General features: G+C 39.3%; 5 protein-coding genes across 8 annotated transcripts in view; 2 read left to right on the top strand and 3 right to left on the bottom strand.

The window, feature by feature from the left end:
• Positions 1 to 19,052, top strand: part of KATNAL2 (katanin catalytic subunit A1 like 2) — a 96,574-nt gene extending 77,522 nt beyond the window's left edge. Inside the window, exons 14-16 of the mRNA XM_017529690.2 lie at positions 16,000 to 16,162; positions 17,018 to 17,120; positions 17,635 to 19,052. Coding sequence (XP_017385179.1) covers positions 16,000 to 16,162; positions 17,018 to 17,120; positions 17,635 to 17,774 — 406 coding nt within the window. The 3' untranslated portion in view covers positions 17,775 to 19,052. The remainder of the gene's footprint in view (positions 1 to 15,999; positions 16,163 to 17,017; positions 17,121 to 17,634) is intronic.
• A 5,426-nt stretch (positions 19,053 to 24,478) lies between these two features.
• Positions 24,479 to 72,227, bottom strand: HDHD2 (haloacid dehalogenase like hydrolase domain containing 2). 4 transcript variants are annotated; one of them, XM_017529687.2, is made up of 7 exons: positions 72,075 to 72,227; positions 54,738 to 54,885; positions 51,776 to 51,984; positions 49,004 to 49,088; positions 32,176 to 32,392; positions 30,051 to 30,114; positions 24,479 to 25,862 (listed from the first exon to the last, which is right to left on the bottom strand). In XM_017529687.2, the coding sequence occupies exons 3-7, from the start codon at positions 51,813 to 51,815 to the stop codon at positions 25,759 to 25,761; spliced, it is 510 nt and encodes a 169-aa protein (XP_017385176.1). In that variant the 5' UTR covers positions 51,816 to 51,984; positions 54,738 to 54,885; positions 72,075 to 72,227; the 3' UTR covers positions 24,479 to 25,758. The 4 variants fall into 4 exon arrangements, with proteins under 4 accessions (XP_017385176.1, XP_017385174.1, XP_017385175.1 ...); XM_017529685.2 differs by having other exon boundaries at positions 54,775 to 54,885; XM_017529686.2 differs by lacking the exon at positions 72,075 to 72,227 and adding an exon at positions 71,758 to 71,892 and having other exon boundaries at positions 54,775 to 54,885.
• LOC108305128 (small ubiquitin-related modifier 2-like) lies at positions 54,892 to 56,402 on the top strand. The gene has a single exon (XM_037738976.1). The coding sequence runs from the start codon at positions 55,329 to 55,331 to the stop codon at positions 55,821 to 55,823; it is 495 nt and encodes a 164-aa protein (XP_037594904.1). The 5' UTR covers positions 54,892 to 55,328; the 3' UTR covers positions 55,824 to 56,402.
• A 4,000-nt stretch (positions 72,228 to 76,227) lies between the features above and the next one.
• On the bottom strand, positions 76,228 to 92,643 carry IER3IP1 (immediate early response 3 interacting protein 1). The gene is made up of 3 exons (XM_037738977.1): positions 92,436 to 92,643; positions 79,582 to 79,683; positions 76,228 to 77,447 (listed from the first exon to the last, which is right to left on the bottom strand). The coding sequence occupies exons 1-3, from the start codon at positions 92,524 to 92,526 to the stop codon at positions 77,392 to 77,394; spliced, it is 249 nt and encodes an 82-aa protein (XP_037594905.1). The 5' UTR covers positions 92,527 to 92,643; the 3' UTR covers positions 76,228 to 77,391.
• Positions 92,644 to 132,704: 40,061 nt separating this feature from the next.
• Positions 132,705 to 144,179, bottom strand: part of SKOR2 (SKI family transcriptional corepressor 2) — a 43,552-nt gene continuing 32,077 nt past the window's right edge. Inside the window, exons 7-8 of the mRNA XM_017529683.2 lie at positions 138,392 to 138,457; positions 132,705 to 133,422 (exon numbers count right to left, since the gene is read on the bottom strand). Of these exons, the coding sequence (XP_017385172.1) occupies positions 138,395 to 138,457 (63 nt within the window). The 3' untranslated portion in view covers positions 132,705 to 133,422; positions 138,392 to 138,394. The remainder of the gene's footprint in view (positions 133,423 to 138,391; positions 138,458 to 144,179) is intronic.

The raw sequence follows: 144,179 nt of genomic DNA, 5'->3' as shown, positions 1-144,179 counted from the left end.
TTACTCCCTTTATAGCTGCGCAGGGCTCCATTTTGTGTATATGATAATTTATCCCACCAGCCACCTAATGACAGGCATTTGGGTTAATCCTGCTCTTTTGCTATTAAAAAGAATACTGCAGTGAGCAGCAGTGTAGAGATCACACTTGGTATATTTGCTAGTGTATCTTCGGGGTAGGTTCCTCGAAGTAGATTTTGCTGGGTCAAAGGGCTAATGTGCATGAAAATATGGTAGAGCCTGCCAAATCTCCCCGCAGAGGCTGTACCACTTTGTATTCCCACTAGTGTCCTGCTTTCATTACTTAACATGACAGTAAGAACATTTCCAATGTCGTTAAATAACCCTTGAAAATTGGATTTTATAATGGCTGCCCACAATTCCCACACATGAATATACCATCATTCCTTCCGTGTTGAACATATGTGATGATCCCAAACTTTCTGTTATAAATAGCACTGAAATGAACTTCCTTGCATAAAAATCTTTGACTGAAGTTCTGGTTGTTTCCTTAGGACAGATTTCCAGAAGTCAGATTACTGTAGCAGAGGGTTTAGATGTTTCTTAAGTCCCTTGTGACATATTGCTAAAGTCTTTCTATAAGAAAAGAGTATATTTTTTAGCAAGAATATTGGGACAGATATTTTTCTTGGCTTCAGGGTCTTAGATGAGGGAATAGACTTATCTGATTCAAGCAGTCTGTCCTTCTAGGGGAAATAACTAAATCATACCAAATGATGTAAAGACCCAGTCTTAAAATCCCCAAAGAAATTCCTTACAGTTAGTGGCAGTTCTCATCTATTGCATCTTCCGGGGCACTAGGCTATTCTTTACTGCTGGTTAACTTACCGCCATTTTCTCTAGACACATCTATTCTGTCTCAAAGGGGCAATCATTTTCTCCCTTCCCAGCAGTGACAGGTGTGCAGACTTTGTTTATCCAGCGCTTCTCCTCCAAAGAGCACCTTCCCCAGTCTATAACATCACAGAGAATACCAGAAGAAAGAACAGCTCATGTGTGTCAATTGATATATAAACAAGCAAGGAGAGGAATAACAAATGCTGCATCTTTAATATTACTGCTTAAAATAATGGCCACGTAAGAAATTTAGTGAACACAGTTAGGACTAATTTGACGTCCCTTGATTGTTGAGTATTCACAAGCTCAAGCCTACAAGTCAGGAAACAAAATACTGAACAGGGTCATTAACGCAAATGTCATTTTAAAATGTCTGTTTAACCCCCTGGGAGTTTGTACAAATAAGGTATGAAGACTGAATGTATGAAACACGATGAAACTCATGTTTTCCTTGCAGTTTGTAAAAGGGAACAAATCTCAGTAACTCTTAAAAATCAGATACCTGGTATACCAAACTCTGGATCTAAAAATCCCTTAATATTTAGAAAAAAACTTAAGATCCAAGAGATGATTGTACTCAGAATAAAAAGGTTCTTATTCACTTGTGGGGAAAATCAGCAGAGAAAAGAGCTGTCGGTCAGTGGTGGCTCACCTGTGCCTTTGCCTGGTGACTTGAACTTACTTTTTCAGCCAAATTTGAAACCTGCAAGGGGCAACTGCTAACAGGAATGTCTTTGTGTTATCTGTTAACCTACTTCTTCCCATATGAACCCTCTCCTGCTGGTGTAACATTTCTATAGCAATGCATGCATGTGATTGGAGGGATCAGCAGATGTGACCCTTGTTCTTTCCATAGTAACCATGTGCATTTCTGGGCTCCAGGGAGGAGCTGTGCTCTCTGAGGTCAGGCCTTGTAGCCTTGATTGTGCCCTGACTAGATCAATATTTTTCCAAAAGCAGTCTGCCACAGGTCAGCAAGGATTGTGCAAAAATGAGAGGGAGGGAGGGAGGGAGGGAGGGAGGAAGGGATTGTGGTTCCACTTCTGGGCTTTTGCACTCACCTGAGTCTAGAATCTGGAAAGCAGTGGTACTCCCATCCCCTTCCCCTTCGGATATCTGCAGGGCTCTGTTGGTTACCTTCAGGTGTCTGCTCTGATGTCATCTGCTCAGCATTCCACTTAGAATTAAAGCCCCAGCTCCCTATGCTGCATTCTTGCCTTGTGTTTTTTATGTGCTGTCACCAGAAGTGATACTAATTTGGAATTAACAGCGCTTAATATTTACAGCCCCTTGATTTCCTGGGACTCTTCCTTGGCTCGTGGAGAGTCCCCAGCAATGTCCTCATGGTCCTTTGTTTTTGTAAAATTTGTGAAATGGTTTTATTGCTGGAACTGCTTTTGCAAAAATTATAACAGTGGAAAGATTATGGCAGTGAAAGAGATCTGACCTAACCAACCTCCATCTTGCCTTTAATCATTCCTGGGCTCAAGCCAAGCTAACTTTGGGAGACATTTAGTTCATAGCATAAATGATAATAACCCTTTTTGAAAACTATATGGCCTTCCTAAAGGCAATGGAAGACCACCATGTTAGGAGGATGAGAGGAGCCTAACGTTGGTTAAGTTGTTACCAGCCATTATTCTGAAGGTCACAAAATCTGCAACTTCCCCAGTTACTCCTGCAGATAACATCACTACTGTAGAACCTAAAATTGGCCTTTGGAGATATCTTTTAAGGTTTTTGCATTTCTGACAACCCGTGGCTCCACCTGGACCCACCAACCAGTCCTGTGGCTGTCCCCAGAAGAGGACCACTTTCCACACATTCACTTGCCCACCAAACTATCCTTGAAAAAGCCTAGCCTCCGATTTTTTGGGGAGATTGATTTGAGTAATGACTCCATTTACCATGTGGCGTGGCCAGCCTTGTGTTTATTCAATTCTTTTTTTTAATTGCAAAAAAAATAAATAAAAGATCCTATTGCAGGCTGGGCACAGTGGCTTATGCTTATAATCCCAGTGTTTTCTGAGACTGAGGCAGGAGGATTGCTTGAGGCCAGCCTGGACAACATAGCAAGACCTCATCTTAAAAAAAAAAAAAATTATTAAAACATTAGCTAGGCGTGGTGGTGCGTGCCTGTAGTCCCACCCACTCAGGAGGCTGAGGCAGGAGGATAGCTTGAGCCCAGGAGTTCAAGGCCACAGTGAGCTATGATCACACCACTGCACTCCAGCCCAGGCAACAGAGTTGCAACATCCTGTCTCTTAAAAAAAAAAAAAAAAAAGATATTATTGTGCTTTGTGACTCTCTGTGAAAAGTAAGATAGAGAAGTACTTTCACACTTAATCTGACCCCATTCCTTTCCTCAAGGAGCATCTCACAGCATCACCTAAGACCAGTGTTCCATCTGAAAACCTTTTGGAAGACATTAGTTTATATTATCTCACCCTGATCTGATGAATGCATCTTTCATTGCAATTGCATTCAGTCCTCCCTGTAGGCTTTTCATCTTTAATAGTATTTTTGTGCCTACTAGTGGTCAAATCATTTTGCTTGGAATTACTTACATACAAAACTTCACTATCCCACGCAATATCAAGTCCATGACCTTCCATGTATGTTTTCCGGGTGAAACCGAAATGACCAGGAAAGATATACACTGTGCAGGATTTGGTAGGTCCAGTGGGGCGGGCACATGATGACTAGCAGGAGGTTACTAAGCAGTAACTTTGTTCTTGCGTCGTCCACACCTTACTCAGTTTGTTTGATCTCATCGGACAAAAATAACTTTCAGCCTGGATATTCTGGCATTACCTTTTCTTCTTAACAGGGTGAAGGCTGACATGCGAATCATATATTTCAAATCAAATTTAAAACATTACAAAATTACTATAACCATTTTATAGAAAAATTGAGAACTAGAAAAAAATACTTCTGATTTCACCACTGTGATGCAAGTATTACCATCTTTGTATGAACCCCTCTGGTGAAAACGGTTTAGTTATTTATCATCTTTTGCTTCCATATCCTTCTCTGGTAATTTTGTTGTTGTTGTTCTTCCCAAGAGAAAAACAGTTTTCACTCTTTTGGTTATTTAGAAAAGTAAAATTTGTTTATTATAAAAATCATATTTTATATGCTTTATTATTGTTTGCAAGTGAATAGTCTTCACAATAGCAAAGACATGGAATCAACCTAAATGCCCATCAGTGATAGAGCGTATAAAGAAAATGTGGTAAATATACACCATGAATACTATGCAGCCATAAAAAGAATGAGATCATGTCTTTTGTTGGAACATGGATGGAGCTGAAGGCCATCATCCATAGCAAACTAACACAGGAACAGAAAACCAAATACTGCATGTTTTCACTAATAAGTGAGATGGGAACACATGAACACAAAGAAGGGAACACAGCCACTGAGGCCTATTTGAGGGTGGAGGGTGGAGGGTGGGAGGAGAGAGAGGGTGAGAAAAGATAACTGTTGGGTACTGTGCTTTGTACCTAAGTGATGAAATAATCTGTACAACCAATCTCCGTGACATACGTTTACTTATATAACAAACATGTACATGTACCCCTGAACCTAAAATAAAAGTTAAAAAAAGTGAATAGTCCCCTGTAACTATACCCTGGGAAACAATGTTTCTCCAGACTCTTTTACGTGTGTGTGTGTTTAGGGCACACACACAGCAACAAAAATGTGTTGTCCTGTAGATAGAAATCATATTTGTTCTATGGCCTGTTTTTTTCCCTTTATTTAATCTATTGTGGACAACTTTGAAAATCTGCCTAATCCCATATAAAACCCCTTTATATGTGTGTAGCATAGTTGATTTGACTTTTCTTTTTCTTGAACATTTTTAATCTGGTACCAGCCTGTGTGTTTAGCTGGAGTAGGGCAGGTATTATCAAAACACTTTTCTGTTCTGGTAGACTGCCTTTGCTCAGTCCTTTGGCTACCGAGGCTTGTCATGGAGTGTTTGAATCTGTGCATGTTAGCAGTTCTGAATTGCAGGCTTCGCCTGAATTCTACTGGGATGGGTGGGAAGTAAAGAGAAAACCCAGGGAACTCACTGCCACGCCATTCCTCAAGTTCCGAGGTCCCTGGCCAGCCAGTCCTCATCTTCCCACCATTCAGTGTCTCTCCATGTTTATTTCTTGTATTATATCCGGGATTTTTAGTTGTAAGAGGGTGAACTAGAGAAGAATGGGCTACTCCCTCTTGGCCAAAGGGAAAGTCTTATTCATATATTTGTCCATAAACATAATTTATATTACACTCTCTATCAGTGGAGCCTATTTATGTTGTCAGTTTTTTTCTGCCAGCTCTCATTTATGATGGTTTATTACATGTTCTGTAATTTTATGTTATTTATTTACTTACTTATTCATTCATTTTTGAGAGGGTATCTCACTCTATTACCCAGGCTGGAGGGCAGTGATGCAATCTCAGCTCACTGCAACCTTCGCCTCCCAGGCTCAAGTGATCCTCTCACCTCAGTGACCACAGATAGGTGCCACCACGCCTGGCTAGTGTTTTGTAATTTTAGATTGTGAGCTTAATTTAATGAAGTGGTCTCTATCTGTGGGATTATTGCATGTGTCCCTCCAGAGAATATTTTTTTTACTGTGTCAGTCTTTAGACCACTTTAAGCTGATTTCCCTGTTCAGTATTTTTCAGACCATGCCAACAAGAGTAGATCTGTGGTCCTAACTTACCAGTGAACACTTTCTCTCACCCCAAAGTACAAGACAGACAGATTTCCCTGGTGCCTTCCATTGTTAATGGGGAGATTTCCTAATTGACCCTTTGATAGTAGGCATGTGCCCTTCAGCAATACTGAGTTTTTACTTTATGTGGTGGGCCTTGATGCCACCTCCCATCTTGAATGGGCCCAAGACCTTCTATGCCATTTCACGTGTAGCCTTTAAAACTCAAACCTTTTTGTAACCAAGAGACAAACACTCCTAATCAGCCATAGCTTCAACTGTCCAGCTTTCATTTTCAGCTTCCTTTTTATTTTTGGCCCTTGAGAATTTTGGTTGTCTCCTTGAGGGCTCAATTGTGCATTCAAAAGGTATTTCCTATAATTAATTGAGCTTTTTAAGGGACTTTATAACAAGAGAAACTAGTTTATCTTTTTGCTGGAAACAGAGCCAGCCTTCCCATTTTTTTCCTCTCAATTTTGGTAATATATTTTCTGGCAAGAGTAATTGAGGAATATATCTTCTTTGTTGATATTGTAGCAATTAGAAGTAATTTTCCTTCTTCATTATAAAGAAATGATGCTCTCAACCCAAACATCAGTAGGACATAAACTGAACTGATAGCTGCAGACTCTCCTGCAGGATCCTCTGGCCTCATGCTTCTGAACTCACTGCTTAGAATGAGAAGTGTGGTCTCTGGAGACCACATCTGTCAGCTGATTTTCAAAAGTACTGCCCAGCCACGTGGGTTCAAGGAATCATCCCCTAAACTCATTGTTTCCATTATTTTCACTAAATATTAAAATATAACATCTTATTTCCATTGCCCAAGTTGATGCAGCTTTTCTCTACTGATTAGAACTAATGATGATTATAAAATGCTAAAATTTTCAACACAGCAGATTCACCTTCATAAATAATTCCTGGAGGTTAGGGAAGCAGGCCATTTAATATGAGGTCGGTAGCTCTCCTCAAGGTCAGTCATATGTCCAAGTAGTATTTCTTTAAAAAATATATATTTATTTCCTTCACCCACTTTTGAATGGGCTTGTTTTTTTCTTGTAGACCTGTTTTAGTTCTTTGTAAATTCTGAATATCAGCCCTTTGTCAGATGGGTAGACTGCAAAAATGTTCTCCCATTCTGTTGGTTGCCGATTCACTCTAATGACTGTTTCTTTTGCCGTGCAGAAGCTGTGGAGTTTGATTAGGTCCCATTTGTCTATTTTGGCTTTTGTTGCCAATGCTTTTGGTGTTTTGGTCATGAAGTCCTTGCCTACGCCTATGTCCTGAATGGTTTTGCCTAGATTTTCTTCTAGGGTTTTTATGAACAGACACTTTACGAAAGAAGACATACATGAGGCCAACAAACATATGAAAAAATGGTCATCATTACTGGTCATTAGAGAAATGCAAATCAAAACTACATTGAGATACCATCTCATGCCACTTAGAATGGCGATCATTAAAAAATCTGGAGACAACAGATGCTGGAGAGGATGTGGAGAAATAGGAACACTTTTACACTGTTGATGGGAATGTAAATTAGTTCAACCATTGTGGAAGACAGTGTGGCAATTCCTTAAGGACCTAGAAATAGAAATTCCATTTGACCCAGCAATCCCATTACTGGGTATATATCCAAAGGATTATAAATCGTTCTACTGTAAGGACACATGCACACGAATGTTCATTGCAGCACAGTTTACAATAGCAAAGACCTGGAACCAACCTAAATGCCCATTGATGATAGACTGGACAGGAAAAATGTGGTACATATACACCATGGAATATTATGCAGCCATCAAAAACGATGAGTTCGTGTCCTTTGTAGGGACATGGATGAACCTGGAAACTATCACTTTCAGCAAACTGACACAAGAGCAGAAAATCAAACACTGCATGTTCTCACTCATAGGTGGGTGTTGAACAATGAGAACACATGGACACAGGGAGCGGAGCACTACACATTGGGGTCTGTTGTGGGGAAATGGGGGAGGGAAGGGGAGGTGGGGAGGCAGGGAGAGATAGCATGGGAGAAATGCCAGATATAGGTGAAGGGGAGGAAGTCACTGCCATGTGTGTACTTATGCAACAATCTTGCATGTTCTTCACATGTACCCCAAAACCTAAAATGCAAAATTATATATATAGAGAGAGACTAGGTTATAAGACTGGCTAATTTTTGTATTTTTGGTAGAGCTGGGGTTTCACCATGTTGCCAAGGTTGGTCTCAAACTCCTGGACTCAACTGCTCCACCTGCCTCGGCCTCTCAAAGTGCTGGGATTACAGGCTTGAGCCACCATGTCCAGTCAAAGTGGTATTTCTTTCTTTCTTTTTTCTGAGACAGAGTCGCACTCTGTCCCCCAGGCTGGAGTGCAGTGGCACAATCTTGACTGACTGCAACCTTCACCTCTCAGGTTCAAGCAATTTTCCTGCCTCAGCCTCCTGAGTCGCTGGGATTACAGTTATCCACCACCATGCCTGGCTCATTTTTGTATTATTAGTAGAGATGGGGTTTCACCGTGTTAAGTCAGCCTGATCTCAAACTCCTGACCTTAGGTGATAATGCCCCCCTCAGCCTCCCAAAGTGCTGGGATTACAGGCATGAGCCACCATGCCTGGCCCTAAATAGTATTTCTTGAACACCTGTTGAGTATTTATTCTGTGTGATGGAGGGAGGAGGAATCCATGTCATATGGTCCATAATCTTTGGCTTCTGGAAACTGGCAATCTGATTGAACAATCAATGGGAAGAAACACAAATAACTATGAGGTGGACATACAGCCAGAACCGTGTGACTGGTACAGACAATAATAAGTAGAACAAAATTATACAAGGGAAAGAGGCAATTTCTGATGACATATAGTTTTAGAAGCCTTTATGAGGTAGAAAGACTCCACTTTTGATAGATGTGAAAGTTCCACATAAGGAAAATGGCCTGAGTAGAAACTGAGAACTAGGATGGCAAAAGTGGATTCTAAGAATGGCAAGCAGATCAGTTTGGCCCAAGTGGGAACTGCAGATGGGTGACAGTTGATGCTGGGTTCACTGTGGAAGACAAAGTACCCTTGAATGCTTAGTCACTGGCTCCATATAATCAACCACAGAATGTTAACAAATATTAATATTAATCTGCTTTTCCAGAGTTTTCCTGACCGCTCAGTTCATGGTGTTACACAGACATGCTGCAAAGACTTCACTTTTAAAACTGAAGGTTGCTTTCTCTTATCATGCTGATAATTTAATACATTTTAACTAGTGAAGGAATAAACTAGAATTATGTTGCTTCCACATTCTGTAAAATTTGGAATGATCTCTGTCCCAGGAACCCTGGTTTAACAGTGGAGACAAGACAAGGGACTTAGGAAGGTACCTGAGGGTTGACACAGGTGCTCAGTTGATCGGGTGCAAGGCCTTGGAGCCTGATGTAAACTGTGGAAGTGGCCAATGGGTGCTGCGCCTTTTATCCAGCAGTGGACACGGGTCCAGTGGATGGGACTCTGAGGTCTGTAAGCCTTCGCTGCACTTCACACTTGCTGTACACCAGCAGCTCATGCTTGCTGGTAGTTTTGACCTTCAAGGTGATAGAAGTACCAGCAAAACAAAAGGAGGAGATATTAAAACAGAATAACTAGGTTCAAAACTCTAAGTGCAAGGGCTAAGGGGAGTGCTTTCTGGTTCCCACAGGTTACATTTTTTTATATAAATATATTGGCATAAAGAGTGATTCCTGGGTACATTCCATTTGTCCTTCGTTTCCTCCCTCATATGATTATATGATTATTGATGTCATGAAAAGTGCATTCATCAGGCCTGGCTGTCAGAGAGTTGCACTTATTTTGCGCCCACAAGCAGTTTTGAGGTGAATCTCTTGCTTTAGGGCATTAGCTGATCAATACAGACATCTGTAATGAGGGATTGTTTTCCACAGCCTCTGCATGACTCCATTTTCCTAGGGCATTCTGGAGGGTTCTGGACTTCCTTTAGACAGGAAGTCACTCTGAATGGGATGGGGACAGCAGGAAGAAGGAACCCCTATGAAAGAATCTTTCTGCTTTAGCAGCCTGTCTTTCAGAAGCGAGCAGCTGATCCAAAGGAAAGGGCTTGGAAGAAAATACAGCAACTGCTCATCACTCCTTGCTCTGCTATTTCTGGGGGCTTATTTTCTCTTCCCTTGGGGTTTTCAGTCTGATATCACCTCTTATTTTGTCTTTGAAATTTATAGGATCAATGATCCCACAGGCCAAGGCCCAATCTTCTATATTACTGCCTTTAATTACATATAAGGAAGAGGGTGTCTTATTTGTTTCTGTATATTCGAGGCACAGCAGTAACAAAACACATGGCAGGCGGTAAATACTGCTGAATGGCACTGAATTCCTAAGGTATACATGTAATGACTGGGAGTCACTGCACCCAATCTCCGGGATGGGTGCAGTGGCTCATGCCTGTAATCTCAGCACTTTGGGAGTCTGAGGCGGGTGAATCACTTAAGGTCAGGAGTTTCAGACCAGCCTGGCCAACATGGTAAAACCCCCTTTCTACTAAAAATACAAAAAAAAAAAAAAAAATAGGCCAGCACGGTGGCACACACTTGTAATCCTGGCTACTCAAGAGGCTGAGGTGGGAGAATCACTTGAACCTAGGAGCTGGAGGTTGCAGTGATCTGAAATCGCACACAGGCTGGACGACAGAGTGAGACTCCATCTCAAAAAAAAAAAAAGAACCTTCTTTTCTCTCCTTTTCATCTTCACCTTTTCCTCCCACTAATTCAGTTACAACTCTCTGCTGTCTAGATGGACTCTTGATACATTGAGACATGTCAGGCATTCTATGAATTTCATCTCCTTGGAGAGAAGGCTGGTAACAGCCTTCTTACCAGCTCCAGGCTGACCTGCTTGTCCTGCACCCAGTCCATAGCAGAAACCCTGGGATTCCCCATCGTCCTCCTGGAGGGCCCTTCACTCTCTGCGTCAGAGCTTCTGTTTCTTGAATCCCTTATAGTCCTTTGGTTTGGTTTACTCTCCTCCTTTGGAGAGAATCCCCCGATGTTTTCCTGATAAGGGTACATGGTAGGTATACCTTTTTAGACCTTGCATGTTGAAAATATCTTTATCCTCCAACTTAATTGATGTCTTCATCAAGAGATAGATTTCTATGATAGAAATTATTTTTCATCTGAATTCTGAAGGCAGTGTTCTATTTTCTTGTAATGTCTCACATTGCTGTTGAGAAGTCTTATTGATCTATTGTACGTAACCCGTTTTTTTTCTCTGGAAGCTTTTATGATCCTTTCTTTGTTCTCCAGGTTCTGAAATTTTACCACGATATGACTTGGGAGTCCACTAGCAGTTAATTGAGGCACAGGCTCAGGGACTCACTGAGTTAAATCTTCGTGTCTGCTTCACAGGGTTGTTGTGAGAATTAAATGAATTAATGTCTGTAAAATGCTTGAGACACTGCCTGCCACTTAGTAACTACTAGTTAAGCATTTTCTTTTATTAATATTTCACATACAGAAAATTATGTCTTAGAGTTCTGGAAAGTTTTCTTAAATTATTTCTTTGATATCCTCCCTTCTGTTTTCTGTGTCCTTTTTTTTTTTTTTTTTTAATCTCCTATTGTCTGTTGGCTCTTCTGTAATAATGTTCTCATTTAAAAATTTAAAAAACCATTTCTGTTTTCTCCAAGATTCTTTACATTTTCTCCCATTTATTTGTTTTGGGCTCTGTCTTTAAGTTAGAGGAGTTTCATAGATGTAGATCTTGGCTGCCTAATGTTTGGGAAAGGGATTAACAAAACCCACAGGAAGCTCTGTGCATGTGAGAAAGGCTTGCCAACTGTGGGCTCCATGTATTGAGATTTGACTGGGTTTGTGTTGGGAAACTCCCAATATCAGTGTCCTTAGGTCTTTCTGTTTGGCTGGTCAGATTGCCAACTGACGATTCTTGCAATCTGCTGCCTGGAGGGCAAGAGTTTGGCTGCTAATAGTCTAGAGATAGTCGTTATATCATTGCTTCAATACAGTCCACTATTTTCAACTGAGCCTGGTGTTTCCCAGCCTGGAGACCCTCCATTTTACCCTCTGCCAGGGTATGAGAGAGGCAACTACCCTGCTATTGGAGGTGGAGGAAAAAATCTGTTGTCTAACTTTTTTTATACAAACTGGCAATCAAACCCCGTATTTTCAACTGACCCTCACCCTCACCTCTAAAAGTAGAAGATACTGCCAAGTCTCTTGGGGAATCTGTGACTCAGATTGTTTCCTGGCTTTCTTTACTGCTGATGTGGAAAGCACCTTCTCAGTTCCACTTAGTTTCTTTTCCACATCATTATGCTTTCAAACCTTTGGTTCAATCAGTTCTTCTCCAATTCTCTTTGCTTTTGTGGTTTATGCCATTAAAAAACTGTTTCAGTGGTGTTTAGTAGGAGGAAGCAGAGGTGATTGTGTTTATCCCCAAATTTAAGTGCAGTCTTAGTTAATTTAAAGCTCATCAACAATGAAGTGTAATATGGTTTGCTCGTCCCCACCCAAAATCTCATCTTCAATTATAATCCTCATAATCCCCATGTGTCAAGGACTGGGCCAGGTGGAGGTAATTGAATCATGATGGTGGTTTCCCCCATGCTGTTCTCATGATAGTGAGTTCTGCGATCTCACTGCGCCATGATGGTTTTGTAAGCGCCTAGCATTTCCCCTGCTTTCACTCACTCTGTCCTGTCACCCAATAAAGAAAGTGCCTTTTTCTCTCCTTTGCCTTCCACCATGATTGTAAGTTTCTTGAGGCCTCCCCAGATAGGTGGAACTGTGAGTCAATTAAACCTCTTTCCTTCATAAATTACCCAGTTTTGGGTATTTCTTCATAGCAGTATGAGAATGGACTAATACACTATTTTTATTTCCACCTTAGTAACACAGACACCCTTCTGTTGGAACATCCTTGGGTATGAAGGACAATGTATTTTTGTGGCTTATATGCAGGGGTGATATGCAAAATATTGAACAACTGGTGTGGTGTGGGTGCTGACCAATCGAGAGAAAGAGCATCACTCTTGCTGCCTTCTGGCTGCATATTATTGCCAAGTATGAACCAGGAAGAAAGCATTTGAAGCAGAGATAAGCACATCCTGAATTGGAGTGCTAGGCAAAGTGCTGCGTGAAGCATGGTTTTTTCTTTTCCTTGACCCTGTGCCTTGAATATAAATGTGCCTTGAGAGGGGGAATGACTGTGCAAGGCAAGAGGTGGCTGCTGAGTCTCTGATGTGAGATGAATGTCAACAGGGTGAGACTGATAAAGAACAAAGCAAGTGCAAAAAGAAATAGGTCATTGTTACTGTCGGTAAGGCACCCCTGAACTATGGATTCTCAGCTCAGGGTTAGATGAACAATAGGAAAGGAAAAGGCACACTCTTTAAAGAAATCTGGATGCTGTAATTTAGGATTCAGATATGTTCCCTGAAAGTATGTTTTCAATTTAAAAAGAAATATTGTAACATAGATTCAGAAAGAGAATAAGTGGGAGGACAGTTTAGACGTTCTCAGTGTTTTTTTGGATCAGAAATACATGGTGTTTTAAAAAAAAAGAAAATTTTGAAATTAAATTTTATTAAAAAAATTTTATTTCTGTGACTCAGGCTGGTGTGCAGTGGTGTGATCTCGGCTCACTGCAGCCTCAGCCTCCTGGGCTCAGGTGATTCTCCCACCTCAGCCTCCCAAGTAGCTGAGCCTATAGGCGTGCATCACCACACCCAGCTAATTTTATTTATATTGTGTAGAGATGGGGTCTCACTATGTTGCCCAGTTTAGTCAATGAATCGCCTCCCTCAGCTTCTCCAAGGGCTGGGATTACAGGCGTGAAGTACTGCACCCAGCTCATTGTTACTCTTTATCAGTGGTTAGGCTAAGGCCAACATACAGGAATTTCCTAATTTCTATCCTAGAACATCAGGTAATTCACAGACTCACACTCAAGATGATGATCTATTGATAAGATGAATGGTAATTTAGAGTAGCCAAATAGCCTCAGCTGATGAGGGAAAGCTCTGCTTTACATAATAGTGCTATGTAACTTCATAATAAATCCAAATAATATATTTGGAATGAAAAATCCAGGCTGGGTGTGGTGGCTTACACCTGTAATTCTAGCACTTTGGGAGGTTGAGGTAGGTGACTGCTTGAGTGCAGGAGTTCAAGAGTTATCAGCCTGGATAACGTGGTGAAACTGCTTCTGAAAAAATATAAAAATTTTTAATTTTTTTTGGAACTACAGGGCTCACACCTGTAGTTCCAGCTACTTTGGGGGCTGAGGCAGAAGGATCGCTTGAGCCCAGGAGGTGGAGGTTGCAGTGAGCTGAGATGGCACAACTGCACTCCAGCCAAAGGAAGACCCTGTCTAAAAAAAAAAAAAAAAAAAAATCCAAGTATGTGTGTATGTCTGTGTTTGTGTGTTTAATCAGCATTTGCAACCTCCAGTGAAATAATTGATTCAGACAAAGATCATTAATAGATGCTAAAACCGTTAGTTGAAAGGGTGTAGGGAATTGGGCATTCCCATGGTGCCAAAGTATTGTACATAAAATACTACTTGCTGAGAGAAGATGTTTTTCTTTACAATGAAGAGTTCCATGGCCACTATAAAATCAAACACCATACCAAGAGTGAGACACACAGACATGTGGATCCTGATGAATATGAAAACAGAACATCATCTATGCAGTATGCTTGCCAAAAAATATTTACCCTGAATCTCATCAAGCTTTTAGAACTAACCTCCCTCTTAGACAGGGAATAGAGGAACCAGTTATGTGATATCACAAGGAAAGCATCAGACAAATTCAGAATGTGGGACATTCTCCAGCTGACCCTGTGTTTTCAAAAAGGGTCTAGGGCAAGTAGGCTGGCCTAGATTAAAAGAAATTTAAGAGACATAACCATAAATAATGCATATTTACTGGATTTTGTCAGAAAATGAAAGATATTTTGGGGATGGTTGGAGAATTTTATTTTTTTAACTTGTATTTAAGCTCAGGGGTATATGTACAGGTTTGTTGTATAGGTGAATTTGTGTCATGGGGGTTTGTTGTACAGATTATTTCATCACCCAGGTATTAAGTATAGTACCCGATAGTTATTTTTCCTGATCCTCTCCCTCCTCCCACCCTCCACCTTGATTGGAGAATCTGAATATAGACTGAGCACTAGACACATTACAGAATCAGTTTTGCCAGGTGTCATAATGATATTGTGGCTATGTAAGCAAATGTCCTTCTTTGGAAATGCATGCTAAAATATTTAGGGATGAGGTTTCAGGAAATAAATTACTTTGAAATAATTTAGCAAGAATAGGTAGATAAAGAGATATGATGCAGATATGGCAGAATGTGAACTGCTGTTCAATCAAAATGGTAGTATATGGATGTTCAATTGTTTTATTCTACTTCTATGTTTGTTTGAAATTTTTATATTAAGAAGTGTATTAGTCCATTTCCACACTGCTAATGAAGACATACCCAAGAAAGAAAAAAATTAATTGGACTTACAGTTCCACATGGATGGGGAGGCCTCAGAATCATGGTAGGAGGTGAACGGCACTTCTTACATGGTGGTGGCAAGAGAAAATGAGGAAGATGCAAAAGCAGAAACCGCTGATAAAACCATCAGATCTTGTGAGACTTATTTACTACCATGAGAAGAGTATGGGGGAAACCTCCCCCGTGATTCAAATTATCTCCCACTGGATCCCTCCCACAACACGTGGGAATCATGGAGTACAATTCAAGATGAGATTTGGGTAGGGACACAGAGTCAAACCATATCAAGAAGTTTAAGGAAATGGCCAGGAGATTAAAAATTACAGAAATTTGGCCTGACAGTTTGAGAAGGAGCAAAAGTGAGTGTATGAAAGAGCCGTATTTGCATTGGGCACCCCGGCAGGGCCATTGGTGCTAAGTTCGCCAATGTAATGAAATGAGGTGGTCATTCACTCCAGGACAGAGTTTTGGAAGAATTAACGTACTTAGAGTGCCCAAGTTATTGTCAGCCATAATATACTTACTGGCAAGATCAGATTGAATAATTCATGTTACAACTGCAATGAGAATACTCATGATTGCTCGTTGTTAGTTGGGTTTTGTACCCCAAATTAAGTAACCTAAAATTACTTTCTTTTCATTAGGGGTTTTCGAGGATATGTTCTTTTTCTTTCCTTCCTTCCTTCCATTCATTTTTCCGTCCCTCCCTCACTTCTCTTTTTCTCTTTCACCAATTTCTTTCTCCAAATAATATTGTCCCATCCACTCAGGCACAGATGTAGAGTGACAGTTAGAATGCAGAACTGCTTCTTGCAATGCTAAATTGTTCTTAAAGTACAGTTATTACTCAGGAAGTGTGTTTGCAGCCCTGTCCAGCTCCATTCCTGGTGTCATTTCAGGGAGCTGGACTGTGCCATGTTACGCCGCCTGGAGAAGAGGATTCTGGTCGATCTCCCCAGCCAGGAAGCCAGGCAGGCCATGATCCACCACTGGCTGCCCCCTGTGAGCAAGAGCAGGGCCTTAGAGCTGCGCACAGAGCTGGAGTACAGTTTGCTGAGCCAGGTCAGCTGCCCTGGAGAGGGAAACGTGTAGGTCAAAGGCCCACCATATGGCCATCTTGTAGATCAGGTCTTACCATGAGCCACTAGGGGCTTGAGACACTTAGAAAAGATCCAAGCTGCCCCGTAATGCAATGGGCCTCTTCATGGAATAAGCTCCTTGTCATTTAAAAATATTCAGAGAGGGAGAAACGACGTGAGGCAGTGGAAACAGCATAGGGTTTAGACTCAGAGAACCTATGGTCAGATCCTGGCCCTGCTGCTTGTTAGCTGTATGACCTCAGAGAAGTCACTTACTTTCTGAGCCTCAGTTTCTTCATCTGTAAAATGGGTAGGAGATGAGCAATAAAGAATGACTGCGATGATTACATAACAGAAAAGCTCCAGGTACATGACTATTATCCCCATTATCACTGGTGTCTATTCCCAGGGTGTTGTAGAAACGTTGCCTGCTTTTGGTGAACATTTGAACACCATGTTCTCTGAAGTTCCTAAAAGGCAGGTATGAACTTATTCACAAGAACAAACATACCTACCAAATTTGATCATCCTTGGATTTGAGCACAGGGGCCCTGATAGGCTAACTTGGGCAGTCCGTTCCTTCAACTGGCATCTTATAGCATATTTCGATGGTGTTGGAAAGCCATGCTTGCCCAGCTGCTTAGGTTATCCCAACATGCTAGCAGGGCCTCTTCCTCAAGCAATGTTTATCTGGGAGTCTTTTTAGGGTGTTCATGTGTTCATGGGTGACAGATACAAAATCTACACAGGGCTTCTGATACTGGGTCCTGCCTGTAAGAATGTAATGGCCAGGAGCATTCTGCCCACTGACCAATGGCTGGCTTTGTGGCTGTTTCAGGAGACCGAGGGCTACTCAGGTTCAGACATTAAGCTCGTCTGCAGGGAGGCAGCCATGCGGCCTGTGAGGAAGATCTTCGATGCACTTGAAAATCACCAGTCAGGTATGGTTTGGATCACGGTGAAGGTGTTCTGGGAAATTTGTGTAAAAATCTCACTCTCACCAGCAGATGGAGCCTGGTGCCTGTTTCTGGTGTGTCTTTACACTTGCAGCACATTTTTTGGTCAAATCACACCTCATGCACTCAACTCATTCCTTCCTTTGGTGTTCTAATTCAGATCGACTTTGCACACAGATGATAAACTCCTTAGGGCTCAGGCTTTTATTTCTCTGGCACACTGATGTTGGGCAGGGTCCATTTGAGGTACTATATAAATATTAAATAATACTTTGATAACAATACATTTAAGTCACATTTTTTGTCTGGGCCTTAGGGGCTGACTCAGTTGTACATTAAAGAATTTTTCCCCAGCCCTCTTTAGTCTTGCCTTTTGCTGCATTAACCATTAAGAATGCTGCATTATGCATTGTCTTGAAAGAAGGTCTATTAGCGTTTCAAGAGCATTGATCACCAAGAGGTCGATTGTTGTGCTGTTACTGTTGTGTTCTTATCCTAGAAAGCAGCAACTTACCAGGGATTCAGTTGGATACAGTAACCACCGCTGACTTTCTGGATGTGCTAACTCACACCAAGCCCTCCGCAAAGAATCTGGCTCAGAGATACTCAGCCTGGCAAAGAGAGTTCGAGTCTGTTTGAAACCACGTTTACCCTAACCTAACCACAAAGGCTTCCTAGTTTATTAGTGTCCGTGGGAGAACAAAATGATTGGAATGGAAAAGAAAATTATTTTTGAAGACTGGATTAATTTGGGCCACTGTATTCTTTTGAATAGCTGAGATATATTTATTAATTTACCATTACTGATGTCAGCAAAATATTGAGGGTTTCAATTACATACACATACACAGACACACACACAGACACACACACACACAGAGACACACACACACACACACACACACACACACAGAGTATTAGGTTATACAATGGAGATTTTTTTTGACAATTAGACTCCATAAAAGTTTAATGAACAATTTTCTGTAATGTTACTCATTTGTAAACTTTTGGAGAAAAAGATGTACTTAGAAAAGTTGTGTTGACCACACACAGGACGATCCTGAGTTGGGGCAGCCAAGAAGAAGCGACAGGCACTGCCCAGCTGACAGTCCCAGGGTGGAGAAGGACAGGAGCAGAGAAGGCAATGTAGTCTGTTTCTCATTCTGGACAATATTCTGAATCTCATCAGCTCTCCCTAATTCTGACCCCATTCAGCTTTGTCAGCAGCAAACCCCTCCCAAAGTAGGCCCCACTCAGAAATGTCACTAAGCATTTTGATCCTAGAACTAATAGCCTGGGTGACTAGCACACCATCACCACCAGCTGGCAATTTGACTGTTTTGGGTTCTGGCCCCCAATAACATCTTTTCACTCTTCCCATCTCACATTCGGTGTGCTCTGCCCTTCTCTTTCCATTGCCACAGCTTCTCATCAGATCCAAAGCTTAGGATGGGGCACCTGAGCTTCTAGAACACTTGTTCCAAGTCCTCCCTGCTTTTAGGCTCTTCCCCACTCAAGGGGTTATAAACAGCTAGAAGCATCTCTCTCAGAAACGCACAATCCGAGGCATCTACTTTCAGTCCTTGATAAATTTTGAAGGCTTCCAGTAAGTAATGCCACTTCTTTTCCCCACTAGAACTTAACCTATGGGAAATTACCTTCTTTTTTCTTTCTTGCCTTGTTTTCATCATCCCTGCAGACAGACTCTTCAAGAGAGAAAAACCTTCCAGAAAAAGTGACACTTTGGATAACTAAGTAACCCAAATAATTTTACGCCAAGCAAAACCACTGCATTTTTTGGGGGTATTGATTATTTTGAGATTATCCTCAAATGCCTCTTTAAACATCATTTCATGGAAAATGTCAAATTGAAAATATACCTCATTTAACAAATTGGAAATAAAAGATTTCATCTCAGTACATCCTTAAACTTCTTTAGGAGCATGAGGCACTACACTACACAGCACCAGTGACATAAAGCATACAGAGTCCCCAGCCCCCAGGTCATGGATCCATAGTACCCATCTGTGGATTGTTAGGAACTGGGTTGCACAGCAGGAGGTGAGTGTTACTGCCTGAGCTCCACCTCCTGTCAGATCATCGATGGCACTAGATTTTCATAGGACCGTGAACTCTATTATTAACTGTGCATGTGAGGGATCTAGGTTATGCACTCCTTATGAGAATCTAACTAATGCCTACTGATCTGAGGTGGAACAGTTTCATCCCAAAATAATCCAGCCCCTGCCCCCCACTCAGGTCCTGTCCGTGGAAAGATTGTCTCCCACGAAACAGTCCCTGGTGCCAAGAAGGTTGGAGATCACTGATCTGGAAGGCTCTCCATTGAATGGCCTCAGACTAATGTACTGCCCAAGTTCCGATGTCTTTGTGGTTTTGGGGGTTTGTTCTTGTCAGGCCATCAGCTGACATTTCTTGTAGCTGCTAGTCCATTCGCTTATGGCCACTACCGTTATTTCTAATTTCATAAAATTTCAACTGCTGTTGCTAATTTGCTGTGGTTGGAAAGTTGGTGCTGTGCCCAAGAGTGCCTGGGTAAAGGGACAGGGGAAACGCTTCTGTGGATAGCATGCTTTGTGATGATACATTTGGGTCCTTTCTGCTTACTGCCCATTCCTGAATGCATTCAGGATTAGTACAGTTCTGCCATCTCTCACAGCAAATACACTTAACCCTTCTTCCACTTCCAAAACCCATATGCAGCCTGTGTGGCTGCCACATCTCCACATCCTCCATTCCCGTTAAATACCGCCTAGTCCACGGTTTTAACACTTCTACCTCTATATTCAATCACATATTCAATTCTCCTCTCCTTTTTTCCTAAGAAAATTTGTCTTCAAATACTTAGGCATATGAATGTTTTGGTCATGCGTTTACTTTAGTGGCTTTTTTTTTTTTTTGAGATGGAGTCTTGCTCTGTCACCCAGGCTGGAGTGCAGTGGGGTGATCTCGGCTCACTGCAACCTCCACTTACTGGGTTCAAGCGATTCTCCTGCCTCAGCTTCCTGAGTAGCTGGGACTACAGGCATGTGCCACCACACCCAGCTAATTTTTTGCATTTTTAGTAGAGATGGGGTTTCACCATTTTAGTCAGGATGGTCTCAATCTCCTGACCTCTTGATCCGCCCGCCTTGGCCTCCCAAAGTGCTAGGATTACAGGTGTGACTTCTTTATGTTTTAGACATTTATTCTTGCTTTGGACGAAATGAAGTGTAGCTCTTTCATCTCTCTGCACTTTCCTTACCATATATACATGTCTTTCTCCATTATCTCAAAAGTTAAGATTTTAAGTTAACTCAATAATCAGTATTTTTATTAGAACTGTACATTTTTAACTGCAGAGCTGGCTAGTGAATTGGAATTGCATTTGCTTTCTTGTTGTTTTGTCTTTCCTAGAATTAACAACTACCTTGTTTTTCTGTTTGCTTAACTTTGTATCTATATTTATATATTTTTTGACAACATATTTTTAGACCTGTCACGTATCCATCAATATTCTTTTCCAAATGGCCAAACATACCAGATAAACGTTTCACTCCCTCCCTACCCGCTCTGGTCCTGGTGTTCTAAGGGAAAGGGGAACAGAGGACCATGGCAGAATAAGCATATTTGTACCTAACTCATTTCCAGCCCTGCATCTCACCCTGGCACACCACCATGCCCACTGTCCCCAAAGCCATGGTTCCATTTTTCCATGATTCCATTTTTCCAGAGAATAATGGAAAACTTCCATTCTCCTGCCTTGGCTAGAAGTTGGCATCTGATTGCTCAGGGTGGGGAAGTTTCCTGAGGCTCCAACTTACAACCACTTCCTCATTTTCAATCCTGTCTTGTACCTCACTTCCTCTCTACCTGCTGTCTGCAAGCCTTGAGTCTTTAAGGTTGTTCTACATGATGAATTTTGGCTGTATGTTCTTTGCACTGATTTTGGTTCTCAATATTCCAACCAATTTCCACCTTTCAGATTATCGTACCTTTTTATCCATTGATACCTTCTCTTGTGGGCTGACCCTGTGGGTTTACATTTTATTCCTTTTACTTTTATTTTGGTGTGGCTTTGAGAAAAAGAGACCAACACATATGACTATCCTACTATGTTTAGTCTCTATGATTATTTTTTAAAGAAGATTAGAAGTATATGTCTAAGTTTACATAGGAGATTGGCCCGATAGCTGTTGGAGGAAAGTTTAATATATTTTCTTCCAAAGCAGAGGTCACAGTCCAAAGGCCTAGAGAAACATGGAATGTAGTAGCAAATGGAGAAGATGGATGTAAGGCAAAGCAGAGGTGGAGACTGTGGTGAGCCAGAGAGGGCGAGGGACTCTCTGAAAGACAGAGTAATGACTCTGCTCCAGTTGGACATGGAAATTTGGACCTAACATAGCCAGTTCTTCCCTTCTTCCTAGAAAACCAAGTAGTTGATTTGCATTAGAATCTCCTGATGTTCAGATGTTGGCGGTCAAGGTTAACTATATGCCTGTAGAATTCTCATGGCCTGCTCCCACTCACCTTTAAAAGCCTTCCTTGGCGGACCATACTTACCTAAAGTAACCGCATTCCTTTTGGGCTTATTCAACTCATTCATCAATCTCTCATCGTATTAGGTAGCTGTGTATATATGCATGTACTTCTGTTTGCCCCTCCAAATGTAAGCTCCACACCTGGAGTACTTTTTTTCACTGCCATTGAATGACACATTCTTTAAATTGGCATAGGCCAAAGGCTATCTGAACACTGTCTGTGACTACTACTCCCATGCATTTTGCTTACTGCCCGTGATCTTACAGGACTTACATAACCATTTTGAACATGTCAGAGCCCTTCGTATTCTTATATATTTTTATATGTGTTAATTTCCCAACTAAAAGACACGCATCTTAGGAGCCACAGCTGTATTATCTCCATCTCCCTTATGCTTTACTCACAGGGAACATTAAATATCTGCTTTTCTTGGGAACATCAGCTAGTGAAACAAACAGGAGTTGAGCTGTGTATGACATAAAGCACTGGAAAAAGCATTCAAACTGTTTGAAAAAAATGATTTCTTGTGCTTTGGCACCCTCATTACTGCTCCTTAAAGGCAGCAACATGACTTGGGATAGGAAGCCTTGATGGCTGGTGTAATACAGAAGTCACCAAAAGTCTTGTGCATTTAGGCTAAAAAAAGCTTTTATGACTTATGTCAAATAAACATGCTAATGCAAACACAGCCCTCTGCAAACAACAGCTAATATGACAAAAGGATTCTACTGCTCAAGGCAGTGTTTTAATGAACTAGATCAGTGTCGTTTTTTAAATTCTCTATTATAGGTGCCCAAGGACTTCAGTTTTATCCTACATGAACACACATTGATCCAAGAACCAATTGAACACAATCAGCGTGGGTGTTTTTAACTTCCCTGTCTAACACACTACTGTAAGTTCTAAAATGTGGGACTATGTGTGAAGTGACAGACATTGTCATTCCATGGGAATTTCTGACATCACAGCTATAGGTAAAGTTTGATGGAACTGTCACTTGGAGTGAGGTGGGTTAGCCCCCTTTCCCTTCCCTAGCCATTATGATTAGCTCTCACAGATGCAGAATGCATGGTAGTTAGGGCTACTGCAACCTGTGGCTGACTTTGGAGGTGTGGGTGGAGGGGATGGAACAACCATCTGTCCTCCCCTGGACTGGAGCTCTTGCCCTGATCCACACTCCTGGTTCACAGCTGATGTGGGACACTCAACTCCTGACAATGGATGTTTTCTAATAACCTGTCCAGTCCCAAGGTGTTACATGGTCCCTTTTCTGGCCCAGGGCAGGATTATAATAAAACTGATGCAAACTCCATCCTTGAGGTTAATACCAGAGAGACCTTGAAATGGGACAGACAGAAAATGAAGGCTTTTAGAAACTTCAGTAACCAAATTTCCTCCACAAGGCCAAGGCAGTCTAACCAGCTGAGACTAACATGGATTGGAATGTTTATAAATAAGATGTTTAGTTATTCTCCTGAATTTTACTGTGGGCCGGTCAGTTAGCAAGCCCTGTATAATACTTGTTAAATATGTCAAACTAAGATTTTTCAGGGCCCACAGGGATAAAGTGGAATGGTGGAGAGGAGAGAAGCCATTTCTCCTGGCTGGGTCCATCATACTCAGGAGACCTTTACCCTCTTCACTTCCTGGCCCATCAGTGATGTTTGCTTCTTGGCTTTAGTGCTAACCTGTCTCTGGAGCATCTGATCCGTTACTTCCAAGTGTTTATTTAATGGGACCTCCCCTATAGGTAACTTTAAGACAAGTTTAAAATGAACATTTTCTCCTGTCCACTCAAAGCTATGCTTTCTAGCATTACATTCCTATGATATTTAGTTTTTATTGGTTCAGTATCCATCTGAGTGCTTACCTGTGTTGCAGCAGATATAGAAAAGAATGATGAAACTCAAATAAAGTGGGTAGCAAAATTAAAAGAAAAATGAGATACAGTCCTGTCTAGAGGGGAGAAGAGCATGTGAAGACCTTGGTACACTTTTAAAGTGCCACATGGACATGAAGGAGGGGATGCCTCACCCCATCCTGCAGTCATGGACGACATCAGAGGAGATGAACGTCAAGTTGGATCTTCAGTGTTCTTGAGTAATGTGTATTCTTCTCCTTAGCTCTTCAACTAGAAAGGATCCTTGAGGCAAAATCTTTTTCTTAATATGCTTATCTCCCACCATAATCCGGACGCTCAGTGCATAGCAACTGGCAAACACTTGATAATGCTTAGGCCAAGGCATCACTGACCCAGGCATCCAATCAACAGGCCAAAGTTGAAGGCAGCCCACCCACCAGGCACTGCAGAGCTCCCTACCCACAGGCTGAGCTCTCTCACTGTGTGGCTTTGCTATGAAGAAGTCTAAATGTAGTACAGAATTTTTTTTTTTTTTAAATCCTCAGGAAGAGTTTCTCCACTGAGATAAATGTAAAGATAAATTCTACCAACCTTTTTCAGATTGTTAAATGTGGACAGTCCTGCTTCATCATCATCATCATCATCACAAATGCAGAGCACTTACCATTTACCCAATTATATTCTAAGTTCTTAACATGTAGTTCATCCATGTAATACTCACACCAACCCTATGTGGTCCATTTTATAGATAAGGAAAAGAAGGCATGAGAGGTGAGGTGACTTGCCCAAGGCCAGAGAGCTAGTTATGTGTGGACCAGGATCCAGAGTCTATGTTCTTAGCCACTCCACTCACCTTCTGATTTGGGGTGGTAGTCATACCACATCTGTCTTTTGTACTCTGGGATATATGAGTACGAAGGTGAGGCATTTGCAAAAACAAAAACACAGTGCTCACCAAACTACCATTTATTTAGCTTTGTTCCATCCCATCCAACACTGCTGATCTCTAAACAAGCATCAAAACCCGAAGCTCATTAACATCAGTGTGAGCGTCAGTAAGGTGAACACTACAATGATATACAACTACATCCTAATAATTCAATGCCCAAGAGCCCCATAAAACAACTGCAAAGGCCCAGGATTATCATGATATGCAAATGCACTAGGAAAATCATTACCTACTTAGTCCCCTTCATTTTAGTGGGTTTAACATGAGAAGAATAATCCATGCTACAAGACGAGATTTCATTTTACAGCTGTAGTAACCAAGTACATAAAAGCTTGAATCTGTCCCAATAGCTTCCAAAAAATTTTTCCCATAGTGTCAGAGGCAAAAATAATGAAATCTTGCAAATGTACAGTTAATAGGACCCTAGTGGCCCCTAACTTCAAAAATGCATGGTCTGTAAGACATTAAAGGCTTGATTCTAGTTTCTGCACTGTTCCTGTTAATAACAATGTCTAATTAAAACATCTGTAAAATACTGATAGTTTTAATTTTACATAAAATTTCCAAAACAACGGTTACACAGTATAATAGGTATCTGCAATGAATAGGTTATTAATGGAAATATTATTTTAAATTAAAATATGGTTCTAAATTTAAATTAGTCATCTCTGGCTAATCAAGAGAAGAAGTCACCCGTGCTGGGAAAACAGTAGAAAATTTAGTTTTCGATATCTGTTAAAGCAAATTCACTGTATCACTTGGGCTAAAGGACAATTCACTTTGCTGCTTCTGTCTTCTCCATTTGGCACTTCTAATGGATTTCACAGTTGAACTCAATATTAGAACTATGGCCTAATGCACCTTTTAATACATTACTTTATAACTTAAAAACCACTGTTCAACTTTATTCACAGTCTGAATTCCTCCCTCCCTGTTTTCCAGTGAGGAGACAGCAGAGAACACTCTACCCTGTGGTAGCTTCTCCCTCTCAGCCCCGCCTAACCTGATGAATATTTTAAAAGGAATGCCATAAAATCTCAGCTTTCCCTTTCTTTGGGTCTCATCTTCAGTTACAAAATAAAAGGGATTAGCAAGGCTTCCTGGCGGGTTGCAATTCAATACCTTTCTTCCTAATTAATGCACAGTAAAGGAGGGTTAAAAAGTGATCAGCACTAACTGGTATGTGTCTACTGATGCTGGCACTGACTTGGTAAGGGAGTCATTCCAGACAATAAGAAGCTGCGTTTCATGTTGCTTCAGATGCACACAGTGCTTCACAGTAGGTACTGCAGAATGTGGTCCACAGCATGAGGGAAACTCTCACAAGTTAAGTAAGGAGGTGGATTAATTTTTTCTTCATCTGCTGCTCGATATTTCCCTGAAATGAAAGTAAAGCCAGTAAACACAGGCTACCACCAAAATGCTAAATTAATCATACCCCATGAGCACCTGGGTCATCACAGAACCACCCTTACAATTATGAGAGAATCAGGAACCACACATCTCCCAAATCACCTTTTACTGTGGCTTCAGCATGTAAAATAAGGCAATTCAAAGAAATGTCACACTCAGCCTTTCCCCAGGCCTTCTGGTCATTCACAATGGACTACCACAGGTACTGGGTCATCTAACAGCTAAGGTTCCCTTCACATATCCACAGCTGATGAAATCATTTTCATTCCCCTACCCTCAGCCCAAAAGATAGATTGGTGATTAAATCAATGCTATAAAATGGAAGCCCAGACCCCAGAATGCAGAGGACTCATCCTTCCCAGTGGCAACTGGGAATAGGATGTGCTGCTGCCACGCACAGATCCAGGGAGCCTGGCAGATGAGAGCGCCCTGGGGTGGGGTGTGAAAGAGTGACGGATGCTCACAGGCCTGGGGCCAGGCAGGCCACCTGGCAGGCATCAAGCAGCAGGCTCATTGCCTGACTCTCCTCAACCCTGGAATTCAAGATGGCCTGCTGTTCCTAGCACCTGGCACAAAATTTAACACCCCAACACAGCAGAGGAACCATTCCACAGTGGACACAAAGACCTTTCACAAACATAAGTCAGAAGGTGTATGGTTCCTATTTAAAGACCCTTTAATGGGTCCCAGTGCCCTTCAGAAAGAATACAAAATCTCTACTGCTGTTTACCATGCCCTTTGTCATGCAGCCCCAGCAAACCTCTCACCTAAGCATGTGCTACTGGTTCACCAGGCTGCAGTCCCAGGCTGGCCCTGGCCCTTCTGAAGGCCTTCATACCTGCCATTCCCTTGGCATTCGCATTTCATTCTTCTCACCTGACTAACTCCTTCATGCTTCAGGTCAGATCCCACATTCCCATACAAATTAAACCCCCTCCCTGTTATTCACCTTGTTCTTTGCCTCCACAACATTTACAACAATTTGTAATTATGCATTTATTTGTTTAACATCTGTCTCTCATTTAAGAAGACTAACTTCTTTGAGAGCAGGGACTATACCTATTACACATCCCACTGTATTCCAAGTACCCAATATAGTGACTAGCACATAGTAACCATCCTGTAAGTATCTTTTTAAAAAATGAATGGAAGGAAGAAGAGACGGGAGGGAGGGAGGAAATGCAGAACACAGCTCCTGCCCTGTAGCCAGCAGGGCTGCCTCTGCCCTTCACCTTTCTCCTTGCTCTCTCTTCCCTTTGTGGTCTCTGTTGTTGATTCTTCTGCTTTTCCCAGTTTTCTCTTCCTAAACTCAGCTCTTTCAATAATAGACCCACTGTTTTCTACAACTACTTCTTTAAGAGGCTTTGCTGGACAAACACAAAGCCTGAAAACCCCTTTTCCATATCTTTGCATCATGGTGGAGATGCTTCCTGTCTTATCTTACTGATTATAGCTTCTTACAGGAAGGGAGCCAGCATCAAATGTACCAAGGTAATTAATATACACCTCACTCTCGTTAGCACCCTCAAGGCACCTGTCCATAGTATGGTCCCCACAGCAAACTCTACTGCCAGCTTTCTTCTCAAGCTTTAACATCATTAAGTATAAATTCCTTTGCAAGGTTTCTATTTGGTCTCACAGGTAAGTTAATGACTAAATATTAGTATATGACTTACTTTCTAGATCCAGTGGTCTAAGAGACAAATAAATAAGCTTCCTTGCTGTGGAGTTAAAGGCTTCTGCTTAGTCTGGCTCTGCAAGTAGGGTTTCTACAAAGTACAAATTGACAAAAGTGGCTGAGGTATATGTTCTAGTTCCTGCACCTAGCACTGTGCTTGGCACACAGCAGGGGCTTAATAACGTTCGCTAAGTGAATGTAGCAGCCTGCACTGCTCATGGCTGACTCACTCACTCCAGCTGCCTGTGCTTTCATGGATGAATAAATGATGAATGGAGGGAGAAAACAGGATGCTATGTTAATGATATATGAAGGCAAAGAAAGAAAGATCTATTTTTTTTTAGATGACTTTCATATGTTAAACAGAAATAAATTCTGGTTAGCACTAGTCAAAAATCTTTATTAACAAATAACTGAGCAAATGTATATTGAGGATCTACCTTGTGCTACCCCTTGAGAAACAAAATTGCTCAAGATGATTCACAAAAAGCACTTGTTATTGAATATGAATTAAAATATTTAAGGTAATTTTCAACAATGGGAAGCCTAGCAGTTGTCTACTGCACTGAGTTAAAATTTATCAATGAAGCTGGCTGTTCCACGTTTTTAGAACAGTAGGGTTATTCATGATTTTTCTGACCAAAGATCAAAGGTACAGATATGCCTGTTTCCATGAGCCATAATTAGTTGATTTACTAATTACACATTTTAGACTTGATTGTGTTATGCTGATTGCTTCTCAAAGACTAAAATGATGCCTGTGAAAGGCTGGTCACAACCAAATGCCAGTCAGAAAAGATGACAGAGCCAGTGGAGACCAGCCAGGGGAGCTGGGCCCATCAAGACACTGGCAGAAATACCATTTTGAAGCTTAGTGTAAATCCTTAATTACATGAGCTAAAAAAAAAAAAAGAAAGAAAAAGAAAACGTTCATGGGAATAATACACAAGTAAAAATAATTATCTAAGGATTTCTTCAATAACCAGAAAATAAAATTGGAAAAGGCAGGAATCTGAAACAAAGAGACATGGAGGTTGATGAGTGTGGCTACTTTTCTAGACTTTAATTCATTCTTCCTCTTTTCTACTTACATCACAGGGCTATTATGTTCCTGGGAAGGTGGTCATTTTGACTGAGACATTTGAACAAACCCACTGTGTTAATTCTAGAGTGACTGGTTATCTGTTCACTTCAGGCCCCAGGAACAAACAGACAGTGTTTTCACTCTTTGTACAGGCCTTTGCCACATACTTCTTATTCAATTGTAGCTCCACCTACATTTCTTATTTCTATTTGAAATTCAAAACAGATTTCATGCAACCACATTTTCTTGAACACACATCACAGTCACTTTTTCTAAAAAATTTCCCAGATGTAACTCTTCTTTGACTTTATGTTTAAATATTCCCTTCTGTAAACAGCCTATTAAATAGTTTTACTACTATGATATGAAACCAGGCAAATGAGCTCACAGAGACATCTATGGAACCTCTTATCTGCTATTTGATTTATAAGAGTCTGATAATAATTCTTGGACAAGATTTCTAGCTGTCATATGCTGTTAATTCCAAATGCAGCAGGTGCCATTTGAGGGGCAGCATGCAGGGGAAGAAGGGCTTTTCATTATAACGGTAACAGCTCATTAAGTTCCCAATGCAATAATATTCAGCCCTACTCACAGATCTTATGCCCGTTCTTTCCTTACCTCAAAAGGACTTTATGATCACACTCTACACAGGATCATAAACTATGAGGGCGAGAAGGGACCAGTCCAATCCCATCATTTTTAGAGGGCCTGAAAAGGGGAAGAGCCTTGACCCAAGTCTCACACAGCTAGTTAGTGCAGAGCTGAGACCAGCACCCAAGGCACTTAACCAGTCTATGGTAGTCATAATACGGTATTAGCAAATTCTCCCCAATAAGGTCTTTCCTTTTTCTTAAATTTATTTGAGATACCATATAGATTAGACCTAATTGTGGTGAAGGAAATAATTCCTAACCTTTTGCTCACTACAAACAATAAGTAAAGAGAAAAAAGAGTTCTTCGAATATTTTTGTAAAAGTTCAAACATTAACACAAAGGTTCAGATTACTTAGTTGGCCAGTTCCTAAAGAGATCAGTATCATAGTCATATAGCCAGAAAGAAAATAAAAGGTATTTTTACAGAGCACCACAATCCATGGTCCTTTGCTCCATTCCTCTGTGGTGAATTGTACATCCAGGAAATCATATAAATGCTGTCAACCATGAATGGTTATCTCTAGGAAGGTGTTAAAACACCTCTGAGCCCTGATCTTCCTCACTTTGTACAGCACAGGCCCCTCCCCAATTGTTTCCTATAATCTTAAGCCATTTTATTTTTGCTTTGTGGCAGAAAGAGAACAAAAGTGCCCAGGACTGCCATTTCTGCAAAGATTGTTCTTTAAGCAACTGTGTATTCTACTATCCTGTTTTAGAAAATGCTTTATACATACCAGTCTTTACTAAGATGCCCAGCATGCCAGCATCCTGAGCCCCACCAACATCATCCCTGCAATCCTAGAAAAGCATAAAGGAAGTATTTAGTCTGCTGTCTTCAGTAGGCTAGCCAACAAACCTTACCAATTGATTTATTACGCTAGGATGTCCAACTGTAATGCCATGTTTTTTTATAAAAATAGAAAAGAGAAGATGTAAAAGGTGAATCCATGTGTAGTGCTCTAAGGAAGCATTCCAAGCTTGGAAAGGGAAGTATCTCAGAAGTGGAAGGTATGCAATAGAGTAGTAATCCTGGTAACCAGAGACAGCAGAGTTATGATTCTCCATCTTTGCCACATCTACATCTATTTATCTCTCTGTTAAACAGATCATGGAAAAATGCATTTTATCCATTTGGCAGTAAATAATCCAACTGCAGACAGTGAATGAGCTACACTCAGAAGACAGCTTTTCTGTGGACCATGTAGTATATTATCCTCACTTTCCATCCCATTGTCCTAACAGCTACCTGTTAAAGTTAAATCCAGACACTTAAACAGACTCTGACTGTCTGATGTCCATTTCACACTTGGGAATAACAGATAAAGAAGCTCCTCTTTCTAGTTATTATTCAAGACAAGGATAAATATACTTGGTTAACTGTGATGATGAATGCAAGGTAACTAAAATTCCAAGGACTGAAAGAAATATCAAAAAAATTAATCTTGCCACCTCATGTCTATAAGCAGGATTGATTCGGACTATGCCTGAAGAAAATTTTTCCTTAAAAACCATTAATATTGTTCAGCAACAACCCTTGAAAATGAGTTTCAGAATGTCAAAATCCTCATTCAAGGTCCAACTTCAAACCTTTCCTGTTACAGCTAAACTTGCCCTGTTGAAGAACAGAGATGGGGCAGAAGAGTAAGGGAGATGGGAAAAAGTGAATGTGGAAAAAGAAGTGCGGGAACTACCACTGTCCTGGATAACCAACAATCCTCCATGCAGCTGAACACAGCTGTTGTTGCATCCCTTCCCACCTCTCATCCTGTCCCAGGGCGAGCATCTCCTGGGATAAAGAATTCTGAAGTCTCCAGCTCAAATAACCACTTCTTTAGACACATTTAAGGCAGCTAAAGGCTTGCCAAGAGGAACACGTGACTAAAAATGACTAAAAAGATAGTTTCTCAAAATACTAGTGAGGCAGTGATTATCCTATTCAATTTTAAGTGAATGATTATAAAAACAGAAGATAAAATCAGGAAGACTGTGATACATTTCCACCATCACAAGTTAGACAGCTAGGGAGGGAGTCCCGAACTCCAGTTCTACTTCCAACCGTGCTAATTAGCTATGGGAATTCAGGGTTGGAGATTCACCTCTTTGGGCTTCGGTTTCCCAGTCTATAAAATGAGAGTTTTGGACCAGACATCTGTGATGATCCTTCCCAGCTTCACATGTTGTTATTTAAAAATTGAAATATAATCCTGGCCACCAACTTACCACGTGGCAGTGTGCTTTCCATTCCAGCTCTTTTCCCATCATGACATACATGGGAAGTACGTTTGCCTAGTACACTGGGGTAAACTGACAAGGTGCTCACGGCCACAGGTGACCAGCCAGGGCCTCTAATCATTCCAGGCTCAGCCCTGCCACTCAAAGGGCTAAGGTGATCAATATCTTTAGCTATTTGTGGCACACAGAGAAGTTCTTCCATAAAGCACGTAAGAGAAAAAACAGTAGTGGTAGAATTCTTTGGTATAGGTTCTCATTTGTGTAGAGGTTTTCCTCAAAAAGACATTTAAAGCATTCAGTTGACTTGCAATATAAATGGTTTTTTGAATTATATATATAAAAATATATTTATACATATTTTTGGAGTTAACTATATACATATATATATGTATGTATGTATGTATAACACACAAATCTCCCATTACACTATGAAGAAATGTCAGAAATAATAAAAATTTCAGTTCTTCAGAAGAGTATCCCTGACAGGAAATCTCGTTTTATAGGTAGCTATTTACACTGTCTACATTGTCAGTAATACAATGTCCCCTTCCCTAAAGCAGTGTTTCCAAGCTGGCTCTCCCAGCATGGTAGGTGAGCCGGGAGCACCTCCTGGGTTCTTCTACTTACATCTCCTATCATGACCGCCTCCTCAGGTTCACAGCTAGTGCCCCGCAGTGCTTCCAAAAAGAATGTCTTCTCTGGTTTTCCCACGACTGTGGCTTTGGTATCTGTGGCATACTCTAAAGCAGTCACAAATGGTCCAGGCCCCAGGGCTAAGCCATCTTTCCTCTTGTAATACCTGGCTTTGTGGATTGCTATCAGAGGTGCTCCATCCAGGAGTAACCTAGAGAGAACAACAACAAAAGGAAACTAGCTGAAAGCAAGGCTTTTATGTCTGGAATGAATATCAGACTTACCAAGTGGCTTTATTCACACCCACAGAAACAAATAGTTTCTTATTAACTTTTAATGACTTGCTGTCTTCTAATGAATTCACAAAGAACTGCTGGGAATTACACTTAGATACACTAAAGAAAGGTGATAGATTATTAAATTTGGGATTGCTTCAACCTTTTACCTTTAGTGGTTTCAGACACTTTACCCAAATCACCAGGGAAAGGGAATTAAGAGAACTAACGCAAATAAGACACTCAAGGGAAGAAGCTTAACTTAATGAGACAAGTTGTTTCAACCTTCCCCAATGGTAGGCAGCAGGCTCCTGAGCCTTTTACAATACTACACAAGTGTTGCTGCAGTGACATATTAAGTTAACTCCTAAAATATCTGGACTCCTGTTTCCTCTACTCCAAAATGTAAGTTTCTTTTTAATTCAGAAATTTTTAATGAAGTGTTTCACAAAGAGTGTCTGCTTGCACTTTTCCTTCCTTTACCTTTTGACTGCTTTCAACATTATTTTGCAAATCAGGCCATCTTCCCTGAAGAACAATATTTACGGGACCCTTCTCCGTCAGGTCCCTTCCTTTGTCCTGATATAGGACAAACAATACTCTCACATCAAACAAAAGGACATAAAGAGTTTTCCCACTGTTTTGATAAGCAAATTCTACATATAGCTAAGAGTCCTCATTAACGACTCAGGCAAAACAACAAGTCAAAAAGTTTAATATTCATTTTCCAGCACCCAACCTAAAACAACTGCCATCCATCACAATCATACAGCCTTTAGTCATATGACAGAACTATGCACGTATTATCATCTAATGGCATGTGGGACATGATATATTTCTTAAACTGCTTTTAACCAATGTAATAATTGATCTCACTAGCTTAATTTACTTTAAGGCATATACTTGGTTAAAATATTTAGTATGTCCATCAAGGAAGAATTCATCATATCTTGCCCTTCACAATTATGAGTAATTAAGTGCTCAACTATGACACTGCTAAATTATTTTTGTCAGTGGGCATGGAAATGCCTTCCTGTGGGAGATGCAGAATTCAGACATTTATGATTAAATATTTTATTAAGTAAAAACCAATACTATTACAGGGCCTTACTGTTAGTTACTACAAATTGCTCACAGCACTGGACAGATCCTTCAAATTTATTCACTAATATTAATACAAATTTATTTCTTAAAGCTTCTCTTGAAATGCAACTATTAGGAAACCTGGCAAAGCCATTCTGTTGGCCTTAAAGACCTACAGCTGACAGCAATGAGTTACTAACAGGTGACTTATCTATCTCCTCTCCTGTCACCCCACCCCCAAGCCCACTTATTTGCTACTCTACCACGGAACTAGAATTCTTTATGTAACAGACCTCAAAATTGCTTTCCACTTACACAGCTAAACTGAAAACTCATTTGATTTAGCTTTGTTAATATTTTATTATATATTAACTGGGGATAAGACTTATCAGCTTGACTGATGTGTGTACTTAATTCCCAGGCAGTACTTTAGTGCCTTCCCTGGAAGAGCTGAAACTGTGGGTTCCTCTACACTTCTCTAAATGGGAGCTGGTTCTTCATGAGGCTAGAGAAGATGTACGTCTCTCAGGGAAGCAATTCTTCCTTCTAACCTGTTCTTCTCTGCAAAGCATAAGCTTTACTGAATCTTTAAACAGCCAAGGCATATTGAGGATGGACTGAAAAGTAAATGTTTTCTAGGACACAGATTAAAAGATATTTTATAGTTAAAACATTTTTTTAAATATAAAATAGAGCCACCCCAATACTTGGAGTATTTTTGTACTTACTAGACAGGCAACAAAATGTTGGCTGTGACTATCTTGTCCCCCCAAAAATTCATGTGTTGGGAAATTAATTCCCAAGGCAACAGTGTTGAGAGGGAGGACCTTTAAGAAGTGACTAGGTCATGAGAGCTCTACCATTACTGAGGAAGTGGGTTAGTTATTGCAAAGTGGGTTCCTGATCAAAAGGATGAGTTTGGCCCCTTCCCTCTCTTGTGTGCGTGCTCTCTTGACCTTCTGCCTTCTACCGTAGAAGGAGGATGCTGCAGAAAGGCTTTCCCCTGGTGCAGAACCTTCAACCTTGGACTTCCCAGCCTCCAGAACCATAAGAAATAACTCTGTTCTTTAAAAATTACCTGGTCTGAGATATTGTTATAGCAGCACAAAATCGAAAAATATAGTTGTTTTTAATACAGACATAATATGTCAGCAGGAAATCTGAAAATTTTCTAACTATAAGCAGGTTAAAGGCCAGGCATGGTGGCTCATGCCTGTAATCCTGGCACTTTGGTATACCAAGGTAGGAGGCTTATTTGAGGCCAGGATTCCAGACCAGTCTGAGAGGCTCCATCTCTAAAAATAATAGCTATGTAATTATTATAATTTTAAGAAATAATTATGTGATTTACTTTATTGTGATACTCATTTTATTGTAGTGGTCTGCAACCAAATCCAAAATATCTCATAGACATGCCTGTATTTGGAAGAATGCTAGACTGGTTTCTGGGTTTTAGGTTTTTGCTTCTAGAGCAAGTCACAAAATTATTTCTAATAATAATTACATATATATATATATATATATATATATATATATATATATATATAATTGTTTTTTAAAGGCACAAAGAAGGCCTGATTCAAAAATTTCTGGCTATAAATTCCATGTAGGTGAATAAATAAACTGTAAAAAAATCCTAGCCAGGTAGCAGGGCTATCATATAAAAATCTCAGGCAGGGCAACAAGAGAAAGCTGAAGGGATGATTTAAATTTAGAGCCACATGATTTCTCAAAGACCTAGAACCAGAAATACCATTTGACCCAGTAATCCCATTACTGGGTATATACCCAAAGGAATATAGATCATTCTATTATACAGGTACATGCATGCATATGTTCACTGTAGCACTAGTCACAATAGCAAAGACATGAAATCAACCAAAATGCCCATCAATGATAGACTGGATAAAGAAAATGTGGTACATATACACCATGGAATACTATGCAGCCATAAAAAGGAATGAGGTCATGCCTTTTTGTAGGGACATGGATGGAGCTAGAAGCCATTATCCTCAGCAAACTAACACGGGAACAGAAAACCAAACACTAAATGTTCTTACTTATAAGTGGAAGCTGAACAATGAGAACACATGGACACAGGGAGGGGAACAACACACACTCGGGCCTGTCGGGAGTGTTGGGGAGGGAGAGCATCAGGAAAAATAGCTAATCCCTGCTGGGCTTAATACCTAGGTGATGGGTTGATAGGAGCAGCAAATCACCATGGCACACGTTTCCCTATTTAACAAACCTGCACATCCTGAACATGTACCCCAGAATTAAAAAAAAAAAAAAAAAAAAAAAAAAACCCAAAAAATAAAAAAAAAAAAAAAAAAAAGAATAAACAGAGTCACAGAGTATTACTAAAAGAGGCCCAAAGGAACATCAAGTCCAACATGCCCTACTTTACAGATGAGATCATCTGAGATGCTGGCACCAATCAAGGAGAGCTAGAACCAGTGCTGGAACCCGGAACCTGAAAACACATCTGGCATTCTTCTAAATACAGGCATGTCTATGAGATATTTTGGATTCAGCTACAGACCACCACAATAAAGCAAGTATTGCAATAAAGTGAGTCACGGATTTTTTGGTTTTCCATAGTCTGTGAGTATGCAACAGCATTGTGTCTAAAAAAATATACATGTTAATTTAAAAATACTTTATTGCTAAAAATGCTAACAATCATCTGAGACTTTAGGGAGTCATAAGCTTTTTGCAGGTAGAAGGCCTTGCCTCGATGTTGATAGCTGCCGACGGATCAGGGTGGTAGTCATTGAAGGCTGAGTCACTGTGGCAATGTCTCAAAATAAATCAACAATGAAGCTTGCTGCATCAATTTAATTTTCATGAAAGAATTCTCTGTAGTAGGTGATATTGTTTGACAGTTATTTTACCCACAACAGAACCTCTTTCAAAATTGTGAGCCAATCCTCTCAAGCCCTATTGCTGCCTTCATCAGCTAAGTTTTGTAATATTCTACATCTTTTGTTATTTTAACAATGTTCAAAGCATCTTCACTAGGAGTAGATTCTATCTCAAGAAACCACTTTCTTTGCTCATCCAAAAGAAGCAACTCCTCATCCATTCAAGCTTTATCATGAGATCGCAGCAGTTCAGTCACATCTTCAGGCTCTACTTCTAATTCTAGTTATTTTGTTATTTCCACCATATCTGCAGTTAATTCCTTCACTGAAGTCTTGAACCCCTCAAAGTTATCCATGAGGGTTAAAATCAACTTCTTTCAAGCTCCTGTTGATGTTGACATTTTGACCTCCTTTCATGAATCATGAATGTTCTTAATGGCATCTAGAATGATAAATCCTTTCTGGAAGGTTTTCAATTTTCTTTGCCCAGATCCATCAGAGGACATCATTATCTATGACAGCTATGGTCTTAGAAAATATATATTTTTAAATAATAAGGCTTGAAAGTCAAATGACTCCCTGATCCGTGGGTGGCAGAAGGGGTGTTGTGTGAACAGGCATGAAAACAACATTGATCTCCTGGCACATCTCCAACAGAGCTCTTGGGTGACCAGGTGCTTTGTCAATAAGCAGTATTATTTTGAAAGGAATCTATTTTTCTGATCAGTAGGTCTCAACAGTGGGCTTAGAACATTCAATAAACCATGATGTAAACAGATGTGCTGTCACTCAGGCTTTGTTACTCCACTTACAGAACACAGGCTTTAATTTAAAGTCACCAGTTGCATTAGCCCCTAACAAGAGAGTCTGCTTGTCCTTTGAAGCCACTGACTTCTCCTCTCTAGCTATGAAAGTCCTAGGTGGCATCTTTTTCTAATGTAAAGACTGTTTCATCTACATTGAAAATCTGTTGTTAAATGTAGACAGCTTTATTAATGATCATAGGTAGATCTTCTAGATAACATGCTGTAGATTTTTTTTTGAGATGGAGTCTTGCACTGTTGCCTGGGCGAGAGTGCAATGGCACGATCTTGGCCCACTGCAACCTCTGCCTCCCAGGTTCAAGCGACTCTCCTGCCTCAGCCTCCTGAGTAGCTGGAATTACAGGCATGCACCACCACTCCTGGCTAATTTTGTGTATATTTAGTAGAGACAGGGTTTCACTATGTTGGCCAGGTTGGTCTCCAACTCCTGACCTTGTGATCTACCTGCCTCAGCCTCCCAAAGTGCTGGAATTACAGACGTGAGCCACCGTACACATGCTGTAGCTTCTACATCAGCATTGGCTGCTTCATCTTGCACTTTAATGCAAGTTTATGGAGACAGCTTCTTTTTTTAAACCTCATGAACCATCCTCTACTAACTTCAAACTTTTCTTCTGTATCTTCCTCACCTCTCTTAGACTTCCCAGAACTGAAGAGACTTAAGAGAATGTTGTGGCTGGTTTGAGCTTCTATCCAGACCACTAAAACTTCTCCACATTAGTAATAAGGCTGTTTTGCTTTCTTATCTTAGGTGCTCACTGGAGTAGCACTTTTAATTTCCTTCAAGAACTTTCCTTTGCATTCACAACTTGGCTATCTGGCACAAGTGGCCTAGCTTTCAGCCTATCTCAGCTTTCAACATGCCATACTAACCTTACTCATTTCTAGCTTCTGACTTTAAAAGACATATGACTCTTCCTTTCACTTAAACACTTAAAGGTCACTGTAGGGTTATCAATTGGCGTAATATCAGAATCATTGTTTCTCAGAGAATAGGGAGGCCAGAGGAGAGGAAGAGAGATGGAACAGCTGACTGGCGGAACAGTCAGAACACACAAAACATTAAATTTGCCATCCTACATGGGTGTGGTTTGTAGCTCCCAAAACAATTACAATAGTAATACCAAAGATCACTGATCACTATAATACACAATAATAATGAAAAGTTTGAAATATTGTCAAGAGTTACCAAAATGTGACAGAGACACAAAGTGAGGACATGCTGTTGGAAATATGATGACGACGACTTGCTCAATGTACGGTTACTGCAAACTCAGATTGTTAAAAAAAAAAAAAATGCAGTATCTGTGAAGTGCAATAATGCAAAGTAAAAAGAGATATGCCTGAACACTACGCTGTCGTTCTAAACAACTTAAGTATTTTCCCTGAAGATGAAGCGTGTGAAAATGAAATTATACTGCTGTTTAAGTAATGAATGAATTAGACTGCAGTTTAAACACCTACCATATGTCCAACATCAAACTGTTAAGTCCCTCTTACCCTCTCACCCCACTCCCCGAAAGCGTTCCTCACCCAATCTTTCCCATCTCAGTAATTTCTCGCAGTTACTCAAGCCAGAACCCTAGCTGTCATCCTTGATTTCCTACTTTCTCCCACCACCTCCACATCCCTATTCACTAGGAAATCCAGTAATTTCCACTTGGGAAACAAAAATTAAAATATCTCAAAACTGTCTTACTCCTTCACCTGAACTGTAATAGCCTTACAATCGGTCTTCCTGCATTTTACTCTTGACCTATTATTCCAATCCACTGTATAAACAATAGTGGGAGTTTTGAAAAGTGCAGATAGATGTGATCATGTCCCTTCCCTGCTCAAAATTCTTTAATAGCTTCTCACTGCAACCAGTAAAGTCCTTAGCACAGTCCTTGCCCTATCTTAGGACCTCAGGCCTTGCCTTAGGCCTTGCCCTATCTGCCCCCCACCCTACAACTCCACTCTCATCTCAAGTTACTTTTCCCAATCACTGACTGAGCTCCAGCCACAATACTCTGTTCTCACTTCCTCAAAAAATGTCAAACTCTTTCCTGCTTCAGCCCCCACATGGTGCCCCCTCTACCTGAAACGGTTCTCCATACTTTTCACATAGATTTCTTCTGCTCATTTGTCAGGTTTCAGCTTACATGTCAGCAAATCAAAGAAGTCATTTTCAATGTCTCTTCAAATAAAATGGATTCCCTCCTCACATCTGATTTCTATCTCAATCCATTTTGTTCTTCGTATCACTCACCACGACAGGTAATTTTTATCCTGCTGTGTTTGGTCTGTCTTCCTCACTAGAACACAGTCGTCTGCCTATCAGTTCTAGTCATCACTGTACTTCCTACACAAAAAAAAACAAGCGGTACTTTTTGGTAAATGTTTATTCAATAAATTAAATCATGGATGAGCCTCTGTATCTGTTGGTGTCCTGAACTACTTTCTTTTATTTTTTGAGACAGAATCTCACTCTGTCACCAGGGTGGAATGCAGTGGTGTGATCTCGGCTTACTGCAACCTCTGGCTCCCTGGTTCAAGCTATTTTCCTGCCACAGCCTTCCAAGTAGCTGGGATTACAGGCACCCACCACCGTGGCCCAGCTAATTTTTTAATTTGTAGTAGAGACGGGTTTTCACCATGTTGGCCAGGATGGTCTCGATCTCCTGACCTTGTGATCTGCCTGCCTCGGCCTCCCAAAGTGCTGGGTGAGCCACTGTGCCTGGCTATGACGACTATATTTATACATAAACGTAGGAAGTGTAATAACTATACTAAAAATAAATAATGGCAAGTAACTTCACATTTGTGGGCTTCAGTTTCAAACGAAGTGCTAAATTAGATCAGGGTTTTTCAGCACTATTATTTTAGGCCAGAAAATGCCTGTTGTGGGGCTGACCTATATATTATATGATATTTCGCAGCATCCTTGGTCTCTACCCACCATACGCCAGTAGTACCCCTCTCCCTCAGTTATGACAACCAACAATGTCTCCAAATGTTACCAAATATTCCTTAGGGGGCAAAATTGTCCCCTGATTGAGAATCGCTGAACTAAAGTAATGCCAAAGTGTTAACATTCAACACATTAAAAATACCAATCAACTCAACAAACATAAACTATCAAAAGTTCAAATTAAAACTAGTGAATCATGAAAAATACCAAAGGAAAATCCCATTAACATTTAATTAATTGAAACCCCCCAAAACCTCCAATTTCACACTGACACAGTAATTCTCATTAATTACTGAAAAAAATAATGAATTTGTAAAGACTCAATGGTCCACATAAAATAGAAATCTAAGAATACTATACATCCAAAGTGAAAGATAAAATGAAAAATTAAAATAGAAGATCTTAAGACAACTTCAACACTGCTATTTCTAATTATAATCAGAATTTAAAAAAAAAAAAAAACCCACAGTTTTGAAGTCTTTGGGATTAAAAACAAACAAATACAGCTTATGACCTAGAAAGAAATACTGAAAGTGGTGAAATACTGAAAGTTCTACCCCTGAATTTAGAAGTAAGATAAGGCTATCTACTATTACCACATCTGTTTGGTAGTGTACTAGAAGTCCCAGACAGTATAAGAAAGCAAGAAAAATGAAAAGGATTTTAACATTGGAAGGAGACAAAATTGTCATTATTGTCTAAATTTTCTACGTAGAAAATGCCATCCAAAAGATTCTACTAATACAAAACTTTATTATAATTAGCAAGTAAATGGAAGACTGCTGGATACAATATTAACATACAAAAACCCAATTTTCCTTCTATGTATTAGCAATAAACAAATAAAAATGAAATTTAACAAAATACAAGGCCAGGCGCAGTGGCTCACGCCTGTAATCCCAACACTCTGAGGGGTGAAGGCAGGTGGATCACAAGGTCAAGAGTTTGAGACCAGCCTGGCCAACATGGCGAAACTAAAAATACCATCTCTACTAAAAATACCTAAATTAGCTGGGCATGGTGGCACACGCCTGTAATAGAGGCTGAGGCAGGAGAATCTCTTAAACCTGGAAGGTGCAGGTTGCAGTGAGCTGACATCACACCACTGCACTCTAGCCTAGGCAACAAGAGCAAAATTCCATCTCAGAAAAACAAAAACAAGAATACAATTTACAATAGCATCAAACAACATGAAAGACAAGAATTAAGTTAACAAAATGTCTAAGACGCATATTCTAAAAACTATAAAACATTGATGAGAGCAAATGTAAAAAAAAACAAAAACAAACTCAAATAAATAGAGATACATTTTATTTTCGTAGACTGGAAGATATTTTATTGTACAGATATAAATACTACCCAAATCCATAGATTTAATGAAATATCAATTTCTAGCAGGCCTTGTGGAAATTAACAAGTTGATTTCAAAATCTGTATGGAAATACAAGGGATGTAGAATAGCCACGAAAATCTTAAAGAATAAAGATGGGGGATATACATTACCAGATATTAAGGCTTATCATGAAGCTACAATAATCAAGACAGTGTGGAATGGCATAAGTACAGATAAAGAATCTAGTCACTTGATTTATGTCAAAAGCATAATTGCAATTCAATGGCGAAAAGAACGGATCTTCGCAATACATGTTGCTGGAGCAAATGAATATCTACAGATAAAAATGAACCTCTATTTCACACGATTCACAAAAATTAATTCAAAATAGATTCTACACCTAATTGTTAAAAGTAAAACAATAAAGCTTACAGAAGAAAACACAGGAAAATATCTTCATGACCTTGGGGTAGGCAAAAATTTCTTAGAACAGAGGAAAATACTGACAAATTGAACTACATCAAAATTAAGAACTTGATGTTCTCATACTATTAAGACAGTGAAAAGGCAAAACAAAGACAGGGATACCTGTGGTACACATATGGAACCAAAGTCTCATAGACATAACACATGAAGAACTCTGACAAATCTGTAAGTGAAAGACAACCCAATCAGAAAATATAAAACAAAAGATATCCAAATGGCTAATAAACATACGAAAAGGTTTCAACATTACTCATCAGAGAAATACAAATTGAAACTGAGGCTGGATGCAATGGCTTACACCTGCAATCTCAGCACTTTGAGAGACTGGGGTAGGATGATCATTTAAGGTCAGGAGTTTGAGACCATCTAGCAACACAGCAAAGCCCCATTTCTACAAAAACAAATTAAAAATTAGCCAGGTATGGTGGCACACACCTGTAGTCCTGGCTACTTGGGAGGCTAAGACAGGAGGACCTCTTGAGTCCAGGAGTTTGAGGCTACAGTGAGCTATGATAGTACCACTGCACTCTAGCCTGGGTGACAGAGTGAGACCCTGTCTTTGAAAAACAATAACAACAACAACAACAACAACAAAATGAAAACAAAAACAAATAGAAACTCAACAAAGATACCACCATATACACCAAACAGAACAGCTACTATTAAACAGAGAATGTGAAGCACTGGAACTCTCATTTGTAGCTAGCAAGAATGTACAACTTGGTACAATCATTTTGGAAGACTGTTTGGCAATACTAAAACTAAACAATTACCTATTCTACTAGCTAGCAATTTGACTTCTAGATATGTACCCAAGAGAACTGAATGCACATGTCCCCCAGAGGACACATACAAGAATGTTCACAGCAGTTTTATTCATAACAGCCCAAACTGGAAGCAACCCATGTCCATTAACAGCAGAATGAATAAATAAACTGTGGAATATTCATATAATAGACTACTACTATACAAACAACAACAACAACAAAGAAGCAAAATAAAAACCAAAGTACTGGTGCATGCAAAGACGTGGATTAATCTCAAAAGCAGACCAAAAAACCACTATGATTCTATGATTTCAGTCACATGAAGATTAAGAACTGGCAATAATGATAGAAGTCAGAGCAGTGGTTATCCTGGGGAAGGAGGGTACTGACTGGGAAAGGGAGCCACCGGGGATGCTGAAAATGTTCTGTATCTTGGTCACCAAATGGGGGTTACATAGGTATATCTATGTGTAAAATTGTATTGAGTTACATTCTTAAAATTTGTATAACGTATAGTGCATGTTATACCTCAATTTAGAAAAATCAGTAACAATACATTTTTGTGGTTTATTCACATGAACTTTTTATTTAGAGTAGCAGGAACTGCCTGGTAAATATATCCTCAAACTACAAAATAAGAACAATGATTCTGATATTCAACTCAATTCTGTATTCTATGATTTTCAGATCTGCATATAAACTTCTTCTCCCACACACAATAATGAAATGCTTTAAATATCTCAAGTTCTGAAATCTTAAAACAATTTATCACCTCCAAAGTATTTCATAATATTTTGCAGTATGGACTATTAAGAATACTGCATAGCCGTCAACCCTTTCAAAAGTGGGAAAAGCCCACAGATATATTTCTAATTTAAATCCTGCTGCTACACTTTTCTGGGATTCCTCATGCTCAGGGCTCCAAGTACTTAGAAAAGATTCAGGAGTTACTGTACAAATACAGTACTGAGGCCATTTTTGTTTGTTTTCTTTCTTTTCTTCCTTTTACTAAGGATTGAATACACTGGAGTAATTAAACTTACAATTTTTCCTTAAGAAGGACAGAAAGCAAGCAATCCAACAGTCAACAAAGACCACTTATGGTGATAAGAAGCTCACCCTGAAAATTTTTTTTAAAAATCTGTACATCTCTAAGACTTTTGGAGTACTCTCAAACTCTACAGCAATTACGGGAAGAATGTCATCAACAAAACTTCAAATAACATTATTCTTAAATAGCCTTTGCCTATACATTTAAACGTGAAAGTTGTGATGCCATTTCTCTTCAGGTATAACGACATTTTAATAAGCTCCTCTAGGAGCTGGAGAGCAGTTAGTTGCTCAATTCAGGAAAAAAAGGCCTCAAACTTTTTCTAGGCTAAGCAATTCCACGTAATTTTTTCCCAAAATTCCTTTGCCTGGCAACTATAACTCTGAAAAAAAAAAAATCATAAGGAAGGCATAAATACATGTTCTCAGAAGTTTTTTAAAACAAATTTCAAAAACCTGGAAGACCAACAATAATAGGAACTTGTGGCAAAGCAATTTTCAGTGTGCTTCTTAAAATGGAATATTTCGTAGGAATCAAATAGGTTTTAAAATAATATTTAGGAATATGACAAAGCATGCACAATACATTAGGTTTTTAAAAAGCATGTTACTACATGGTATACATACATTTTAAATTTTGTGTAAACATGTATGGGCACAGAAACAAAGAAACTAGCTATGTGCTAAAATGTTAACTGTGGTTCTCTTTAGGTGGCAGGGTTATAGGTAATTTTTAATTTATCTTTCTTGAGCATTTAAACTTTTCCATAATGAGGATATATTAACTTTATGATTTTTTTAGCCTTGTTAATACTAAGTTCAGGTTAGATAATAAGTGACCTGTTTGTCTTTTTCCCAATAGTAATCATCGAGTTCAATTATAATTGGTCTATTACCTAAATGCTCAAACTTTGGGTTTTTTGGGTTTTGGGGTTTTTCAAGGTGGAGTCTCACTCTGTCACCTAGGCTGGAGTGCAGTGGCGCTACCTTCACTCACTGCAACCTCTGCCTCCTGGGTTCAAGCGATTCTCCTGCCTCAGCTTCCCCAGTCAGCAGCTGAGACCACAAGCACATGCCACCACACCTGGCTAATTTTTGTATTTTTAGTAGAGACAGGGTTTCACCACGTTGGCCAGGTTGGTCTCAAACTTCTAACCTCGGGTAATCCACCCACCCTAGCCTCCCAAAGTGCTAAGATTACAAGCATGAGCCACCACACCTGGCCAAACTTTGGGTTTTTAACTCTGGTATGAAGATGAAAAAAAAAACTTTAAGGCAGGGAAATGCAAATTAAAACCACAATGAGATATTAAAACCACTTTACTCCTGCAAGCATAGCCATTACTGAAAAGTCAAAAAACAACACATGTTGGTGTGGACATGGTGAAAGAGGAACGCTTATACACTGCTGGTGGAAATGTAAAATACAACCTCTATGGAAAACAGCATGGTGATTCCTTAAAGAAATAAAAGTAGATCTACCATTTGATCCAGCAATCCCACTACTAGTATCTATCCAAAGGAAAATAAGTCGCTGTATGAAAAAGACACATGCACACGTGTGTTTACTGCAACGCAATTTACAATTGCAGAGATGTGAAACCAACCTAAGTGCCCTTTAGCCAATGAGTCAGTAAAGTCGGTAAAAATATACGTGTGGCATGTATACACCATGGAGTACTACTCAGCCATAAAAAGGAAAAAAAATAATGTCTTTTGCAGCAACTTGGATGGATCTGGAGGACATTATTCTAAGTGAAGTAACTCAGGAATGGAAAAACAAACACTCTATGTTCTCACTTATAAGTGGGAGCTAAGCTATGAGTAAGAAAAGGCAAACAGGGTGGTATAATGAACTCTGGAGACTCAGAAGAGGAGGGGTGGGAGGAGGTATGGAATAAAAAACTACATATTGGGGATATGTATACTACTAGGGTAATAGCTGCACTAAAATCTCAGAATTCACCACTATATAATTCAGCCATGTAAGCAAAAACCACTTGTACTCCGAAAGCTATTGAAATTTTTTAAAAATTAAAAAAAATTTTAAATTTTAGTATAAGGTAGTATGAGTAATACTGTTGTGAAAAATCAATGAATTAGAGCTATGGATATTCACACTAATGAATCACACAATATTACTAGGGAAGAAAGCAAATCAATGAAAACATACAGTATAAAACATACAAAAATAATACTATATACTATTTAGGAATATCTACTTACATGTTATAAATATAAAGAAATACATAAAAATGAAATTAATAATCCTAATTACCTATGGGTCCTGGTTGATAATATTGGGAAGGGATATGTAAGGGTGTCAAACATGTCAATAATTTCTGTTTCTCAAAATGGTTGATAGGCATACAGGTATTCATTACATTGTTCTTTATATCTTTCAGTACTGGGTAAAAGGAAAAAAAAGCTACCAACAGCTCTTTGGATTTGAATGTTTTATAAAATTCATACCCAAATCATATCATATCTATCAGCTATAACTGAGTCATATCCTTCCTCAAAATCAGTTCTTTAAAATCTATTGTCACCAGGTGTGTTGCTCACGCCTGTAATCCCAGCACTTTGGGAGGCTGAGGTGGGCAGATCACTTGAAGTTAGGAGTTCAAGACCAGCCTGGCCAACATGGTAAAACCCCACCTCTACTAAAAATACAAAAATTAGTTGGGTGTGGCAACATGTACCTGCAGTCCCAGCTACTTGGAAGGCTGAGACATGAGAATCACTTGAACCCAGATGGCAAAGGTTGCAGTGAGCCAAGATAGCACCACTGCACTCCAGCCTGGGTGACAGAGCGAGATTCAACCTCAAAAAAAAAAAAAAAGGAAAAAGAAAAAAAGTATATTCTCAATTCCATTTAGGCATTTAAGAGATATTTGTAGAAAGGCTGTACTATGCATTTTTGTGGAGGGCTATCCATTAAAAACACAGTAAATAAGATGCAGCGTAATGTGAAAGTTGATGTATCTGCTTTGATGTAACGTGCCCCTGAAGCTGGCATGCAATGGGCTTTAAAATCCAATGTTTATTGTCATTATCAGCCTAAACAGTAATTTAACTAATCAGTGGTTCATTTGAGATGTCTACATTTGCCACACACAATCCAAACAGCTGCAGTCATTGGTTGGAAGGCAGTCCCTGTGGAAACATCAATATGCAAAGAAGGGCAAGACCTAAATTCCTTCTGTTAACTCTCCACCCAGCTGTTAAGTGCATTTCTGAAATTAGAGTTGACCTATAAGTACACTGTAATGTTTTAAAATGTAGTGTTTAAAAAATCAATATGGTTAGGAAAGTGTACTAATTAGACAGCATCCAAGCAATTACAAAGTCAGTATTATGTCAGCATACATTTTTATTACCCTGAATCTAGTATTCATCTAAGACAGAGACCTCTCAATTTCCTATTAAATATGTCCTTCCCAAATTACCAGCTAAAATCAATATCTTTTCCTTGAATCCTGTGGTTAAATAAATGAGTGAAAGATAGAAGGCATAAATTCAGAAGAAATAATGGCATATTCTCTGTTTCAAATGAAAACTGATGTTGGTACAGTTGTAGAACTTACTTAAGGAGCAGATGGCATAATCTCTTCCCACTCGACCAAAAGTCAAAGTAGGATAATTGAAAAAGTAGGGGAAGCAAAAGTAATTTTAATATCATATACACTGAAGTACATCTTCAAGTGAGCTGACATAACAGTGAATGTCCAGAAAATAATTATGGTAAACAGACACTGAACAACTATAAAAAGTGAGTTTGCTCCTTTTAAACAAGGGCTTGACTATCATAGTGACTAGAGCCACAAATAAATGTTTATAGTTTCCTATAAATATTCTAATTCTGTGGTATATCCATGAAGAAATGAATTCTATATAAGTTAGAATGGTTGTTATAGATCCTTGCACTGGTAAGAAAATTCTAGGTTTTTTAAATAGGATTCCTGCAGTTAAATACAAAAACTTTACGAGGCTATTAAAAATTTTTTTCTAAGCTAGTTCAATATATCTCTATGTAACATTTTGAACTATATACTTGACATACATTCAAAGGTAAATTATACTGTTTAATGGTTTAACAAGAAATAAAAGGCAAAACATGAAAAATTACAAAATCCAAAGGAAAAAGTTGCAATCTCATTCTACAGCAGATCTGCAGATAAATTCTGATCCAATTTATCTTGGGAAGTATAAGAACAAGCATTATGCAGCCTTCCTTTTAGAAGTAGCAGCAAAAAGTTCATTTAAGGGAAACACACACATTAACTGAAGATTTGTAACATCTTATGTTCTCGTTCGTCTACCCACAGCCATTGATGTCTCTCGGCTTGGATATTCCACAGGCCAAACCTAAACTCATCACCTCTTAAATCTCAAACCAAGGGTTCTTAATCTTACTTGCTCAGGTTAGAAATCTGGATGTACCCTTGTGGCACTCTTCTACTTCACTGACTAAACTCCAAAGCAAGACACGTTAATGGTATCTGAATCTGTTTTTCTTCAGCCCCACTGCCACTATTCCAGCTCACTGCATCATTACCAACCATCAAATAAATTTCTTTTAAAGTGTGGTCAAATGTGTCAACTCTTTTCCATAGCCTGGATTCTCACTGGAGGTAGAATCACATTTATTGTTTTTGGTGAATTATCCTGGATAATGTTTTCCTTCGGAGATTAGCATAGTAAATGGAGAATCACAGGAGTAATAATAAAAGAAAAAACTGCTGATCGGGCATGCTGGCAAATGCCTGTAATCCCAGCACTTTGAGTGGCTGAGGTGGGCAGATGGCTTGCGCCCAGGAGTTCGAGACCATCTTGGGCAACATGGTGAAATCCCATCTCTACTAAAAATACAAAAACTGAGATGGGAGGACCACCCAAGCCTGAGCCTGGGGAGATGAAGGCTGTGTTGAGCCGTGATGATGTCACTGCACTCCAGCCTGGGTGACAGAGTGAGACCCCATCTTAAAAACAAAAAAACATACTACACACAAAAAAAAGTCAAGATAGTAATAAATATTATTTTAGGTTGATCTTGAAGATGTCTGTCCTAACGTACAGTTTAGGTGGCCAGAAAGTAAAACACATAAACCCATTCATGATCATGACAAAGGAAAGGAAGAAGGGGACTATATGATCAGATGAAAAATAAATAGCTAGATTTACCGGAATGCTTGATTCAGAATTTGATAATGAAAATGTTCTGGTGCCAATCCTATGACCACAGCATTAGGATCACTTGTTTTTATTCCTGGGAATGGAAAAAAATATAATTGTTGAAAACGCAATTAAAAGCAATGTCACATTTAAAACAAAATAGTTCTAGTCAATCAAGTGCAAACTTTTGCTATAGCCGTAATCTAAAATTTAACAAATTATCCTCCCCAGTGTATTTTGGAAGTACAAGAGTACATAGAGGGAGAGGGAAATGGGGGTTGGGGGGGAAAAAGAAAGAAGGAAAATCTAGTATTTTTTCATATTCTTTGTACACAGTCTACAGGTACTCAGTAACCAGAAGATCTGAATTGAAAATTGTAACCTGATGTCCTCAAATAACAATTTCTTACTTTAATATGCTTTACTGATTACAATCAGCAAGAACTGCCATGAGTTCCCTATGAACTATCAGATCGATAGCAATAGATAAGGGACTGAGAATCTAAGAGGCAAGGGAAATTAGACTTTCTAATTGACACAACTGAGGTTAACATGTTCATAATTAATATGAAATGCACTGCAGAGTCTACAGTTTTCTACATAATGCCTAATCTACTTTTAGTTTCACAATTTTTTTTTAAATTAAATGCCTAGGCATTTTATAACAGAACTTCAGACATGATAATCAAACAAGTACATTCTCCATAATTATTAAAAGTCTGATTAAAGGTTCCATGGATTATCCATAAACCAATTCCTATTTGCCTCTCTTATTGGATGCACATATCCAGGCTTTCCAACTTCCTCCTTACCATGAGTATTCCTTAGCCATGAGTATCCTCCAGAGTTTCTTTGCTAACACAATATGCTATTCCAGACTCATACAATGTCTGTCCAGATCTGAAATCAGTAATTTTTCCAAAGAACTAATGGGAAATGACAGTAGATACCACAGTCTGAGCACTGCATTATCACTGCTTTAGGCCATTCCAGCGGAGGATTACAATATATATATAATTTAAGAGAATAAAGGTGTTGATAACTATATTTTCTATTTAAAAGTAGTAATACACGACTTTTATTTAACTTACTTGATTTTTACATTTGCATCTCTTTTCACTGACTCTTAAAATCTAATAGTTACTACTTCACTTTGTCCCATATATGCCTTTAATTAAAAAAAAAAAATACCAGTATTACTAATAAGACTCCTGAATGAAGTTTAAGATCTCTTTGTAGTTCTTTTGTCCTTAGAATTTATCTAACCCACTAAGAATGAACAGGTCAAAATAATGTACTTTAAAGTCATTTAAAGTAATTCTTTTCTCTGAGTGGTGATGTCATCAGCCTGATACAGAGTTAAGTTCATTTCTATTTAGAGGCTGGTTTTTCACTTGTTGCCTTTTCATTATATAAAATATTCATATGGTTCCAAAGTCAAAATATGTAATGGGGACTTTTTAAAAAGCCTCCTCTCTTGATTTATCCCTCCTCCCTCACTTCCCCTTTAGGTAACCATTTTTATTAGTTTTTCATTTATCCTTCTTTGGCTTCCTTTTACAAATACAAGACAAAATACGTATATCCATTTTCTTCTCATTTTCCTACACAGAAAAATGTATAAAGATTTCTACGCCTTACTTTTTTCATTTAATACATCCTATGCAGAGCACTCCTTATCAAGTGAAGAACTAGTCATCATTATTTAATTTTCAGCTACAAGTCATTCCATTTTGTGAATATATCACAGTTTATTCAATCAGTCCCTTCTGATAAACATTTGGGTTGTTTCCAATCTTTTGTTATTACAAATAAGGTAGTAATGAATAACCTTGTTCATATGTCACTGTGTATTTTTGTAACTATATTTTAAAGATAGATTCCTACAAGTGCTGCTTCATATGTAATTTTGCTAGCTACTGCCAAATTCCTCTCTATAGGCTTCATGTCATTTTATATTCCCATCAGCACTCAGATGCTTTTAATAAATTTATTTTCTGTTTAATTCAGCCAAAGTTTGTTTCTATTTCTTGCAAATAATAATTCTGACTGGGGTACATTGTTGTATTAATTTTGAGGTCTGCCCAACTCTATAGCCAGGCTGAACTTATACCCCATTTTCTATATTGTGTCATTTCACTCGAGTATCCTCCCTGAAAAGAGGCAATGTGGCAAAGCTTCACAAAACTACGATATTCTTCCAGAATCTGTTGACTTTTCCAAAGAGAAACACTTTTCTCTTGATTGAAAATATTTCATGTTCACTTGTAAAAACTTCACACTATCGAGAATGACATTTACTTCAAACAAAGAGACCTGGCATATCTCATTTAATCAAGTTAATATAGTGGCTCCTGCACTGAGGATTAGATTACAATACTCAAAGTAATTTTGACCTGTGTTTTTTCAAACTATAGGTTGTGATCTATTATTAGATTGTGAAACTAATTTGGAGGGCTCTAAGCAGCATCATAATCAAATAAACAATCAAACCAAAAAGAAAACAAAATACATGTTATACAGCAAGAGTAAGTATTGCTTAACTTACATAAAGACACACATATAGATATGTATTAGGTTCCTAAGTAATGTGTTTCTCTTACTATGGGTTACAGTCAAAAAAGGTTTGGGAAATGCCAATTTAGATTCAAACTATCAGTATTACCAAATATTCAATAATAACAGGGAAATCAGAATAAACATCTCTAAACATCCAGTTTTAAAAATTATTTGTAAGTACATATAAAGATCTAATTTTTAAACTTTCCAAATCTTCCTGACCTTTGAAATCAGGTAGTGCCCGATCATCAACTAGCAGCATGGGTCTGACTTGTTTCTGCTCTAATAAACTTCTGGCTGCAGTCAGAGATGTGAATATTTCATCTTCAGATATATCAAAGTCCAATTTTCTCAACCTTTCCAACAGGTCTTGCTTGCTCTCTTTGGTCGTATTGGTCACAAATCTAACGATTACAGAAGTACCACGTAACCTAGAGAAGCAAAATTCACAAGTCAAAAGGCAGCTTTTACATTCTGGCCCCATAAAACCTCCTAATTTGTCAAAACTGTGTCAAATGTTTTTATGGCCAAAAGGTTTTGTTGTTGTTTTTTTAAAAACAAAAAACAAAAAACAAAAAATTATCCAGAATTGCTTACAAATTATCTACACCCTTTGGGCAGCTTCACTTCCAAAGGCTGTAAAGTTGAACTGTTAAAGCTGTTTACCTTTTCTGAGGATCTTTTATACTTTAACTGCATTCTATTGCAGAGTTTAGTAAAGGAGAGAACAAAAAAGCTCATACAAATACGAGAGGTGAAAGGCATTGGTAGAGATTATCTACTGGTGCCGCCCTCTCTTCTTAAGGATGAAAAACTAGAGGCCTAGGGGAGTTAAGCGATTTGCCCCGCTTTATACAGCCGAGTGGCAGTAAAGCTGAGACAAGAACTCCATATTTAGGTATCTTGGTACAGTGTTTGATCTCCTACACTAAGAGAGCAGAAGACACCTCAGAAAATCTTTAGAGACTGGCTAAGCTCTAATGGGTTACTAAGTTTATAAAGAGAAACTACCTGGATAGCTCAAAGCAACATTCTATTTTTATAGACCAAAATCTGTTTTCCCTTCAAACTACTTACGTACATGATTGATTTGATTCCAAGATGTGCTCTTGAAACCTAAACTGGCAATCAGGTATCAGAGAAAGAATTCATGATAGTCTAACCTTCTTTAAAAATGTAAATTATTTTCTTGGTCCTATAGTGTTTCAATAAAAAATTTAAAAATAATTTAAATTTATCTACAATTTAGATTTTTATATTAATACCCTGTTGCTTTTATACTTGCCCCCCAAAAGGCCACAAGGCATGAAAGTGATAATCACAATTTAAATCAAGCAAGTAAATAAAACAGAAAAGAGATTTTTAAATATTTACCCAGGCCGGGCACGGTGGCTCACGCCTGTAATCCCAGCACTTTGGGAGGCCAAGGTGGGTGGATCACAAGGTCAGGAATTTAAGACCAGCCTGGCCAAGACGGTGAAACACCGTCTCTACTAAAAATACAAAAATTAGCTGGGCATGGTGGCACATGCCTATAATCCCAGCTACTCGAGAGGCTGAGGCAGGAGAATTGCTTGAATCGGGACCCAGGAGGCGGAGGTTGCAGTGAGCTGAGATCACGCCACTGCACTACAGCCTGGGTCACAGAGTGAGACTCCGTCTTTAAAAAAAAAAAAAAAAAATTCACCCAAAAGAACTTTAAGTAAATTTATATGATTAAATAATTCACTGTAATTATGATTACCTCTATAATATCAATGTAGTCTCTTCTCTACAAAACATATTAAATTTGGTGGTTCATCTCTTAAGAAATTGACTACTTCTATTTACTATTATCCTAAAAATGAAGAAGTCTAAGTACTGAAATAATCACTATTTAAAAAAATTTTTTTTAACTTTTCATTTTACTAGTCCCTAAATTTCTCTTAGTCTATTTGTTTTTACAGAAACTGAAGCTGGCGGTGCTAGTACGGTGATTTCTCTGGGATGAGAACCTATCAGTGCTAGCAACATGACAATTTGTAGGCTCCTGCCCCTCCAGAATGACACGTTTATAATTTACACAGCTACTTAGAGAAGTCATTGTTCACCAGATATAAAAAGATTTTTCTTTCAATCTACAGTAGAAAGCTCATCTTTAAAGCAGTAAAAGCTCTGTCCAACAGGAGCACAATGATTAACAGGCATCCGGCTAAATCAGACAGAAACCACGTCAAGGAGTCAAGATCAAGTCCAACTGTGCAACAGATTTTTTTTTCACTTTAAACAACATGTTGTCCACTACTTCTCCACCTATAAAATGAACATTATGACTCCTAACTGGTAACTCCCAACTGATTCCTGTCAGATATATAAGTATGTATTTCTTGATTCTGCAAATGAAAGGTAAGCTCCTTGAAAGAAAGTGAGGTTTGTGTTAATCTTTTGGCTTAATAACTGGCACTGTGATATGAGTCACTAGATTTTCTGATTAACACCATACTATGAACATTTTAAGGTTGGCAAATATGTACCACATACTAAGTATTGCTGATTTGAAAACTTCTCTAAATTATTTTAGGATAAAGATGCTTAATACAGGTTATTAGTTCTGTTGTGATGAGTTGGTATTTTTTTTTCAGGACACCCAGAAGCAAACATTCATATCCTATTTACTTTAACACACTTTTACTGGGTATCTCATTTGTATCCAGACTTCTGTTTAGTACTGTAGTTGGTACATAAGAAATAAGACAGTCCTTAGCCTTTAAAAGTGTTTAGTTGAGGGAAATAATTCTAAAATTTCAAGTTCTTTAGCTAAACTTTATTTGAGCAGTTGCACACTCAATGTTAGATCTTAGGGAAAACAGGAGAGAGCAGCACTATGCCTGTCTGTGTTTTATTTTGTGATTCCAGGATTCATTTGTGATTTTTTTCCAATGGTATTTACTCCACATTGTAGAATCTTGAGTTGTCATTCCCACATTTACATTACTGACTTAGAAAACGACACACACATAGAACAAAAAGACTGGATCAAAAGGCCAAACTTAATAAAGGCTTAGAAAACAATGTTTGGAGGAAATTACAATGCATACATCTTCTAGCTAAACCCAAGGCAGTTCCTATATATGGTAAGTTGGTAAAATGCCATCTTAAGGCCATCCATTTAGCTAATGATCTGCCATGGTAAAATGGCACTTACAAACATATTTGTCAGCTGAACCTGGAGGATAGCTTGCCTTTTAAGAGCTTCCTGTGCGCCTGGCACAGCTGCATCTTCAATGTGAAGTGTGCCACTGAGATCTACCAAAACAGCTTTTAATGCACGGCGTGCTGCCATCCTTCATTCCCTAGGAGAGAGCAAATGAAATTAAAAATACAGTTTAGGAAACAATGGACAATTAAAAACTGGTAAGTCTTCAAAAATATCACTCGTATCCAGAAAGATCCTGCTTAGTGTTAAGCTACTTGCTTCCATTTTGGAAAAAATTGGTTTTAAAAATTACAAATCCAAAATTTGATCCACAAAACTTTTACAATACTTAAAAAAAAAAAACCACTGAAATTAAAGCTATAGGAAGGAAAACACAGAGATATGCCTACTTACTTTCAGGTTTTTTAAAAGAACTCTGGTGAAAAATTCATTCATTTATTTTTCAACATGAGAATAATGTACTTTAAACAATGGGTAAATGAAAAGACTAAGTCATTAGCAAAGTCTTCTTCATCTTTGGTTACGTAAAATGAAAATATTCTAATCGCCCTTCTTTGCTGCTGTATTCTGTAACAGAATATGTGGCTCTCTCTCATCCACCACTGCCACCTCCTCCTTCTGCTGCTCCTGGTACAGACATGGTACCTTTTTTATGAAGTGGAAGCTGAGGAGACTCAGGCAGTCACCATGGACAACAAAAAGCCGAAGGAAGAAGTCAAAACTGAGAACAACAATCGTATTAATTTGAAGGTGGCAGGGCAGGATGGTTCTGTGGTGCAGTTTAAGATTAGGAGGCATACACCACTTGGTAAACTAATGAAAGACCACTGTGAACGACAGGGATTGTCAGGGAGGCAGATGAGATTCCAATTCGATGGGCAATCAATCAATGAAACAGACACACCTGCACATTTGGAAATGGAGGATGAAGATACAATGGATGTATTCCAGCATCAGACAGAAAGTGTCTACCAAAAAGGGAACCTATTTCTTTACTCCAGAATTCTGTTCTTATGGACCAAGATTACATTCTTAATCAGAAAACGGCAATTTGATTCCACCACATTCTGCTGACTATAGTTTTCTCTATTCTTTCACTTCCTCCTTCCCCATTCCTTTACTATACATAAAGTAATGGGATAGTTTCACAAGCATATTGCATTTTTTTAAACTAAACAGCCAATAGGTACATTCTGATTGACATCAGGTAGAGGTGAGATGGGGAAAAATACTGATTCTGTGAAAATACCCTTTCTCCATTAGGGGCATGTTCACTCAGCTATCTTTACATTTCAGGAAGTTATTTTGCTCTGTTTTAACAACAAAAACAACAAAACATAAAAATCCCTGTGTATCTTGTTCAATTGGAGAATTTTAATGTTTTCAATTTATCAATGCAAAACCAAGGACAATTTTATAACTTTTGTGTAGCTGTTACATGTAGGGCAATCTGTCTTTAAGCAGATATAAAAATTACTCTTAAAAAAAAAAAAAAAGAATCCTAGATAGTGTTCCTTTCAAGTCAAGCATCTTGATGTTTAAATAACCTTCTTGTTAAAAAAAAAAATAGGGCTGGGTGCAGTGGCTTGGCACTTTTGGGAGGCTGAGGGGGGTGGATCACTTGAGGTCAGGAGTTCAAGACCAGCCAACATGGTGAAACCGCATCTCTACTAAAAATACAAAAATTAGCTGGGCGTGGTGGCAGGCACCTGCAATCCCAGCTACTCAGAAGGCTGAGGGATGAGAATCTCTTGAACATGAGAGGCAAGGGTTACAGTGAGCTGAGATATCGTGCCATTGCACTCCAGCCTTGGGGACAGCATGAGACTATCTCAAAAAAAAAAAAAAAAAAAAAAAGAAGAAGAAATCGGATATGTGGCTAAGGAGTTATCAGTACTTTCAGATTAAATTTCAAGTTACACAGTAATTTTACAGTAAGGAGATAGTTTTCTTACCTTACAATGTACAACTTTACCTTTCTATATTTTCTTTTTTAAAAATTGCATTATGAGCTGGGTGCGGTGGCTCATGCCTGTAATCCCAGCACTTTGGGAGGCCAAGGTGGGCTGATTGCCTAAGCTCAGGAGTTCGAGAGTAGCCTGGGTAACAGGATGAAACCCCATCTCTACTAAAAATACAAAAACTTAGCCAAGCGTGGTGGTGCACCTACAGTCCCAGCTACTCAGGAGGCTGAGGCATGAGAACAGCTTGAACCCAGGAGGCAGAGGTTGCAGTGAGCCGAGCTCATGCCACTGCACTTCAGCCTGGACGACAGAGTGAGACTCTGTCTCAAAAAAAAAGGAAAAAATAAATAAAAGAATTACATTATGAGCTATCTCATATACAGAGTGTAAGATATATATGATTTAAAAGTAATAAGGAGGTAGGTAAGAACAGTATGGAAACTAAAAAGAAGATGGTACTTTAATTTTTAGTTTTTTTAAAAAAATTAAACCATTTATTCAGTCATTTCTTCTTTCCATTTGCTTGTTTTTATAATAAAGTATGTTAGACATACAAAAAGATAATCAAAGATGCTTCAGGAACCCCCTTCACCTATTCTTCAGCTTCAGAAATAAAACACAAGATTATCTGGAGTTCTCTGTATACACTCTGCCATCCAATTCCCCCTTCTACCCCTGTCCAAGGTAGCCACTCTTAACTATGATATATTTAAAGCTTTGTATTAATATTAATGGTACTCTGTGTACACTTAGCAACTTGCTTTATCAGTCCACATTGTATGTTTGAGATGTTAACAAGTGTAGCTATAGTTCCTTTATTTTCACCCCTGTATGATACTCCATTGTATAAATACATCATGATTTAATTATCTGTCTTCCCAATCATGGACATTCAGGTAATGTTGCATATTTTAATATAATAGAGTGTTTCTATGCACATCCTTGCACCTGTCTCCCAGTAAACACGAGTGTGAGCATTTGCCTCAGGTCTGGCTGGGTCTGAGGGTGTGTGCTCACCTTCTCCCTTACAGGATTTGCTAGGTTGCCCTGTTCATTCCTATCTGCATAGGGCAAATGTTGACTGAGCACCTCCTACATCTCAAGCCCTGGTGTAGAGGCAGAGCTGCAGAAGCCATCTCCTTTAAAGGGTGAAGCACAGGCAAAGGGTCCATGCTCAGCTAGAAAGAAGCTGGGGAGATGTTATGTGAGAAATTATAAAGAATTTGTAGAAAATGTGTGGGAAGAGCTTTCAGGTACCTTGTTGAATCTTATCTTGGGACAGACAGCAGGTGGCTGGAAGATTCTGCCTCCTAGCTAGCTGCCTATGAGACACAATCGAGAGCTCAGGCCTGGCAGTCAGCAAGCCTGGGTGCTGATCCTAGTTCTACCTCAAATTCACTGTGTGACCCTGGCCAAATTACCCTCTCCAGGCCTGTTTCTCCTCAACACATGGAGCAGGGAGGCAGGTGAAGCCTCAATCTTTACCTACTGCCTCCAGCAGATGGAGTCAATGTGCTGCATTATTCTCTAGAGCCTTGATTTTTTTCCCCTTTAACTCGGGCTTGCTAATCCCCACTGGGCCCACCTCCCATGGCTGCCAGCAATACTCTAGATTGTCCAGTGTTACCCTTTGAAATGGATAGGAAAGATGAGCCACTCATTTCTGCTGAGCGGCTGCAACCACCCTGCTCCCATTCCAAGTCAGTGATTTCCAAACACAAGGTATAACTATTTTAAAAAACCAGAGCAAACCCCAGAACTAACGTAAACTGCTGGCAAGCACTGACTACTGATTAGCATGTACAGTGGACATGGACTGGGTATATTGAAGGAAAAAATGTATTTTTCTGCAGGATAGAGCTATCAGCATGGGCTGGGCTAGGGAGGGAAGCAGAGACAAGGAGGCACAGAGATGGGACTCTGGTTGAATCCAAAGGCCCCACCAGCCAGGAAGGAAGGCCCCATGCCTGCTCTCCCAGGCTGCTGTAATCACTATACATGTTCACCAAATCTAAGCTGGGTTTCCACTCACCCAGCTCAAACCTGGGCCCCAAATGAGGGAGATGCAGATGATGGGGAAAGTGGGGCCAGGTAGTAAGGGTCAGACAGGTTCAAGGTTAGCTAAGCGACCTTGGGCAAGTGCATTCAATATCCTAAGCCTCCATTTCCTCATCTGTAAAAGAGGAGGAAGGAGGAGGAGGAAGAAAAGAGGGAGGAAGGGGGGGAAGAAGAGGAGGAGAAAGAGGAAGAAGAGGAGAAGGAGGAAGATGAGGAAGAGGAGATGGAGGAAGAGAAGGAGGAAGAAGAGGAGGAGAAAGAAGAGGAAGACAAGGAGGAAGAGGAGGAAGCAGCAGCAGCAGCAAAGGAAGAGGAGGAGTAAGTGTCTTACAGGATTCTCAGCATTCAGTAAGTCAAGGAAAATGCCTAGTAGTGGTTAGCATATAGTAGATAAAAGTTGTGAGACCTCTTCCTCCCTGCTAATCATGATGTGACAGATCCCTCCCCCCAAGTATGGCCTGAGGCCACAAACTACAAGAAAGGAGCCAAAGAGGCATCTGGGAGGAATCTATGGAGACAGAAGAAAAGTAAAACCAGCTCCCATTTTTGGATGCTGTGTGTGTTCTGCACTTCGCGAAGTGCTCTGCAATCTTTATCGCTTCATTCAAACTCCTCAGCAATCCTACACAGTTGAGGAAACAAGCATTAAGAAGTTGCTAACTTGCCCATGCTTTTTTAGTTTTGACCATGAACCATGTTTGTGTTTTAGATGTTCAAATGTAAGTAAACCAGTCTCAAAATGGAAGAAAAACAGAAACAAACTAGCTAGAAAAGCTCTTACATCTAACACTCTGACCCTATTCCTTCAAAAGGATATATTCAAAGAACAAAACAAATTGCAAGGACATCTTGAACTTACTTCATAGGCTAGTTGGTAAAAGTAGCAGTATGACTTCAAAACTATTTTGTGCGTACCACAGAGTTGAGGAAATGAATAAAGATGTTGATGATAAAAAAAATCAGGGTTCTCAAGTGGAAGAAAAGAGATAAACACACAGAATGGGAGGAGAGGAAGAACCTGTAGTACTGATTTAGAACTGGAGGTGTCATTATGAATTCATGATTTAAACAAATATGGGCCGAGCGCGTTGGCTAATACCTATAATTCCAGTACTTAGGGAGGCCGAGGCAGGTGGATCACTTGAGGTCAGGAGTTTGAGACCAGCCTGGCCAACATGGTAAAACCCTGTCTCTACTAAAAATACAAAAATTAGCTGTGCAGTGACAGGCACCAGTAGTCCCAGCTACTTGGGTGGCAGGAAAATCACTTGAACCTAGGAGGTGGAGGTTGTGGTAATCTGAGATTATGCCACTGCACTCCAGCCTGGACAACAGAGTGAGACTCTGTCTCAAAAATAAATAAATAAATAAATAAATGAATAAAAAGTATGTCTTAGCTCTGTCCACTAAAAGAACCAAGATGCAATAACACTCCAAAAGTGCTGAGCACACTAAAATCCACTGAACAAAACCAGGACTGGGGCAGGGAAAGCGTAAGTAGAAGCTGGAATACACTGTTTCAGCAGGTCACAGAAGACACAGGACAGGGACAAAGGAGCCAGCTTGAAGAGATTTCCACTGGCCAAATATGGAGCAATTTGAGCATCAAAATTAAAAAAAAAAAAAAAAGTGAGATAAGGTCAGACTGAGCTGAAAAAAAAAAGGGACAAGAGAGGATAAAGCCTTTCACAGAAGAATGCCAATTAACAAATGTAGTAAGAATGCTAGAAATAGAAAATCAACATTTTATGACCACTATGGTAATAACTGATATGGGGAAAAATCATCAATGAATGCTAGAACCACTGGATGAAAAACTGTTGTAGAATATTCCTCCAGGCTCAATGAATCACTCACATATTCAGCAGAAAATATTCATTTACAATGGAAAAACCTGCCAGATATACCTAAACCAGACGATCAAATTAACACCATTAATAACGGGACAAACTGACACGATGCGCTTCCTGAGAGAGACAATATCACCTCTGTAGGATTCCTACTGAAAATGTTCAACCCAAGTTGAGTCATAAGGAAAAAATCAGGCAATTCAAATTAAAGAAAATTGTACAAAACAATTGGCTGGGGAACTGTATCAAATTAAAGGAGTCTGAAAAGACACAGCAACTAAATGCAATGCATGAGAGTAATATAAAGCCAATGGAGCAAGGATGAACAATTAGTGAGTTTAGGTGAAGAGTATATGGTTTTTACTGCACTATTCTTACAAACTTTCAACATAAAAAGTTTGAGAAAAATAAGTTAATAAGAGGGCTCTTATCAAAGTGGGTAAAAGAAGGATGTTTTCATACCTAATAATAGTGTGATATATAAATACAAAAATGGGCAATGGTTTTTATCCACGGTTCCTGGCTTGTAACTCCCATAGCCTTTGTTGAAATAAATACAATCTCTCTGAGGTTCTCCTGTCCCCCTTTCACCCTGCCCAAAGCAGAACTCTAACCTGATTATAGGTCAAATGACCCTGGAAAAAAAAAAAAAAAAAAGAGAGAGGTTCTATCTCATACCCTGGAGGAAGGAATGCTGCAGAGGGGTTAAGAAGAATCCAAACAGGCCTTACTAGGTTTAGATCATACCATTTACATCCAATCACATTTCAAGACAGTTGTGCATGCTTCAGTCATACCTATCCAATGACGTCTCCATTGATAGGGCTCCACTCGAGGCTTTCAGAGAGCTGATCACACGGAGCCTATTGGGAGGGTGAATAAGAATGCATCCATGTGCTGTGAGAGTGGCACACCCAAACTCCATGGGGACAGAAGCTCCTGCTGGGGTTGGACCCTTCCAGACCTTGCCCTATATATCTCTTCATTTGGTTATTTATATCCTTTAAAAAATCCTTTGTAATAAATTGATAAATGTAAGTAAGTGTTTCCCTCAGTTTGGTGAGCTGTGCTAATAAATTCCCCAAAGGGGGTCTTGTGAAAACCTCAACTTGAAGCCAGTCATTAAATAGTTCCACAGGCCAGGACTCATGACTGCTGTCTGAAAATGGAGGAGGCAGTCTTGGAGACTAAGCACTCAACTTGTGGGATCTGACACTATCTCCAGGTAGACAGTGTTGGAACTGAATTGGAGGACATCCAACTGGTGTCTAATGAAGAAATGATTGCTTGCTTGCTGGTGGGAAAAAAAATCCCCACATATTTTGAGGTCACAGAACTCTTCTGTATTGATTGTTGTTGTGTTGGTGTGAAAGCAGAGGAAAACAGTTTGAATGTTTTCTTCAATAATAGTAATAGTTATAAAAAATGAAATTCCATGTATACCTCACTGCCAACTTAAGAACAGAACTAATGGCAATGCAGCTGAAGCCTCCTGTAAGAACCTGGTCAGTTAAATTTCCTTCCTCTCTCCTGAAGTAACTGGCACAATGAATTTATGATAATCATTTTCTTTCTTCTTCTTCATATTTTTACCAATTGCTTAGTTTTATCAATTTAGAATGTTATAAAAATGAAACTGCAATGTACACATTCTTTCACAATTTTCATGATTTATTTTGTTCAACACTGTATTTCTGAGATTCAGCCATATTGGTGCCTTTCATATTCTACCAAAAGCAAAACCAAAATCCAACTTTTGGGATTCTGACTAGAATTGCATTTAATCTATACAGCAATATCAGGACAAATAAGATCATTATTATAGTGCCGTCCTATCCATCAACATACTATATCTCTCCATTCACATAAGTTTTTTTCAGTTTTATAAATAACTACATAAATGGCTTGCATATATTTGTAGATACAATCCTATCATTGCTATAGTATATTATAGTAAATTATTTTAAATTACCTTTTCTAAGAGTTTAGTGTTGGTATACTAACGTACAGTTGTTTTTTTTTTTTTTTTTTCCTTTTGCCTTATATCCTTTAACCATTCTAAATTTTCTTTTTTTGAAACAGGGCCTTGTTCTGTCACCCAGGCTGGAGGGTAGTTGCATAATGACAGCTCACTGCATCCCTCAACTGCCCATGCTGAAGTGATCCTCTCTCATCAGCCTCCCAAGTAGCTGGCACCATAGGCATGCACCACCACTTCTGGCTAATTCTGTAAAGATGGGGTCTCCCTATGTCTCTCAGGCTCAATTGATCCTCCAATTCCCAAGCTCAAGTGATCCTCCCACCTTGGCTTTCTAAAGAGCTGGGATTACAGGTGTGAGTCACCATGCCTGACCCCAAACTTTCTTAATTCTAAAATAAGAAAAAAAGAAATAAAATTGTCACTTGTAGTTGGTAATTATTACATACATAGAAAATTATTGTCTACATAGAGTAAAATTACCAACTGCAAGTGGTATTTTTTTTTCTATTTTTCTCATTTTCTGTTTTATTATTCTAGTTAGGAACTCCATGACAATTGAATAGAAGTAGTGATAGCATGCACCCTTATTCTGTTCTTGATTTGAAAAGGAAAGCTTCTAGTATTTAAACATTAATTAAGCTTGCTGTCCGATTCTGCAGATATTTTACCCAGTTAAGAAAGTTCCCTTCTTTCCCAGTTTGCTAAAAATTTTTGTCATAAATGGCTATTGGATTTTACCTATTACGTCTTCTGTATCCAATGAGATGAGCAGATTTTCCCCCTTAAGCTGTCAATAAGGTCAGTTAATGTTAAGTCAATCCTGTACAAATCCAATGCAGTCCTGATGTATTATCTTTATTTTACTTACTGCTAGATTCAAATACTAAAAGATTAAAAACAGCCTACATGACCATTAACAGGAGGCTACTTTAATAAATTATGATATTTGTCAGGTTTTTCCACATTCAGTATTTTTCCCTTTTCATATTTTATTCTTTGGGGGTGAGTCATTAAAGAGGGTAGGGAGGAACTAAACTCTACCTTCTAAAAATAGGAGTATCCTCATATATTATTTCAAATTCCTCTGTGAGAAAGACTTGTTCTCCATTTATTTACTCAATCATTTATTTATGTAATCGGTATGGGCTCACAGATATTTATTCTATTCTTTGTGCCATAAGCTACTACTATGTCATTAATTTTGTTGCTGAAATTGTTTTAGCTCTGGCCATTGAGAGCTCTTTCAGGTTGGCTTCTGTGCCTTCATCCTTTTGTTTTTTGAGCACTTCTTTGCTTTTGAAACTACATGATGCTCCAGACTCATCTTGTCTTTTCCTGTAAGCTGATAATTGATTACATTTTGATATGGTTTGGCTGTGTTCCCACACAAATCTCATCTTGAATTGTAGCTCCCATAATCCCCACTTGTGGGAGGGACCCAGTGGGAGGTAACTGAATCATGGGGGCAGGTTTTCCCCTGCTGTTCTCGTGATAGTGAAGTCTCACAAGATCTGATGGCTTAATAAAGAGCAGTTCCCCACAAATGTTCTCTTGCCTGCAACCATGTAAGACGTGCCTTTGCTCCTCCTTTTCCTTCTGCCATGATTGTGAGGCCTCTTCAGTCATGTGGAACTGAGAGTCTATTAAACCTCTTTCCTATATAAATTACCCAGTCTTGGGTATGTCCTTATAGCAACATAAGAATGAACTAATATAGATTTTAGATGATTGGGAAAAAAAATCAAAAGAATTATATGACACATTAAAATAATATGAAATTGAAGTTTTAGTTGCCTAAATAAAAGCTTTTCATCAAAAAAAAGTTCGTAGAAAAAACTTTTCTCTCCTGTTACACAGATATCTATACAACATTCTCAATTCTATTTTTTGGTCTACAAAGTCTTACTATCTGGCCCTTTACAGAAAAAGTTTATTGACCCTGTGCTAGGGGAGGAGATTCCTATGGGAGAAAAGTGGCAAAAACAACAACAACAACAACAACAACAACAAAAATACCAAAAAACCCTAAAGCCAGCAAGCTAAACACCCCTAATTCTATTTACAGAGACATACACATAACATTATGCCCTATATGGTCACAGAATGTGAGCACATATGTTCTCATAAAGAAAAAACTTGTATATGCTTCTATTTAAAAGTGTGAAGGCAAAAGGTGGGCTTTGAGGAGAAAAAAAAAGAGAAAAATATATGTGATTATACAAGAATAAGAGAACAGACCATAAATATTTAAGTAATGAACAAAAAGAACATTACACCTACACAGGATCTTCACGAGTATCTGCTCTCGAACCACCCCTCGCCCCTCTTTTTACATACACTGGTTTTACACCTTGGTTGGGAAAACCAAGGTTCAGAGAATGTCTGTGCAGATATTACCTTCTCTTGAGGATGATGGTGCCAAATGAAGAAATTACCAACAAAGATCTATTATTAAATTTGCCTTCTTCTTTTAAAGGTTCAATGTGCCTGACAAACTACTCTTAAGTGAAACAGAATTTACCTCCCTACACACAATGTACCAGACATACCACACAAATATTAAATAGATCTTTGACATGTTATTTATAATACATCTATTATATCAATGCAAATAATTATGTTATTAATAATGTATAAAATTAGACACACAAAAGGAATAAAAATGTAATGAAAAAATTTGAAAGCACGTGTCCAAGAAGCTATTTTTCTTCTGAAAGAAGACTTGGCTGAGTACAGTGTCTCGCACCTGTAATCCCTGCACTTTGGGAGGCTGAGGCAGAAGGACTGTGTGAAGCCATGAGTTTGAGACCAGCTTGGGCAACCAAGTGAGACTCCCATCTCTATAAAAAATAAATAAAAAGTAGCCAAGCATGGTGGCATGTGCCTGTCTATAGTCCCAGCAACTGGGGAGGCTGAGACAGAATGACTGTGTAAGCCCATGGGGCTGCAGTGAGCTATGTGCAGGCAGGGCGATATAGTGAGACTATATATATATATATATATATATATATAAAATATATATTTCCTCACCACAATAAAGATGCAACTATTCATGATGCTTAAGAAATAATTCAGTGTTCTAGTAAAGTTATTTTTCTAGTTAACTGAAGGTAACTAGAAATGATTAGAAATATTTATTTCAAGTAACTATTACTCAAAACATTTTTGGATTTTTCTCTTTAGGAATTACCATCAATGTTGGCATATAAAGCCGCACATGAAAATCAGCCTCATTAACCAATGGCTCCATTTTATTTTTAACTCCAAGTGGCATTACTCTCCTTGACTATGCAGCTCATTCAGCAGGCTTTATTCTGACACTTTCTAAATTATATCCACCTTTAAAGCATGCAAATTTTAACCAATAAAAATATCCTAAAGAATATGTGCTAGCTCCGAAGGCAATTCCAAAACAGGAGTCCAAAAATATCTTGAGCAATGTAGTTTATTGTTTCCTACCTTGACTACTTTTAAAGAGTAAACATTCATTGATGTATAAACTCTGGTATGCTATTTTTAAAAACTGCTTTACTCTTGGGCTTCCATAATATACCAGGCTAAGTATCAAATTAACTCTCCAAATAAAACCTGATAGTATTAGATCAAAAAAACTATACATGTGTGTGCGCACGCGCGTGTGTGTGTGTGTGTGTGTGTAAGCCGTAAGAAGCAAGGAAGAAAGAAACTGTTAGATCCGAATAAAAGCAAAAAACTCAGGAGATGAGCAGAACACTGTGGCCTGTTTTGGCTCTAAAGGCACCTGTCATACTATGTGACCCTGAGTTATCTTTTTTCCCCATGGGCCTCTTCAGGGAATAAAGATAGACTCAGAGCCCATCTGAAGAGAGAGATCCTCTGACCTAAAAACTAAGACTTCACTTAAGGGTGAGCCAGAAATAAACCTGTCCCAGGCACTCCCTCCCTACCTTGTCTCACTTGACTACAGGAAAATCAACTGCTTTGAAACGTGGCCCATAGGGGTGGGAGGTAGAAAGCGCTGCAGAGAATCTGAACCATAAGCCAGCACTGGGCCCAATTTGCAGACCAAATTCACATTACCTAAGATAAGCCTCAGAAAAACTTCAAGATTTTAATTAGTATGACCTTGACTAGCAGGTGCTTGGCTACAGCAAATATAAACACTCCCTCAAAATACGAGTTTTCAGCCCAAACAGCAAGAAATCCCATAAATAAAATTAAATAGCCAAGCATGGTGGCATGGGCATGTAGTCTTAGCTACTTGGGAGGCTAAGGTGGGAGGACTGCTTGGGCTCAGGAGTTCAAGGCTGCAGTGAGCTATGATGGCACCACTGCATTCCAGCTTGGGCAACAAAGCAAGATCCTGTATCCCAAAAAATATCTTGTGGAATTTGATAAGCTGATGCTAAAATGTTTACACCAGTACAAATGGTCAAGCATAGCCAAGACACTTCAGCCAAGACCGAAGAAGAAAAAGAAAGCGGGCCTTGCTTTACCTAATATCCAGACTTACTTAATGAGGTCTTGTAATTAATTAAAATGATATGGTATTAGTACATATAGAGACAAAATGATCAATGGAACAGAGAATACAGAAAAAGATCTCAATATGTATAGAAACTTGATATATGAAACACTGTTTCAGATTAGTAAAGAAAAAATAAAGTGTTCAGTGATATGGTGTTGGAACCACCGACTATCCATATGAGAAAAAATGAAATTAGACTCCGACATCACACCATACACAACAATTTTTTTTTCCAAGGAGATTAAACAACCACATGTTTAAGGCGAAATTGTAAAACTTTTAGATAGGAGAGTATCTTCATGACTTGAGGACAGGAAAGGCTTTCTAAAATGAGACATAAAAAGCACAAACCATGGAAGAAAAGACACATAAATTCAACTATATTTCAAAAGCACCATAGAGTGAAAATACAGAAAAAGGCCTTATTTTTCTAACATATGTAGGAAAAGACAAGATTGCAGGAAATATAAAGTATAAATATTAAGAAAAAGATGAACAACCCAATAGAAAAATGGCATAAAATCTCAACATATCTTTCACATAAGAGTAAATCTGGCTGGGTGTGGTGGCTCATGTCTGTTATTCCAGCATTTTGGGAGGCTGAGGTGGGCATATGATCCGAGGTCAGCTAGCCAACATGGTGAAACCCTGCCTCTACTAAAACTACAAAAATTAGCTGGGTGTGGTAGCAGGCACTTGTAATCCCAGCTACTCACGAGGCTGAGGCAGGAAAATCTCAGGAACCTGAGAGGCGGAGGTTGCAGTAAGCTGAGATCATGCCATTGCACTCCAGCCTGGGCAACAGAGTGAGACTCTGTTTCAAAAGAATAAGAAGAAAAAAAGAACAAATCTGAACAACAAATAAATGAAGATACTCAAAACTCACTGGTAACCAGGAAAATGCAAATTTCAAGCACAGTGAGATCACTGCACCAACCTACAGATGGGCAAAATTTAAGTCTGCAAATACCAAAGGTTGTCAATAGGAATTCCCATATGCTGTTAGTCAAAGAATATAATACAAGCATTTTGGAATCAGTCTGGCATCACCATATTCTACGATCTGGCAATTCTACTTCCAGATTAGATTACTTTTCCACATGTTGTAATTTCAGATTAAAATTCCACCATACTCTACGATCTGGCAATTCCACTTTGAGAGATTCTTTCACAGTGTACCATGAGACATGAACAAAGACTTCCACAGCAGCAGAAAATGAAAACAACACAAATGTCCATCATCAACAGAATGAATAAGTAAGTTGTGGTATATTTATACACACACACAAAAAGGCAGTAGAAAGAATTCATAAACATCATCTTTTACACAACTCTCAGAAATCTACTAGAGGGTGAAAAAAGCAAGTCAAAAAAGAATATATACAGTATGGTTTAATATTACAATACTCAAAAATACAGATGCATACATGGGTGATAAAACCGTAAAGAGAAGCAAGGGAATGATTATCACAAGAGTGGGGATACTGATTATCCTCCAGAGGATGGGAAGCAGATGCAAACCAAGAGGAGCAAAAAGGGAGCCTCTAAGGTCTGGTGATACTCTACTTCTTAACCTAGACAACAAGAATGAGTGCTTTTGATTTTAGTATAATTATTTAAAACATATATGTTTTACAAACTCTTGTATAGATATTTCACAATAAAAATGAGTCTTCTTATAGTCAGGTATTTCTCATACATTTAATAGTTATAAAAAACTAAATTAATCCAGTAGTCCAGAGAATTCCTATACACTCCGCATAAAAGCCTCCACCTCCAAAGCATTTTGAATTTTAAGTAAATATCTGATTCTGTTTGTCTTTCATAATGTATCTTATGAAAGGGGGAGAAAAAAGAGTGCAGAAATTAAAAAAATATAGTAAGAGCTGTGGTTAATCAAGTTTCAATGGCAAAATCCTCCCTTTTGTAATAGTCCACATGTTATTCTATTTCTGATCTTTATTGTGACCTTGAATTGAAGGATAAACAATAGCATCAACTATACCTCCCTGAGAGGGAAAACAGCTTGTTCGTCAAAAGACTAGACCATTCCTAGGGATTCTATCTGGATGTGAAATAGTCGAAAAATTCTTTGAAGTACGCTAACTACACCACAAAAGGATGGACAAAAAAGGCAAAGCATTTTCTTTTCATATACACAGAGCAATCTAAAATTGCTTCTCTCAAAATCCAACTTTTATGGGAGACATCTAATATTCAATAAAAAATGTTACCTCTGAAGGTGGTTAAAGAACAAAATATGAACAAGATTAGAAAAACAGTGAAAGTAGGAATTCTACCATTTACTTGGAGCCAGGGAACTGTCATAAATATTTATCACTTTAATCCTTATTGAAGCATCCACACAGGCTTAATGTTACCAAAACATTTTAAAAGCCTATATTCTTTGCTTTCATCAGTTCCATAGAACATACCTTTTAATCTCTAAAATGCTCTTCTGGAATACCACATATTTGAGAGTGATTAAAGCCTAGAATAAAATTGAGGTGTCACACTCATACCTCAAAATATACTTACTTCTTCAGTTAGCCCCACTAACTTGATCACTATGACCTCTCTTCTTGTCCAAACTTTTTTTTTTTTTTTTTTTTGCGACAAGGTCTGACTCTATCTCCTAGGCTGGAGAGCAGTGACACAATCTCAGCTCACTGCAACCTCTGCTTCCCTGCCTCAAGTTATCCTCCCACCTCCACCTCCCACCTCCACCTTCTGAGTAGCTGGAACCACAGATGTGCACCACCACGCCCAGCTAATTTTTGTACTTTTAGTTGAGATGGGGTTTCACCATGTTGCCCAGGCTGGTCTTGAACCGGTGAGTTCAAGTGATCCATCCGCCTTGGCCTCCCAAAGCGCTGGAATTATAGGCATGAGCCACCACGCCTGGCCTTGAACCTGTTTAATACTCAGTACCTGAACTACAAACTGATATTTGATAAAATGTAATTGTAAAATACTAGTATAACCCTTGAACTATACTAGTATTTTCAAGGGTTATACTAGTAACTATAAAGCCTTCAAAGGTAGTGCCTGAATTTATCTTGGGTCCATATCTACCACCTCTCATAATCGGAACAAGTTACATGGGACACCCCCTACAAGAGCCATAAACCACTGACAGTGGTACATATTCAATGCAAAGAAGAAAAACAAACTTTCTCATCCCAAGAGGAGCACTTCCAGATAATTCAGAGGACATCTGGGCTTGAATATCACAGGGCCATCTCAATCCAAGTTCTTTCACCCTCAAAGGTGCTCTTACCCAGCCATCCTTATAAGCGGTTGGCAGCACCATCAAGCCAGATGCCAAAGTATGTCAGTTCTACTTCCTTTACAGTCTGAAATCCACCTATTTCTCTTCATTATTAAAACTATCTTTTTGAAGTGTGAAATCGTCTCTCATAGACTATTTCAACAACTTAACTGTCCTCTCTGCTTTGCATCTCCTCCCTATCACCAGCCCTAAATTATTCCCTAAAATACAGTGGTTAAGAACAAGAACAAAGAAGTCGTACATGGCTTGGGTATAAATCTCCATTCACTAGCTGGGTGCACCTGGGCAACTTTCTTAACCTTTTTGTCTCAGTTTCTCCATTGCTAATGTAGAAATAACACAACTCTAATGGTTGATAAAAGGATTAAAGAAAGTAATACATATAAAAAATTGTGAACTGTGTTCTGCTCACAGAAAAGTTGGGTTACGTATGTGAGGGCTGGGAGAGGGAAGCAAGGAGGGAACATTACGAAAATATCAACAGCTACAAAAATCACAGGATACATATGATTCAAGGTTCTTAAGCATAACTTGGGGATTTGAGAAAACATATCTAAAGATACATTAAGTATTCAAAACTTGCATACTTAAAACAAGAGATTTTAATACAAATTTTCCCTTGGGAGATTGGAGCTCTACAGAACATGCCTCCTAAAGCCCCTGAGAAGTACAAATTCTCTTTCCTTCCCTATGTGGTTCCAGACTTTTCTGTATGCATTTAATAAATGATGGTATTATTCAGCCATTCTCCAGTTAAAATTCTTCCAGTGTCTCCCCGCTGTCCTCTGGATTAAGTCTGAACAATGAACACTGACGGACAGAGTCCTGGTTTACCCTCTCCAACTCATTTGTCTCTACTGGCACCCAAGTTCCACGGTACCGCAACCGGTACCTCGCTCGTTGCTGGACTTTCCTCTGAAACTACTTGCATTACATCCTCCCGTCTCCTGCCTAATCCCTTCAACCCTCAGTCTCAGATAAGCACCACTTCCCCTGGCGTGCCCCTCCTGGGTCCAACTCCTTTTCTCCCAGAGTTGGGCTAGGAGCCACTTGTGCTCCCACTACATTTACCACTGTCCTGGTTACCAGCCCGCGCCTCTCCTATTAAACTACTGAGCTCTGTGTCTATGGGGCTGTGTTGCCTTTCCCACTGTGTTATTTAAGTGTTCAAGAAACACTCTGAATTAACTAAAGAATCCCGGTGTCCAGAGCTGTAAGGCCCCAGCAACAAACTCTTTTAGCACCAACTCAACTTCGATCCCACCCGCCCATCTCTTGGCTGGGAAGGCTCCTCAAGACTCGCCAATGTACTCGGTTCTAGTCCAAGTACCAGGGCCTGGCAAACGCCAAACTGACTAGGAGGGATGCTAGCTCCGAAATACATTCCAAGAGCACGCTTCGAGGAATGACTGGCACACTAACGTCAGGATCCGCCCCGGAGAGACACTCAACGTGCCTCGCGCCCAACTGTGCGCACGCGCGGGGCCACGGCAAAGGGGGCGGTCCCGATGCGGAAGGCGTGCGATGAGCACAGAGGAAAAGCGCAGGCTGGCCCGGCCCCACAGGAAGGGCGGCCTGTGGGCGATGCTGGTAGTACCCGACCCATCACAAAAACTACAGCCTCCCGGCCCCAATTCCGCTTCTTCTGCTTCTGTCCTACAACGGCTCCTCACCCACAGTCCGCACGCCAGCCTCAGGAAAGGTCCCCGCTGATCGCAAAGCCAGGCAGCTGCACAGCCCTCAGGGTCCTCGCAGCCCGGCTAGAGCGCCCCACAGCTGACAGACAGACGCCGGAAGCTGGCCTGGCCACGCCGGAAGCTCGGTCTTTCCCGGCTCCACCCCGCCCCTCCGAGTAGTCCTCCGCCTGTACCCAACCACCGCGCCGAATAGTCCTCCGCTTTCACCGCCGTTGACGGAAAGCGCAGTCCTTTGCAGAATCCGCTCCCTCAAGGGCGCGGCTTCTTGGGTCAGGATGCACGAGGAAAAATAATCCCCTGCCTTTGCTCGGTAGCTGTTTGCCAATCTACAGCACCACTGTTGAACCGAGCGTTACTGAGTAGCGTTCTTTGCCTTCACTCCCTCCTCCACCATTTGTTCACTCTCGAGGCTTAAGAAGTCATACCGTACTAAACGCGCCCAATCCCCGAAGTCGCCATTTCCCCCTTAGCTACTCGAATAACACCTGGCACTTGTTTCTCCGTTAACTACTCCCTCAGGCCGCAACGTCCCTCCTTTTCCGCTTCAGCGATCCCGAAAGTTTAGTGTTCTCACCCTGCCTCCCTCCGGGTTAGAGCCACCACAGGCCGTGCCTTCCTGTTCCAGGGGAGCTCTATCTTGGTACACTCAGAACCACCTCCCTCCCCGCTCCGCTGCCACACTCGTGGGGGTCTCTACTTGTCTCCTCTTGATCCAAGTAAGTTGTGTGGACCTGAATAACAGCGCAGAAAGGTCACTCTTATGCACTGTGAAAATGACTGAACAACTTTCTGGATCAGTGTTGACAAAGTAGGATACTGACTCGGGTTACACCTTATACAAGGGTTGTACTCCTTGATAAGACCACTGCTCTGTCCTTGACTGGGGACCCATATATGCCACCCTTATATCACAACCTAGCACCCCCACTACCGAAGGCTGCAGTCAGCCCTGTTAGGAGCTGTCCCCTGGACTAGGGGCCTTCTGCTTTTCTGTCCCCGTTCTGTCCCCTGAACTAGGGGCCTTCTGCTTTTCCTCCCCACTAGATCTGAAGGTTGTTTTGTCTTACTCATTTTTGCTAACTTTTCTATGTGAGGGTATAATTGGTTGAAGGAAAAATAATTTGGTCCTAGTTTCCTCTTATGAGCCAGCTGAGTCTTTGACCAGATTAAGGCATCACCATCCAAGGTCTTTGAAAAAAAAAAAAAAAAAAAAAAAGACATCCCCAAAGGATTTTAAGTAGGTAATATAAGAAATGTATTTTTCTAACTGCTTCCTCTGCCTGCAGTATGGATAGAAGAGATGCCAGAATGGGTGAGACCAGCTAAAAGACCCACTGCAGGGCTACAAGAGAGGTACTTTAACTAGAACGTGTGGAAACAAAGCAGAGGGTAAAACAGAAACTGGTGACAGATTAGACTAGGGTTAGGGAGAAGAAGGCATCAATTGTCAGGCTCCAAGACTGGGCAATTGGGTAATGTAACTGACAGTGTTTTGTTTTTTGAGACATGGCCTCACTCTGTCATCCAGGATGGAGTGCAGTGGCACAATCATGGCTCACTGCAGCTTCCACTTCCGAGGCTCAAGGGATCCTCCTGTGTCAGCCTCCCCAGTAGCTGGGACCACAGGTGCACACCACCACAACTGGCTAATTTTGATTTTTGTTCACAGGGTGGAGTCCCACAATGTTGCCCAGGCTGGTTTCAAACCCCTGGGTTAATGCAATTCTTCTACCTCATCCTCCCAAAGTGCTGAGATTACAAGAGTGAGTACCAATACCCTGCTTCATTCACATTATGTGGAATAATGGAATAGGACTAATGGCTTTCTCCTCTCCAAATGGATCTACTTGATGAAAGGCAAGATATATAAGGAAGGAATTCAGCCCCTCCAAAGGGAGGGGCTGGATTCAGAAAAAAAGATGGGGCAAAAAACCCAAAGGAATGAAGACATAAAGTAGTATCTGAACTGGAACACAAACAGGATTCCAAAACTTACCTTGACCATTGATACCCATGGACGTTGCCCATTGTGTCCCAGGTCTTTGCACCAAATGTTTTCACAATATTTGATTTACAACGAACAATCAGGGCCAAGAGAAGTCTTCACAAAAAAAGAATTCCATTCTGATTGGTATTAAAATGTTATTTTTGTTGTTGTTTTGAGACAGAGTCTCACTGTGTAGCCCAGGCTAGAAGAGTACAGTGGCACAATCTCGGCTCACTGCAACCTCTGCCTCCTAGGTTCAAGCAATTCTCATGCCTCACCTAGGGGGAGGAAGGTGGGGGAACTCATCTAGCTTTTTATTTCAACAGCTTTAGGAGTACAAGTGGTTTCTGGTTACATGGATGAATTATATAGTGGTGTAAAGTCTGAAATTTTAGTGCACCCATCACTGGACTACTGGACATTGTACTCAATACATAGCTTCTGTATCCCTCACCCCTCCCACCCTCCCTAAAACAGGGATTTTTAAAAAGTATTTGTATTTTTACTTTTTTAACTTTTATTTTAGATTTAGGGGTACACGTACAGGTTTGTTAAATTGTTAAACTTGTGTCACGGGGCTTTGGTACAGATTATTTCATCACCCAGGTACTAAGCCCAGTACCCAATAGTTATTTTTTCTGCTCCTCTTTTCTCACCTTCCACTCTCAAATAGCTCCCAGTGTCTGTTGTTGCCCTCCTTATGTCCATGAGTTCTAATCATTCGGCTCCCACTTGTGAGAACATGCAGTATTTTTCTGTTTCTACGTTGGTTTTCTAAGGATGATGGCCTCCAGCTCCATGTTCCTACAAAAGACATGATCTAATTCTTTTTTATCACTAAAACAGGGATTTTTAAAAGGTACTTTATAGCTATGTTTTTGAAAATTTAGGGTTTTATAGAAATGCCTTGGGAAGCTTGACAGAGTGCAGTGGAGGCTGAATAGTGAGCTTTTGAGTCCCAGTCCTATTTCAACTAAAAACAAATAAATGGACCTACTCTCATCTGTTTTCGATATTGGAATGTTACTGTTCTATATCAGAATTCCTTTGAAAATCTGAGTCTGCTGTTAACAATAAAAGTTTGAAAACCACTGTACTTGATTAGGGATTGGGGTATAAATTTGGTTAATATCTACAAACTAGAGCAAAGAACCTTCGCACAGTTCAGACGCATGCAAACATAGGGCCGGAATACGTAAGGACTATAAATATCATCAGTATCTGGAGTCCAGAATAATCACAAATTGTAAATCCTGAGAACAGATAAAGGGGAGGACGTGGGCAGGCCAACAGGCACTTAGGTTGTCTACTAAAATAACACACTATGGTTACTGAATCACAACTGCTCTGGGGAAGCCAGGACTGACCTGTGAAAGCTTACAGACCCCTCTTCAGCCACATTAAAAGTGGAATTATGAAGTGGCCTTCTGATATGACATATTTTGATGTTCAGTGCTTCACTTTCCTCAGAACTACTTGGCCACAGAACACTTTGATCCTGGCCCTTCTGTGACTGTTCCCTGATAGAATATTGGGACAATATCCCAACAATGAATTAATATGAAGGTATGCTGTAATATCTTACATAAAAAATAGCATCAGATCAAAGTCACTCTTTTCTTTCCTTTTAAAAAATTTTGTACTGCTCATACCATCTGGGGAAATGGGCCTGCCCTCAAGTAACTGCTTCTTTTGAATCTTTTCAGTAGCTCAAACTCATGCATCAGTTCTTTGTATAGCTGAAATAACATGGCCTCTAAGTACCAAATTAGTCAGTCATTCACATGAGTCAAGTAATCAATTAAGAATCCCTGGTACATTCCTTGCTCTAGCTGCAAGCTCACAGTCCAAAGATCATCCATTTCTAACTCAGGCAAGGCCAAAAGGTACTTAATACCTGCTTCATAGTTTTAGAAGTAGCTTAAGTCATGAAATAAAAGTTGCTCCTGAGTCTTCTGGATGTAGGGCAGCAATTCAGTTAATTTACTGAAGAAAAAAAAAATAGATATAAATATTTACTTTCATTAAATCTATACTCGGCAACTTTATAGCAAAGAACATATAATAAAAGGTGTTATATAAAAAATGGAGATTAAGGCAGTTAACACTGACAGGTTTATACTAAGGTACAAAAACAAATGCTTGACTTAGAAATTCAACTTTATTTACAAATGTTCTCCTATAAACAAAGACACCATTGTACCCCTTTAAAATATTGTAACTGATAATTTCGACAAAAACCATTTACACAGTTTCAACCTTTCTGCATAAAACTGTATTATGAGATGAGCAACCTCACATGATGGTCTGAGACATCAAAATAAAACAAAATAAAAGACAACGTATCCAGCATGAACGTCCTATTGTCAAACTTAATGAGGAATTAAGAATCACACCCCACAATGTGCTACTCCACCAAGAAATAGAAACGTAATGATTTTTTGAGAGGTAAATGCTGCACGATAAACAGTCTTCTTATGTAGTAGTTTAATTGTGATTGCTTAGGACTGCTCTTGCAGACTAATATTTATGCTTTTTTTTTTTTTTTAAAGCATAAATAAAAAAGCACTGTAAAAAGGGCAGACTTATAGATTTTTCTGACAATGAAAATCTGTAGATAGTGGTCTGGTCTCATCATTCAGGCCAATTAATAAAATAACAAATGCATGGAAAGAATGTTAAACAAAAACATAATCATCATGTGACTAACAGAATTCTCCCTGAAATCAGAGAGTATTAATACTCAATAGTATCTATAAATTTGAATTTATAGGTGAGACAACATATAGACAAAATAACCAAGGAGTTTAAAATAAAATTATTCAAATTACCTATTTTTCATTTTATGTGCAGTAATTACTTTTAAAAAATATTTTAAATTTTATCTTGGAATAACCACTCACATCCTAGCTAAGTTGCAAGGAACTTCAAAACTTTGAAAACAAAATTCATCCCTGAGAAGTGAGAGATAGAAAAATATCTTAAAAAAAAAAAAAAAGAAGCAATGGTCTTGCACTCTTTTAACAATCTCACCACAGCATGAACTACTATTAACAGTGAGCAATCAGATATTCCAGTCCTGGAGAGTTACTGCCTCTCATGAGCTGATCTTTTGGTAATGAAACCATAACTGCAACGTTGAAAAAAAAAAAAAAAACCAGATAAATAGAAACTCTGGTTTTATTTTCAGCTTTACATTTTTGACAAGTGCAAGGTGAGCCAGTGATATAAATATTCCAATAATGACCGAAGTAATAACTTCTACTGGCATGTCTTCTTCTGAGTCTCCATTTCTTCCTCTGACATTCAACCAAATAATAAAAGTAACACAATTGCAATTGAGTTTACTATTATCAATGGCACTCTCATCACGGTTCTTACAGATCGAATAAGGTTCATTAGCTGTGATTTAATTCCCGGCTCCTCTCCGAATCCACCAATTCCCTGGTCTGTTCCCCAGCCAACTGTATAATATAAAGATTAGCTGTGTTAAAAGTTATTACACACTTGCTTTGCTCCCTTACTAGCATCTTCTAAAAGATTAGTTTGAGACCTTGTTAAAGACATAAAGTCATAACTTTTAAGGAAAGTTTAAACAACAGTGAGTTAAATATTTTAGTTTTTTAAATTTTTGATAGCAACACCCTCATTTCACTTCATTTACACTTTGATTTTATAAAATAAACTACAGTCTAAATTGTTTCATGGCATTTAATTTAGTGAAGATGATCTTTGTAACTGTTTTTTTCTCTTTTTTAAAAATACCATTCAAATACTTCTCAAGTCACAACTGAAAACCAAAGCATACTATCAAGCTATATAATTATTATAATTAGCTCAATTCAGAATTTATAAAAATTCATCAAAATCATTAGTATAAAAATGCTGTAGCTGAGAATCACTGTCTACATTACTTGGGGAAACTTTTAAAGTAAACCTGGTAAACTGGGAGTTGATCATACTACCAAAATACACAAATCTCAAATGCCATAATCCCAAATCTTGAAATTTCAACAGATCAAAACCCTGAAGTCTAAAATCCCAAAAATGACAATCAATAAACATTGAAATCTCAAACATGTAATTCTAGGAAGAATAATTTGATTCTTTTTAAAAAATCATTTATAATAATATAGAGACAGGGTCTCCCTTTACTGCCTAGGCTAGTCTTAAATGATCCTCCATCTCAGCCGCCCAAAGTGCTGAGATTACAGGTACGAGCCACCACATTTGGCCTACATATTTCTTTTATTATTATTTTAATTGAGACAGGGTTTTACTCTGTTGCCCCGCTGGAGTCACCTAGGCTGGAGTGCAGTGGTGTGATCATGGCTCACTGCNCTATAAAAAAAAAAAAAAAAATCAGAGAAAAAACTAGGAAATAGTTACTGGCCTCTAGGAAGGATTGAAATATCTGACAATATGTCATCATTATCCTGTTATAAATCATTATTACGGGGACATTCTAAAATACTTTTGATCATGAAATCCAAAACTTATTTTCAAGAAAGTTTGTATAACTGGGAATAAGGGTTGCACTGGAACAATCAGATCAATGTGAAACATCTGTAGATAGTCCTGGTACAACCCTGGGAACATGAGTGCATCAGACTCAGGCAGAAGTAGACCTGCAGGGTTGCCACTGATACTTGAGATTAGAAATACAGTGCAAAGAAAATTCTGTAATGTCAATTTACTACATTAAAAATGAACTTATTTAACATTGTATCCAAGGTTGTTAAAGGGAGAAGAGGCCCTAATTATAATCATTTTAAATAAAAGGTTTTTGAACTCTTTTTTCTTGAATTGCTCAAAAATATTTTCCAGTAGAATGACAGATATGAGATCTTTATTTCTCTCTTTTTTTTTTTTTGAGACAGAATTTTACTCTGTCTCCCAGGCTGGAGTGCAGTGGCATGGCACGATCCCAGCTCACTGCAACCTCCACCTCCTGGGTTCAAGCCATCCTCCTGCCTCAGCCTCCTGAGCAGCTGGGATTACAGGCATGTGTCACCGGCTAATTTTGTATTTTTAGTAAAGATGGGGTTTCACCATGTTGGCCAGGCTGGTCTCAAACTCCTGACCTCAGGTGATCTGCCTGCCTCAGCTTCCCAAAGTGCTGGGATTACAGGAGTGAACCACCACACCCAGCTTTCTCTTGAAAGCCTCCCAATACTGTAGATGATTTTACAAATTGGAAGCAACAGTTCCCAAAAGGCAAGAATATAATTTTGTCTTTTAGCTGTGACAGGTAACACACAAATATACAGATTATAAGCATTCTGTACCAACTGGCTTAGACAGAAATAAGAGGCAAACTAAGAAAAAAAAAAACAAAACAAAAACCCATTAACTTTCAAGCAGTAAAGCCATGTTTAAGAGAAAAAAAATAACCACTACAAATGGCATATGTGGTATTCACATTCAGAAGCTTTCCTACTTAAATAAAACCACAATATTAAAACTTAAGAGTGCTCTATTAGCTTTTCTTCTTACCTCTCATCACGGTTCTTACAGATCGAATAAGGTTCATTAGCTGTGATTTAATTCCCGGCTCCTCTCCGAATCCACCAATTCCCTGGTCTGTTCCCCAGCCAACTGTATAATATAAAGATTAGCTGTGTTAAAAGTTATTACACACTTGCTTTGCTCCCTTACTAGCATCTTCTAAAAGATTAGTTTGAGACCTTGTTAAAGACATAAAGTCATAACTTTTAAGGAAAGATTAAACAACAGTGAGTTAAATATTTTAGTTTTTTAAATTTTTGATAGCAACACCCTCATTTCACTTCATTTACACTTTGATTTTATAAAATAAACTACAGTCTAAATTGTTTCATGGCATTTAATTTAGTGAAGATGATCTTTGTAACTGTTTTTTTCTCTTTTTTAAAAATACCATTCAAATACTTCTCAAGTCACAACTGAAAACCAAAGCATACTATCAAGCTATATAATTATTATAATTAGCTCAATTCAGAATTTATAAAAATTCATCAAAATCATTAGTATAAAAATGCTGTAGCTGAGAATCACTGTCTACATTACTTGGGGAAACTTTTAAAGTAAACCTGGTAAACTGGGAGTTGATCATACTACCAAAATACACAAATCTCAAATGCCATAATCCCAAATCTTGAAATTTCAACAGATCAAAACCCTGAAGTCTAAAATCCCAAAAATGACAATCAATAAACATTGAAATCTCAAACATGTAATTCTAGGAAGAATAATTTGATTCTTTTTAAAAAATCATTTATAATAATATAGAGACAGGGTCTCCCTTTACTGCCTAGGCTAGTCTTAAATGATCCTCCATCTCAGCCGCCCAAAGTGCTGAGATTACAGGTACGAGCCACCACATTTGGCCTACATATTTCTTTTATTATTATTTTAATTGAGACAGGGTTTTACTCTGTTGCCCCGCTGGAGTCACCTAGGCTGGAGTGCAGTGGTGTGATCATGGCTCACTGCGGCCTCAACCTCCCCAGGTTCAGGTGATCCTCCCACCTCAGCCTCCCGAGTAGCTGGGACTATAGGCACACACCACCACACCTGGCTAATTTTTGGATTTTTAGTAGAGACAGGGTTTTGCCATGTTACCCAGGCTGGTCTCGAACTCCTGGGCTCAAGTGATCTACCCACCTTGGCCTCCCAAAGTGCTAGGATTACATGCATGAGTCACCGCACCCAGCCCTCATTTACATTTTTAAAAGGGGAGTTATCTTTTAAAGAATTTTCGGGGGCTGGGTACAGTGGCTCATGCCTCTAATTCCATCACTTTGGGAGGTCAAGGTGGGTGGATCACTTGAGCCCAGGAGTTTGAGACCAGCCTGGGTAACATGGTGAAACCCCATCTCTATTAAAAATACAAAAATTAGTTGGGTGTGATGGTGTGCGCCTATAGTCCTAGCTACTCGGGAAGCTGAGGTGGGAGGATCACCTGAACCCGGGGAAGGTCGAGGCTGCAGTAAGCCATGATCACATGACTGCACTCCAGCCTGGTGACAGAGTGAGACCCTGTCTCAATTTAAAAACTTTTAAAAAGAGGCAAATGTGTTATTTGAGAAACATAAAAACACAATAGAACACTTCAAAGGCCACTTTACACAATAAAATGGGCAATGACAGCACATATATTTTTGCGGCACTAAGGTATACTAATGGCAGTCCCACAGATACAACAGCCACGAGCAGGTGAACCATATTCACAAAGAAATAGGCCAAAAAGGAAAATGTATAAACACATTAACACTATGGTTGCTAAGTGTGTTAACCTAGCTTTATAACTGTGGTCCTCTGAAACACCGTGACAAACAACCTAAGTCTTCTGACAGGATCAATGAAAAATACAATGGGTCACCAGTACATATGCAATTGCCCAAACAGCTGAGATCACAAGAAATTTTCTTTTTCACAATTGCATACAAATATACAGAAATAACCTTTCTTCATTTACTGAGCATGTTTTCACATACATGCACAATGCGGATACACAAAGTCAACACTGTGGTAATGTCCTTTTGCAGCCAAGTTTGCAAAGAATGCATAAAACAAATCACAACTCTCTCAAAGTCTCTACACAGTTTATACCTCCAGTATTGCAAATGATGTAAAGATGAAATACATAGCATTGGGAATTGTAAAAACCAATGCTGACAATTTAAAATAGTAAAAACAATTGAAAAAGAAAAAAAGCTGAAAAAATGTGACATATGACAATATATTATTACAGGGATAGATTATGGGCAATTGCCTGGAAATATTCCTTAAGAGCTAGTTGGCTTTCTCCATCATTAACTATATTTTGATGTCTTGTGTCACAATGAATAGCTGCTTTTTTTTTCTTTTAGGACCTGGTTTTCCTCAGACATACTGCTCACATTCATTTTCTAGGTGGCACTGCTCTTTTTGAAATTATTCTATGGTTTGATATGTATCAACATGAGCTTTCCCTATTAAAAGTTCCCATCCTCTGTGCCATGCTTCTATGTTGTTTTAGGCACCCAGAAATCCGCTAGTGATCAAGTAGCAACACTGTTGCACCAGTGTCTTCTTACCCTACTATGCACACAATTTTTTCTTTTTCTTTTTTTTTTTTTGTGGAGCCTCGCTCTTTCACGCAGGCTGGAGTGCAATGGCATGATCTCAGCTCACTGGAACCTCCGCCCCCTGGGTTCAAGCAGTTCTCTGCCTCATCCTCCTAGGTAGCTGGGATTACAGGTGCTCACCACCACGCCCAGCTAATTTTTGCATTTTTAGTAGAGATGCAGTTTTACCATGTTGGCCAGGCTGGTCTTGAACTCCTGATCTTGTGATCCCCCCGCCTCGGCCTCTCAAAGTGCTGGGATTACAGGCGTGAGCCACTGTGCCCGGCCAAGTAGCTGGGCCTACAGGCACACACATAATTATTTTTGAACCAGTCAGTAACTTCACTGCCTTCTTCTGGCAAATGTGGCTTTAATTCATTCAAAGTTCCAGGAATACCATCAGCTGGAAGGAATGCTAATGCAGGTGACACATTTTTAAGCCTAACTTTTTAGCACCGCAACATCTAGTAGTCAATCCACTCACCTGAATTTTCCACCCAATGCAAATAAAGACAAGAACAAGGTAATAGTTCTGCCTAACATGATGCACCTACCATGATATAACTATCCTGCTTATACCCAAAACACACTAATCCCTTCCCCAAAATTGACAAGAGTTGAAAATCTTCTTTCAAGATTTGGGATTTTAATCTTTTGAGATTCGAGACATTAGGAATCATGGCATCCAGGATTGTGTCTTTTGGGATTATGATCCAAACCTGTAACAGCTTGGTTGGGCTTCCAAAGCATGCTCTAGTCTGCCAGCAGAACATATCTTTTTTCTCTTTTTCCTTAATAATTTGTCTTAATTTATTAATTTTGACTCGAGGAATTTTAGCCTACTACCCCTCTTATCCTCTATAAATGACTCTTTTACATTCTTTTGCCATTTTTCTGTGACACTACAAATCATTATTTCTTTACCCTTATGCACTAATACTCCTTCTATTGTGTGACACATTCTTCTGAAGAGTTTCATGTCCTCATTTCTGCAATTTGTCCTTCTCTTGTCCTCATTTTCAGGTCCACTTTTTCCTATCTCGTATGACTACAGGGCTTAATTAATTCCTGACACGCTAACCCTTAAACCTGAAGAGAACAGTTTTTTTAAAATATATATACCTGAAAGACTCAAATATCGGGAAATAAGATTTCACTTTCAATCAACTTTTATTTGGTTGAAATAAAATGCTAAATAAAGGTTGTTTGCTTTGTTGTCACTGAGATATGCTGTGGTATAATAAAACTAATTTAAAATTCAAGTTTACAACAGGGCTGTTGTTGACTCCTACTCACTCTTCACAGAACCTAGCTCAGGCTCTGCTTATAGCCCTTCCAGTCCACAGGGGTTTCGTTCTTTTTTGGACTCCCATAGTATAACTACCATCACAGTTGTCACTATCACAGCCTTCACTATCTCTTGCAAGACTCTTTCAACAGATATTCCTGTGATCTTGATGTCTCAACCCCGTAAGTTTTCTCCCTTAAAGGTTAGATCTTGCTACCTCGATTTCCATTGCCTACTGAATAAAGATCAAACTCCTTAAATTGACATTCTAGTTCTATATCCTACCACAACCCTCCAAGTATTCCTATTCGAAGTCAGTTACTCCAGCGGTCCCCAACCTTTGTGGCACCAGGGACCAGTTTCATGGAAGACAGTTTTTCCACAGACAGGGGTTGGGGGTGGTGGCGGTTTGAGGATGATTCAAGTGCATTACATTTATTGTGTACTTTATTTCTATTATTACACTGTAATATATAATGAAATAATCATACAGCTCACCATAACGTAGAATCAGTGAGAGCCCTGAGTTTGTTTTCGGGCAACTAGACAGTCCCATCTGGGAGTGATGGGAGACAGTGATAGATCAGGCATTAGATTCTTATAAGGAGTACGCAACGTAGATCCCTCACATGCACAGTTCACAACAGGATTCATGTTCCTATGAGAATCTAATGCCACTGCTTACCTAACAGGAGGCAGAGCTCAAACACTAATGTAAGCCATGGGGAGGGACTGTAAATACAGATGAGCTCACTCGCCTGCCACTTATCTCCTGCTGGGTGGTCCAGGTCCTAATATGTCCATGGCCTGGGGGTTGGGGACCCCTGAATTACTCTCTAATTGCTGTACATGTTGCTGTACAACAGGGTTTCACTCGTTGTCCAGGCTGGAGTGCAGTGGCACAATCTCAGCTCACTGCAACCTCCACCTCCCAGGCTCAAGTGCTCTTTCTGCCTCAGCCTCCCAAATAGTTGGGATTATAGGCACATGCAAACACATCCAGCTAATTTTTGTACTTTAGTTATAGACACGGGGCTTTATCATCTCACTCAAGCTGGTCTTGAACTCCTGGACTCAAGCGATCCACCTACCTGGGCCTCCCAAAGCGCTGGGATTACAGGCATGAGTCACCGCACTTGGTTGGCTGTACATGATAAAGGCAGCTTCTGATCTAGGTCTGACTTCAATGTCAGGGCCTTTCCTAATTTCCACTTACATGTCAGAATAAACCTTTCTCTTTGCTACCCAAATAATCTACTGATTGTATTGACTTTGCTCTCCTACTTGGTTAGTTGTTTTCAGGTGTCTCCTCATAGATTACAAATTCCCTTGGTGATTAAAAAAAAAAAAAAAAAAAAGATTACAGATTCCTGGAGGATAAGGACTACAATTTAGCCATCTTTCTTTAACTTTCTGCTCTTCCCCACTCCCCACCTTACAGCAAGTACTTAGCAAATGTCTGTGACATTAAACTAAATAAGAATAAACTGAGTTAATTGTGGATAAGATAAGGTAAATTCTAGGATCATAAACAAGACTTCCAAGAACTCTATTTCATTGTGTGTATATATATATATATATGTATATATAAACAGAGATGAGTTCTCACTATGTGGTTTCAAACTTCAGGGCTTAAACAATCCTCCCACCTCAGCCTCCCAAAGTGCTGGGATTACGGGCATGAGCCACCATACCCAGCCTACTTCTTCATTTTTAAGGCACATGAATTATAAAATAAACCTATCACTCAATGGTAGATTTGAGGGTAGGGGGAAGAAATCCTCCAATATTAAATGTACACATCTACCCAAGTTAAAAAAACATTTCAGAAATGTTAAGATGTGAAAAATGTGCACTGCAGAAGCAAGGACACAAAATATACCTGGATCTTGCCTGGGCAACATCACCCTCATTTCTGAGTCTACTTATCTTTCTGGCAAGCAAATACTGCTTCTCCAACATTTTCTTTCAGTGTAGTACATGTTTTACTCTAACTTCTTTCTTCCATATATTTCTCTTTCATTCTTTTAGGTAGCTCAATCGGTATTCTCTAAATGGCAGTCCTCTTTTTGTAATCTTAAAATCAAAGATGATCGGTCTTTAACTAATTATAGCATGGTAAAAGCTACTGAATATTAACCTCTTTAGCCATATACGACACACAAAATGATCACCATCAGTTGTGTCACCTTCTAAACTGGGTAACATCTACAGGAAAATGTCTATGGAAAGACAGAATGACTGGGAAGATTTCTTAACTCATATAAACCTAAAATAATAGCTTTACACAATAAGAAAGCAGCCTGGTTCTGAGGTAAACAAAAAAGCTTTTTTCTTGGCTTTCTCTGGAAACTCTACCAAAAATCACAATGAAAGGATAAGTTAACAAGAAAGAAATCTCCAGGAAAGAGAAATCTTTCAAAATTTGGAAAATAAGAAAAAAAACTGGAAGAAGAATAACTGACTTAGCACAGAAAAGCTGAAACTTAAACCCAACAGGAAGTACATAATAAAAAACAAAACAGGTGAATTGGGCTAACTCTAGAAAAGTGAGTGAAAATTAAAAATGCCAGCGTAGGTGACAAAGATGAAAACCGGGATTAACTGAAAGTCTAGGTTGGGCATGGTGGCTCACACCTGAAATCCCAGTACATTAGGAGGCCAAGAAGGAGGACTGCTTAAACCCAAGAGTTTGAGACCAGCCTGGGCAACAAAGTGAGACCCAGTCTCAAAATAATAATAATAATTAGCTGTGGCCAGCGTTGTGTGCCTGTAGTGATCACTTGAGCCCTGGAGATCGAGAATGCAGTGAGCCATGATCATACCATTGCACTTCAGCCTGGGTGACAGGGCAAGGCCCTGTCTCATAAAAAGAAAACACAAAAAAAAGAAAGAAAAAAAAAATAAAATTGCTTTTATATAAAGCAATTAGACTCCCCTCATTCCTGTCCCTAGACTGTGCCTCTCTTACCCCATCAGAAGAAGGGCTGTTTACTCTCAGAAGAGACTGAAACACAGAAGCTCTGAACCTGCAGCCAGCCATGGAGAGTGGATTGAATAAGAGTCTGAATACCAATGTGCAAGACTTCTCCTGCCCATGTGCTCTATGTCTCACATACGTCTGAATGTATAAAACTTATATTCTACAGTCAGGAAGTTAGAAAATTACTCTGGAAATTGGCCAGTTGTCTAGGAAGAAAGACTTCCTTCCAATACTGACATTTGGGAGCCTCACCTCAATGAAATAGCCAATTTCTTCCTTCACCTAATAGTGAGACCCACCAGTAAACAAGTCCTGACCCCACACATAGAACTTCCAAAGAGCTTCTCAGTGCCTTACAATTAAAAATAAGCTAATAGTCAAAAAAGAACAATTCTTAATATGGAAAGACATATCAAACAGAAATGGAGACTCTAAGGAAGAGAAGATGCAAGAAGTAGAAAAATAAAAAAAGCCATTATAGCTATGAAACAAGAACACAATACCATAAGAATAGATCTCATCCAGGGGTCAAGCAGCTCTTGCTACATTAGGATAAAAAGTTCGAAAATAAAGGGGGGTTGAAAAATGAAATTAAGAAAACCTATCAAACAAAATTAAAGAAAAAAGAAAATTAGAGTATAAATCTGTCAAAATAATCAGTTCTGAAAAGAAAGAAGAAAACATAGAAAGCAATTATTGAAGAAATGTTAAGAGAAAATATCCCTAAACTGGACATGAGCCTTTTTAACCAAAGGGTCCAATCAGAAAACAGCCCAATGAATGAAAAAAGACCCTCATGTTGTTCACATTATTGTAAAATTTCAAATTCATAAAGATAACAAGAATACCTTAAAGGCTTAGCCAAATCAGGTTACCTACAAAGAACCAGAAAACAAAATGGCATTACATTTAACAGTAACACTGAAAAATAAGAAAATTAAAAGGTATAATGTCTTCAAAACTCTGCAGAAAAATTAGTTTCAATCTAGAATGCTATACCTAAATCACAAATCAACTATAAGAATAAAAGTCATTATTTTTTACTGTTCAGCTATGAGCAATACTTATAGTGATAGTAATGTAAATATGGAATTCTAATATAACCATTTGGTTGGAGAAGGGAGAGATGGAGAAGTATCTAAGATCCCCAGGGGATGCTTAAAACCACAGATAGTACCAAATCCTATATATACTCTCTCTCTCTATATATATATATATATTTTTTTATGTATATACATACCTATGGTAAAGTTTAATTTATAAATTAGGCAGAGTAAGAGATTAACAACAGTAACTAATGATAAAATAGAATAATTAGAACAATAAGCCAACATCACTACTCTTACAATTTGGGGTCACTGAGTAAAATAAGGGTTACTTGAACACAAGCACTGCGATATTGCAACATTTACTCTGATAACCAAGTCAATTAACTGCTATGTGACTAACAGGTAACCGAGGCAGGTGGCATACACAGCTTGCAGATGCTGGACAAATGAATAATTCATTTGCCAGGTGGAATGGAACGCGATGGTGCAAGACTTCATCATGCTCCTCATAACGGCCCACAATTTCAAATGGATAAATTACTTATTTCTGGAATTTCCCATTTCGATATTTCCAGACTGTGATTGACTGCAGTTTAACAGAAACTGTGGAAAGCGAAACTGTGAATAAGGGAGGACTAGTATGCTTGTGCTCACTCAAGCCTGAGTGTGCTGCTGGTGGTAGAATTGTGTGAAACCCTTCCACAGCATAAGTCAATAGTTTGCTTCTAAGGAATGGGGCTCAAGTTGAGGAGGAATGAGACAGATGGCTTCTAACTTTCTTTAAACTGAAGAGTTTTCTGACTTTGAAAAACATATACGTATTGCTTTCATAAAAGTAAAAACAAAATTTAAAAAGAGAGCCTGTAGAAGCTCATGTTAGAGGAAGCCCTCTGCAATTAGGTCTTCCTCCCCACAGCATGAACATCCTCAGGGCTGGGATGGGTTCTGTGGTGTCACACTGAGCATTTAAAATTATGTTTTAAAACCACCTTTACATGGTATTGATAGTTTCATTTTCTTTACTTGTTTCAAAAATTTATCATTGGTAAAATTATCAATCCTTTCCATCCACAGCCACAATTTCGCATACGGTAAAAAAGATTTGTTTTAAATACTATGCACTCCATTTTTATTGGAAACCATAGTTCCCAGCAATCTTTTTTCTTTTAGATCTGTTCCAACAAATTGCTTAAACATATTTTTTTACATGTGAGATGAGTGACTCCCAGGAAAAAAAAATTTTTTGCTCTTCAACATAACAAGATAAAACTCTATAATACTGGAATTAACATAATTTAAGCATCACCACTGAAGTAATTTAAATATATATTAAGTTCTCAGTTAACTGCAGCCCACTTTCTATTCTTAGAGAAAGGCCTGAAGCCTGACCATCTGAAGTCAGAAAGAAGGCCCTCACCAGAATCAAGCCATGCCAGTACCCTGATCCTGGACTTCTGGGCCCCAGAACAGTGAAAAAATTGAAGTGAGAAGCTACCCAGTCTATGGCATTTTGTTACAGCAGCCTGAGCTGACTAATACACTGATTCATGTGTGAGGTGTTTCTATTGTGGTGTTCATAACATATACCTAGTACTGGATATTGACAAACACTTGTCAAATTGATATTGGATAAAGCAAACAAAAACTCTAGTAAGAACAATTTTTGCAGGCATCAAAATCTACTTTGCTATGTGGCACTTTTTTTCTTGTACTAAAAGGAAATTAACATAATTGTGGAAAACTAGAAGACACAACATATTCCCTACATTACTGTGAAAATACTGGCTAAATTATTTATAAAAATACACATATCCCTCATATCAGGAATTGCAAGAATATGATAATGTTAAAGCTATTTAACTATTTAGAAAACATTTGTTGATTGACAGAACTGTAAAGATAAGAGGATCCTTTTCCTCAGTCTACTGGAGGAGACAGAAAAGAAACTACAGTGGTGATATGACCCATGGAGATGGGTCACAGATGGTTTATGGGAAAGGGCAATGCCAGAGGTAGGTCTTAACTGACAGGCTGAGGAGCTAGCCGATTAAAGAAAGGAGTTACGTCAAGGTCACTGATGAGTAAAGGCTCAGCAGTGGTAAAAATGGTACACAGGATAAATACTGGGAAAGGATAAAAGAGAAGGAGGAGGAAAGGTACTTTATGGTGAGCTTGTAAATCATGTGAGAGTGTTGAGGTTTATATTGAAGGCTATAGATATTGAAGAACTGAAGAATTTCAAACCACTGAAGGACATGCTCAGCTTCACCTAAGAGAAGCAAAACTGGAGGATAACCAGTAAGGAGTTTCCTATAAAAATCTATATTTGCTTATCTAAAACCCAAATTAAAAAATAAAAAACAAAGAAAATCTAGGCAACAGGAAAGCACCTATATAAACTATATTTAATACATATTTAAAATATTTTAAACTTCTATTTTAAAATGTATTTAGATATTTTTAAACAACAGCTTATCAACTTAAGACAAGCCAACGTAGTGTCTTCCCTTAGTTTGGGGACCAAATTCAAAACACATGCGTGGGCAAAATATTTCTATGCTGCCTCTGTAGAAAAGACAATATGTGGAAGACAAAGTTCTAGAGGGAAAAGTATTAGTATTTCTGGACCATTCTAACAGTTTGTAGCAGTTTTTTTTTTTTTTTTTTTTTTTGAGATGGAAATTTTCCTCTTGTTGCCCAGGCTGGAGTGCAATGGCGTCAACGCAACCACCACCTCCAGGGTACAAGTGATTCTCCTGCCTCAGCCTCCTGAGTAGCTGGGATTACAGGCACCCACCACCATACCCTGCTAATTTCTGTATTTTTAGTAGAGACAGGATTTCACCATGTTGTCCAGGGTGGTCTCAAACTCATGACCTCAAGTGGTCTGCCCACCTTGGCTTCCCAAAGTGCCAGGATTACAGGTGTGAGCCACCGTGCCCAGCCTCTACTTTTAAAATATCTTCTGATCTACGTAAGATTCCTAGGGCTACCATAACAAAGCAGCACAAACTGGGTGGCTTAACATAAATTTTCTTGTAATTCTGGAGGCTAAAAGTCTGAAATCAAGGCGTGAGCAGGGTTGGTTCCTTCTGGGGGCTTTGAAGGATAATCTCATCCATGCCTCTCTCTTAACATCCAGAAGTTGCTGGAAATCCTTGGTATACCTTGTCTAATACATGCATCACTCCAATTTCTGCCTCGGTTGTCACATGGTCTTCTGTGTGTGCATCTGTGTGTTTCCAAATCTCTCTTTTTTTATGAGTGCACCAGTCATTGGATCTAACGCCCAGCCTAACCCAGTACTGTATGATCTTATCTTAACTTGATGACATCTGCAAAGAGACCCTGTTTCCAAACAAGGTCACCTTCATAGGTATCAAGGGTTAGGAATTCAACACATCTTTTTGAAGGACACAGTTCAACCCCCAACTTGATCTCTTCTACTTTCCTGTGTAGCAGTGAACAGATGAACACTGGAAGATGAAGTTTGAATCCTAGCTCCACCACTTTCTACCTTCGACCTGTGGGTTCTTAGGAAAGCCACCTACTCTTTGTGCTTCTCGTTTCCCACTGGAAAATGGGGATGAAAAAAGAAACTATCCCATAGAGTTGCTGTGAAGGCTATACCAGTTAATACATGTAAAACACTTGATAAAGATCCTGCATGTAAGTGCTATATAAGTATGGGTTATCATTATTATTGTTGTTAAACCCACTTGTATCTACTTGTCCTATTTAGAATGGCTCTTCCCACATCCACTGCTTTCCCTTCCAATCTTTCCTCCATATTGTTGCCAGAAGGATCTTGCAAATAACACAAATCTGGTCATGTCACTGTCTTGTTTAAGACCCTGTTCTCACCTGCCTCAGAGTTTTCACACCAGGTCTACACCGCTTAAAGCTCTCCTCACCCTTCCAACTTCTCCCAACCCTTCACCTTCACCGAGTTAATGTTTACTCATGTATCAGATTTCAGGTTAGACACACTTCCTCCAAGAAGCTTTCGCAGATTCACAAGGTAGTATCTGCCTGCACTTCGCTTTCTTACATAATACTCTCTATACTTGTTACTTGTTCAGTTTTTATTTAGATTAACTTCCAACAGAAAGGCAGAGTAGTTGCTGTACCTGGCACATACTTTGTGCTCAATAAATCTCTTTTGAAGGAATCAATGAAATGAATCAATCTTGCTCCTGGCTTTACGTTTCAGTGATTCAAATGGACATACTTCGCACACAACGTTAGGTCCTGGGAGGTATAACTTGTGTTGTGATTTCTGAATTTCTAAATTCTAGCAGAGTTTTTGGCATATTGCATGCACCCAATAGGATATCTGAATAAACTTTCTTGGAACACGAGTGGCTGGATGTCCTGATAACTCCAACACGTTCCCTTCCCATAATTCCTAAAACCCAGGAACACTTACTGCCTTCCATCAGTTAGTGAACTACTGATGCTCCAAAATGAGCCAACCCTCCTTCTCCTCCACCCCCAACTCTTAACCCAAAACTCAGACCCCAGGTTTTCGACAATTAATAGTAGTCGTCACAGGACCGCGCCACTGCACTCCAGCCTGGGCAACAGAGCGAGATTCTGTCTCAAAAAAAAAAAAAAGGAAGAAAGAAAGAAAGAAAAGAAAAGAAAGTAGTCACAGGAAACTGCGATTAAATTACTAACCTGAAGGAATCGCAAGCAGAGGCGCCCTGGCTGACCTCCGTATCCCTCCACCCCAACCCCCTGGGCCCTGTACGGCGGGTATCTGTGGAATAGTTTCCCGGCTGTTGATCTCAAATCTGATGAGAGGAGGAAAGGCTCTCCTTCCACTCCGAGCCGAACTAGCCTTCCGCTGTTCATCAGTCCCGGGCAGTGGTGTCCCCTCACGCGGCCTCACTCGGGTCCGCGTGCTGCCCCAGTCCGCGCCCCGCGGCCCCACTCACTGTTCTTGAGGAATCGCTCTTCGTGCAGCACAGCGATGGCGTTAACGCACAGCAGGGCTGCCTGCAGCAGTGAATACAAGGTAAAGGCCATGGCGGTCCGGAGCCGCCCGGAAGTCCGAGTGATTTCTCTCCAGCTGCCGCAAGGGACGTGGCGCCTCCGCGGCTGGCGCCTTCCTACGGAAGCCGATGGAGCCCAGACGAACTCTCCGGGAAGCCCCGCCCCATCTTGCTAAGAACTGCCCCTCGCTGAAGACTGCAAGTCCTGTCGCTTGTCTAGACTGGTGCTGTGCAGTCAATGCACTGGTGTGGCCAGTGCTGCAGCTGCAAAATACGTACCGGATTTCACACACTTGGAACTAGAACAAGGATGAAGATAGCCCAATTAATTTTAAATGTTGATAACATGTTGAAATGAAAATATTTTGAGACCGGGCCTGGTAGCTCATGCCTGTAATTCCAGCACTTTGGGAGACTGAGGCGGGCAAATCACCTGAGGTCAGGAGTTCGAAACCAGCCTGGTTAGTATGGCAAAACCCTGTCTATACTAAAAATACAAAAATTAGCCGGGTGTGGTGGTGGGCGCCTGTAATCCCAGTTACTCGGGAGACTGACAGGAGAATCGCTTGAGCCTGGGAGGTGGAGGCTGCAGTGAGCCAAGATCGTGCCACTGCACTCCAGCCTGGGCGACAGAGCAAGACTCTGTCTCAAAAGAAAAGAAAAGAAAAGAAAGAAAATATTTTGAATATATTGAGTTAAAATATGTTACCAACATTAATATTTTCTGTTTATTTTTAATTCTTTTCTTTAATGTGGCTATAAAGATATTGTAAATGACATGTGAGGCTTGCATTATATTTCTATTGCTCAGCACTGCATTTGATCCCAGGAGATGTAGGAGATATTAATATCCCCATTTTACAGATGAGAGAACAAAGGCTTTGACAAAGATTTAAGAATGTTAAAACAAAATACCTGTTTTAAAATTAATCAGTAAGAAACATCCCCTCCTTGACCAAACTCCAACCCAGATCCTCTTTTTTTTTTACAGAGACAAGGTCTTGCTCTGTGGCCTAGGCTGGAGTGCAGTAGCACCATCATGACTCCATGCAGCCTTCAACTCCTGGCTCAGGCAGTCCTCCTGCCTTAGACTCCTGCTTAGCTGTATGTGATGGTTGAGACTAAGCGTTAACTTTATTGGATTGAAGGATGCAATGTATTGATCCTAGGTGTGTCTGTGAGGGTATTACCAAAGGAGATTAACAGTTGAGTCAGTGGATCGGGAAAGGCAGCTCCACCCTTAATCCAAGTGGGCACCATCTAATCAGCTGATGGAGTGGCCAGGATATAAAGCAGGCAGAAAACGTGAAAAGGGTAGATTGGCTTAGCCTCCAAGCCTACATCTTTCTCCCATACGGGATGCTTCCTACCCTTGAACATTGGACTCCAAGTTCTTCAGCTTTGGGATTTAGACTGGCCTCCTTGCTCCTCAGCTTGCAGACAGCCTATTGTGGGACTCTGTGATCAATCATGTGAGTTAATACTACCTAAAAAACACCCCCTTTATATATACATATAAAGTTGACAGTCTTTATATATATACATGTATATGTCCTATTAGTTCTGTCCATCTAGAGAACCCTGACTAATACACTGTATTACAGGAATGGGTCATCCCGCCAGGCTGAGCCCTCTTCTTGACCATGCGCCTCAATGTTGGCTTCTTAAAAACTACCAATTCTCAGCATGGGCTACATGGCAAGATCCCTTCTCTACCAAAAATACAAAACACACAAACAAAAAACAGCTGGGCTTAGTAGTGTACACCTGTGGTCCCACTACTAGGGGAGGCTGAGGCGGGAGGATCACTTGCACCTGGGGGATGAAGGTTGCAGTGAGCTGAGATTGAGCCACTGCATTCCAGCTTGGGTGACAAAACGAGACTCTGTCAAAAACACAACAAAAAATAAAAAAAGAAAAAAAAATCACTACAGATTCTCAACACAAATGATATGCATATTGTGTATCTTCTTTACCTCAACACTAAAGCACTTAAATACTAACACAGTTTCTATTAAAAATTTCATTTATTTATTTATTTAGAGACAGAGTCTTGATCTGTTGCTCAGTGCAGTGGCGTGATCTTGGCTCACTGCAACCTCTGCCTCCCAGGTTCAAGTGATTCTCCTGCCTAAGCCTCTCGAGCAGCTGGGATTATAGGCACACGCCATTACACCTGGCTAATTTTTTGTATTTTCAGGAAAGACGGGGTTTCACTGTGTTCACCAGGATGGTCTTGACTTTCTGACGTCGTGATCTGCATGCCTTGGCCTCGCAAAGTGCTGGGATTACAGGTATGAGCCGCCGCCGGGCCAAATACTAACAATTTCTAACAGCTCTCTGTTGCATCCAGTTGCTACTGTTGCTTTTTGTCTGAAAACGCTTCAGGCTGCCAAAAAATGTACTGTTTGTTTTAGCCAACACCTGACAACAGGCCCACCTTCTGTTCTTAGAGCATTTACTAAAGAGGGCTTACAATTGTGAATCCTTCTCCTGTCCCTTTGAGATGTACATGTTTCTCCTACAACTCAGAAGCATCTTTCCCAAGGACTTAAAACCCATTCCTTTAAAATGTAATCCCATCAGGAAGGTTTAGAGGCTCTGTCCCCCAGTCTCTATGGGAAGACAGCCAATAGACACAGCTGGTCTAACTGAGCTGACCAATTCTTTGTTGTTTCTCACTTCCCTGTCTGTACTGAGACACCACTCATCCTCCTTCCTACTCCTTCATTCTCCCTTTCAAACACTCTGTCAGCTGGGCTCACACCTGTAATCCCAGCACTTTGGGAAGCCCATGCGAGAGGATTTCTTGAGCCCAGGAGTGGTGGCACGTGCTTGTGGTACCAAGCTACTCAGCTGTGTCACCTGTGTACAAATTGAAGTTGCGTTCAGTTTATACTAAAACCTCTTTCCTATTGCAACAGTATATTACTAATTAAAATCTGTCCTTACCAGTTTAAGTAGTATCTGGCTTTGTTTATCTTTGACAGCATTATTAAGAGGCTGAGTTAGAACATGTTGAATTTTAGATGTTATTTCAGAGCAAGCATGCAAAATAATCACTTCCTGAACCTCAAAGAGTGCCCTAAGATAAAAGAGGGAAAAACACTCCATTAAGTCCCAGAAAGGACTTTGGAAGTCCCTGAGTCACTACTGCTGGAAAAGACACTAACCAAAAGAAAAGAATAATTAGTTAACTCCCAAGATATTAAGCCTACATAAGTCAACTAGTTTATGCCTACAGAAGAGATGTATTATTTCCCAAACTCCATCTCTAAAACCTAGCCCTAAGTGCAAGTCAGATAGACAAAGACACATAAAGATAAAATAAAGGGATAAAGGAAACAACAGGATACCAAAAAATCCTGCTGTTCTTCAAGGCCCATAAAACTCTAAACGCTGGCAATGGTGAATGTCTTAGCCTGTTCAAGCTACTATAACAAAATACCATAGGCTGGGTGGCTTATAAACAACAAAAATTTATTGCTTACAGTTGTGCAGGCTGGTAGCATGATGAGATTCTGGTGAGGGATGCAAATTGCTGCTTCTTGTTGTATTCTTACCTAGAGGAGAAAGAGGAAGTGAAGTCTTTCAGGACAATTAGAAAGACACTAATCCCATTTATGAGGGCTCCACCCTCATGACCTAATCTAATCCTAATTGGCTCCAAAAGATCACACCCCATAGTACACATTTAGTAGGTAGGGATATAACTTATGAATTTTAAGAAAACACAAGTATTCTGCTGTAACAGTGAAGAAAATTTATTTCTGAGAGTGGAAAGTAGCCATTTTAGGATTTCTACATTGGGCTGTGATATTGTTTTGCTGCATCCCCACCCAAATCTCAACTTGAATTGTGTCTCCCAGAATTCCCACGTGTTGTTCCAGGGACCCAGGGGGAGGTTATTGAATCATGGGGACTGGTCTTCCCCGTGCTATTCTTGTGATAGTGAATAAGCCTTGTGAGATCTGATGGGTTTGTCAGGGGTTTCCACTTTGGCTTCTTCCTTATTTTTCTCTTGCCACCACCATGTAAGAAGTTCCTTTTGCCTCTTGCCATGTTTCTGAGGCCTCCCCAGCCATGTGGAATTGTAAGTCCATTAAATCTCTTTTTCTTTCTAGTTTTGGGTATATATAAATATATATATATATATATATTATTGCACTTTAGGTTCTGGGGTATATGCAGGATTGTTGCATAGGTACATACATGGCAGTGTGGTTTGCTCCCTCCACCCCCCCGTCACCTATATCTGGCATTTCTCCCCATGTTATCCCTCCCAAACCTCCCTACTCCCCACTGTCCCTCCCCTATTCCCCCCTCACAGACCCCAGTGTGTGATGCTCCCCTCTGTGTCCATATATTCTCATTGTTCAACACCTGCCTATGAGTGAGAACATGTAGTGTTTGTTTTTCTGTTCTTGTGTCAGTTTGCTGAGAATGATGGTTTCCAGATTCATCCATGCCCCTACAAAGGACACAAACTCATCTTTTTTGTGGCTGCATAGTATTCCATGGTGTATATGTGCCACATTTTCCTTGTCCAGTCTATCATCAATGGGCAGTTGGGTTGGTTCCAGGTCTTTGCTGTTGTAAACACTGCTGCAATGAACATAGTATGCATGTGTCTTTATAATATAATGATTTATAATCCTTTGGATATATACTCAGTAATGGGATTGCTGGGTTAAATGCAATTTCTATTTCTGGGTCTTTGAGGAATTGCCAAACTGTCTTCCACAATGGTTGAACTTGTTTACACTCCCACCAACAGTGTAAAAGTGTTCCTATTTCTCCACATCCTCTCCAGCATCTGTTGTCTCCAGGTTTTTTAATGATCACCATTCTAACTGGCAAAAGGTGGTATCTCAATATGGTTTTGATTTGCATTTCTCTAATGACTAGTGATGATGAGCATGTTTTCATATGTTTGTTGGCCTCATAAATGTCTTCTTTTGAAAAGTGTCTGTTCATGTCCTTCACCTACTTCTGGATGAGTTTTTTTCTTGTAAATCTATTTTAGTTATTTGTAGATTCTGTATATTAGTTCTTTGTCAGATGGGTAGATTGCAAGGTTTTTTTCCACATTCTGTTGGTTGCTGGTTCACTCTAATGATTATTTCTTTTGCTGTGCAGAAGCTCTGGAGTTTAATTAGGTGCCATTTGTCTATTTTGGCTTTTGTTGCCAATGCTTTTGGTGTTTTAGTCATGAAACCCTTGTCTATGCCTATGTCCTGAATGGTTTTGTCTAGGTTTTCTTCTGGGTTTTTATGGTGTTAGGCCTTATGTTTAAGTCTTTAATCCATCTGGAGTTAATTTTAGTGTAATGTGTCAGAAAGGGATCCAGTTTCTGCTTTCTGCACATTGCTAGCCAGTTTTCCCAACACCATTTATTAAACAAGGAATCCTTTCCCCATTGCTTGTTTTTGTGAGGTTTGTCAAAGATCAGTTGGTTGTAGATGTGTAGCATTGCCTCCAAGACCTCTGTTCTGTTCCATTGGTCTATATTTGTGTTTTGGTACCAGTACCATGCTGTTTTGATTACTGTAGCCTTGTAGTATAGTTTGAAGTCCAGTAGCATGATGCCTCCAGCTGTGTTCTTTTTGCTTAGGATTGTCTTGGATATGCGGGCTCTCTTTTGGTTCCTTATGAAGTTTAAGGTGTTTTTTTCCAGTTCTGTGAAGAGGGTCACAGGTAGCTTGATGGGGTTAGCCTTGAATCTATAAATTACTTTGGGCAGGATGGCCATTTTTACAATATTGATTCTTCTTAACCATGAGCATGGAATGTTTTTCTATCTGTTTGTGTCCTCTCTTATTTCCTTGAGCAGTGGTTTGTAGTTCTCATTGAAGAGGTCCTTTACTTCCTTTGTTAGTTGTATTCCTGGGTATTTTATTCTCTTTGTAGCAATTGTAAATGGGAGTTTGCTCATTATTTGGCTCTCTGTTTGTCTGCTATTGGTGTATAGGAATGCTTGTGATTCCTGCACATAGATTTTGTATCCTGAGACTTTGCTGAAGTTGCCTATCAGCTTAAGGAGATTTTGGGCTGAGATGATGGGTTCTTCTAAAAATACATCATGTCATCTGCAAATAGAGACAATTTGACTTCCTCCTTTCCTAATTGAATACCCTGTATTTCTTTTTCTTTCCTGATTACTCTGGTTAGAACTTCCAATGCTATATTCAACAGGAGTGGTGAGAGAGGGCATCCTTGTCTAGTACCAGATTCCAAAGAGAATGCTTCCAGTTTTTGCCCATTCAGTATGATACTGGCTGTGGGTTTGTCGTAAATAGCTTTTATTATTTTGAGATATGTACCGTGAATACCTAGTTTATTGAGAATTTTAGCATAAAGGGCTGTTGAATTCTGTAAAAAGGCTTCTCTGCATCTATTCAGATAATCATATGGTTTTTGGTTTTGGTTCTGTTTATGTGGTGGATTACGTTTATAGACTTGTGTTTGTTGAACCAGACTTGCATCCCTGGAATGAATTCTACTTGATCATGATGGATAAGCTTTTTGATGTGCTGTTGCAATCGGCTTGTCAGTATGTTATTGAAGATTTTTGCATCTATGTTCATCACAGATATTGGCCTGTTGTTTTCTTTTTTTGTTGAGTCTCTACCAGGTTTTGGTATCAGGATGATGTTGGTCTCATAAAATGATTTGGTAAGGATTCCCTCTTTTTGGATTGTTTGGAATAGTTTCAGAAGGAGCGGTACCAACTCCTCTTTGTATGTCTGGTTGAATTTGGCTGTGAACCCATCTGGACCTGGGCTTTTTTTGGTTGGTAGGCTATTAATTTCATTCTCAACTTCAGCCCTTGTTATTGGTCTAATCAGGGTTTCAACTTCTTCCTGGTTTAGGCTTGGGAGGGTACAAGTGTCCAGGAATTTATCCGTTTCTTCCAGGTTTACTGGTTTGTGTGCATAGAGTTGTTTATAGTAATCTCTTATGATAGTTTATATTTCTGTGGAATCGGTGGTGATATCCCCTTTATTGTTTTTTATTGCATCTATTTGATTCTTCTCTTTTTTTATTTTTTTTAATCTGGCTAGTGGTCTATTTTGTTGATCTTTTCAAAAATCCAGCTCCTGGATGTATTGATATTTTGAAGGTTTTTTTGTGTCTCTATCTCTTTCAGTTCTGCTCTGATCTTAGTTATTTCTTGTCTTCTGCTAGCTTTTGAGTCTTTTTTGATCTTGCTCCTCTAGTTCTTTCAATTTTGATGATAGGGTGTTGATTTAAAATCTTTCCTTTCTTCTTATGTGGGCATTTATTGTTGTAAATTTCCCTCTAGACACTGCCTTAAATGTGTCCCAGAGTTTCTGGTACTTTGTGTCTTCGTTCTCACTGGCTTCAAAGAATATCTTAATTTTTGCCTTCATTTCATTGTTTATCCAGTCAACATTCAAGAGCCAGTTTTTCAGTTTCCATGAAGTGCGGTTCCGAGTTAGTTTCTTAATCCTGAGTTCTAATTTGATTGCACTGTGGTCTGAGAGACTGTTTGTTATGATTTCTGTTCTTTTGCATTTGCTGAAGAGTGATTTACTTCCAATTATGTGGTGAATTTTAGAGTAGGTGTGATGTGGTGCTGAGAAGAATGTATATTCTGTGGATTTGGTTTGGAGAGTTATGTAGATGTCTATTAGGTTTTCTTGGTCCAAATTTGAGTTCATGTCCTGGATATCCTTAATTTTCTGTCTTGTTGATCTGTCTAATATTGACAGTGGAGTGTTAAAGTCTCCCACTATTATTATGTGGGAGTCTAAATCTCTTTGTAGGTCATTAAGAACTTGCTTTATGTATCTGGGTGCTCCTTTATTGGGTGCGTATATATTTAGGATCATTAGCTCTTCTTGTTGCCTTGATCCTTTTACCATTATGTAATGTCCTTCTTTGTCTCTTTTGATCTTTGTTTGTCTAAAGTCCATTTTATAGGATTGCAGTTCTTCCTTTTTTTTGCTCTCCATTTGCTTGGTAAATCTTCCTCCATTCCTTTATTTTAAGCCTATATGTGTCCTTACACCTGAGATGGGTTTCCTGAATACAACACACCGATGGGTTTTGACTTTTTATCCAATTTGCTAGTCTGTGTCTTTTGATTGGGGCATTTAACCCATTTACATTTAAGGTTAATATTGTTATGTGTGAATTTGATCCTGCCATTTTGATACTAGCTGGTTATTATGCCCATTAGTTGACACATTTTCTTCATTGTATCAATGCTTTTTACCATTTGGTATGTGTTTGGAGTGGCTGGTACTGGTTGTTCCTTTCTATGTTTAGTGCTTCTTTCAGGAGCTCTTGTAAGGCAGGCCTGGTGGTGACGAAATCCCCCGGCAATTGCTTGTTTGTAAAGGATTTTGTTTCTCTTTTACTTATGAAGCTTATTTTGGCTGGATATGAAATTCTAGGTTGAAAGTTCTTTTCTTTAAGGATGTCGAATATGGCCCCCTCTCTCTTTTCGCTTGTAGGGTTTCTGCTGAGAGATCTGCTGCGAGTCTGATGGGCTTCCCTTTGTGGGTAACCTGACCTTTCTCTATGGCTTCCCTTAGCATTTTTTCCTTCATTTCAACCCTGGTGAATCTGATGATTATGTGCCTTGGGGTTGCTCTTCCTGAGGAATATCTTTGTGATGTTCTCTGTATTTCCCGGACTTGAATGTTGGACTGTGTTGCTAGGTTGGGGAAGTTCTCCTGGATAATATCCTGAAGAGTGTTTTCCAGCTTGGATTCATTATCTCTGTCACATTCAGTTACACCTATCAAACGTAAAGTAGGTCTTTTCACATAATCCCATATTTCTTGGAGGCTTTGTTCATTTCCTTTCACTCTTTTTTCTCTAATCTTGCCTTCTCATTTTATTTCATTGAGTTGATCTTCAATCTCTGATATCCTTTCTTCTGCTTGGTTGATTTGGCTATTGAAACTTGTATATGTTTCGTGAAGTTCTCGTGTTGTGTTTTTCAGCTCCATTAAGTCATTTATATTCTCTAAGCTGTTTGTTCTCGTTAGCATTTCATCAAACCTTTTTTCAAGGTTCTTAGTTCCTTTGCATTGGGTTAGAACATGTTCTTTTAGCTCTGAGAAGTTTGTTATTATCCACCTTCTGAAGGCTGTTTCTGTCAATTCATCAGACTAATTCTCCAGCTTTGTTCCTTTGCTGGTGGTGAGTTGTGATCCCTTGGAGGAGGAGAGGCTTTCTGGTTTTGGGTGTTTTTCATCCTTCTTGCACTGGTTTCTTCTCATATTTGTGGATTTATTTACCTGTGATATTTGTAATTGGTGACTTTCAGATGGGGTCTCTGAGTTGAGGTCCTTTTTGTTGATTATGAAGTTATTTCTTTCTGTTTTTTAGTTTTCCTTCTAACAGTCAGACCCCTCTGCTGTAGGACTGCTGGAGGTCCACTCCAGACCCTGCTTGCCTGGGGATCACCTGTGGCGGCTACAGAACAGTAAGGATTGCTGCCAGTTTCTTCTTCTGTTATCTTTATCCCAGAAGCATACCTGCCAGATGTCAGCCTGAGCTCTCCTTTATGAGGTGACTCTTTATATATATATGGGGGTCAGGGAGTTGCTTGAGGAGACAATTTGTTCCTTATAGGAGCTCAAGTACTGAACTGTGAGCTTTGTTGTTCTGTTCAGAGCTGCTAGGCAGGTACATTTAAATCTGCTGCAGCGGAACTTATAACTGCCTTTTTCCCCAGGTGCTCTGTCCTGGGAAGGTGGGGCTTTATTTATAAGTTCCTTATGTGCTGCTGCCTTTTTTCAGAGCTGCCCTGCCCAGCAAGGAGGTAACCTAGTCACAGTCTGCTAGCAGAGGTGTTGCTGAGCTGCCATGGGCTCTGCCCAGCTGCTGTGTGAACTTCTTTGCAGTTTTGTTTATACAGGTATAGTTAGAACTGCCTATGTAATGGCAGACTGCCTCGGTAATGGCAGACACCCTTGCCCCAACAGAGCTGGACCATCCCAGGTCCAGCTGCACTTGCTGCAAAACTCTCAATCCAGAGTGTTTCAGATTGCTGGTCTTTGTGGGGGTGGGACCCGCCGAACCAGAACACCAGTCTCCCTGTTTCAGCCCCCTTTTTTTCAGTGGAATGGGTGGCTCTTTCTCCCAGGTGTTCCAGGCGCCAGTTGAAACGGCTGCCCAGATTTGTGTGAGTTTTTGTGTGGAGACCTGCTGCGCCGGCTCAAACAGCCATGGTGGAAACTCATGGCACTTTTCAGCCCAGGAATCTTCTGGTCTGTGGGCAGTAATAACTAATTTGGAAATGTGGTGTTCACTCACCCTCTGCGCTATTCTCGCTGGGAACTGCACTCCAGAGCTGTTCCTATTCAGTCATCTTGGATCCACCTCTTGGGTATGTCTTTATCAGCAGCATGAAAATTGACTAATACAGTAAATTGGTACCAGCAGAGTGGGGTGTTGCTGAAAAGATACCCAAAAATGTAAAAGCGACTTTGTAACTCAGTAACTGGCAGAGAGGTTGGAACAGTTTGGAGAGCTCAGAAGACAGGAAAATGTGGGAAAGTTTGGAACCTTCTAGAGACTTGTTGAATGGCTTTGGAAAAAAAAACCTGATAATGACATGGGCAATAAAATCCAGGCTGAGGTGGTCTCAGATAAAGATGAGGAACTTGTTGGGAACTGGAGCAAAGGCAACTCTTGTTATGTTTTAGCAAAGATACTGGTGGCATTTTGCCCCTGCCCTAGAGATTTGTGGAACTTTGAACTTCGGAGAGATGATTTAAGGTTTGTGGAGGAATAAATTTCTAAGCAGCAAAGCATTGAAAAGATGACTTGGGTGCTGTTAAAAGCACTCCATTTTAAAAGGGAAACAGAACATAAAAGTTCAGAAAATTTGCAGCCTGACAATGGAGAAAAGAAAAACCCATTTTCTTGAGGAGAAATTCAAGCCAGCTGCAGAAATTGTATAAGTAGCAAGAAGCCTAATGTTAATCCCCACGACCATGGGAAAAATGTGTCCAGGCCGTGTCAGAGAACTTCATGGCAACCCCTCCCATCGCAGGCACAGAAGCCTGGGGGAAAAAGTGGTTTGTGGGCAGGGCTCAGGGTCCCCTTGCTGTGTGCAGTCTAGGGACTTGGTGCCCTCTGACCCAGCCATTCCAGCCATGTCTGAAAGGGCCCGACATAGAACTTGGGCTGTGGCTTCAGAGGGTGGAAGCCCCAAGCCTTGTTAAATTCTAAGTGGCGTTGAGTTTGCAGATGCACAGAAGTCAAGAATTGAGGTTTGGGAGCCTCCACCTAGATTTTAGATGTATGGAAATGCCTGGATGACCAGGTGGGGCCCTCTGCTAGGGCACTGCAGAAGGGAAATGTGGCATTGGTGGCATTGGGGGCCCCACACAGAGTCCCTACTGGGGCACTGCCTAGTGGAGCTATGAGAAGAGGGCCACCATCCTCCAGACCCCAGAATGCTAGAACCACTGACAGCTTCCATCATGCACCTGGAAAAGCTGCAGACATTCAATGCCAGCCTGTGAAAGCAGCCAGGAGGAAAGCTGTACCCTGCAAAGCCACAGGGCCCGAGCTGCCCAAGACCATGAGACTCCACCTCTTGCATCAGTGTGACCTAGATGTGAGACCTAGAGTCAAAGGAGATCATTTTAGAACTTTAAAATTTGACTGCCCCGCTGGATTTCAGACTTGAATGGGGACTGTAACCCCTTCATTTTGACCAACTTTTTCCATTTGGAACAAGTGCATTTACCCAATACCCTTACCCCCATTGTATCTAGGAAGTAACTAGTTTTCTTTTGATTTTACAGGCTCATAGGTGGAAGGGACTTCCTTGCCTTGTTTCAGATTAGACTTCGGACTGTGGACCTCTTGGGTTAATGCTGAAATGAGTTGAGACTTTGGAGGACTTTTGGAAAGGCATGATTAGTCTTGAAATATGAGGATATGAGATTTGGAGGGGACAGGGGCAGAATAATATGGTTTGGCTGTGTCCTTACTCAAATCTCAACTTGAATTGTATCTCCCCAAATTCCCATGTGTTGTGGGAAGGACCCAGGGAAGGGTAATTGAATCATGGGGGCCAGTGTTTCCTGTGCTATTCTCATGATAGTGTATAAGTCTCATGAGATCTGATGGGTTTATCAGGAGTTTCCACTTTTGCTTCCTTCTTATTTTTCTCTTGCCACCATTATATAAGAAGTTCCTTTCACCTCCTGCCATGTTTCTAAGGCTTCCCCAGCCATGTGGAACTGTAGATCCAATTAAACCTCTTTTTCTTCCCAGTTTTGGGTATATCTTTATCAGCAGCATGAAAAGGGACTAATACAGGCTGGGTGTGGGGAAGAGGCACCTGGGGAAATGTGTTCAGGAGCTTTGGTTGCTCAGTGAATCATATTTTTTTACTGGATTATTTACTAAAGGAAGAGAGTTACAAGGGACTGACTGGCGATAATGGCATGGATGGGGTGGAGATCTGGGTAGAGCCTCCCACAGCTACCCTTTTGTTCTGCCACTAGGTTATATATCACACACTCCAATTCTTTTATCATCAAAGAATCAGGTTAACTTCTCTGGGCCTCTGTTACTTCATCTATAAAATTAGGTGATTATCATCTCTGAGGCCCCTTGAGCTCCAAAAATCTCTAGATCTAGTAAAAGCAGCTTAAAATACAACATAGCATACAGGTACTGGGTACCATGTTATCTCACTTATTATTTTTCAAAAATCCAGGCTTGTAGCCTATGCTGGTAACAGATTATATCCTTAAAAATAATTGTTTCTTTGATGTCCTTACTTATAAAGAAATTCCAAAGTCTGGCAATTTTACTATGTATTTATAAAATTGTTGTCATGGTTTAAAAAAGTCTGTTCCCAACAACAACAACAAAAACAAAAAATGCATATTGAGCATCTTAGCAGCTTAAAAAAATTCCTGGTTATGGTTTATATGGAATTAGAATTTGCTGCTTTGTGCTGAGCTTCTGACATCTGTCTGATATGATGTCATGTGCTCATATTAGTTACCTCATCAGACACTCCTACTGGGGATGAAACTTTATTTTTCCAGGTTCCGGTGCAGATGTCTTCTTATTTTCTTCCTCAAGGTGTTTTTTTGTTTTTTGCTTTTTTCTCCTTGGACCCACAGATAGCACACTTTGGCATCTTGGACTGTCTTGCTACAGACTTTCTCAGTTAAGGGAGAGAAATGGTTAAGATTATGTCTAGGATAGTCTTTGCATTTGGCTCCTGATTAGAAGTTGGGAGCGCGGTAGATGTAGAGTTCAAATTTGACCTTTTAAAGTTAAAATGTGCCAGGACTTAGTCCTCGTACATATGAAAGATTGCATTGCTGAACTCAAATTTTTAACCCTTTCCTGTACCAATGCCTTTGCCTTATAATTTTGCTGATGCTTGACTTGGAGTTCAGCTATATATGGGCAACAGAACAAAGAGGAAGTGATGCTGTACCAGCTCTGAGCCAAGACTATAAAGACTTTATATGTTTCTGCTTTTTCTTATACTTCGCACTGCCATGTAAAAACATTCCTGGACTAGTCCACTGGTTCTGTTTACAGCTGCTGTGATACCTCATGTAAGGGAAATAGCTGCACTTTAGTCTGGAATAGGCTAAGGTGGCCTTTTGGTGCAGCATGACTCAGCAGGTTTGGAGTGCATGTGCACAGCCTCACATCACACATTATGTAACCACACCATGTGGGGTACAGTAAGTAACCACTCACATGAGTTTGTGCTTGGCTCGGAGCCACTATTGCCTGTACAAAGTATAACTACCCTGCTGATGCTGTACAAATGGCCTGTGCCCAGAGAGAGAATAAACCCATGTCACAGCTTCCAACAGTTCCTCAAGTGTTTTTCCAGCTGCCTGCCACCCACCTACTGACTCCCCTCAGACCTCAGCTTGGGCTCAAACCTGACACCTCAGTTCTTGTCTTCTTTGTTTATAATAATATAAACAAGAGGCAGACAGCAAAGGAGATGCAGCATAGAACAATATATTATAAAGGAAAAATAATATTTTGAAAGTTAAGTGCAGAATAGACAGTACTTGAGAGAGAGAGTTCAAGACAGGCTATGAACTTGACTGTGGTCAAGGTACTCTCAGGCACTCTCTCACAGTACCTGAGAGAAAGAGTTCAAGGCAGTCTGCTCATACGGATGAGATAGCAAAGATTGGCACTAGGGAATTCCCTTTCTGAGAGTCTTCCATGATTATTCATAAGGAGGTGGGAAGAGGTGTTACTAGTAAGCATGGTGTGTGGTCCTCTGGGTGTCCATGTGCAGTAGCCATACATGCTTGTTTATACATTGCACGTCTCATTAACATGTCTCACTGTCTTGCTACAGACTTTCTTAGTTAAGGGAGAGAAATGGTTAAGATTATGTCTAGGATAGTCTTTGCATTTGGCTCCTGATTAGAAATGGGGGGCGCAGTAGATGTAGAGTTCAAATTTGACCTTTTAAAGTTAAAATGTTGACCTTTTAAAGTTTAAATCTCCACCCAGGAGTATATTTTATACTATTATAATGAGCAAAGGGTCAGTCTGAGAACAGGTAAAAATCAAAATGCACAGCTTTTACAGGGGAAATTCCCTTCTGGAGATAGCTTTGCTTGAATGAGCTGGACTACAGTGCAAATGCTGGGGCTTATTATGTTAATGGTATGGTGACCATGGTGGCTGTGTTCTGAGGACATGGTCACTTCCTTGACTACCTATTGTGACTCAGCTCCAGAGGAAGGATGAGAGACATGTGGAACAGAACCAAATCACCACAGTCAAGCCCAATCTAGACTGACTCTCACTCAACCACAGATCCATAAGAATAGATGATTATTGTTTTAAGTCAATACATTTGGAGGTTGGTTGTTCCACAACATTTTGGAAGGCAGTTATGCTCACCACTATACCACCAACGCAACCTGTTCCACAACATTTTGAAACAACAGATAACCCCTTTTCTGTATCTATACTTACTTGGTAAGCTAATTTATTCTAATGATTTAAAAGATTTCATTACCCTAAAGACTACCAAATTTATATCCTCTACCCAGAACTCACCTATGAACTCTTGGCTGATATTTCCAGCTGACTACCACCTGGGTATTTAATAAACATCTCAAACTTACCTTGCAGCAAACTGAACTCCTAATTTTCCTTCTGAAACCTACTTCTCCTGCAGTTACCCCATTTCATTTAACAGCAACCCCAGTGATTCAGGGAAAAATTTTTGGATCATGATTGGCTCAATCTTTTTCTCTCACACTGTACATACAGTCTATCTGAAAATGCTGTTGATTTAATTTCAACATATTTTCAAATCTGACCATTTCTCATTCACTAAAATCCTGGACCAAGTCACCATCATTTCTTGTGTAGGTAGTGCAATAGCCTCCTGACAGGTCTCTGTACATCCCCTTTTGCCTTGCTACAATTTATTCTCCCCAGAACAGCCCTAATATTTCTTTTAAAGCCAAGTAATGAAAGTAATTTACTTGTTATGAGAATTGTATCTTTTGTCCTTTAGAAATTTCCACATTCTGAATTTTGCCAATTGTATCTCCATGGCGCTGACTAATTTGAATGCCATTCACAATACCTGAATCATTGTTTAAAAAAAAAAAAAAGAAGAAGAAGAAGAAGAAGAAAACACTTGCTGATTGAAGAAGAAAACAGTCACTAATTAAAATGACTAAAAGCTTTTACTAAATTTTTAAAATCAGATATGGGGTAAAGAAAAATTTTTCACAAGCCGGATAGTAGAATTGTTCTTCAAGAAATCCACTGGGTTTGTTCTCTTTGTCTTCCTTTTTTTAAATTTCAATATCTCTATTCCTGCATTTATTATAAAATAGTTCATCAAGATAAGGCTGATGCATTTTATTTATTAAAAATTTAAACTCACTTCGAAGACTGACAAAAATGGATTATGGTTTTTAATATTTTTATCCTGGTAATATATTTAAATAGATATATTTGTTTTATTGTCTGTGTCTGAGATATGAATCAATGATGACTGAGGTATGTTTGCTTTTAATCCTGTTATTTACAATAGCAGCCTTGAGATTAAATGGGTTTATGTCAGCAGAATTCACCCAAATGGATTCTATTTGAGGTAAGCATTGGACCAAAATAGGAAAATCCTACAAGAAGAGTCTCATTCATGATTATGGATCCATACAAGCTATTCCTGGTATGAAGCTCAAATGAAACCATTTGCAAGCTGAGAGCTTGTGCATTATGAAGTGTTTCTGGAAATAGGGCTCATGGAAATGGAAAGTTTATTTAAAAAGTAAAAATGAGTCACTGTATCTATTTTAAAAGGGGATTGATCTCAAATGGCTACATATAGCTGACTAGTTTTATTTTAAAAAATCATCTAAGTAAATAAAGTCAGAATAAAAACCAGAGAAACTACTTACTTTAATGCATATCATTTCTTCACTCATTCATTCATTTGTTCATTCTTTCATTCAATGAGAATTTATTAAACTTCTAAGATGTATTTTGCATGATGCAAGGGATGAGGTGCAGTAAGCTAAGCACAAATAGCAATCAGACATGTTCCTGCTCTGATGAAAATTATCAACTACTAAGAAAAATGTGCCATAGAATGCAAGGAGTTAGAAAGCAGTAAATGCTCAGTGCTTGATAAAGGGAAAGCAAGAAGAAAAGAGAGTTTACGTCAGTGTCTCCCAAACTTGGCTGATCGTCAGAATCATCTGGGAACTTTTAAATACTTATAATAATTTTCCAGTTTAAGATGGTGTGCCAAACCCATGTATTTCTCGTCACTCTTTCCTGAGCTTCTATTAAATTAGAAAGAAATAAAAAAAATTGTAATAGTAAAGATGTGAAGGAACAAAAACAATTTGAACAATCCCTGGAAGACAAAAAATGGCAGGAAGTATATCAATAGATGACACAAAGTAGAGAAAGCTATAGCCCAGAATGAGCCAGGAAGGGGTTGGAAAGGAGGTGGAAGTCATTGTCCTGAAAAATTTCACAAAAGCTCCCAATTCAGTATTGGCAGTTATAACAGAGATCCAGCAGAGAAGCTGAGCTGAAAATAGATGGATTAATAGGGGATCTGTATACACAATGGTCAGCCTTCCCAGCACTGACTCGCAACCTGCTCGGACAAGATGATAGAATGACATTTACTACTGGGCAAGACAGAAAGGACTTTCCTCTTAGGAAATTAAACTATCAAGGAGAGCTAGGGCTGTTCTTATTGCGGCATTTGGGAGTCTGTTAGCTTGACTACTGATTTGCTACTAGTTCGATCTACAGCTAAACTGCTAGTTTCATATTTTCACAAGTACACAGAGCTTCCAGAACTCAAGCTCATTGTTATCAAGTACGGATAGGCAATCAGGACATGTAATGAAAACCAGTGCAAGAACAAGAAAGACTAAAATGACAAATAAGTTAAATTGGCCGGTGCAGTGGCTCATGCCTATGATCCCAGCACTTTGGGAGGCAGAGACAGGCGGATCACTTAAGCCCAAGAGTTGAAGAGCAGCCTGGGACACATGGCAAAACCTAGTCTCTACACAAAATTTTTTAAATAATTTAAAAATTAAAAAATAAGTACAACTAACTTGAGAAGGGGGCAGAGAAAATTCAGAAACAAAGAAGTCTAATTAGTGATAATAAAAGTGATTTAAGTGGCATTTAAACGAAGGATTTCCCTCCAGAAATTTTTATAAAGAAACAACCAAAAAAAAAAAAAAAAAAAAAAAAAAAAAATAAAAAAAAAAAAAAAAAAAAAAAAAAAAAAAAAAAAGGAAAGAATTTTTATAATTAAAACTTGATAGCCCACCAGAAAGGTTCACTGGAAGTTGAAGAAATCTCTAAAAATATAGAAAAAAACACAGAGACAGAAAATATGGGATAAAAATATAGAAAATGAGAAATATGAGAGTTTCATAAGGACAGAATGCAAGACAGAATAATAATAAATTAAAAATACCCAGAGATGAAAAGAGTAGGGGTGTTCAAACTGAAAAGACCTATTAGGTGCCCCCAGGTTAAATGGCTTTTTAAACATTTTATTACCTGGACCCATTCTCATGAAATTTCAAAGTATCTTATTAAAGAGAAGATGCTGAAAGCTTCAAAGGAGGAAAAATGTTATCTATAGAGAAATAAGAAATCAACTAGCACCAGATGTAGAAAATGGCACACTTCTTTCAAAAATTTGAGGAAAAATAATTTTGGATTTAAAATTCTACAGCCAGCTGGATGTGGTGCCTCGTGACCATAATCCCAGTACTTTGGGAAAGGCTGAGGTGGGACAATCATTTGACCCAGGAGACTGAGGCACACTGAGCCGTCATCATGCCACTGCACTCCAGCTTGAACTACAGAGTGAGACCCTGTCTTATAAAAATACAAATAAATTTTAAAATAAAATTCTATAGCCAATCAAATTATCTACTAAATAAAATTTTATAGCTAATTGAAGTATCTACTAAAGATTTAAAAAACAAAAGCAAAGCTAACATTTTTGAAATGAAAGTTATTTAATTTTTTTTTTCTTTTGAGACAGGGTCTTGCTCTGTTACCCAGGCTGGAGTGCTGTGGTCTGACTCAGCTCACTGTAACCTCTGTCTCTCAGGTTCAAGTGATCCTTCCACCTCTCAGCCTCCAAAGTAGCTGGGACTGCAGGTACATGCTACCACACCTTTCTAATTTTTGTATTTTTTTTTTTAAGAGATGGGTATTTTCACCATGTTGCCCAGGCTGGTCTCAAACTCCTGAGCTAAAGGGATCCTCTCATTCTGTCATCCCAAAGTGCTGGGTTTATAGGCGTGACCCACCGTGCCTGGCCAAAAAGGATTTTTGTTTGTTTGTTTAATATTCACATTGCTCTTATAGGCCATTTTACAGATGAGAAAACAGGCACTTCTCTAAGATTTCTTTCTTTTTTTAAAAATTGTACTTTAGGTTCTGGAGTACAGGTGCAGATCATGCAGGATTGTTGCATAGGTACAGAAATGGCAATGTGGTTTGCTGCCTCCATCCCCCTATCACCTAAATATGGCATTTCTCCCCATGTTGTCCCTCCCCGACTTCCCCACCCCACTGCTGTCCCTCCCTTGGCCCCCCACAACAGGCCCCAGTGTGTGATGCTCCCCTCCCTGTGTCCGTGTGTTTTCATTGTTCAACACCTGCCTATGAGTGAGAACATGAGGTGTTTGATTTTCTGTTCTTATGTCAGTTTGCTGAGAATGATGATTTCCAGATTCATCTGTGTTCCTACAAAGGACACAAATTCATCGTTTTTTATGGCTACATAGTATTCCATGGTATATATGTGCCACATTTTCCCTGTCCAGTCTATCATCGATGGGCATTTGGGTTGGTTCCAGGTCTTTGCTCTTGTAAACAGTGCTGCTGCGAACATATGCCTGCATGTGTCTTTATAATAGAATGATTTATAATCCTTTGGGTATATACCCAGAGTGCACTCCTTGCATTCTAGGTCCTTGGGGAATCGCCACACTGTCTTCCACAATGGTTGGACTAGCTTACACTCCCACCAACAGTGTAAAAGTGTTCCTGTTTCTCCACATCCTCTCCAGCATCTGTTGTCTCCAGATTTTTTAATGATCACCATTCTAACTGGTGTGAGGTGATATCTCAATGTGGTTTTGATTTGCATTTCTCTAATAATCAGTGATGATGAGCATGTTTTCATATGTTTGTTGGCCTCATAAATGTCTTCTTTTGAAAAGTATCTGTTCATATCCTTCTCCCACTTTTGGATGGGTTTGTTTTTCTCTTGTAAATCTGTTTTAGTTATTTGTAGATTCTGGATATTAGCCCTTCGTCAGATGGGTAAATTGCAAAAATGTTTTCCCATTCTGTTGGTTGCCAGTTCACTCTAATGATTGTTTCTTTTGCTGTGCAGAAGCTCTGGAATTTAATTAGGCCTCATTTGTCTATTTTGGCTTTGTTACCAATGCTTTTGGTGTTTTAGTCATGAAGTCCTTGCCTATGCCTATGTCCTGAATGGTTTTGCCTAGGTTTTCTTCTAGGGTTTTTGTGGTGTTAGGCCTTATGTTTAAGTCTTTAATCCATCTGGAGTTAATTTAGTGTAAGGTGTCAAGAAGGGGTCCAGTTCCTGCTTTCTGCACACTGCTAACCAGTTTTCCCAACACCATTTATTAAACAAGGAATCCTTTCCCCATTGCTTGTTTTTGCGAGATTTGTCAAAGATCAGATGGTTGTAGATGTGTGGCGTTGCCTCCAAGGCCTCTGTTCTGTTCCATTGGTCTATATCTGTGTTTTCGTACCATTACCATGCTGTTTTGATTACTGTAGCCTTGTACTATAGTTTCAAGTCAGGTAGTGTGATGTCTCTGGCTTTTTTCTTTCTGCTTAGGATTGTCTTGGCTATGCAGGCTCTCTTTTGGTTCCATATGAAGTTTAAGGTGTTTTTTCCAGTTCTGTGAGGAGAGTCATATGTAGTTTGATGGGGATAGCCTTGAATCTATAAATTACTTTGGGTAGGATGGCCATTTTCACAATATTGATTCTTCCTAACCACGAGCATGGAATGTTTCTCCACATGTTTGTGTCCTCTCTTATTTCCTTGAGCAGTGGTTTGTAGTTCTCCTTGAAGAGGTCCTTTACATCCTTTGTTAGTTGTATTCCTAGGTATTTTATTCTCTTTGTAGCAATTGTGAATGGGAGTTTGTTCATGATTTGGCTCTCTGTTAGTCTGTTACTGGTGTGTAGAAATGCTTGTGATTTCTGCACATTGATTTTGTATCCTGAGACTTTGCTGAAGTTGCTTATCAGTTTAAGGAGATTTTGGGCTGAAATGATAGGATCTTCTAAATATATAATCATGTTGTCTGCAGATAGAGACGATTTGACTTCTCTTTTCCTATTTGAATACGCTTTATCTCTTTTTTTTTTCTTGCCTGATTGCTCTGGCTAGAACTTCCAATACTATATTAAATAGGAGTGGTGACAAAGGGTATCCTTGTTTAGTGCCAGATTTCAAAGGGAATGCTTCAAGTTTTTGACCATTCAGTATGTTGTTGGCTATAGGTTTGTCATAAATAACTTTCATTATTTTGAGATATGTTCCTTCAATACCCAGTTTATTGAGAGTTTTTAGCATAAGGGCTGTTGAATTTTGTCAAAGGCCTTCTCTGCATCTATTGAGATAATCATGTGGTTTTTGTTTTTGGTTCTGTTTATGTGGTGAATTACATTTATAGACTTGTGTATGTTGAACCAGCCTTGCATCCCCAGGATGAAGCCTACTTGATCGTGATGGATAAGCTTTTCGATGTGCTGTTGCAATTGGTTTGTCAGTATTTTATTGACGATTTTTGCATCTCTGTTCATCATGGATATTGGCCTGAAGTTTTCTTTTTTTGTTGAGTCTCTGCCAGGTTTTGGTATCAGGATGATGTTGGTCTCATAAAATGATAGCTTCAGAAGGAATGGTACCAGCTCCTCTTTGTACACCTGGTAGAATTTGGCTATGAACCCATCTGGACCTGGGCTTTTTTTGGTTGGTAGGCTATTCATTGCTGCCTCAACTCCAGCCCTTGTTATTGGTCTGTTCAAGGTTTCAACTTCTTCCTGGTTTAGGCTTGGGAGGGCGCAAGTGGGAATTTATCCATTTCTTCCAGGTTTAATGGTTTATGTGCATAGTGTTGTTTGTAGTAATTTCTGATTGTAGTTTGTGTTTCTGTGGAGTCAGTGGTGATATCCCCTTTATCATTTTTTATTGCATTTGATTCTCCTCCCTTTTCTTTTTTATTAGTCTGGCTAGTGGTCTATTTTGTTGATCTTTTCAAAAAACCAGCTCCTGGATTTATTGATTTTTGAAGGATTTTTTTGTCTCTATCTCTTTCAGTTGTGCTCTGATCTTACTTATTTCTTGTCTTCTGTTAGCTTTTGAAGTTTTTAATCTTGCTTCTCCAGCTATCTCAATTTTGATGATAGGATGTCAATTTTAGATATTTCCTTGCTTCTCTGGTGGGCATTTATTGCTAGAAATTTCCCTCTAGACACTGCTTTAAATGTGTCCCAGAGGTTCTGGTACTTTGAAACCAATGAGAAATTGGTTTCAAAGAACATCTTTATTTCTGCCTTCATTTCATTGTTTATCCAGTCAACATTCAGGAGCCATTTGTTCAGTTTCCATGAAGTTGTGTGGTTCTGAGTTAATTTCTTAATTCTGAGTTCTAATTTGATTGCTCTGTTGTCTGAGAAACTGTTTGCTATGATTTCCATTCTTTTGCATTTGCTGAGGGGTGATTTACTTCCAATTATGTAGTCAATTTTAGAGTAGGTGTGATGCAGTGCTGAGGAGAATGTATACTCTGTGGATTTGGGGTTGAGATTTCTGTAGATGTCCATTAGGTCTGTTTGGTCCAGATCTGAGTTCAAGTCCTGGATATCCTTGTTAATTTTCTGTCTCATTGAACTGTCTAATATTGATAGTGGAGTGTTAAAGTCTCCCACTATTATTGTGTGGGGGTCTACGTCTCTTTGTAGATTTTTAAGAACCTGTTTTATGTACCTGGGTGCTCCTGTATTGGGTGCATGTATATTTAGGGTTGTTAGTTCTTCTTGATGCATTGATCCTTTTACCATTATGTAATGCCCTTCTTTGTCTCTTTTGATATTTGTTGGTTTATAGTCCATTTTTTCAGAGACTGGGATTGCAACTCCTCCTTTTTCTTGCTCTGCATTTGCTTGATAAATCTCCTTCAATCCCTTCATTTTTACCTTGGAGCTTGCACATGAGACGGGTTTCCTGAATACAGCACACCGGTGGGTTTTGACTTTTTATCCAATTTGCTAGTCTGTGTCTTTTGAATGGGGCATTTAGCCCATTTGCATTTAAGGTTAATATTGTTATGTGTGAATTTGATCCTGCCATTTTGATGCTAGCTGGTTGTTTTGCCCGTTAGTTGACACATTTTCTTCATTGTGTCAATGCTTTTTACCATTTGGTCTGTGTTTGGAGTGGCTGGTACTGGTTGTTCCTTTCTATGTTTAGTGCTTCTTTCAGGAGCTCTTGTAAGGCGGGCCTGGTGGTGACAAAATCTCTCAGTAGTTGCTTGCCGGTAAAGGATTTTATTTCTCCTTCGCTTATGAAGCTTATTTTGGCTGGATATGAAATTCTAGTTTGAAAGTTCTTTTAATTAGGGATGTTGAATATTGGCCCCCACTCTCTTCTGGCTTGTAGGGTTTCAGCTGAGAGATCCACTGTGAGTCTGATTGGCATTTCTTTGTGGGTAACCTGACCTTTCTCTCTGGCTTCCCTTAGCATTTTTCCTTCATATCAACCCTGGTGAATCTGATGATTATGTGCCTTGGGGTTGCTCTTCCTGAGGAATATCTTTGTGATGTTCTCTGTATTTCCTGGACTTGAATGTTGGCCTGTCTTGCTATGTTGGGGAAGTTCTCCTGGATAATATCCTGAAGAGTGTTTTCCAGCTTGGATTCATTCTCTCTGTCACATTCAGGTACACCTATCAAATGTAGATTAGGTATTTTTACATAATCCCATATTTCTTGGAGGCTTTGTTAATTTATTTTCACTCCTTTTCTCTATTCTTGCCTTCTCATTTTATTTCGTTGAGTTGATCTTCATTCTTTGATATCCTTTATTCTGCTTGGTCAATTCAACATTGAAACTTGCATATGCTTTGTGAAGTTCTCATGCTGTGTTTTTCAGCTCCATTAAGTCGTTTATATTCTTCTCTAAGCTGTTTATTCCAGTTAGCATCTCATCTAACGTTTTTTCTAGGTTCTTAGTTTCTTTGCATTGGGTTAGCACTTGTTCTTTTAGCTCTGAGAAGTTTGTTATTACCCACCTTCTGAAGTCTGTTTCTGTCAGTTCGTTAGATTCTCCATCCATCTTTGATCCCTAGCTTGTGAGGAATTATGATCCCTTGGAGGAGGGGAAGCTTTCTGGTTTTTTGTGTTTTCATCCTTTTTGCACTGATTTCTTCCCATCTTAGTGGCTTTATCTACCTGTGATCTTTGTAGTTGGTGACTTTTGGATGGGGTCTCTGAGTGGAAATCCTTTTTGTTGATGTTGAAGACATTTCTTTCTGCTTCTTAGTTTTCCTTCTAACAGTCAGGCCCCTCTGCTGCAGGACCACTGGATGTCCACTCCAGACCCTGCTTGCCTGGGGATTACCGGGGGCTGCAGAACAGCAAGGGTTGCTGCTGGTTTCTTCCTCTGCTATCCTCGTCCCAGAAGGGTACTTGCCAGATGTTGGCCTGAGCTTTCCTTAATGAGGTGTCTCTTTGGGTATACGGGGATCCGGGAGTTGCTTGAGGAGTCAGTCTATCCCTTATAGCTCCCCTTATAGGAGCTCAGGTGCTGTGCTGCAAGCTCCGTTGTTCTGTGCAGAACTACTGGACAGGTACCTTTAAGTCTGCTGCAGCAGAACTCATAACTCCCTCTTTTCCCAGGTGCTCTGCCCTTGGAAGGTTGACTTTATTTATAAGTTCCTGTCATGCTGCTGCCTTTTTTCATGGATGCCCTGCCCCACACAGAGTAGTCTAGTAACAGTCTGCCAGCAGAGATGTTGCTGAGCTGCTGCAGGCTCTGCCCAGCTGCTGTGTGAATGGACTCAGTAGTGGCGGACTGCCTCGGTAGTAGGGGGTGCCCTTCCCCACACTGAGTTGGACTGTCCTGGGTCCAGCTGCACTTGCTGTGAAACTCTCAATCCAGAGCATTTCAGATTGCTTGTTTTGTGGGGGTGGTACCCACTGAGCCAGATTGCCTGGCTCCCTGTCTCAGCCCCCTCCCTTTCAGTTGAATGGTTGGCTCTGTCTCCCAGGCATTCCAGGCACCAGTAGAAACAGCCACCCAGACTTGTGCGAGTTTCTGTGTGCTGACCTGGCACTGGCTGAAACTGCCACGCTGAAAACTTGTGGCACTTTTCAGCCTGGGAGTCTCCTGGTCTGTGGGCAGTGGAAACTTGTTTGGAAATGTGGTGGGCATTCACCCTCTGCATTGTACTTGCTGGGAACTGCACTCCAGAGCTGTTCCTATTCAGCCATCTTGGATCCTCCTCCAAAAAGGATTTTAAACATGTAGAAGACTCATCAAATTTTTACTTAATTGTCAACTATTTATTGAGTAACTGTTTTGGCACTATATTAGGTAATGGTAATACAACAAGAAAAACTGGTAGGTTCATTTATTCCTAAACCCAGTGGCACCATACAAATAACTGGAAGCGTTATCTGTTGGTATTGGTGGAACTAATCTACCTTGAATCTGGAGCAAAGCTACATAATATATGGGGGATTGAAAGTCAAAAAGCATCTGTTTGTATAAGCAGAGTAGAGGCAGACTGTGAAGGCAGAGGGTTGCAGGGGGAGTGATAATGAATAGAATAAAGCTCAGGAAAAAGTAGCTTGGTTGGCCACATTTCTGTATATGAGTGTTCTGATAGTTCTCTATAAACTTATATACAAGTTTAGAACATTTAAGGCATCCAAGTCATCTGCATTAGAAAATATTTAACAGAGGCAGCTGCATTTCTTGAGCCAAGAAGAGTGCAATTTGGGACAGAGACTATTTGTTCCTGCCCTAAAGGAGTTTGCAGTCTTACTGGGCACACATAAGACAGAAAGCAATTAAAAACAAACAAAAATAAAACAAAACAAAAACCCAAGGTGGTGCATAAGAAGGCCCAACTGACTGGTGTAGAAAACCAAGTACCCTTACATGATTCAGAGAAGGAAGAAAATATAAGGGTCTGGACTGATATTTTCTTTCAGCTTCTCTGCTGGATCTCTGTTGCACCTGCCAACACTGAATTGGTAGCTTTTGTGAAACTTTTCTTGGGTGGACTTGAGCTGAATCTTGAGGGTTAAGCACAACTTAAGAAGATATTGCCAAAATGCCAGGGATATGGTCTAGGTCTTGCTGCTCAATGCACAGAATGCCAATCACTGAATCAACAAGTATTGCCAAGGAAGAAGGCCTTAATCAGGTACTGTAGCCAAGGAGAATGGGAGATAAAGTTCCAAATCCATCTTTAAACTGACCAAAATTGGGATGTGTATATATTGAAGGAGACAGGAAAACAGGAACTAGAGAGGGATAAGGAAGTAATCACGATGTATGAGGGGTCTGACATCTCATTATCTGAATGCAGTGATCTAGTAAGTTTCAGTCCCTGGTCTGAGGGTCAGTTTCCTGAGGAAGAAACTCAGTTAAATGTAAGTTTCAAGTTTTAAGATGTAGGCTCAATTATGTTTACTCAAAAACTTGTAAATATTATTTCTATGGGGCAGTTGAGCCAGTTTCAAAGAGAGAAAGGAAGGAGGGCCTTCTTAGTGGGGAAATGGTGTCACCAAAGGTAAGAACATCAGGAAAGGGGGCCAACATATGGGAAAAATCCTGATATGAAATGCCAGATATAGATGGGATCCACATTATATAAGACATTAAAAAACAGGTAAAGATTTGGGTTTTATTTTGTAGACAATATAGGTAGCATCAACATTTTTCAAGATAAAAGTGGTGATACGAAACATTAGACCATATATCTCTTTGCAGTATTAGCTTTAAGCTTCTGTCTATTTGAGAATACTATCCGAAATCAATTTGGTTCTAGACGAGCTACGTGGGTCAGTTAGCCTTGGCTTATTGAGGGTTTGGAATAAAAACTTATGTTCCAGAAGATGAAACACCCATCTGTTGTTGCCAAGATTTTTCCTTCCCTGTTACTTAATGTTAAAGGAAGGAAGCCTCTCAGGAATTCTGAGAATTAATCAGTATCTCCCAGGGGCTGTCTTATGTCTGTTGTTATTTATGTAGCTTATTAAGGAAAAGATCTTTCTTTGTAAATATTGCTTTTATTTATCTTTGTTGAGGTAACCATGTACATACCAGGAAACATAGTTGGGGTTGAGGGTAGAGGAAGAAACCAAAGCATATTAGAAAGGATGATTATAGATGTTAGAATTTGGGGACTGTGAGGGTCCTGAAAACCTGTTATATTATGGAAGAGCTTTGTATTTTCTAAGTCATAGAAAAACCACATGATTTTCTTCAAATATACTTTTTCCTGAGCAGAAAACACAAATTTTTCCTCTTCTAGCTTTAGACATAGCTATGAGTAAAAGTGAGACCACAGATGGTGTGTTAAGCATTTATTTGTAAAGGTCTATTCAAGTTACTTCAAACGATGGGACTTGATTCAAAAATATATATGACAACAATAAAAACAGAAATCTTGCCTGTGCATCTAGACCTCACAAGGACCCAAGAACACCACAGAATGGGGCTCACAAAGCAGGAATGGAGCTTGGGAAGTGACATAGCCAGTGAGCTTCCAGCCCAGCCATGGGTCTGTATTTGTTTCTTGTTGTGTCTGACATTTTTACTGACTTTGGTGTTGCCTGTCTCTGTTTGGACTATGCCTGTCTCTGACAATCACCTTCTCTTGACTCTTGTTTGCCTTGTGGCTTCAGATGACTCACAGCCTCTGCCTCCTCTCAGTTGCTGCTTGTTTATTCCTCTTACTGCCTCATGGCTTCTGCCTATTGCTTCTTTCTCTCTGCTTCTTGGTTTTTGCCCTCCTGCCACCAGTTACACACTCTCTATGTCTTCAATTCAGATTCCCTGAATTCAAATGCAGGCCTAGGGCCAAGGGTACAGCAGAAGGTTTAAGAGTTGAATCAGATAAGGAGAAACTTCATCTTTTGAGATAGAAGGGAAAAGGTGTGGTAGATACTTCTGTAGGTAAGAACAGGAAATTCAGAGGTCATGTCTGATAATTTTTGTGTCAGTAGTGAAGTAGGAGACAGCACTGTCTGCTGAGATGAGGGCCTAAACTTGAGTAAGGAGATTGTAGAGCAGTGGCTTGGACTGGCTTTAGATGGAGAAGAACTGACCAGGAACAGGTGAAAACATTGACAGAGCTGAGAGCTGAGGTTTGAGACTAGATGAGACAAATCTGCCAGTCCATGTAGCCGGTGTGATTTCTTCCTGATTGTGTGATTTCAGCCATGCCAAACCTCCACTCCTACCCCCTGGGTAGGAATGATGAGGTCAGGTAAGAGGAGAGCTCAGAAGATCAACTACTTGCATTGGCAGAAAAGAAAAGTTAGAAAGAAGCTGGGAAGAGGGAGAGATTGGGGACTAGAAGTCTTGAAGAGGCAGATATAAATGCAGAAAGAATGGGTGACTGGGATCAGGAAGTAGGATATTTGAATGTAGGATCTCAGAGGTGATGACATGATGTGACATTTATGGGAGATTAAATATGGCCACAACTTCTTTGCAGCTCCTCTTTCCACTCTGAATCTGAGCTGGCCTTGGCACTTGCTTTGATCAATAGAATGCAGATGCAATGATGTTGTGCAAGTTCTGGAGCCTAAACCTCAAGAGGCCTTATAGCATCTGCCTTCACTCTTGGAGTGCTGCCCTGGGACCCCAGTGACATGAGAAAGCCAAGAATGAAAGACCATGGAAAGAGAGTCTCAGCTGTCCCAGGTGTCTCAGCATAGCCCACCTCCCACCCACCAGCCAAGTGTGAGCCCATTGAGACCAATAGAACTGCCCAATCTGCCTAAAGACTCATGAAAAATAACACATCACTGTTTTAAGCCACTAAGGTTTAGAGTGATTTATTCCAGCAATAGTTAACTGAAATCCTGTGGGAGTACCCTAATGCGGTATAGTTTCCTTTGCCTAGAGCCTCCTCCCCGCATCTTTGCCATTCCATTCCCCTGCACTCACACTTTATTTGACCATGTGTCCATGTGTCACCTCCTCTAGCCAAAGTGTACCAGGAAGGATGCAACGAAGATGTTAGAAAGAAGCCTTTCCTCATTCTCCAGGCCAAGTCAGATGTTCTTTATGTTTCCAGAGCATCTTCTGTCTATCGCTACCATAGCACTCCTGCTGCATGATAAATGTTTGTATCCTTCACTGCACAACATGTATGTAAGGGTTTCCTAAGCCCAGTGCCTTGCACCATTCCTGGCACTAAACTGTCATTTAGTTGTTTATTGAAGAAATGATCCAATATTAATTTTACCCTTTGGATGAAATCTTGCTCCTTCACTTACCGAGAAATAGGCTTGCCAATGGTATAACATGACAATGGCCACACTATCCATACCTAAAAAGACACTTGTATAGCAATGGAAGAGGTAAATGCTCATGAATGGTTTTCCCCTCCTCACTAATTGAAGTCTTGTTGGTACAGCTTAAATCTCACCTCCTCCATGAAGCATTGCCTCCTAGTGCTATTCAGCACTCACTCACTCTGTTGTACTCACTCGCTTAGGCTTTTTTATTACCTGGATTACAGATTCACAGTGTGGGTTTGGGAATCAGAGTCTTGGGTTCAAATCCCAGCTGGACTATTCATTTTATTTATTTAACACACCATTTGAACCCTCTAATACCGAGTTTTCTGATATGTAAAATGGTTGTAAGAATTCCTATCTCATGGGGTTATCATATTATATGATAAAGCATTTAGTACTTGATAAGTGGTAAGTTCTTTATAAATGGTAGTTATTATTCATGACTTTTCCTGAAAGGATTTGTAGGGAGGTCTGTCAGTTCCATGACTCTTAGAAGAACCACAGTTATGCCATCCTGTAGAGCTGCCTTCAGCATTTCAGAAAAGAGTTGTTGGTAAGATGGCACTGTTTCAGAGTCTTCTTCATTGAAAATCTTTCCTAATGCATGGTGAATGACTGTAAGTCTTGGTTTGCTTGAGGATTGTCATTCGTTGATGAGGCGACACTTTAGAGGCATTTTTCTGGATTTCTTTAGTATCTGCTTTGAGGAAAGGCTTTCTCTCTGTAGCAAAACAACTGTTTTCTCCTGATGCTGACAGCTCCATTCTAGGCTCTTGTGGCTTGAAAAAACTGATAGCCTAATCAGCTCCCATTTGCTGGTTCTAACAACCTACTTCATGTGATACTATTGTGGGGGAGTGTGGGGAAATGGAGATAACATTTAGTGAAGAGCACTGGGACCCTCAGAGGAAGAAGCCATCATCATGAGATCATCTGTGTAGCTGAAAGATACAAAGACCCCCTAAACTCGTAGAATGAGGGGCTCTAAGCTTTCCTTTATGGATCATGAAGGGGAGTTAAGAGGAATAGCTCTTTCCAGAATGGATTAGCTTTGGTGTTCCAGATGAAGAAGACAGAGGAGAGGGAGTTGCAGAAGGAGGAGAGGAGGTTGAGGAGGAAGACAAAGAGGGGGCAGAAAAACAAAAAAGGAGGGGGTAGGAGGAAACATCAGAATTGATCGAGCAGAGGAAAGAATCAGTGAGCCCAAAAACAGGTCATATGAAAAGACATAGAGGTGAAAAAAGAATGAAAAGAAATGAAGATTGCCTACAAGATATGGAAAAGACTTCAAATGTGAGAATGATTGGTGTTTTAGCGGGAGTTGAGCAAGAGCGGGGAGTAGAAAGCTTACCCAAGGAAATAGTAACAGAAAACTTTTCAAAACTTGAGACAGACATAAATATCCAGGCACAGGAAGGTCAGAGAATAACAAACAGTTTTGATCCAAGTAAGACTATTTCAATATAATAATCAAAGTCTCAAAGATCAAAGACAAAGAGAGGATCCCCAGAGAAACAGTTCAAAAGAAGCAAGTAACATATAAACGAGCTCTATTATACCTGGCAGCAGACTTCTCAATGAAAACCACACAGGCCTAGAGGGAGTGGGTTGGCATTTTCAAAGTGCTCAAACATAAAAAACTGCCATTTAAGAATACCATATCCAGCGAAGCTGTCTTTTCAATATGAGAGAGAGAAATTCTTTCTCAGACAAACAAAAGCTGAATGAATTTACTACCACCAGACCTGTCTTATAAGAAATGATAGAGTTCTTCAACATGAAAAAAAAATTCACTGTATTAGTCCATTTTCACACTGCTATAAATACATACCCAAGACAGAGTAATTTATAAACAAAAGAGGTTTAATTGATTCACAGTTTCACAGTCTGTATAGGAAGCATAGCTTCAGAGGCCTCAGGAAACTTACAATCATTGAAGAAAGTGAAGGGGAAGCAGGCACATCTTTACGTAGCTGGCAGGAGACAGAGAGAGTGAAGGGGGAAACGCTACATACTTTCAAACAACCAGATCTCATACCAAAATCTATGGGATACAGCAAAAGCGGCACTAAGAGGGCAGCTTATAGCAATAAATGCCTGTATCAAAAAAGTGGAAAGACTTTAAATATAAAACCTAATGATACACCTCAAGGACTTAGAAAAGCAAGGGCAAGCTAAACCCAAAATTAGTAGAAGTAAAGAAATAATGAAGATCAGAGCTGAAATAAATAAAATTGAGACTGAAAAGTCAACATGAAGATCAACAAAACAAAAAGTTTGTTTCCTGAAAAGATAAACAAAATTTAAAAATATTTATCTAGATGAAGCAAAAAAGAAAGACTTAGAATCAGAAATAAAAAAGGAGACATAGGCTGGGCACAGTAGCTCACACCTGTAATCCCAGCACTTTGGAAGGCTGAGGTGGCTGGATCACTTGAGGTCAGGAGTTCCAGACCAGCCTGGCCAACATGGTGAAACCCCATCTCTACTGAAAATACAAAAATTAGCTGGGTGTGGTGGCTCTCACCTGTAACATCAGCTACTTGGGAGCTGAGGCAGCAGAATCACTTGAGCCTGGAAGGTGGAGCTAGCAGTGAGCAGAGATCATGCCACTGCACTCTAGCCTGGGTGGCAGAGTGAGACTCCACCTCAAAAAATAAATAAAAATAAAAAGGAGACATAAAAATTGAGACCACAGAAATACAAGGAATCATTAGAGACTATTATGAACAACTGTACACCAAGAAATTGGAAATTCTAGAAGAAATAAATAAATTCCTGGGCACATACAACCTACCAAAACTGAACCATGAAGAAACAGAAAACTTCCACAAACCAATAATGAATAACAAGATTGAAGCCATAATAAAAAGTCTCCTATCAAAGCGCAGGACCTGATGGTTCACTGCTGAATTTCTACTAAACATTTGAAGAACTAATACCAATTCTACTTAAATCCTTAAAAAAAAATTGAAGAGGAGATCAGGCACGGTAGCTCATGGCTGTAATCCCAGCATTTTGGGAGGTTGAGATGGGTGGATTGCTTGAGCTCATGAGTTCAAGACCAGCCTAACCAACAGGGTGAAACCTTGTCTCTACCAAAATTACAAAAATTAGCTAGGTGTGGTAGCACGTGCCTATGGTGCCAGCTACTCAGGAAACTGAGGGGTAGGATTGTTTGAGCCTGGGAGGTGGAGGTTGCAGTGAGCCAAGATTGTGCCACTGCACTCCAGCTTGGGTGACAGAGCCAGATGTTGTCTCTAAATAAATAAATAAATAACTGATGAAGAGGGAATATTTCAAAACTCATTATACAAGGCCAGTATTACCCTGATACCAAAACCAGACAAGGACACAACAAAAAAAGAAAACTATAAGGTACTGTCACTGATGAACATAGATGCAAAAATCCTCAACAGAATATTGGCAAACTGAATGCAACAACATGTTAACAAGATAGTTCACCATGATAAGTGAGATTCATTCCGGGGATGCAAAGATGGTTCAACTACACTAATCAATAAATGTGATATGTTGCATTAACAGCACGGAGAACAAAACTTATATGATCAATAATAGATATTGAAAAAGCATTCAATAAAATTCAACATCCCTTTATGATTTTAAAAAGCCTCTCATAAAACTGAGTATAGAAGGAAGATACCTCAAGCCTGGGCAACATGGCAAAACCTCATTTCTACTAGAAATACAAAAAATTAGCTGGGCATGGTGGTGCATGCCTGTAGTCCCAGCTACTTAGGAGGCTGAGGTGGGAGAATTACTTGAGCCTGGGAAGTAAAGGCTTCAGTGAGCTGAGATTGCACCATGCACTCCAGCTTTGGCAATGAGAGTGAGACTCTGCCTCAAAAACAAAAACAAAAACAAAAACAAGGAACAAGATGATAAAGACCACATGTAACAAGCCCACAGCTAACATTATACAGAACAGGGACAAATTGAAAGCCTTTCCTTTAAAATCTGAAACAAGACAAGTATGTCCAGTTTCATCACTTTAATTCAACAAAATACTGGAAGTTCTGGCTAGAGCAATTAGGCAAAAGGAAAAAAAGACATTCAAATTGGAAAGAAATCAAATTAACCTTTCATAGATGACACAATCTTTTATCTAGAAAAATCTGAAGACTCCATCAAAAAACCTGTTAGAACTGATAACAAATTTACTAAGATTGTAGGATACAAAATCAGTATACAAAAATCAGTAGTATTTATACACACAATAGCAAACAATCTGAAAAAAAATGAAGAGAGCAATCCCATGCACAATAGCTACAAAATATATACAATACCTAGGAATTAATTTAATTCAAGACATGAAAGATCTATGGAAGGAAATCTATAAGACACTAATGAAAGACATTGAACAGGACCCCCGAAAATGGAAAGATAGTCTATTCTCATGGATTAGAAGAATTAATATTGTTAAAATATCAATACTACCCAAAGCAATTTACTGACTTAATGAAATCTCTATCAAAATACCAATGACATTTTTTACAGAAATAGAAAAAGCAATCCTAAAATTTACATAGAACCATTCTAAAGTGTACTAGTCAATGCCGTTTAATACACTCACAGTATTGTAAAACTACCATCTGTGTCTAATTCCAAAACATTTTAATAACCCCAAAAGAAAGTTCAATACCCATTAAGCAAGCTCTCTCAATTCTCTCCTTATCCCTAGACAGACACTGGAAACCACTAGTTTGCTTTCTGTCTCTATGGATTTGCCTATTATAGATATTCCATAAAAATCGGATCATGTAATATGTGATATTTTGTGTCTGGTTTCTTTCACTTAGGGTATATTTTGAAGGTTCAACCATGTTGTAGCATGTGTCATTACTTCATTTCTTTTCATGGTTGAGTAATTTCATTTTATGGATAAACCACATTTTGTTTTTCCATTCATCCATCCATTGATAGACATTTGGTTGTTTTCACCTTCTGGCTATTGCAGATAGTGCTGCTGTGAATATTTGTATACAAGTATTTGTTTGAGTACTTGTTTTCAATACTTTTGTGTATATATCTAACAAGGAAATTGCTGGGTAACATGGAAATTCTGTTTACTTTTCTGAGGAACCATCAAACTGCTTATGTAGTGGCTGCACAGCAGTTTGCATTCTCACCAGCAATGTGTAATAGTTCCAATTTTCCTGCATCATCACCAATACTTATTTTTTTTTGATATTAGCCATTCTAGTGGATGTGAAATGGTATCTCATTGTGGCTTTGATTTGCATTTTTCTGACGACTCATAGTGTTTAACATCTTTTTATGTATTGGGTGTTCATATAACTTCTTTGGGGAAATACCTATTCAAGGCTTTTGTTCATTTTTTAATTTGGTTATTTGTCTTTTTATTATCACATTGTAAGTGTTCTTTATGTATTCTGAAAGCAAGTCCCTTATCAGACATATTATTTGCAAACATTTTCCCCTTACTCTGAGCTGGTCTTTTTACCTTCTTGATGTTATCATTTGCGACACACAAGTTTGTAACTTTAAGGAAGTCCAATTTATTTTTCCTTTTGTTGCTAGTGCTTTTGGTCTTGTATGTGTGAAAACATTGCTTGACCCAAGGTTATGAAGCTCTACTTTTATGTTTTCTTCTAAGAGGCTTATAATGTTAGCTCTTTCACAGAAGACACTTTCAATAGCACTGTCTTGAAGTATTTATCTTACTAGAAACATATAATACCTTAGTCAAAGAAATCATACTAGTTGTAAAATTTCAGCTTCAAGTGAGGTTAGTGAGGGGAGATATTTTTGTTTAAGAGGGGTCTTCTAGCACCCTTTCAAATTGTGTCAGTCTGGACACTGCCATCTCACCTGTGTAGGGAGCAATGTAATGGTTAAAAGCAGAGATTTTTGAAGTCACAATAGCCCTAGTTTCAAATTCCTGCTTTCCCACTTAATTAGCTGAGTAGCTTAACTCTTTTAAATTTCAATTAAATGGTTCCTACCTCATAGGGTTGTTGAGAGGATTAAATGAAATAATGCATTAAGCATTGTGCATTACCTGAGCACGATGTTCAGCTACTGTAATCACTCAATGAAAGTTGGCTGCTGGTATTATTATTGGCTGCCAAGTAATTGGATGGTAGTGCCATATAAGCAGAGGGATGAAAAAGCAACTCCACATAAAATTACAGTTTCACCAATGATAGTTTAGTACTGAATTCAAACAGTATTTAACTATGTTTTAAAGCACACAATTTGGGGGAAATGTTGATTCTTTAAAAAGTCAATCCCTAGAGGGCCATAAAAGCTATTTCAATCACTATAACTAATTACAAGGAAGTATAAATCAATAAACTTTGCTAAATGGTCTAAAATATAATAAAGAAAACCATCATTAACAATCATCCAGGAAGCCACTGTCCTTAATAGTGAGATGATGTAAAAGTTGGATGTGAAGAATGAGTTTTATTATTTAAAAACTCCAAGCGTCACCAGTGCTTTTAAAGAAGTTCTTAATTCAGCACAGAGTTGTGGCTTTTCCAAATGATTGTTTACTTTAGATACTTTATTTTTTCTAAATTATATGTATATTCATCTTGGTATGGAAATAAGTGGACATCTGCAGAGAAGTCTTGTCAGCTCTCAGTGTTTTTCAGCATCTCTTAGCTCAAAGCTAGCCCCCTTCTCATCCCTTTTCCTAAAGCTGCAACACTGCCTCAGATCCTAAATCAGTAGTTGAGTCATGCTACATTTAGAAAGCCGTTATAGCCATGCATGGTGGCTCATACCTGTAATCCCAGCACTTTGGAAGGCCAAGACAGGCAGATTATGAGGTCAGGAGATTAAGACCATCCTAGTTAACATGGTAAAACCCTGTGTCTACTAAAAATACAAAAAATTAGCCGGGCGTGGTGGCACACACCTGTAGTCCCAGCTACTTGGGAGGCTGAGGCAGGAGAATCGCTTGTACCCAGGAGGCAGAGGTTGCAGTGAGCCGAGATTGCACCATTGTACTCCAGCCTGGGCAACAGAGCAAAACTCCATCTCAAAAATAATAATAAAAGTAAAAATAAAGAAAGACTTTCCTTTTCCTCCCAGTCCTGTTTGGTAGTTACAGGCTCAAATCTGGAACTCCCAGGACCCTCTCCTGAGTTCCCAAGCTAAACTTGCTGCCTCTCTGAGTAGGAGAGCCAATGCCCAGATGGGCTCCTGAGCCAAAGAGCTCCATGCCCATCATGTCCCCAAGTCTAGGACTAGGTTTGCTTCTTGCCACCTATTTATTCTCAATGGTGTGTTTGCCCATAAATGCCATGTGAATGTGAGTGGCAGGGCCCCGTATCACGGATGATGGTGATTGACAACCTCCTACTCTTGAACTTGCCTGTGCTGCTGAGATCTATTTCCTTGCTGGGTTCTGGCCACATACCTGCTCACATCTTTCCTTGTCTCACATGAGAACCAATGAGGCCTTTTGGGCAGTTTACCTTTCTAGTCCATCTCCTATTCTACCATGGAAAGCCAGCCAAGTTCAAGTTCAGCCCCTTTCCCTATCTTCACCTGCATATACTGCAATGGGAGATATCAGAAATGTTACAGCTAGCTTAATGCGATGGTGAAGCCAAGAAATAGACAAAAATAGCTTGCCATGGCAGTAAGAAGAACTGGATTTAGGGTTGACTCTGCAACTAGTTAGCCTTCATATCAAATACCCTTAGCTAAACCGATGGGCCAATGAGCTCATAAAATGAAACAAACAGCATAAATATGCATTGGAAAGTTGTCACATAAATAAGAAATCATGCTATTGTTGGCTGATGGGAGCCCTCAAATAGGGCAAAAGCTTTTGTAATCAGAGTTAATAGAAAATCTAAAATAATGTTGTTAAATAAGACAAAACCTCATTTCCTTCCAACATAAAAGAAGTTTGGAAATGGGCAGTCCAGAGTTGGAATGGTGGTTCAGTAGTTGCCAGAGACCCTGGCTTTTATTATTTCTTGTGCCGTACTATTAATAATATATGGTTTTCATCTTCAAAATCATCTCATGGCCTGAGATGACTGCTGGGCCTCCATCCACCTAACAGACTTCAGAAAAGAGAAAGAGAAAGGAAATAAAAGAAATATTTAATTAGGTCAAAACTCTTTTGAAGCAACCTTCCTGAAAGTTCCATGTTTCCACCTGTATCCCATTGGCCAGAATATAGTCACATGGCCATATCTAACTGCAAGTAAACCTAGAGAAGGTAGTCTTTCATTTAGGTATATTGCCACCTGAGAATGGGTAGTATAAGATGGCAGCTAGCAATTTGCTACCCATCATTTAAAATCAGATGGAAAGTCAACTTTGGGAGAACTTAAATTGATAACAGTGAAATTATCTTCTTCTCTGATTGGCTCAAATAAAATAAAGGAGACAAAAACACTTGTTTAATAAAACTGTTTTGTGCTGCTTCTACCTGCCAGGGACTGTGCTAAGCACTAAGGAGAGGGTTGTGAGCTGAAACAAACATATTCTGCCCTCCTAAAGTTTACAGTTCACATCTCCCCCGCAAGAGTCTGTTATTACAAACATGGTTTGGGTTGCCTATGGGGAATGTTATAAAATGGTCAGACTTTGTGTGCTCAACTATGTAGAGAGAGACAAAGGCCCTCTGCTCATAGCATGGAGAGTCCTGGGAGTGCCTAGTTAAATGACAGTGGTTACACGTCCTTACCATGCAGATAGTGTTCTTTTCTCTAACATCCCTCACTGCTGACCAAGCCAACACTGCCTTAACTCTTAAATGAAAGAGCTCCTGTCAGCTTGATCACATCCCCTGTAGCTAGGAGAGAGTTTTTTTCTCTGTTTTCCACAGAGCTGAGGCCACACATTGTTCAATCTAAGGAAATTGGGATGCGATGTCCCTCTCTCCTTGCCTGTGGCGAACAGAAGACAAGCAATTACTCAGGCATTCTGAGAATGGAAAGCATCAGTGTGAAATGTCTGGTCTGCCCCAACAAGAAATACTTTATTGTTTGGGCCTGGATTTTTGCTTCGATTTGGTGGTGTTTTTTCTGATTTTGTAATTTGGAATTAAAACAGAGAATTTTATTTGCATTGCCTATATGCTTCATTAGCTAGAATTTGGATTGACCTTGGAATTTTGACATGATAAAACAAAAGAGCACAGCATTTTTTTTTTCTGCTGTCATTTTGTATAGTGAAGAATTTTACTTGTCTTTCTGAGGAGTGGCTTTATTTTTAGCCCCATACAGCACTTGAGATAGATGTCCTGCCTGTCTCCACAAGGCAGCTCAGATAACAAAATTATATCCAGTTTTAGGGAAGAATTCTTTTGTTCCAACTTAAAAGCAACAAATATTACTAGAATAGGAAAAAGATGTTCACTATTCTTAATAAGAAAATACATGTGGTAAGTCACATGTTTCCACATCACATGTGTGATTTCCTTGACTTTTTCTCTGAAGCTTGTGGTTTTTGGCATGTAGCTTTATGGTTACTTAGAGGATTTTTAGGCTCTAGTCCTTGTAAGGAATAGCGACCCTAAGCCATGGGAGTAAGGCCAACAGGAGTCCCCTGGCACTCAGAAACATATATAGCTGGGCTTCTTTGGAATCTGGAATTTAGGTAGAGAACTAGAAGGCACAAATGAAATTTTAACATTCTTAGCAGCAGAGGAAAATGGTTTTCTGTACTGAACTTGGCCATGAACTCAATGCAGAGCTATGTCATGGTTAGTAAGTCCAGAGTGCTGCAGATATACTGGTCAAATTACTGGGTTCTTATTTCTCTCTTGCTACAAAATCATTTGCTGATATTTTAACACTAATAACTCTTAGATATTTAAAGTTGCAATTGGAAAGAAAAGAATGACATTTCAGGCTGGTTTACACTGCCAGTTGATGCAGCTGCAGGACAAAGACCTTTAACTTATCTATAACTCTGTTAGTTACTTCTCCCTCCCAACTCTGAACTCCTGGGCCAAGCGGCTCTTGCTCTGGTCCTGGAGTTTGCATTGAACTCTATAGAAAATGACTTTTTCTGTCCCCTGGTGGTTAGTTATGAAGCCAGGTTTGTGACCTTCCAGATGATTTTGTCACCTCTGACATCCTTGGCTTAAAGTACAAAGCTAAGGGCCACAGGGCTTCCATCCCTATGTAATTTCATGCCTATATCGGAGAAAATTCTCCACTTACCTGACTGCTCAAATTACACACCTAAGCACAACTGCCAGTTTTAGAATCATGTACCATGTCCAAAGGCCTGTGTGGGACTCATACCTGCATCTAGGCCCCTCCTGGAAGAACAGCTCAAAGAGAAAACTCTTTGTCACAGCATCTTCATATTAGTTTCTGCTAGTGGTCACTGAGAACCTGTTTTCAGACTCTGGGACTTGGTTTATATTCCTTCTCTAATGCAGCTTCTCATACTTCATAAGCTGGGAAGAAGATCACAAATGAGTATCTCTCCTTTGATTTCTTATTCTCGCAGCCAAGATAAGAGCATTTATCTCAATGGTAAATTGTGAAGCTTCTTGGGATAGTTCATGGTAACAAAGCTGGTGGGGAAAAAGTATTAAATCTCATGGTCATGTATCTGAAAGTTCTTTTGAAATCTGCCGAGGGATGCCAATGGTGAGATGTTTTTTCAGTTAGGATGGGCTTTGGCAACCTTAGGTTAGGAGGCGAACTTCTGTGCAACCCACATTACCTTAGTAATCTTGGCTGCAAAGTGTTCACTATTTATCTCTCTTCTCTGAAAGGCAGACTTTGGGACATAATATGATCTCATGGATTTAGATTTAACATCACAGTAAGTAGGAAGGCCTACAGAGGGCTCTATCAGCAACACTATTGGAAGATCTAGTAGCAATTTAGAGCATTCCTTTACCGATACAAAGATCCTAAAACAATGGGGGCGGTGTCCAGATGCTGTTAATGACCAAAGGCTTGGCTTGCCTTTAATAATCATTTTTGAAGGAATTCTGTTTTCAAAAATAATTTATTCAAACATTTTTATACCAAAATAATTCTTAAAAGTATGAATTTCTCTTAGTTGTCCCCAAGCAAATATGCATGTAACTACATGAACACAACTATTACTTCATAGCTTTTTTATTATAGACTTTTTTATCCACATGAATGTTAAAGAAACTACAACAGAGTTAAATACCATTTTTGATAGCATGATTATATTCTTAATTACACTCAATATTAAACTGTAAAATATTTCCAGAGGAATACAGTCTTCATTCATACAGCAGGCAAAGTACAGAGAGGAAGGGGCCACATGTAATTCTGTCCAGTTTGCTATGAAAAGCAGGTTTGTACGGCTGATGCCTTCCCATCCGTTGAAACGGGATCCCCACTCCCAGGACGGGTCTTGTGTTTTGTTTCCACCAAGAATCACTTCTTCAAATGGAAGAGACAGTTTTGTAGAGTTGCTTTCTCCATGTGTGGAGCATTGAGACTGCCTGGGACCATCCGTGGATTTCCCGTCCCAGCTGGCTAACAGCACTTCCCAGGCTCTGGGTTCAGCTGTCCTTTAAAAACACAAAGACTCGAACTTTGGTTCCACCAAAAGATGCGACAAGCATTGACTGCTCTGATTGGCTTCCCCCCTCCCCCCACTAATGAATGGCTGCTACAGTCTATTTTACATGGTTGTCCATGCTGTTTTGAGGTCACTTGTCCTTAGGTTCTCATGAACCTGAGTTTGTATTTAATTCCCAAGCCCTTTCGATTTGCAGTCTTTAATTCGGGTCAGAAGTGCTCCATGGCAGCCTGTATCTTACAAGAGAACAAGAGTAAGTAGTTCTGTGCACCTGGGATAAGACAAAAGCACAGAATGAAAAGCTGAGCATAATATAATTGATAATTTAAAAACATTTAAAGTAATATTTCGTATACCCTCCTTAGGAGAAGAAAAGTGTCTGCTACCACAGGTTGTATATCTCTAATGACATCAAGCCAAACCAGAAATATTAAATGAGAGTGTGCTGGTTTGCTGTGCCCTTTTTACACTACAGCCATTTAGCTGGGTTTAGAAGCTGGGGTTTGTTGTTAGGCAAAGACAAAAATAGGCTGCGATGAAAGGGGCAGACAGAATTTCAGGCTCTGCTGCTCTGTTGGTTTTGATTGGATGGCCCCAGTTATGTTTATTTTTCTTGTTGTGGGGTATCAGGACAACACAGAAGTATGAGTGGAGGTTTTGTGATTCAAAATCAATAAAATAATTGGATTGGTTATTAACTGCATATTGATAACTGATTACAGAAGATGTGAATTAGGCCACGATTTTAGGTTAAAACCAGAGGAGAGCAGGCAAAGTATGGAATGCAGAGCCAGCCAGCCTGGCAGTGAGACTTCCTAGCAGTGAGACCACAGACCAACTTACTCATCTCTTGGCTCTTCAGCCTTCTCAGCTATAGGGGGGTGAAAGCAGGAGTACTTACGTCAAGGGTTGTTCCAAAGATTAAATAACATAGTCAACATAAAGTCTTTAGAACAGTGCGGGGGCACCATTGTTCTCTACGGAGAGTCTTAAAAGAATCTCTTATATCTGACTAAAGATGAGAGAAATGATTGTACCACTCCCGCTCTTTATCTACACAAAAATTAGACATAGAATGTTCAACTAAAATCCAACATCCTTTTTTTGAAGGGTCTTCTTGTAACTTTTGTAGTAATTATTCCAGAAGCAAACCAAAATTAAGAGTTTACCAAAGAGGTAGATATAATTAAAATTCAAAAAAAAAAAAAAAAGATAATATTCCAGACTCTTCAGAAAGATGCAATGTAGCAATTAGTGATGAAGAAAATACAGACATAAGGCAAATATAGGCAGGTCATGCCCTTGGGTGTTATATGTGGTCTTGAGCTGGCTTTCATGAAAGTGGCCCCTTTTTGGGAAAAGAGAGAGAATATGGCAGAAAATTGGCACACAAAAGTGACAGCCAAAATTTTAGAGCTAGTAGAGATTTTGATCAGGTTTAGCCATCCACACTTTATAGATAAGAGTGAGACTCAAAGAGATCAAATGATGTTACTCAAAATAACACAGGGAGATAGCATCAGATCTGGCAGTCAGTCTCCCTCACCACCAGCCCAAGGACCCAAGGAAGGCAGGGAGATGGCGTTAGGGTCAAATAGACCTGGACTGAATCCTGTATCTGTCCCTGAGAACTATGTGGCTCCCCTGAGCCTCAGTTTCTAAGTATCAAGTGGGGGTAATAATAGGATCTATGTTACAGCATTGTAAGGATAACACAGCAAGTATTTAGCCAGTATCTGGCATAGTTAGTGCTCAATAAATTATTATTATTATCATTTCCAGTTTGGCCAATGAGTTTCTGTATGACCATGAATAAGACATTTCCCTGATTCGCTTCCTACTTATGTAAAATAGTTTAATTCTTGTCTGTGAAAGGCGTGGGTGTTTCAACCAGTTACGCAAGTGATATTTGCAAAATGTTTAAATGTGTTTGGAAGAAAATGAATGTAAAGTAATAATTAAATAAGTGTTACCATATCATTTTTATTTGGGAGCTGATTTCATATGGCTTACGCTGGGTTATCTGTGCAGGAAGTGGGTCACAGAAATAACTAGATGTAAGGAAGGCCATCGGGAATAATTCTGGTGTTAAAACAGGCCCAGAAGAAAGGATAATGCCTGCAACATTTTGAAGTATTTTTCAAATCCTTTCCATTGTACTCATGAGCTCATAATGAGACAAATATGAAGAGCGGTACAATGTCTAATCTAATAGGCTTGTTTTAGGAGGTAGTTTGAAGGTAAATAAAATAAACTACATTTTAACAGCTGGTAGCTAAACAAATGGAATTCATTGCCCCAAAGGGGACTATGCTTAGATTGAAGAAAGGTGTAGATAAATCCATGGGTAATGGATCTTTAAGGCATTATCAAGGGAAAGCTAAGAGTATTCAGTGTATATGCCTAAATTTTGAGGTTGATATCGTTAAGAACAACAATTTTGCTCTTAAAGTATATTGGCGTTGGTGGATCTTTATTTTGAGTCAACATGGAATTTCTTATGTTCTAATGTAGGACAAAAAAAAATCTGCAGATCAGTGATATGTGGCAGTACTCGTTCAGCTTATTAAGTGGATTGCCTGTGGTTTTGAAAAGCTTCCTCCTCTTAATAGTCATATTGGAATCCACTGGGTGGCATGAACACAGCATACTACCTTAAGGGTCACTCTTGCATAAGACATTAATGCATCAGTCCCTAATTTGGAAAGCTGTGGTCACTCTGCAAGACAGAATGTGTCTCTCCTCCTTGGTGTAATGATTTTTATTTTGTAATCTCTCTTGGGGTAACTCCTTGCAGGCTTGGCATGTTGAGAATCAGAGACCGCCTCTAACAATACGGCCGTGATTCTCTGCTTGGCTGATTTAGCTAAGCATTTAAGTAACCACTAATCTTCTGAAAGCACCAGGGTCTACTTAGAGAAATCCCTGTTGTCTGCAAGGATGGAAGGAAACAAAATCAGCATGGAGGAAGCATTAGTTACTAAACACAAATCAATCTTTTTTTTTTTTTTTCCCACCTAGCCATATGTGGGACCAAGGCAGGAGGATTGCTTGAGTCCAGGAGTTTGAGACCAGCCTGGGAAACACAGGGAGACCTTGTCTTTACAAAATAAAAAAATTGCTGGGCATGGTGGTATGCACGCCTGTAATGCCGAGCTAGGAGGATGGCTTGAGCCAGGGAGGTCAAGGCTGTAATGAGCTGTAACCACGTCACTGCAACTCCAGTCTGGGCAGAAGAGTGAGACCCTGCCTAAAAACAAACAACAAAAACCCAATTCTAATGGATGAATCTCACAAGTGCTGAGAAAAGGAAGCCAGACACAAGAGAATATTCTATGCAATGTCATTTATATAAAGTTCAAAAACAGGCAAGTTCAAAAAATTTACCATTGTTGGTGGTAGCGGGTGGGAGAAACTGGACAGGAGCACAAGGCTTTTATCAGGGGCTGGAAAGCTACGTTAGCTCATCGTGAACATTCACTGAGTTTCCTTTTTGTTTTTGATTTCATTGTGTGTGTGTGTATGTGTTCCTGGGTGAGTGCAATTCACTGAGTTTTGATTTGTAAACTTCACAATTTGTATGACTTTATGATTTATAGACTTTGAATAAGACAGTTATTTTAAAAAACATTCTAATATTTTCTCTTGAAAGAAAATTAGTTTGACATTTTTAACTATTATACATATGGAGTTTATCAGAATTAATTTGGACCATTCTTGCCTTAATTATCTTGATATTCTTAGTTAAAATTCACTGGAATCTAAATGTTTTAAAATTTTCATTTCACACTGCTGGTGCAAACCTGGTCTACTGTAATGAGAAATTGTCCAAAGTCAACTTCAGACTTAATAAAAAGACTTCAATATATAGAATAGAGCCAAACTCACAGGTGCATTTGTGAATAACTTCACAGAGATGGAAACAGAATGACTTACTATCTGAGCACCTCTGCTGCAGAATCATCTGCTCACCAAGAATAAGTGCATATGTTAGGAAGAGGCAGGCACTGGATCTAAAGTCAGAGCCCCCCAGAATCTCTTCTTGGCTTTGCAACACGAACACAAAATATCACATCTCTTATCTGTAAACCTCAGTTCCCCATGTGTAAAATTAAGGGAAAGCACATGAATGAAAGACTTGGAAAGGTTTTGAACACCTGATAAAAGGTACCATTATAATTATTATTTAAGGCAAATACTGAAGACCGCCATGAATAAAGATAATGCAAGAAAAGTTGTCATTTAAGCCTGAGAGAGGAAATTTGTGATATGCAGAAGAGAGGTGAAAGAACAAAAGGAACCAGGAACATGCACAGTTCTTTTTGCCAACAAATTCTGTTGAGTTGAAGATATGCTCCAGAGGGGAAGAGTGAGAAGAGCCATTCTGATGGGAATGCTTCAAATTGATAAATGGCTGTGGTCCTAGCTGGCCATGAGCACTAACAAATGCTACCTTTGGCATCTGAGGTTCTTTTTCCGATTTAGCAATCCTAGTTGTTAGGTCATCCCAATATATTCTTACAGAAACGATGTCCTAGTTTTTGCATTCCCACAATTCTAATAATTACATGTCTTCTTCCATAGGCTCAAAAAGTTGCTTTTCAAATGTTTAGGCATGTTATGAGTAGAGCCATTGAATTTTCACTGTCTGCTTTTCCTTAAGAGTCCAAACTAATTGTCTTTTCCATTTTCTTTTAAACTGATATGACCTTGAACCTGGCTTCAGCTGTAGAGAAACTATTATTGGTTTAAGGAAATGATGAGTTACTATTCCTAGAGCAGAAGGTCTCAAAGGTCTGTGTTGTGTCCAGTTGTTCATATCATCACCTGCAGTAACTCTTTGAAAGTCAGATTTCAGGCACACTTTTTGGAAGCAAAGGAGAGACAGAGAAGATGAGATACCCTGAGGATGACTGCTGATGCTTCGATTTCCTTGGGACAGTAATTTGGGTGTCAGAACCCTAAAGAACAGAGCCTTAAAGCAGAAAGAAGACCACTTTTGCAGACTGAATGCAGAATTTTTAGTTATAGGAATTTTCCATGGAATTTATAAGAAGTACTTGGCCATTCATTTAGGAAATCCCACCCCGGACGTAATGAAGTTTATTGGTATATTGACTCAAACACAGGATGCAACTTTACCAGTCCCTTGGGCTATTTCAAACACATCAATAAAGAATATGTTCAAGCATACAACAATGCAGAGAGTTAAGAAAATCTCTTTTCTCTGGTGATCTTACCTTTTAGCTTTTGCTGAGATGGGCGCCAAGCTTTTCTTTCCTGATCAAGCTTGCTGCATAGGGGATCTGTAAGATAAAAACAAGCAACATCATCCAGGTAAGCTAGATTTGGAGACAGATGTGTAATGGAGACCCTTCATCATGCCTAACAATTTGAGTGCCAATAGATCCTCCCTGGAAAAAGCAGGTCTCCATCTGCTCAGCAGTATGAGGCTTCTGGGGTATAGCATCCTTAAGGCCTATTAACAGGTACAGTGAGGACAGAACAGGTGATCACACTGGATTGCTGCTATAGCTAGTCCCTGAGGTTAACATGTGATATTTCCCTTTTTAAAGTTTTTTTAAAATTTGCCTTTAATAATATGGTATCCTATTTTATTTAGGTACAAAAACTGAATTATAATGTTGTATGTTCAAGATCATAAAACAAGAATGTGCTTACAAACTAGTTTAATGTAATTGTTCATTTTATTAGAATAATTTCTTTATAACAGACATAATTTCTTTATAACATATGCTATTCTTATAAATCACAAGTAAGACTAAGCCCAAACTATTACTCTGGTTAGATTCCCAATAACTGATAAGATGCATCAGAGGCTGAGTGAGGTGGCTTACACCTGTAATCTCAGCACTTTGGGAGGATCGCTTGAGCCTAGGAGTTCAAGACCAGCTTGGGCAACAGAGGGAGGCTCTGTCCCTACAAAAAATTAAACAATTAGCCAAGTGTGGTGGCACACACTTGCTACTTGGGAAACTGAGGTGGGAGGATCGCTTGAGCCAGAAGGTTGAGGCTACAGTGAGCCATGATTGTACCACTGAACTCCAGCCTGGGTGACAGAGCAAGACCCTATCTCTCTCACACACACACAAAGAAGCATCAGAAATAACTGCACTGAATGGAAAATATGACCTGGAGAATTCTACCTGGATAAACTTGAAAAGTACTCTTGAAGTTTTGAATAAAAGCTGATCACAGTTGCTATGCTATTTTTCATTAGAAAATTCCAATGGTTGAAACTGGACTCAATGTATTATTTAGATTTGCCTCTCTGCTGACCCCCGTTAAGGTGCTCTATCCTTATGCTACCTACCTTCATCATTACAAGGCTAAACTCAGGGCTCTAAAGACTTGAGTCTATTCTACATGTAAAGAAATATTCATCCTTTACAATGTAACATGAAATATGGCTGTTAAAAGCAGTGAGGGAAATAAAATTACTTTCATTCAATTAGGCAATGTTTTATATATATATATATTTTCCCACATTGCCAGTATAATGTGTGTTTTCCTCTCATGATCCACCAGTACACACATATGAACCTTTTTTATTAATGAGAAAGAGTTATAAATCTACAATGATGCTAGTTGCTAAAAAGAGCTGGACCATTTTACTGTAATAATCAGTCGTTGAACAAACAGTCTTTTTAACAGGATAAAAAGGATAAGAATAAAATAACTATATCACTATTTTCATATACAACTACAACATAAACATATCAGAGAAGCACATAGCTGATAAAAGGCATAGATAGCAGCACTGAAATTAATGATTCATACAGTAACATTAAAAGTTCAGTGTCCTAATCTCGTATTTTAGGATGTGGGCTGAGATCAGCTGGATAACTATGACAAGGACAACTATACAGGGACCTACTCCGGTTACCTCTTCTTTTCACTCTAGGTTATGCTACACCTGCTATTAACAGAGACCCCTTTGAATCTTGGTTTTCCATTATGGTGTATGCTGCAATGTGTCAAAGCATATGGATCACCTCTCTAGATGCATGACATGACAGACCTGGAATGGAATTCTATTATTTAGGATAACAAACAGTGTAAACTTTTGGGCACAAGGAGTTACCAATAAAATGTGTCTGTGCCATTGTCATATTTAAAACGAGTCCTCATCGTCAAGATTAGACACCACAAAGATTTAACAAGTGTCTATTCTATGCCAGCCACTAGGAGAGAGAAGTAAAATCACCATGGGCCATCTCGTTAAAGGAGTAAACTACTCATCCTAATCCAAAGAAACACACCTGAAAGGTTTTACTTTCAGAGCTAAGTTAATGCCTTCTTTCTTTTTTTCAGAAGCAGTAACAGCATTTCATTAAGGTAGGAAGTTGAGAAGGAAAAGAAAAAAAAGGACTCAGAAAAAAAGAACATTTCCAAATAAGCACATATGAATCCCAAGGATCCAGACTGGAATTTAAACTGGGGTGAAGAATTATTCCTACTAGAATGTTGATTTTTTAAATGTATTTCATTAAAACAAAATGAAATTAAGCCAAAAAACAACAAAGATAAAAAGCAAAAAGTACTGACCTGAGACACATATTTTACTCAGAATGGTAAAGAAAGATTATAGTAGCATGGACAGTTGGTCATGAAAACTACAGTATTTCACCGATTCCAAGATGCACTTTCTCCCTTCACATTTTAACATTTCTGAAATTAGATGTATTATAATTGATGGTATCTTAGTATTATGGTTGAAACCTTTTTTCTTTGTGATTCATCAAGTAATGGTGCCTCTTACAATTGATGGTGCTTCAGATTCCATAAAATGCAACACGGGACTTGCAGACATCTCAGCAAATTCTCTGCAACTCAGAAGCTCAGGATTTTAGAGGCTTGATTTAAAGTAGTTATTACATGCAAATTTCCTACAATAGGACTTACAAAAGCTTTTTTTTTTTTTCATTTTGACCAGCTTGGAAATTGCCAAGATTGGCATGGAGAAAAAAATTTAAAGTATTATGTGATTTTAAATTACTTACTTGGTTATAGCAGATCAAAAGAACTGGGGTTTTAACAAAAAAGAAAAAAGAAAAAAAGAAAAAAAAAAAAAAAAGAAGAAGAAAAAAAGAAAAGAAAAAAGTAACTTCCTAGTTTATGCCAAGAGAGTTAACCTGAGCTCACACATTCAGGTCAGTCAACATCTCAAAAGGAGAACGATGAGAAGAAAAAGGCTACATAACTAAAAAACAACTGATTGCACGGTCAAGGTGCACAGCAGATCAATAATTGGAAATGGACACGCAGCTCTGTCAAGATGCACAGCAGTAGATCAATAATTGGAAACAGACACACAGTAGCCAAAGTCTGTCTACTGCTAGAGAATTTTAAGGCAGCTTCTACGGAAGTTCAGGCTTACATTAAATCCCCCCTGACTTGCAAGGACCTCCTTTTGATGTATATTTAGATACAGAATCAAAATCTTGTGGTCCAGGGATCTTCTTCTAAAAATATAATGCAAAACAGTAATGGTTTTATCTACTTTTTTTTAAAAAAAAAATAAAGATGTAAGACATATATTTACAAACTCTCTAGGTTGATACAATAAAAATCTGGGCAAGTTCCCATCCTAATGAATACTGGAGAACCTCCAAGAAAAGACCATCTTACTGAAGAGCTGTGTCCTTGCCAAAGAGCAAGCACTCCTTCAGCAAAGACCTCTCGCTCCATTCTCTGTGAAGATGCACTGCACTCCCACCATCAGGAAGTTGTAAACTGCTGTTTTACAAGTCCACAGTGAACAAAACATTAGTCCTTAATCTATTGATTGAGCATTATTTTAATTGAGGCTTTTAATGAAGAACTTTGAGAGCGGTTTCCCCTAGCCGTGTGTGCCTGCAGCGTTATGGAAAAACAGCAGAGGGCACTTCAAGACTAGCACATTTTCCCAATCAACACGCCTTGTGGTAGCGATCTGACAAGCTCTAAGAATGCGAATCTGGGTCTAGCCATTTATCAAGTGCCCTGTGTTGCAGCGTCATGATGTCCTTCAAGAACTATGACTAAAAAATAAAAGAGCGGTGTCTTCAAATCTACAGTAGTAGCTTATACACAGATGTACTTGCTTATAAATTATTGCCAAATTTGTAATGAAAGAAAAGGGTTATCAAAACATCATCACAGTATCAGCTCATGTTCTAGGATATTATATTCCAGTCCCTGGAGAAACTTTAATCAAAAGGTTATGCACTGAATAAAAATCTTCAGTCAGCTTCTTAATCCTAAGGACTGATAAGCTTTGCTTTTAATATTGAATAAATTTTTCCTAGAATGACAATTCATTTGTGAATGAGAAATTCTTTACCCTTTATTACACTAAATATTTACATTTTCATAAACATGCTAAATTTAAAAACGTTTGTATTTGGTTCATAATGATAGGAATATATTTCTTTGTTTTGCATAACTAAATGTGGCTTAGTCATAAAAATGCTATAAGCTCTTGAAAACCCAGGGCAGGGGTGGGGGACTTTAATACAAGCCATGTTAAATACCACAATACTCAAATGTTGAGATTTTTTTTTAAGAAAGGTAGCTTAAAGCCATGTATAAATGTTAAATAATTCCTCACATGCTTTCAATCTCACATTGAGATAAATGCACATTCATTTATAAAGACACAAAGAGAGTCAATCATTTGACTCTGTAGTCATTGCAACTTTACATTTAACACGGGAAAAAGAAGCAACGGTGCAGAAATGATAGTCAACAGAGAATCTAAAAATGCAGGAGCCAAAGAAATTCATAAGTTTTCTTTCTATGGCAATGATACCCAAGACGCTTTTGATATAAGTTTTTTGAAGAGAAACACTTTTTAACAACATAGGATAAATGCATTGTGGGTCTTTGGGAATCATTACAAAATATGATGGTTTTAATATATTTGAATTCTCCATGACTGCAAGATAGAGTGGGTTTTTATGTCATCTCAAGAAAAAAAGCCTATTCCATAATATGTGCTCTGTAAACTTTAAATATAAAATAATTTTGAGTGCACTGTTCTGTTTTCAGGAAACAAAGTATGCAACCATACTGACTGATGAATAATATCATTCAACTAAAATATTCAGAAAACCAGTAATTGTGATACTTTGCAATTTCTTGATAATCTTTAGATAGAATTTTCTAAAGACATTTTCCCCCAGGGACTTTGACAAATACATCAAGCTGAATAAGGAATAAGATACATTTCTATTCAAGTAACATTGAAACTGCAATCCCGATTCTAAAGCAAATAGTATCATGCAAACATGGGTCCTTCCTGCACAAAAATATATCTAGCTACTAGGGCTTGAATAGCTCCACTCTTGTAGGTAATACTTTGAGAAAGGCCACACCATTAAATTGATTACTTCCATTGGCATAGCAATTTATGGCTTTTATGTACATTTTGTGTTTATTAATCACTTGCACCTTATAATATCCCTACCAAGGCACTAGGTTAAATCTTATAGCCATTCCTTGTGGTTGAGGAACTGACACTGAACTATATGGGATGGGTCTTAATCCCAAGTTACAGATGTTAAAGCTCATATCTGTTAGGTGCAAACAGTGGAGTAATACAGAAGCTCCCCCAATTTTACTAGTATTCCTTTCTTTAGGAGCTGTGGTAGTAGTATTTGCTTATTGTAAAATAACATTTGGGGAAATCAGGACCAAGCCAGGGAAATCTGGAAAAGAATTAAGAGGACTGCTGTATGAGAGTATCAGAGTTGGGTCAGGGTCATCACGGGTGGTGATTCATTCAACAAATGTTTACAGACAGCTGTTTGATGCTGCACACTGTGGTAAGTACTGGAGTCAGCATGAAAACCCTAGGCATCTAATGGTAGGGGACACACAAAAAGGGGAAGAAGCAGGAGGGACAAATTATGTCGATTTCACCAATTTTCATGTTGTTACCCTGGATGTACTTTTGCGTATGTCAGGAATTATATGATACCTACAGGGGCAGGGGGATGGGGGTGGGAAATTCCACTTCTCCCA

This window comes from Cebus imitator, unplaced genomic scaffold, assembly GCF_001604975.1.
Source record: "Cebus imitator isolate Cc_AM_T3 unplaced genomic scaffold, Cebus_imitator-1.0 Scaffold60, whole genome shotgun sequence".
Lineage (NCBI taxonomy): Eukaryota > Metazoa > Chordata > Mammalia > Primates > Cebidae > Cebus > Cebus imitator.
The sequence above is the reverse complement of the archived record's forward strand: the minus strand, read 5'-3'. Positions and strand labels throughout refer to the sequence as shown.

Coding starts and splice junctions, on each gene's coding strand:
- LOC108305128 (XM_037738976.1), top strand. CDS start 55,329: ATGTGGCTCTCTCTCATCCACCACTGCCACCTCCTCCTTCTGCTGCTC.
- IER3IP1 (XM_037738977.1), bottom strand. CDS start 92,526: ATGGCCTTTACCTTGTATTCACTGCTGCAGGCAGCCCTGCTGTGCGTT. Junction 79,684..92,435: donor AGAGCGATTCCTCAAGAACA/GTGAGTGGGGCC, acceptor TATATTATACAG/TTGGCTGGGGAACAGACCAG. Junction 77,448..79,581: donor TGTAAGAACCGTGATGAGAG/GTAAGAAGAAAA, acceptor CCGTGATGAGAG/TGCCATTGATAATAGTAAAC.
- HDHD2 (XM_017529685.2), bottom strand. CDS start 54,875: ATGGCAGCACGCCGTGCATTAAAAGCTGTTTTGGTAGATCTCAGTGGC. Junction 32,393..49,003: donor ATTCTGAATCAAGCATTCCG/GTAAATCTAGCT, acceptor TGTTCTCTCTAG/GTTACTCCTGGATGGAGCAC. Junction 30,115..32,175: donor AGGCGGTCATGATAGGAGAT/GTAAGTAGAAGA, acceptor ATGCTTTTCTAG/GATTGCAGGGATGATGTTGG.